At 33.1% G+C, this 122,363-nt stretch overlaps 25 protein-coding genes across 25 annotated transcripts; 12 read left to right on the top strand and 13 right to left on the bottom strand.

Moving 5' to 3' along the window:
* Window positions 1-1,689: 1,689 nt before the first annotated feature.
* On the top strand, window positions 1,690-3,520 carry CORC01_00038 (uncharacterized protein; the record flags this gene model as incomplete). The annotated part of the gene is made up of 5 exons (XM_022611696.1): window positions 1,690-1,909; window positions 1,974-2,065; window positions 2,122-2,206; window positions 2,265-3,346; window positions 3,470-3,520. 5 exons carry the CDS (start codon window positions 1,690-1,692, stop codon window positions 3,518-3,520), a joined length of 1,530 nt encoding a protein of 509 aa, XP_022481701.1.
* A 289-nt stretch (window positions 3,521-3,809) lies between these two features.
* On the bottom strand, window positions 3,810-5,288 carry CORC01_00037 (cytochrome P450; the record flags this gene model as incomplete). The annotated part of the gene is made up of 1 exon (XM_022611695.1): window positions 3,810-5,288. One exon carries the CDS (start codon window positions 5,286-5,288, stop codon window positions 3,810-3,812), a length of 1,479 nt encoding a protein of 492 aa, XP_022481700.1.
* Window positions 5,289-5,733: 445 nt separating this feature from the next.
* CORC01_00036 (O-methyltransferase) lies at window positions 5,734-7,181 on the top strand (the record flags this gene model as incomplete). The annotated part of the gene is made up of 5 exons (XM_022611694.1): window positions 5,734-5,886; window positions 5,948-6,080; window positions 6,181-6,304; window positions 6,364-6,806; window positions 6,865-7,181. 5 exons carry the CDS (start codon window positions 5,734-5,736, stop codon window positions 7,179-7,181), a joined length of 1,170 nt encoding a protein of 389 aa, XP_022481699.1.
* A 399-nt stretch (window positions 7,182-7,580) lies between these two features.
* CORC01_00035 (uncharacterized protein) lies at window positions 7,581-8,510 on the bottom strand (the record flags this gene model as incomplete). The annotated part of the gene is made up of 1 exon (XM_022611693.1): window positions 7,581-8,510. One exon carries the CDS (start codon window positions 8,508-8,510, stop codon window positions 7,581-7,583), a length of 930 nt encoding a protein of 309 aa, XP_022481698.1.
* Window positions 8,511-9,052: 542 nt separating this feature from the next.
* Window positions 9,053-10,532, bottom strand: CORC01_00034 (phytanoyl-CoA dioxygenase; the record flags this gene model as incomplete). Its single annotated transcript, XM_022611692.1, has 3 exons — window positions 9,053-9,379; window positions 9,461-9,770; window positions 9,832-10,532. 3 exons carry the CDS (start codon window positions 10,530-10,532, stop codon window positions 9,053-9,055), a joined length of 1,338 nt encoding a protein of 445 aa, XP_022481697.1.
* Window positions 10,533-12,705: 2,173 nt separating this feature from the next.
* On the top strand, window positions 12,706-15,499 carry CORC01_00033 (uncharacterized protein; the record flags this gene model as incomplete). The annotated part of the gene is made up of 6 exons (XM_022611691.1): window positions 12,706-13,143; window positions 13,272-14,041; window positions 14,116-14,209; window positions 14,565-14,782; window positions 14,850-15,202; window positions 15,276-15,499. 6 exons carry the CDS (start codon window positions 12,706-12,708, stop codon window positions 15,497-15,499), a joined length of 2,097 nt encoding a protein of 698 aa, XP_022481696.1.
* Window positions 15,500-15,735: 236 nt separating this feature from the next.
* CORC01_00032 (ent-kaurene oxidase) lies at window positions 15,736-16,958 on the bottom strand (the record flags this gene model as incomplete). Its single annotated transcript, XM_022611690.1, has 2 exons — window positions 15,736-16,342; window positions 16,402-16,958. The coding sequence occupies 2 exons, from the start codon at window positions 16,956-16,958 to the stop codon at window positions 15,736-15,738; spliced, it is 1,164 nt and encodes a 387-aa protein (XP_022481695.1).
* A 1,672-nt stretch (window positions 16,959-18,630) lies between these two features.
* CORC01_00031 (uncharacterized protein) lies at window positions 18,631-19,221 on the top strand (the record flags this gene model as incomplete). The annotated part of the gene is made up of 2 exons (XM_022611689.1): window positions 18,631-18,806; window positions 18,867-19,221. 2 exons carry the CDS (start codon window positions 18,631-18,633, stop codon window positions 19,219-19,221), a joined length of 531 nt encoding a protein of 176 aa, XP_022481694.1.
* A 2,047-nt stretch (window positions 19,222-21,268) lies between these two features.
* On the bottom strand, window positions 21,269-22,304 carry CORC01_00030 (uncharacterized protein; the record flags this gene model as incomplete). The annotated part of the gene is made up of 2 exons (XM_022611688.1): window positions 21,269-22,042; window positions 22,107-22,304. 2 exons carry the CDS (start codon window positions 22,302-22,304, stop codon window positions 21,269-21,271), a joined length of 972 nt encoding a protein of 323 aa, XP_022481693.1.
* A 1,657-nt stretch (window positions 22,305-23,961) lies between these two features.
* Window positions 23,962-25,014, top strand: CORC01_00029 (uncharacterized protein; the record flags this gene model as incomplete). Its single annotated transcript, XM_022611687.1, has 4 exons — window positions 23,962-24,157; window positions 24,233-24,358; window positions 24,422-24,576; window positions 24,673-25,014. 4 exons carry the CDS (start codon window positions 23,962-23,964, stop codon window positions 25,012-25,014), a joined length of 819 nt encoding a protein of 272 aa, XP_022481692.1.
* Window positions 25,015-25,576: 562 nt separating this feature from the next.
* CORC01_00028 (beta-ketoacyl synthase domain-containing protein) lies at window positions 25,577-33,205 on the bottom strand (the record flags this gene model as incomplete). Its single annotated transcript, XM_022611686.1, has 5 exons — window positions 25,577-26,520; window positions 26,593-30,319; window positions 30,390-31,111; window positions 31,185-32,553; window positions 32,621-33,205. The coding sequence occupies 5 exons, from the start codon at window positions 33,203-33,205 to the stop codon at window positions 25,577-25,579; spliced, it is 7,347 nt and encodes a 2,448-aa protein (XP_022481691.1).
* A 1,190-nt stretch (window positions 33,206-34,395) lies between these two features.
* On the top strand, window positions 34,396-36,297 carry CORC01_00027 (cytochrome P450; the record flags this gene model as incomplete). The annotated part of the gene is made up of 6 exons (XM_022611685.1): window positions 34,396-34,713; window positions 34,777-35,142; window positions 35,212-35,462; window positions 35,518-35,956; window positions 36,050-36,139; window positions 36,193-36,297. 6 exons carry the CDS (start codon window positions 34,396-34,398, stop codon window positions 36,295-36,297), a joined length of 1,569 nt encoding a protein of 522 aa, XP_022481690.1.
* A 1,206-nt stretch (window positions 36,298-37,503) lies between these two features.
* On the bottom strand, window positions 37,504-39,648 carry CORC01_00026 (glucose-methanol-choline oxidoreductase; the record flags this gene model as incomplete). The annotated part of the gene is made up of 6 exons (XM_022611684.1): window positions 37,504-37,553; window positions 37,605-37,670; window positions 37,739-38,185; window positions 38,263-39,148; window positions 39,223-39,264; window positions 39,319-39,648. The coding sequence occupies 6 exons, from the start codon at window positions 39,646-39,648 to the stop codon at window positions 37,504-37,506; spliced, it is 1,821 nt and encodes a 606-aa protein (XP_022481689.1).
* Window positions 39,649-41,023: 1,375 nt separating this feature from the next.
* CORC01_00025 (metallo-beta-lactamase superfamily protein) lies at window positions 41,024-42,273 on the top strand (the record flags this gene model as incomplete). Its single annotated transcript, XM_022611683.1, has 3 exons — window positions 41,024-41,100; window positions 41,160-42,035; window positions 42,261-42,273. The coding sequence occupies 3 exons, from the start codon at window positions 41,024-41,026 to the stop codon at window positions 42,271-42,273; spliced, it is 966 nt and encodes a 321-aa protein (XP_022481688.1).
* Window positions 42,274-42,591: 318 nt separating this feature from the next.
* Window positions 42,592-43,566, bottom strand: CORC01_00024 (uncharacterized protein; the record flags this gene model as incomplete). Its single annotated transcript, XM_022611682.1, has 2 exons — window positions 42,592-43,326; window positions 43,393-43,566. The coding sequence occupies 2 exons, from the start codon at window positions 43,564-43,566 to the stop codon at window positions 42,592-42,594; spliced, it is 909 nt and encodes a 302-aa protein (XP_022481687.1).
* A 4,742-nt stretch (window positions 43,567-48,308) lies between these two features.
* CORC01_00023 (myb family transcription factor) lies at window positions 48,309-49,537 on the top strand (the record flags this gene model as incomplete). The annotated part of the gene is made up of 3 exons (XM_022611681.1): window positions 48,309-48,485; window positions 48,554-49,434; window positions 49,519-49,537. The coding sequence occupies 3 exons, from the start codon at window positions 48,309-48,311 to the stop codon at window positions 49,535-49,537; spliced, it is 1,077 nt and encodes a 358-aa protein (XP_022481686.1).
* Window positions 49,538-56,126: 6,589 nt separating this feature from the next.
* CORC01_00022 (uncharacterized protein) lies at window positions 56,127-56,276 on the top strand (the record flags this gene model as incomplete). The annotated part of the gene is made up of 1 exon (XM_022611680.1): window positions 56,127-56,276. A coding segment is annotated over one exon (150 nt), but the record flags the coding sequence as incomplete, so codon positions are not given.
* A 395-nt stretch (window positions 56,277-56,671) lies between these two features.
* On the top strand, window positions 56,672-56,824 carry CORC01_00021 (uncharacterized protein; the record flags this gene model as incomplete). The annotated part of the gene is made up of 1 exon (XM_022611679.1): window positions 56,672-56,824. A coding segment is annotated over one exon (153 nt), but the record flags the coding sequence as incomplete, so codon positions are not given.
* A 6,173-nt stretch (window positions 56,825-62,997) lies between these two features.
* On the bottom strand, window positions 62,998-63,291 carry CORC01_00020 (uncharacterized protein; the record flags this gene model as incomplete). The annotated part of the gene is made up of 1 exon (XM_022611678.1): window positions 62,998-63,291. One exon carries the CDS (start codon window positions 63,289-63,291, stop codon window positions 62,998-63,000), a length of 294 nt encoding a protein of 97 aa, XP_022481683.1.
* Window positions 63,292-66,972: 3,681 nt separating this feature from the next.
* On the top strand, window positions 66,973-68,896 carry CORC01_00019 (uncharacterized protein; the record flags this gene model as incomplete). Its single annotated transcript, XM_022611677.1, has 2 exons — window positions 66,973-68,764; window positions 68,859-68,896. The coding sequence occupies 2 exons, from the start codon at window positions 66,973-66,975 to the stop codon at window positions 68,894-68,896; spliced, it is 1,830 nt and encodes a 609-aa protein (XP_022481682.1).
* Window positions 68,897-97,834: 28,938 nt separating this feature from the next.
* On the bottom strand, window positions 97,835-98,284 carry CORC01_00018 (uncharacterized protein; the record flags this gene model as incomplete). Its single annotated transcript, XM_022611676.1, has 1 exon — window positions 97,835-98,284. The coding sequence occupies one exon, from the start codon at window positions 98,282-98,284 to the stop codon at window positions 97,835-97,837; it is 450 nt and encodes a 149-aa protein (XP_022481681.1).
* Window positions 98,285-98,950: 666 nt separating this feature from the next.
* On the bottom strand, window positions 98,951-100,078 carry CORC01_00017 (uncharacterized protein; the record flags this gene model as incomplete). Its single annotated transcript, XM_022611675.1, has 3 exons — window positions 98,951-99,237; window positions 99,601-99,733; window positions 99,791-100,078. The coding sequence occupies 3 exons, from the start codon at window positions 100,076-100,078 to the stop codon at window positions 98,951-98,953; spliced, it is 708 nt and encodes a 235-aa protein (XP_022481680.1).
* Window positions 100,079-101,080: 1,002 nt separating this feature from the next.
* CORC01_00016 (AflYd/sugR/sugar regulator) lies at window positions 101,081-102,752 on the bottom strand (the record flags this gene model as incomplete). Its single annotated transcript, XM_022611674.1, has 4 exons — window positions 101,081-101,365; window positions 101,434-101,899; window positions 101,971-102,608; window positions 102,642-102,752. The coding sequence occupies 4 exons, from the start codon at window positions 102,750-102,752 to the stop codon at window positions 101,081-101,083; spliced, it is 1,500 nt and encodes a 499-aa protein (XP_022481679.1).
* Window positions 102,753-103,996: 1,244 nt separating this feature from the next.
* Window positions 103,997-104,404, bottom strand: CORC01_00015 (uncharacterized protein; the record flags this gene model as incomplete). The annotated part of the gene is made up of 1 exon (XM_022611673.1): window positions 103,997-104,404. One exon carries the CDS (start codon window positions 104,402-104,404, stop codon window positions 103,997-103,999), a length of 408 nt encoding a protein of 135 aa, XP_022481678.1.
* A 742-nt stretch (window positions 104,405-105,146) lies between these two features.
* On the top strand, window positions 105,147-106,041 carry CORC01_00014 (uncharacterized protein; the record flags this gene model as incomplete). The annotated part of the gene is made up of 4 exons (XM_022611672.1): window positions 105,147-105,195; window positions 105,361-105,502; window positions 105,685-105,787; window positions 105,895-106,041. 4 exons carry the CDS (start codon window positions 105,147-105,149, stop codon window positions 106,039-106,041), a joined length of 441 nt encoding a protein of 146 aa, XP_022481677.1.
* Window positions 106,042-122,363: the final 16,322 nt, after the last annotated feature.

The following is a 122,363-nucleotide window of genomic DNA, read 5'->3' as shown; positions in this document are numbered from 1 at the left end:
TATAAAAATTCTAAATTTTTAACTGTTTAAAATATTATATTAACTTATTTTAAAATCTTATATAAATTATTTTCAAACTAATATCTAAATATATTTTATATTTATTTTAAAATATAATAAAGAATTAAGATATAAAGTTTTAAATAATATTAAAAGCATTAAACATATTCATTTATTTTTTAAATATATAATAAATTATTAGTTAAAAAATAATAATTATATTAATCAGTTTTAAAATTATAATAAATATTTTTAAAAAAGAAAAATTTATTTAAAAATCAAATCTTTAAATAAAATTTCTTTTATTATTTTAATGATAATTTATATGACTAAGTAATAAATATAATTATAGATAATAATTAATAAACTATATATAAGGCTTTTTCATTTGAATTTAATAGTTAGATTTATTTTTAATATAATCAATTCTCTTATTATTCCTTTATTTAATTTTTATTTACTTTTTAATCTTTTGCTTATTGTAAAACTTCTCAATATTAATTAAAAGGTTCCTTAAGTTTAAAATAGCTAAGAAAGCCCAGGCTTAAACGTTACAAAAGTTAAGTAAGGAAGCTAGTTATATATTAATTAAAGTATAGTTAAAGGTTTTTTATTTTACTAAATAAATATAATTTTGTCTTAATAATAATAATAATATTAATATCGTATAGCCTTTTTTTAAGAGTAAAGTGCGCTTTTGAAACTAAAAAATAGGATAATAATAAACTCAATTTTTTATAGTAAACTATTTTAAGTCTCTTAAACTTTAGGTACTAAGCGTTAGTAAGCTAATTTCTTTACTCTAGTTATAACTCTAAAATCAATCCTTTATAGAGACACAACCGTTACACGTGACATAGATATAAATGCATACACTAATATACACTATTCTGAATGACATACTTTAACACCCTGCCGCTTACCCGCCTGTCACAAGGGAGGCCAAAGCTTGGCGCTGGGTAAGTTTGACGGGCGCCGGGTAAGCTTAGCGCTGGGCAGGGTTGGCGCTGGGTGGGCGGACTCTTACTGTACGACTTGGAAATTTGACCGGGCGAAGATTGACAACATTATTGAGTGACTCGAGCGCAGACTTGCACCGGTTCTAAAAGCGCAGAGAAGCTATCCAGGGTATTCAAGACGTCGATCATTGATATAAGTTACTTGTGTATCTAAAATTCGTACGACTAGTCGCGCTTGATCGAAGTTCAATGGTTGTTGTGAAGGATGGTGCGATCGGCAGCCAGGGGCCGGAGACTTGAAATCGAGCACACTGTAAAATATTCGTGTAGGCTGGTCTGTAGAGCATCACGAGCTAACAATTAAACTTTTTAGATCAGCAGTAAAAATATATGATTCTTCCCACGCACACCTCTGCAACTACTGTGCTTGGCTAGTTAAACTTGCGAACTACGTTCCTAGATCAATAATCTAGTCTACTTGTTAAGCAAATCTTATACTAGCAAGATGGCGCTGTTCGGGGCTGATTCTGTCGCCGCAAAGTTCTCAGCAGTCCCGGTCAGTACTCCTCAACGAATGCCCCCTGCCCTTCACATAGCCCTGAAGTACAATTCAGAGGAATTGTACATCCGATCTCTTAAACAGATACTTTTCATGTGCGCTGATTGTGCAGCACCTCGAGCACTCCCTTAAGCTGCCATAAACAAAAATGCTAACTGCCAAAAGATGAAAATGTGGCCCTTCATCCTCATCGCTGTCGCAGCGTTCGCGGCAGTACGAGTTTTTCAATCTGTGTCAAAGCAAGATCCCATTTCCAAGATCCCACTTGTTGGCGACGACATCAAGGATGAGAGCGCGAGGCGCGTGATGTTTGCAAAGGGAGCAAAACATGTATACCAGGCAGGTTACCGGAAATTCAAGAATAGATTGTTCAGAGTCTCTTCGCCCCGAGGTATGAATGCAGAATCTTCATGGCATCATGCCAGGCTAAGGGGTTGATGCTGAAAACCAAACAGAATCCACGGTCATAGTTGTCTCGCCGCACTTCCTGAAGGAATTAAGCGCTCTTCCTGACGACCATATAAGCTTCCACGGGGCTTTGAAAGAAGTGAGTACTTTGGTGCGGAGTCCTTACGTGGAAAGCCAAAGCTGACGGCGAGGGAGAAAATGCAATCGCGGTTTACTCATATAACTGTGGATATTCCTGTTGTCCCTAGCATTGTGAGAAACGAGCTAACCCCAGCGTTGAGTAAGAATACCCCGTGCTTAAGTAGAGATCTAGTGTATCGGTGCTGACAGTTTCATAGACCGTCTGAATCCCATCATCGCCGAAGAAGTGGTCATGGCTTTTCAAGATGAACTCCCTCCCTGCAAGGACTTCACTAGGGTCCCAATCAACCGTGCCGTCTGGAGGATTGTTGCCAAGGTCTCGGGACGCTTTTTCGCCGGCGCCGAGTTCGCGCGTTCCGAAGAATACACGGATATGAGCATCAACTATACGCTGGAAATCGCGGGCGCTGTGAAAGGTATCGCTGCGATCAAGCCAGAGGAGAGGGAGGCCAAGGCCCCAAGTCTCCCCCAGCTCCTACAGCTTCAGAATCGCCGGAAGCGGACCCTCGAGTCTATTCGCCCGCTGATCGCTGCTCGCAAGAAGGCATTGGCTGAAGATATAGATTACCAGCCGCCCGACGACATGATCCAGTGGATCCTCAACGGCGAGAACAAGTACGGCAAGCTCTCTGTGGAGGAGATCGCGGAAATCCAGCTTTTTCTCATTTTCGCCGCCATCCACACTACCACCATGACAACGATCAACGCCTTTTATACGCTAGCTGCGATGCCCGAGATAGTCCCCGAGATTCGCGATGAGATCCGCGCCGTGCTAATGGAGCATGGCGAATTTTCCACCCCCGCGCTGCAAAAGATGGAAAAGCTCGATAGTTTTCTGCGCGAGGTCATGCGCGAATACCCGCTGTCGTTGTCTACATTCCAGCGCAAAGTCTACAAGCCAATTACGCTATCGAACGGCCAATTCATCCCGGCCGGCGTCATCATCGAGATACCAGCGCACAGCATAGTCCACGACCCTGAGCGCTTCGACAGGCCCGACGAGTTCGACGCGTTCCGCCACTACCGGGCGCGGCGCAATGCCAGCGTCGCGAGCTCGGACGGCGAGAAGAAGGCGCCAGGCGCTGGTGCTGCCGCTCACCAGATGGTTTCGCCCAGCCTCAACAATTTGCCATTTGGCTACGGGCGGCAGGCGTGTCCCGGGCGATTCTTTGCCGCGAATGAGATCAAGATGATTGTGGCACGGGCGATTCTGGATTACGAGATTCAGTTGGCAGACGGTGCTACGGAGAGGTACCCAAATATCGAATACTACGAGGCTGTAAGTATTCTCGCCTTGCCCCGGTGGTCTCTAGTCTTTCTGTCGTATACGACTGCGGTATACTGTGGTGCAACATGTTCATGTGAGTTGACAAGTCGCGGCTGACTATCGCCCTCTTTACAGAATATCCCCGACCCGTCCAAGGAGCTGATGTTTAGGCGGGCCCCGATCTAAAGTTCGATGCTCTGGCTTGCCAATGTTTTCCGCTTTACGACTATTTCAGCATTGCAAGGGATGAAGGTAGTGGAACTGTGATGGGACGAACGAATACGCAGTGTACCCAGTTGATTTTGTGGGTTGTCACGTATTATATACAATAGGTTAACATCAATATAACCGTTTTTGCTTCCAGTTCGCGGATAGACTAGCAAGGCAAAGTAATGGCAGCGTGATCCAGACCCTACTAGCTGAATACGGAGACAGTTACTCAATATATCTGTATCTACACGGAATCACAGATGTATCACCACTCTATGTCGATGTGGTGGAACTTGATATCACCATTGAACCACTGAACAACTTCTATCCGCTCTTCACTCGTCCGAGCTCCCTCCAACAGTTCACTATCAACGACCGCTGCCACCGTCTTCAATAGCTGTTGCATGGCTAGGTTCTTGCCCAGACAGGCACGCAGGCCCGCCCCGAAAGCAATCAAGCTTTTTTCCATGTGCGAACGGTACAGACCGCAGCTCCTGTCGTCGTCGATCCACCGCTCCGGCCGGAAGGCAAAGGGGTCTGGGAATATGGCAGGGTCGTGGTGGAGAACATAGGCCGCGCAGCCGACAACGGCACCGGCAGGGACCGAGATGCCGTCAACCGTCAGGTTCGCGCCGGGCGGCACCACCCGCGTCAGTCTCGTAGGGTTCGCCATACCCAAGCGCAGCCCTTCCTTGACGCACGCGCGCAAGAAGGGGATGTCGGGCCTCCCGTTGTCGCCTGCCGTGGGCGGCGCGGCGCGGATGTCGTGCAGGAGGCGGGCGCGGGCCTCTCTGTTCTGTGTCAGGTGGAAGAGAGTGGTGGCCAGCATGACGGCGGTCGAGTCGCCGCCTGCAAAGAGGATGGCCTCGCATTGCACTCTGGTCTCTGAGAAAGATATGCCTGCCGCGAGGAGGCGATCCTGGTAGTGCTCTGTTGTCTTGCCGTGCTTCGTGCCCTTCATGACTTGACCCATGAACTCCTGAATCCTCCTAAATGACTTGTCCACTTTGTCACTGTGGCTTATCTTCTGGGAAACCGAGTACACAAGTTTGAAAAGAGTGTTTGGAAGTAACGAGAAGCGAGCAAATCCCACGATGGCGTGTATAAACTCGTTGGCGCTGAGTTTCGCATCTGGAGTCTGCTGTTCAGCTAGGCCCAGATGCGCTTGCTCAGTCAGCCCGCCAAATGGCTGACCTAGCACGTAGTCAGAGACCACATCGATTGAGAGCTTCGCACACAGATCCAGAATATCGGTTTTGATTTTTGCTTGCCGGAATGCGCTGAGCTGGCTCACAAAGTCCGCCACGTGTCGTCCGATGGAGCCTTGGGCGCTACTCTCTTCCCGCAGCCGTGCAGGCGAGAATATCGGGGCGACTGCCTTGGCTCTCACATCACGGTAGGCTTTGTCGATAGAGGAGAATATTGAAACTACCGGCCCGAGGTTGAAGTTTTGATATCGGGCGTCCTTAAGAAATCCACCGCCCGCCACGTAAATGTCCCGGACGGCATCGCTGTCGGCCACTGAAATGGCATTGGGGCCTACACGAAGGACCTTGGTCTTATACTTCTCATGGTATCGGCGTATTACGCTGCCCTCAATGCCAAGGTAGCAAATGGCATAAAGAAAGAGCGACGAAATGGCAGCAAGTGGCGGCCCTGGCACATGAGCGAGGGGGTGGAAGCGTAGTCGGTATATCACCCGAGCCGCCAACAAGAGAAAGAGGACGAATGCTGACTCAACCATGTTGAAAGAAATGATGAGAACGGCACATCTATAGGTGAGATATTGCTAGAGAATTGCCTACCTTTGACGAGAGTTTTTTTAGTCAACGGCATTAATGAGGCTTCGGCCGCCTGGAGCTTCGTATCACAAGAACATTCTTTCAAATTGATAAGGAGGGTTCAATCGTGAGTACACAGGGAAGGCCCATGCGAAACAGTTCTTGAGTACTAGTACATGTCTACTCGGTGTCAGATAAAGCTTACTCAGTGATCTGACTCCGTGCTGTGCACCAAATGCCGAGCGCTAGTTGCCTAGCGCCACTCATTTGATTTCGGAGACGGTAATGACAAGTTAGACTTTAGAGGGCAGCGACTGATCAATCAGATTAAAAGACACGGCAACGTTTAGCAATTTTATAATTCCGTACTTCGTGTCTAGGTCGCTTGCAGTCAGTATTCCCTCCACAATGACAAACCAAGTTGTCCAGACCCTGAACGGGATTAGCGCCGATTCTTTCGAAAACGATGGCCAGCGTATGGAGGCTGTGGCGGCAGCCTATGCTCTCGTGGCCCGCCTCGAAACGCCGTGGGACTTCGTGTTGAGGCTTGCTATGGGCCAAGTGAGCTGAATCTTCCTCCAACAAGACACTATTGATACCAAAATGCTAACAATTCCTAAAGCCAGCTCTCGGGGCCGCCCTGAAAATTGCGCTGGATGTACAGTTGTATCAAAAATGGCACGAGGCGGGCGATGGTCCAAAAACTCTTGAAGAGCTGCACGAGCTTGTCCCCCAGGTTGAGCCGAAACTCCTCCGTTCGTCAACCCGCCCAACTATATTTGAGCATTCTAAGATGTTTTGGAGTCTGAATTTGCGACATGAGGTGCCTATTTGTCTAACGAATCTGGTTTACAGTCCGTCTGCTTCGGCATCTAGCAGCATACCATGTCTTGGAGGAGCCGTCTTACAGCGTTTTCAAACCCACGGCGCTATCCATCTCTTTCAACAAGCCTGTATTCTCCGAGTGGATAAACCATCAGTATGTATTGGTTTGAATCTATGGTTGTTTTCCCCAGACCTCATTGACATGCGTCTCAGATACGATGCCACAATTCCGTGTTTCTTCAAGCTACCACGCTACCTAGCTCAGACGGGATATCAGAATCCGGTAGACCCTAGCGACGGAATCTTCCAGTACGCCAAAGACTGCAGGGGCAAGGACATGTTCCATTACTACCAGGAGAACCGTGTCGAGGGCGAATCCTTCAACCAGGTCATGGGCGGTGTCATGGCGAACCAGTCAGGATGGCTGGAAATATTCCCTCATGACACGTTAATCTCCAGCGCCAAGCCAAATGCACCACTTCTGGTCGACATCGGCGGGAATATAGGCCATGACTTGGATAGATTTTACCAAGCCCACCCGGAGACCGCCTCGCGTCTGTATTTGGAGGACCTTGCTGAGGTTGTCTCGCTCTCTAAGTGTCCGGCTCCGGTCAACAAAATCGGCTACGATTTCTTTACGCCACAGCCGATAAAGGGTAAGATCCATAACTTACACGCTCACTCCACGCTTTTTTTTCCTGACCATCTTCCCAGGCGCACGGGCTTACTACATGCACGGAGTCCTTCACGACTGGTCCGACGAGCCGGCACGGAAAATCCTGGAGATGCAGCGGGATGCCCTGACGCCCGGATATAGCACGTTGTTGATCCACGATCATATCGCCCCGGACACTGTCGCCCACCCGCACACTACCGCCTACGACCTGACCATGATGGTGATGGTGGCTGGGGAAGAGCGGGGTGAGGTGCATTGGCGTGAGCTCCTCAAATCAGCAGGGTACCGTATAGTCAAGATCTGGTCTTCGCCGCTTGCTGTGCAGAAGATTATCGAGGCGGAGCTGGACGCGTAATTATGGAAATCATTAAGAGAGTCATCATCGCCTGATAGAACATGGTTCCGAGTTTGTCTATTGTATGCCAGAAATGTGGATCTCCATGGGTCAACTGGGATTTATATCGTCCTCCGTAATTGTAAATACGTTACAGTGGACACATTGGACTTGCGAACCGTGTCCACAGCAGGAATCTCGGTCTAGCATGCAATACGTACTTGGCCGCTGACTATCTATGAGAGATGAAAAGAGAGTAATGAGGATTTGATCGATATCTCACTTATCTCACATGGCCATCTTGCTCTGCTGCTGGTTAGAGCCAAACTCCCGCGTACAAGTGTGGACAGTCTATCACTACAACGACAGCAGTGGCTTTTAGCTTTACAAGAGTCCTTCGGCCACTTCTAATCCCCAGGCTCACTTGAAGAGCTCAGGGTTCGCCTCGACCCACTCCCGGAACCCAGTGGCAGGCTTCCCCGTATACTTCTTCACATTCTCCACGCCCTCCTTGTAATGTGCCAGCCACGAACCATCCTCTAACTCGGGGTCTGTGTCCCCTAACGACCTAATCATATACTCCGCCATTGACTTGGGAGCACCCTTTGCGAGATACTGCGCCAGCGCCTCCTCCGCGGGAACGGCCGAGACCTTGATTTCCTTCCCCAACACCACGCCAATAATCTCCAACCCCTGCTTCTGCGACAGAATCTGCGGGCCATACACAAAAACCTTTTGCTGCCCATCCCGCGGCCGCCCCTCGGCCAGAATCGTCCCGATCACCCCGCCCATATCGCCGGGCGTAACGCAATCAATCTTGAACCCAGGCCCATACATCTTAACGTCCCCTGCGAGAATCCCTGCCTTTTGCCGCAACAAATTTGTAGCAAAACCCCCGGGACGCATAGCCACATACCCTCCCGGCCCGTAAACCTCATCCAGCGTGACCTCGACCCGTGCATGCGCGTACGGGATAAACTCGCTCGGCTGCACGTCCGCCGGCTGCAAGTGCCCGATGGTAGAGCTGCTCAGCAGCACGACAAGCTCGACACCGGAATTCTTGAGCGCCTCGGCGGTGCCCTTCATGAAGTCGGGTGTGCCCTGGGCGACGTAGATGAAGGCGCGCGTGGCGCCCGCGGTCTTGACGGCCGCGGCGACGGTGTCGGGCTTGCTGAGGTCGGCCTGGACGCGCGAGTAGTTGCCGGCTTTCTCGGCCGCGGCGGTGAGGCGTGGGATGGCTTTGGAGGGGTCGCGCATGGCGAGCCAGACTTTGGCGCCGTGTTGGTGGGCGGTTCTCGCGGCGGCGGAGCCAATGTTGCCTGTTGGGCCGAAGACGATTACGGTGGCCATTTTAGGGGGTGTAGACGGTGTCTATGGTGGTAAACTGTCAGAAAGTTGAATGTTTGCTGGAGAATATGTAGTTGCTCGAAAGGAGTTTGGCGCAGTCGTGATTGTTCATTTACATCTCGATGGATGAACTAGTCATGCTTGTCATGAAAACGTGTTGCAAGAAGCAAGGTTCCTAGGCCAGCAAGCGTCCACCCAACCACGTCATTCGCGTCTTTAAGCTCCACACCACGAATCATAAATGCATGTTTAACTCGGTGTTCGTGTTCTGTACAATCCCAAGTACCACTTATTTCTTTTCCAGGTTTTAAAATCCTAAAGTTGATATTAAATCGTTAACTACTTGAGTAGCTTCGAAATCCACAAGATTGTTTAAATGCTGAAGAAAACTGTCGCTGCTCAACACAGAATCATCAACATGCACTGAATTTCAGTTTTATTATTGACAAAACCCTTGAACTTAGCACTGAAAGCCCCATGTACCTGTATCAGTGCTTTTTAGCTACACACATGTGCTACGAACACCAGACAAGCAGGAAAGTTTTCTAGTTTGGCATTGCTAGGTTTCCAGATACTGCAGCGCGCATTTCCGGAGCTTCCTCTCCTTTTCTCTTGTAGGCGTTGTACCCTGAACCGTGCGCTCCAGGTACTGGAATTCCGAGGAGGACTTTCTGGCGGTCGGATAACTTTGCCTTGACCTCCTCGGTGAGAAGCCGTGGGTAATCTTCCATCTTCTGCACGAAATATCGGACAACAGTCAGAATCACGAGCGGTCGCGGCTCGTCTGTCTGGTTATCGCCCGTGGAGTGCCATGCGCGACTGTCTAGAAGCAGGACCGTCCCAGCGGGAGCGCAGGCAGGAATTGAGCCTCCCTAATTTGTAGTCAACATCTGAATCAGCAAAGGGTACCAAGACATCGTCGTCAAGGACAAGATCTGTTGACCAACACTTACAGCATCACTCATGTGTCCCAGGGGTGCCACGTTCTTCAAATGCGACCCGGGGTATATCAGAGTGGCACCCTTCTCAGGTGTCAAGTCGGTCAAATAAAATAGGGCGTTCAGCATGTACGAGAAATCGATTTGATCGGGTGGCATCGACGACTGGTCTCTGTGCATATGAATGCCACTTTCTCCTCGGAGAGAAATATTAGCTGACATATTGTAGATCTGGAAACCTTCGCCTAAGAACCATGGCGCAAAGGTTTCAAGCAAAGGATGATTGAGCATGTCGAGAAACTCATCGCCCTTGTTAGGAAGATTCCTAGGCAGAAACAAATTAGAAAACTGAACCAAGTTTCTAAGCAAAGCAGAAGTGTTCTCACCATATACGTTGATTGTCTCCTTGCATATGCGCGACTCCATTCTTCCGCTCACCAGCTCCTTGTTCTAGGACGGCACGCTTGAGGATCTCGACTTGCTCAGGTGAGATAGCATTGGCCAGGAATGCATAGCCCCATTTCTTGATATCCCGCTTGATCTGCTCGGGATCTTCTGTGGGCTTAGGCAAGCTGCCGTGGTCCAGTTCACTCCCCGGAGTCATGGGGCCTGGAAGACCCAGAGGAGCAAAACACGACGCAAAGGCACCAGGACACGGGGGTTCTGCATGCCTGGTGAACATGTTCTGTGTCAGCAGGCGACCTGTGATGGCGTCCAGCACAAAGGCCGGCGCAATATTTGCTACCACGTCAGGCTCGGCGTCCTTCGGCGACGTGTCAAGCAGCTTGACTTCGTTTTTGCGTGCATCGATATAGATGGGGGCGGCATGTTGCGACCCTCGACGAAGAGATAACAGTGCAAGCTGTTGTAGGCCAGAAAATCTCTGTGATTCACTGTTAGCCACGGGAGCTTGGACGAGAAATGGAACCTGGATGCCTGCCTGCAAGTTGTCCCGAACCCATTCGAGAACTTCGGCGCTGTCACGATTGAAAACCTCTATAGAGTCTTCGTCGGGCAGGTACACATGGGAACTGAAGTCAAGTCCCGGGGTCAACGGTTTGGACGGTGCTGGTAGGGTGGTCGGCATTGTAATGAACTGGTTATTAAGCTGCAACAAAGTCGATTGTAACGAAATATCTCAACTTGAAGAAAGTAAAAGGGAAATCACAGATGGGATCCCCAATAAGTTATATACATGATGAAAGGGCAAAAAAAGTGTGAGGGCGTAAGGAGCAGCTAGGGATCCCTTAACTCTAATGTTACGACCCATTATTAGAACATAGTAGGACTAGGGTACGCTCTATAGTATATTCACTACTTATAAGATATTTATATATAGGAATATAGGAATAATAAAGGCGTATCTGAGAATAAGAGAATTATAATATAAATTATATAACAATAAATAAGTATTTATTAAAAGCCATAATAAATACCTAGTAAATATTAAAATAAATATTTATTTTATTTAAAAGTTAATATTTATTATAATATAAGTATTAATATAAGTATTATTTATAGTAAACTTATATATAGTATAGTTCAAATTAAATTAAATTTAAATTTTAATAGTTTTTTAGTAATTAAATTTATAATGATTCATACATTAATTTTTAATATATTTAATTAAAAATAACCTATTAAGTTCATAATCAACTATTTTATTTTTAAAAAACTTAATTTATTATAATTTATAATTTATATTTTAAACTATAACCTTAATAATAATATTTATTTTAAACTTTTATTAATAAAGTTTATTATTATATATTTCTTAATAAGAGATAAAAAATAGAAAATAATTAGAAATGTAAGAATTAAAAATAATTTATTAATAAAATGTAAAAGATAATCTAAAGTTTTATTAACTTTATTAATTTCAAAGTTATTTAAGCTATAGCTATAGTAATAAAAACTAGTGTTATAAAAAGTTAATTAAGTATATAAAAATTAAATTTATTAAATTAATCTCTTATTAAACTAAATATACTAAATAAATTTGAAAATTAGTAATATTTATTATATATTTTTAATAAAGTAAAAAGAATATGTTTTTTAGTATTAAAAATTTTATATTATATATATATATATGTATTAAAAGAATAATTTAAAGAAAAGTATGTTAATTAAATAGTTATTAATAAACAGATTAAGACTTATATATAAATATATTTACAATAATATATATTAAATATATCTTAAAAACATTATTATTATTTTAGTAAAAATCTACTTGAGATAAATAATATTATTCTTAACTTCTTTATTATTATTATTATTATTTAATTAGTTTCAGGTCGAAATACTGTTTATTTTAATAGATCTTTCAAATTTAAACTATTCTAGGCTTAATTTCGCTTTTATTTATAATTAAAACTTAAACTTTTTAGCTTTTCAATTTAATAACTTTATAGTTTAACTATTTTATTTATAACTTATTTTAGCTAATTTTATAGTTATTAGTTAAAGCGTTAATTTTAGTAATATTCTATAATAATTAAATATGAAAATAAAAACTAAGCTTAAAATTTATATTTTCAAAATCTAACTATAATAAAAAGACTTTAATTACTGAATAATAATAATTCATTAAATTCTATTACTTTTTTCAAAAAGTGATTTATAAAATTCTAGCTTTTTTTAATTAGTTAGTTATCTATCATAAGTATTTCTTCTTAGTAAAGCTATACTATGCATCTAAGTATAACATTTTTTTTTACTGACATTACCCTGGACTGCCTTACTGTTGCCCTGTGCGACAGTTAGCGCACATTACCTGCTTCAACAATGGGAGCCGCAAAGGACGGATTGACAGGGGGTATCCATGCCGAGCCGAGGGTACTGATTCCCACATGGTGTTCAGCACCGGGTAAATGGTAGACTTTCCAAAGAGCTCATCATAATTCATTTTCGCCTAGTAGACCCGTGGCCGATCACTGACCCGGGAACTAACTACGGCACCTAGGCAGCGTATTGCGATCACGGCCTCTTCCTAAGGCCCTAGTAAACGTCAAATGAGTCAAAGGACGGGCATGGAGGTGCCTCGATTCCTCTAAGGTCGCAGAAAGTTTTCAGTCCGCTGTCATGACCTCGATGCAAATGCCTCCTTAATCACGGGTACAAGCAATTAGGGAGATCATTTCGAATACATTTCGTCGTCAGCATTGCGCCAGGAGACCAAGTCCACTTCAACTCGACAGCCATCAAATCCTACGACAGTTGTTCGCCGTGTTGCTTGTGCAGCTAGCCACAGTCTCGAGATGGGCTCCATCGCGCTCGAAGAGACAGAATCGGAGCGAGGTGTTAGCGAGCTAGCCGGCATTGATGTGTCTAAACTGGATGACGATGCGCTCTACTGGTGGCGCACCAGCGGATTGGACCTGGCCCGGATGATGAAGGAAGCTGGGTTTCCCGACAAAACGAAGAATCAGTTTCTCACGTTCTACAGTTCTATTATTTGTCCGTTGCTTAAAGGGAAGCCTCAGCCCGGATCAATGCCGACTGCCGTGGGCTGGGATGGCAATCCCTTTGAATACAGCTGGGAATTCAAAGGCTCCACCAAGAAGTCGAGTGTCCGGTTTGTCTTGGATCTGAGCGAGGTTCGCCCTCCAAATAAGAGCTGCCCCATGAGTGTGGATACGGTGGGAGAGGTTCTGAATGTTCTGAAGGACACGAGCCCACTTTATGATGATCATTGGGTACGTTTATCCGGGCGCCCTGCTGGCGGAGATGATGTCTTCCCCGAGCCACTATTGGAAAAGTGCCATTTTCAGGCTGCTTCGACAATCACAGCGAAGAAGTCACTTACGACTAACTCTGAATTTAGCATCGTGCGATTGAGCGATGGGCAGTGTATTCAAATGCATCGGCCGAGAGGCAAGAACTTTTGATATCCGAAGCGGGACATCGGACGCCTACTATTCTCGGCTTCGACATCAACCCCAAGATCACCGAAAAAGCGCCACATATGCTCCCCGTCATGATCAAGAGCTACTTTCCACCATGTTTCGTTGCTGCAGACCGCCGCCTCACGCGCTTCCAGGCCCTTTCCTTGGGCGTGCGCCAGTTGCCTGATATCGGGTCGTACCCAAATATCCTGCTCGGGCTGAAAATGATCGAAGATTTCGTGGCCTGCAACCCCAAGTATGAGTCTCAGGGCCGTGGGCTGTCCACTGATTTTGTGCCCGCCGGCGACGCCCGCCTCAAGGTGTACTTGCGGTACCTGGGCGATGACTTCGATGAGATCTGGGATTACTACACGCTCGGCGGGCGGATCCCTATCGAAGACCTGGACGAGGATAAGCAGAAGCTGCGGGACATCATCCAGCTCTCTCGGGGAATGTGCTATCCTGTCAGCAAGATCCGCGAGGAGAGCGCGGCCGACAAGAAACGCCGCGCCATCTTGGGCACGAAACCTTCGTCGCTGTACTTTTCGCTCACGCCTGACAAGCCCTACCCCATCCCCAAGTTCTACTTCTACCCGGGCTTTCAAGCGCCGAATGACGAAGCCGTAGCGCAGGGACTTGATCTCTGGCTGCAAAAATATGGATGGGCCGATGGCGGGCCGACCATCGAGGAGCGGACCAGGAACACGTTGTGAGTTTCCATCAATCACCCTCTGACCCCTCTCGTCCTATGGCCACTACCCACCTTGCTGACATCTCTGACAGCAAATACCGGAGCCTCGATGAGAAGCCGGGCATCTTCACATTCATTGGCTTCGGAAGGAAGGAAGGTCTTGACGACCGTGCGCTGAGTTTGCAAGTATATGTAACACCTGAGTTGTATGAAAACCCGCGTTTCTAAGGAGAAGAAGGACAAAGGGTCTACTCGCAAAGAGTTGGTAAATGTTATTGCATTAATTAGTGTGTTATGTGTTTTTAGCTATAGTAGTAAAATTATTCACCTAAAAGTGTTTCTCCTCGTTTCTAATCGAAGTGCTTTAATTCCAACTTTAACCGAGTAGCTGCTTAAATACAGTGTACTCGGTTCCAGAGATGTGTGCTGGAGCTAAAGCTTGATAATTGCTTGAAAAGAAATTCAGATGGCACGCTGCAACTTTTGATTCTATTTTAATTCTCCCCAAACGTCAACGCTAAACCCTTTCCGGACAACGAAGATGCCATTCACATACAAGTCAATACTTCTCGTGGGAGCCACGTCGGGAATCGGCGCCGGCCTGGCAGATCGATTCGTAGCTGAGGGTTCCCAGGTCATCGCCGTAGGTCGTCGCCAGGACAAACTCGACGACTTCGTCCAGAAGCATAATTCCGCCTACGCTGCCGCCATTAGATACGACATAACAGACAGCGCAAGCCTGAATGCCTTTGTCAACGAGTAGGCCGGACTTAATAAAACGACCCAACAGGGGCTATGGATTGAGGCTAACCACAACATTCCCCAGAGTTGTCATGAAATACCCAGACCTAGATGCCGTGTTCTTGAATGCTGGCGTCCAGAGCCAGATGCGCCTATCACGGGCTGCCGAGTTCGACTTCGCCAGCTTCCACCATGAAATAAACGTCAACTTCAACAGCATCGTCAACTTGGCTATGTCATTTCTGCCACACCTGCAGGCCAAGACACAGCCAACCAGTCTAATAATCACGGGAACTCACCTCGGCCTAGTGCCGGCTCCGACCATCCCTGCTTACTCGGCCTCAAAGGCAGCTCTGACTTCTTTCGTCGACTGCCTCCGGGACCAGAATCGCCACAAATCTACCAAGATTATCGAGATCTATCCTCCTGTTGTGCAATGTAAGACTTTTTTGACGTCCCTTCAGAGCTAGTGAGCTATTACGATCAACAAACCGCTGACAAGATGCCTCAGCCGAGCTTCATGATTATCTCGGGGAGGAGCTAGGCCGCTCTCTTGGAATGCCTATCGACCAGTTTACTAACGAAGCGTACGAACAGCTGTTACAGGGCGATGAGCTTATCGTCATCGGATCCATTGCCACCGAGCCTCGTGAGTCCTACATTGACCTCGTCGAGAAGCGCAGGGATATTTACAGCAAGCTCTCATCCGTCATGCTGGCTCGCTTCGAATTGTGAAGGAGGAATTTGGCGTTTGTTGTGGTGGAGACCCGTGCATTACGATGATTTGGGAGAGTAGAAAGTGGATAGTAAAGAGAACTCAGGGGTGGCAAATAAATGCATGGAAAGGGGTTGGTGACTCAGTATCTCATCAATTTTGTGCCCGTGTGCAGAACACATCCTGTTCCTAAGCTTTCAAGAAGTCGCCAGAAATCGTAGAGTCAGTCGATAGCTTCAATACTAACTACTCACACTTAGGCTCTGCTACGTATCATGATGCTTTTGCTAAAGTCCGGCGTGATGGAAGTCCCACGCACGTTATTAGCATACCGTCCTTCAAACCCATCCGGCATCTTAATTTCATAATCTATCAAGATGAAGATGAGTATCAACTTGATCTCAGCCGCCGCAAAAAACCGTCCCGGACATGCCGGCTTGCCAAACCCAAAGGCCATGTTCTCTTTCGTCACGGAGATGAACTGGTAGAGCTCACGGCTTGCATAGCCAATAGGGTCGGTCTTTTCTCCGGACCTCAGGTGGACAAACCGGTAGGGATCGAATCGCAGCGCGTCGGGGTACTTGAACTCGTCCAGGTTGACCGGGAGCGCGGGCACGGCGATGTCGACACCAGCGGGGATCAACGTTCCGTCTGATAGCTGGAACGACTGCAGCACGCTGCGCTGCATCCTCATGACGTTGGTCGGGTTAAGTCTTGCAGATTCACGCATGACCGAGTCCAGGAGCTTCATCTGGTAGAGGGCTTCAGTCGTGATCTTTCCGCCCTGGCCGTCCATCGCGGTTTGGATTTCCTTGCGGAGCTCAGTTATCACTTCCGGGCAGTGGCCGATGAGATCGTAAAGTCTTTCGAGCAGGTCAGCACGCGACTGATGTTGGGCAGATAGAGCCCTCGGGACACTCACATGTGAACAACGGTCAACGTTGTTGTATGAATGGCTGCCACGCCTAGTAAGATCAAGATCATAGCAATCTCTTCATCATTTTTGATGCCAAACTTGTCAGCCTTGTTGATCATCCACTGGAGCATGTCTTTGGGCTTTTCACCAGCCTCCTGACCTGCTGTCGCCTTCCGCCGCTCCTGGATTCGAGGGATGAAGTAATCATAGGCTTTTTGGCGATGGATATGGAGTCTCTTGACGGGAGCGATAAAACGAGCGGCGATGGCTCGCACCGGGCCCCAATTCGGCCAAGCCTTTAGTTTTGCGATCGCGCCGAAGAGGTCTACTGTGAAAGTGATGCTGTTGGTGATGTACTCTTCTTGCCGGTACATGTCAGAGCCAACGAACGCGAGGCCCGAAACGATAGCCACGACGCGTAGGAGCTTCGGGAAGACGTTCACCTCAGTATACTGCGCATTAGACCCAAGAGCCTCGTGAATCGACCGCTGGACCTCGCCGGACAATTCCTGGGTCAGAAGCGGGATGTGGCGAGTGAGATCCGCCTTGACGACATGGACCATTAATGGGGTCGCAAAGGTGATCCCTAATAATTTGGTTTCGAATGTCTACATAACGTTGTGAATCATGAAGGATGCCAAAAAGATGTGGTGGCATGCTGCACTAACCCTATCGTTTGCTACATTTCTGCTTACAACATGCTCCGGTTGCTTGTTGACTTCATCCGCAGCCAGTATGGGTAGTATCAATATGTTTCCTGGGACCGATTAGTCAATATGTCTTCCAAGTCGCTGCGATCAGCTTCCAAAGAAAAGGGCTATAGATACCATCTGTGGACTCCGTGCGCCAGACACGCGTTCGGAACTATCAGCAGTCAGTCAAGACCATTTGCTTTGGGCAGATATATGGAAACCTTTTGGTAGCCCTCTTGGAACACTTTTTGCGCATTTTGCTGGAAATACTGGCGCTTCTGTGCAGAGGTTCCCGTATGCTGTCCGAGAAGTGGGAAATGGGATGTTTTTGGGAGACTCAACAGCCATCGAAAAGCCAAGACAGCAATCAAGACGGCTAGAACACTGCCAGCAGAGTATATTTGCGCTTCAGCATCGCCGAAGGGCTGCACAATGTATGGAATCATGGAGCTAGCACCACTGCTCTGTTGAAGCAGGCTGAATGAACCTCTAAGACTGATACTTTGCGTTTTGAACTACGGAGTAGGAAGCGAAACGTGACCGAATACGGTCTCAACGACATGGAATGAGTTTTCTATAGGTGCTTCGGGGTCTTATTAGCGGCTGAGTTCTCGATATACTTAGTAATACTACTTAGTAAGAGTACTCATAACAAGGGCCGGCGAACTAGAGTTAGGCGTTAATAAAGATTATATTTTTTTTTATTCTAATTTCTACCCTTCTATAGTTAAGTCGCTAAATATCTTTAGCTTTTTCTTTTTTAAAAAAAAAACTTATTTATTTTTTTATAAAATATTTTTTATATAAAATAGCTTTTCTATGGTATTAAAATTATCAATAATTTAAAATAAGTTTAATTAGTATAACTAGTAGATTGTGATTGTTATAAATCTAATTAATACTAGTACTTTTCTACATAAGTCTTACGTGAAGTGGCTTGATTAATCCAGCTATAGACGCCTGTGCGCGCCCAGCCAAAATAGGTGTGGCCGACCCCTTACGTAACGGGATTCGGGCCGGCATTTGGGCCTCGGGCCTGGGCCCTGCCGACTTCCGCCTTGTAAGTCTCATACTAGGTGGGTATCTGGAAACAGCTGGGTCGGCCGACCTGAAAAGCTAGGTAAGCCAATGTTGGCCGCGCTAGGGCCGACCCCGAGTAACGCCCGCATGAGTGTCGCCGTGTCGGGCGCGAGGGCCGACCCCGAGTAATGTAGTAGTAGCTGTTGAGTAGCATTCTGGACTTCATCTTTGGTGCACCACCAGCTGCGCAGAATTGCAAGGTAACCCGAAGAACCCGGACCTCTTCCTCCACACGCCAAGATAAACAGCTCTGAATGCTTCGTGGAATATTCCTCAAAGTAAACTCTAAGGACTCAGACCTCTTGTAAGGGCAGTTGCGTACGCTCAGTGTTACTTAGCAGATGCACTATAAAGCAGTATATTTCCATATGAATTTCATCCTGTGTGCGAGAACTCAGTCATCTACCCACTCACGCAGTTTTCGATCTCTTTATCGTTTGGCCCTGTCCGTTCAGTCGCCGTGATGCCGTACCACCTCCCCTTAAGCCCGATCGATCGAGCTATTCAGCCTCCAGTGTACTACTTGCAAGTCCAAGATTCACTAATCTTGAGCGTATCGGTTTTCTGGACCATCGCCTATGTCCTCTACGTACGCCAGGGGTACCGCGACAAGTCCTATGGCATGCCACTTTTTGCCCTGTACGTTGTTGGGATATGCCCAGGATATGTTACCGATCTTGGTGATTGACTATCATATAGGGCGGGAAATATAGCATGGGAATTTCTCTTTGGCGTGGCGATGCCCACGTCTGTAGCCCAGGTGGTTTGCTTCGTACCATGGTTGGTTATTGACGTCTTTATCGTCCACACCACATGGAAGTATGGAGCGCGCCAGTTCAAACAGTCTCCTGTAGTCGCCAAAAACCTTGGGCTCGTCTTGGTTTTCGGGGTCAGCTTTGTGACTGCGTCCTTCTACTTCTTCATCAAGACCGTCGGACTGGATGCGGCTTCGTTTTACCTTGGTTACTCCGACCAGCTCCTAATTAGTATCACGTCCGTGGCACAGCTTCTGAGGCGAAATAACACCCTTGGACACTCCTGGGGTATTTGGTAAGTTGTACCTAGACAAGTCGAGGAATGATATGGCATCAGCATATATGCGCTCTAACTAACGGTTCATATACAGGTTCTGTCGAACATTTGGCACATTTCTCTCTATTGTATTGTTCTGCTGGCGGTACTTTCACTATCCTCATAGCTACCCTAGGGTCGCAGAGCCGATAGTCGTTTTCTTCTTCGTGGCGTCAGAAGTTTTTGATGTTTTATACGCATTTATATATGCACATATCGAACGGGTAGAAAAGGGCGCTATAGAAGAGAAAAGCAGATAAAGGGTTATTGAGAGGGTAATCAACTAATAGATAGAAATAGATAGAAATAAATATGTGAGGGACATGCCCTGGTTTATCTAATATAAGGGTGCCTTAATTGAAGCTATCTAAGCTAAAGAAGAAAGAAAGGTTCTTCGCTACTGGCGTGCGGGGAGAAAACGGGTATAGACCGCCCGCTTATCGGGCGGTGGATGGTGGCAGACCTTTTGGTGGCGCCTGCGGCGTAGCCTAAGGTAGCGTTGGCTTAGGCGCAGCCCGTAATATATGCCCCCTCCTTCCCCAGCGGCCCGCCCTATGCTAGAGAGACTATATTAGCTATTTAATAATAAGTTCTATTAATAGAAGCTAAGGATTAACCAAGTTCGCCAACATCAGCGACACACAGCAGGCCCAGATTGAGGCTGGGAAGTCGAGGTTAATACAGATGGATCCAGGGCATCTGATTGCCCTGGTGTTGCTGAACGCTATATTGCAGTGGCACCTGGGCCTCGCTAATAGTCAATTGAAATAGGTGGTCATGTTGCAATAGCCTCATTTTTGGATGGTCGGAAAATGGGTATGTTGACATAACACAAACTCATCGAGGCGCTACATGACGAAATCGTGAAGCAGAACTCCCGGCACGAAGAACAGGCCAGTGAGCCTGGAACAGTCGAACGTCCGCTATCGCCATTCTGTCCGTGGCAGCGCGGTCCGGTCCTGAGTTCAACGTTCAGATTACAATATCAAAAACGGGGAGGAGGTTTAAGCCATTCTTAGACGACTTCTCATCATTCTCCAGGCTCCCGTAGAGGCAAGGTGATTATTCAGCAGCGGTACAGATACATGGATACCAGACGATAGCATTAGCGACAAACTCTGTCGATGTTAGCGATGACAATGCGTCAGAATTGGCGACCAATTGGCATATTTCTTTCAGTCCAAGGCTCGATCTAGGGAAAATGTTGAAGAAGCCATGCCCGTAGAATAAAGGGGTGGTCAACAAGGGTTTGCTAGGCTTGCCAGAAAGGCCCACTGTGGCAAGCCCTCCTCCGACACCCGCAAGGGAGGTTTGCGAAGAGTCGTGGCAGATATAAACAGAAATCGTTTGATTGCTATTAGGCCTCCCGAATTCAAACCTAGTCGTCAAACTGTTTTGTCAGACTCTAGAGCGCCGTTATCGCCATTGTCGCCAGACAAGCTTAAGGACTACCGTTGCGCTAGGCAGTAGGCTAAGCGAGCATAGAATTCGCTCTACAACGCGTAAGGCAGCCAAAAAATAAAGACTAACCTTGTTAAATATAGCAGAATTTCATAAGGACCTCATAATTCATTTCGATATTCTCGTGTACTTAGACGTATGCTGACTATGAGGTACTGTAATAGTCATACCGAGAAATGGGCCGTTCTTGCGAGGATACAGAAGTGCGAGATTCTTGTGACATCTCCGAAATATCTTTGCGACAGGAGGTACCCAGGTAGTTACTCTTCATCTCCGTCAAGCCAAATCTCGTGTCCATCGCCTTGCTTACACGCCATGGCCAGACAACACACACACACGCCCACGGCTGCTGCCAACCAGAAAGCCAAGCCCGTGAATGAGTGAGACGTCCCATAGCTATAGACAAGGGCTCCGAGTAACGATCCGACTGAACGGCCCACACCGCTAGCCACATACGAAATGCTGTGTGTTCGCGCCAGGGCCGATGGGTGAGGGCACACACTGCAGTGCATGATTTGTGGTAAGCTTTTGCCATAAATGTTGATAGTAGGGGGCGAGAAGACAGTCACTCACAGTCTAATGAGCATAAGCGCCGTGGGTGTGACGAAGACCGCGCAGAAGATCAGTGTGACTTGTATCAAGGTAATGAGCATCCAGACAGCCGGAGACTGCCCGTGCTCATTCGTCGCCGATTTCGTGAGCTTACTGACAACGGCAATGAATGGAGCAGCGCTGTAGATGATGGGAAACCCTCGCATGAAAAGACGCCAGGCTTTCAAAGCACCCAGTTTATGGATGACTTTAGGGTACACGAAGAACTGAACCGGAAGACCACATGCACCGACGATCGACAGTGTGAAGCCAATCTCGGAAGGCGTCATTCCCGGACCGCCAGAGAAGCGGAAGGGCAGAGAGTCGTTAACACCAGTCGCCGGAGGATCACTGAGGAAATTGACCCAGAGTACGGTGTACGCCCCTATATGGCTGTCATGTATGGCAGATACCATGAGCATAAGGACGAAATTACGGGTCCAAATCCATCGGAAAGGAAGCACTGGGGGAGCTTTGCTCTTCTCGGGGATGGGCGTAAGCGACCCGCTTCTCTTCTCTCCTTGCTTTCCGTCATCACATTCGTCGTCCGAGTCGTTTGGATCCTCCACATCCGCGTTACCTTCTTCCACGTCATCCCCTACTATGAAAGGCACAGCCTCCATTTCCGTTGAATCCTCGTCGTCCAATGGTGGATACGAGGCGCTGTGACTCTTCTGACCGTAGAAACAAGATAAAGCCTTTCTTGAGATTGCTAGACCAAGGTCGGGGTCACCCCTCTTCTGTGGATGTGTCTTGGATCGTGGAATATTATCAGCACGCCAGATCGTACCTCCAGGGAGCCATTGGAGGACATACCTCTTCAAGGAAGAAGAAAATCGCAATGAATGTTATGAGCAACATTGATGCATTGACAAAGGCGGGTGTTGCGTAGGGATACTTCTTGAGGAATGAGTTGTTCCCATATTTCTCAGGATACGTACTCGCAAGGTCGGCCAGTTGGCCTCCCATAATTGGGCTCAAGAGGGTGGACAAAGTGGTAGCCATGGTGGTCATGACGAATGCTCTGGATAGGAATCTGTAGCAGTACACTTTAGTCAGCCTTGGTACGACCACTCGCATAATGCATAAAACAAGACAAGGGATGGAATGGTGCCTGCCTCGTCTCGCCCACGATCTCAGTTATTACAGTTCTGGCCGTTGCTACGTTGCCATTGAAAACTCCTTCAAGACCCCATAGAAGTACCAGTTGATAGAAATGACTGGTAAATCCCAGGAGTGAAGAACTGATGACTGGAAACACACCACCGTTAATATCGATGTCAGACAATGCGAATATCTCCCTCGGAGTATAAGCTTACCTGAAGCTGCTGTGCCGAGCAGGAGAACCCTTTTGCGACCGTATTTTGGGTTGTCCGCAAGCTCGCTGATCCATAGTGATGACAAGCATTGTCCAATGATGTAGGCAGTTGATACTGTGGCAGACTGACTAACAATTTGCCCAGATGAGAGCGAAGGGTCCAGATTCTTCAACTGAAAGTAGAGGTACGTCTATTCAAGTTCATTATGAGCTTGGTGATTGCGACGAGCATTCGAAAGGCAATGTAGGTATAATCAGCTAAGGATGCTCACTTACAGAGGCAGACGACCTGACACAGGGTTCCGCAAAACGCAACATGAACAGAATCCCCAGCTGTCCTTTTTTGGGCATATCAATCCAACTTACGCTTTCTTGAGAAGAAGCCATCTTTGGTCGAACCTTTTTCCTGGCACCAGCCAAGCAAGTTGGCCACAATAAAACCACCTCGCAATAATATGCAGCCTAAGGCTTGGTAAGGGCAGACAAGTTCAAATGAGGGTGTTGATTCAAAGTCATACTCAGGTGAGGAGCATTTCCAAAGCGAAGGGTGTTACTAACACATTGCGCGTCACGGTTTCTATGCAGGGATCTTCTACATCAGTTTTAAGCACGCGGCCCAAAGCTGACTTGCATACAGGGTTCGCGATATAACTGGACTGCGTTTAGACCCTAGATTCATGATTCTGGAGCCTAAATACCATGGCTGATCTTCGTGGTCATGTACAGCCACCAGCACCCGGGGAGAGCCGGGACGACTGTGACCCAGTACCAGAATCACCATGGTCACTGAGGAGCAAAGCCGGTGTTAATGAAGACCAGGCCCGAGTCGCACAGCCCGACTGGCCAGACCCGAGTAAGCTCCACAGACCCGAGTAAGCTTCATAGACCCGAGTAAATTGCACAAACCAACCTCCAGGCAAGGAAGCTTGGAACACCCTAAACATCCTAGCATTCCTACCCGACAACAATGTGTTTTCATGTGCCCAGTGAAAAATTGAGTTTTGGGGGCGTCACTGTCGAGGAATGTCACTTCCAGTCTAACACGCTGTCCATAGACTGTGGCGAGTCATGAGTCTTGCGAATCAGCTCAATGTACCCATCCGCTTCTACCGTAACACTAATTAGCATGTTGTACTTTTCTCAATGACTCTGAACTCTGAAAGTTGGTGATTCTTCTAATTCAACACATTAGCATCCCTGGGACGTATCACGAGAATGCGTTCATTATCTGAAATGTTCCCATTCAGCAGGATATTTGCGCACGGGCGCAGTTCTGACCGCGATGAAATTGCATACAAGTCTGTTGATTTACAAGCCGACGATGATAACCAACCCACGCCTGACAAACCATCCATGGTTCAGTTGGCGAAGGTCCAGAAGAAGCTGAGATTCTTTCGCACCGGATTCTATATCACCCATGCCTTCCAAGCTTTGTTCTTCGCGTTGTGGTTCTTCCGCGACGGCGACGCACCACACCCGCACGCCACATATCGCGATATTGAGTGGAGTGGTCTCCTAGGCGAGGACTGGAACGGGATTGTTCCCAATGGTACGTAAAGTCCAACAAAGATGCAGAGCGGCCCTCAACCACGCTTACCGTTACTAAGATGTATCGTGGCATTAGGAATCGGGTACCCATTAAAGCTGACCTACTGGGGTCAAGACCACCCTTACTATATGCCCGAGAACATATTCGACGACTTTGACAAGTCAATGGCTATGATCAATCACTGGAAGCATATGCATAATAGTAAGTCTGGATCATTATCATTTGCCAAGATGTCACGGTTGACCTCTTGGGCCTTGATCACAGGCTCCAGCATATTTATCAGGCCAGATGAGCCCCGTGCCAAGCGAATCAAGCCCGATGGCAATATCGCCGAGTTGCCACCGTTCTGGCCTTGGGATCCCCTTGAAGACGGCAGGGAGCTCTACGCCATTCGCGGCTTCCACCAAATGCATTGCATAGTAGGGACCAATTTCACACCCCCTCCCCTCGGCTTCCCTTGAAGACGATCGTACTCTCCGACGATGGCTAACTTAGAAAACTTTGCCCTGTTGTAGTTTGTTATCTCCGAAGAGTTTACCTACCATTACGGGCGAACCAACGACTCGCTCTGGACGGCCGGACATGTGGCACACTGCATCAACACCCTTCGCGACGCCATCATGTGCATGGCGGATGCCCAGCCCTTGTCATATGTCAACGGTTACAAGAACGGCCACGCAACGGATGATCAGGCCATGATGTGCAGAGACTGGGAGGAATTGCACAAGTTCGTCACTGACCCTGCGAGGGGATTGCGGATCAAGAATATCGCGCCTGCCGGAAGCAAGAACGAGAAGATGGCCCCCATCATACCTTATCCTCACTTGACTGACCCAGAGCTGAGGGGCATAGCGTGATGGAAAAGTTCACGGGATTATGTACATGATAGAGCGCAGAGTACCTAGAAGACCATTTAACAAACGGCTCGAAATTGTCCGACTGTCCATGACAAAACTCGCACAATGATGACAATCATGGAGTACAGTTAAAATGATGGAAATGACCACTGGGAGATACCTAGGGGCTGGGATGGGCTGTGCTTTTGCGTCGTTCTTTGTCGTTTTCTAGAGCTATCAAATCGTCATCTTGCCTTTTTTCTGCACCCATACATAGTGCGTTTGTGGTATGAATCTAGGTGACACACACCTCGCCTTCGGGTCCCGGGACAAGCTTGCTGTCTTTCACGGTGCCTTTCTCACCCAGTAGGGTAGTGCGGATGATAACTACACTTCTACCCCTGAGTTAAAAATACGGCCTCCAGATGGGAGTATCGCAATATGACAGTAGCCATCATCACCTGAGATGTTATGCGCCAGGACTTCGGGGCAGAGGTATGCGAAGATGGCTGAACAGGTATCAAAGTGTATTAAGCTAGAATCTCAGTTAACAATGTACAGAAATGAAAAACTATTTGTGCAATCATGTGCGCAACTGCAAACCCACATGGCGGCACAAGAAGTCGTAGCCATCTACAACAGCTTGTCTAGCAACCGCCGTAGGAACTCTCTGCAACCCTCCCAAGTCGAACAAGTGACCTACACCTTCCACAATCCTCAACTCTGCATTAACATGAATCTCTTGCAGCGCCTCCCACGTCCGCTGGGCCTGCTGCCACGGTATCAGGTCATCTCCTCGTGGGTGCAGGATAAAAGTCGGCGTCGTGTAGTTGCCGGCCCTGACTTGCGCCAGCGGGCTGACCGCTACAATATCGGCCTGCGCCGGCGCAGCAGGCTCTCTGCGCATTTTCTTGTCCAAGCCCGCGAGCAGGACGTGCAGTGTGCGGCCGCTGCAGTTCATGTACAGCGCCAGCCTGCTGCGCGGGTCCGAGGGTGCGAGCCAGCCACCCAAGGCTTTCTTGCTGGGGGCAACATTGTACTTGGTGATGGGTGCGTCGAAGACGCCTTTGGTCCAGAGATGCTCGTCGAGCTCGAATGATGCCCCCGTGGCCGCCTCAGGTAAACCTGCGCCTTCGGGAATGTTGGGACGCATCCAGAATGGATCTTCGTAGTCCAGCGGGCAATACAAAGCGAAGATGGCCTCGGGAGGCTGTACTCCGCGGGCCTTTGATGTCCAGGCCAGTGTCGTGGCGAGGTGCCCGCCCGTGGACCAGCCTATGACCACAACCTTGGACGCGTCCACGGATATGTCTGATCTAGAGAGGGCAACGTGGGGCAATGTGGTGCGAATCCAGTGCAGGCCGTCGACGACGTCAGTCATTGGCCCCTCGGACAAGGTCGTTTCGGGACAGAGCCTGTAGTCAATGCTAATGGGGAGGAAGCCAGCATCCAGGAGCATGGCGGTTTGGTCTGCTCGGACATCGTGCCTCGAAAGCATAATGTGGCCACCTCCGTGAATCATGAGCGCTGCGTAGAAAATGTCAGTCTGTGGCTGCGTCGCATGATGGAACGCAATGGGCAATTAGTAGTCTCGCTCACCTACGGGAAGTGTCTTTCCGGGCTCAACGAGCTCGTCTGGATAGTGAATGTCGGCGTAAAGTTTCTGGCCGTCGACTTCCTTGAATTGGACCGTCTCCAGACGCAAAGGAGCGTCGAATGGGGATGCCGTGATGACTCTGAGGAGCTGAGACTCCTTCGTCGAGCTGCGGCTCCAGTCAACCCACTTGAAGCCGGCTGCGAGGAGATCCTTTTTCCACAGCTCCTCGCTCGCCAAGGCATGCCATCGGCCATCAGATGACAGCCACCATCCCTCTAGAAGCCCAAAAACAAGGTCAAACCAATAAAGGTTCTGCGTCAACTCCACCAGGCAAAGCAGCCCATCTGGCTTCAACATTTCATGGATGTGAGATGTCGAGTTCACGAGGTCTCTTGTGGCATGGATGCAGTTTGTCGACAGGATAATATCGTACTTGCCAACAAAGTCAGGTCGAGTATCCTTCTCGATATCAACCACTTGGTACTCCATGAAAGACCATTTCGAAAACTTGCGCTTTGCTGCTGCCACAAGCGAAGACGATAGATCCGTGAATGTGTAGATGAAATTGTGGCCCAGTCCGACCAGGGTCTCAACAACATTCTTCGTCGTTCCTCCCGTGCCTGCACCAAGCTCGAGTATCCTCAGCTCTCGCTTTCCACCCATGTCTCTAAGCAAGGATGATAGGTACTGAGACAGCACAAGCGTTCCGGTTTTGAACATGGGCGCGTTGGTGTAGACGTCTCCGAGAAGCTCACGGGCAGCCGCATTCCCAAAGAGAACTGAAACTGGGTCAACCCGTCCAGTCAGGCAGTCGGCCAGCTGTTGACCTGTGGAGTGGAGGAGCATAGTTTCCGAGGTGTGCTTTGGAAACTTTTGCAGTAGCTCGTCCTTGAGAACAGACGCAGGGACTGTGGGGACGGGTAGCTGTGTCCGGATAAACTCTCCGTCTGCCCGTTTGCTGAGCAGGCCGGCCGTGGCCAAGATTTCGTGCAGCTGAACTATGACCTTGGCGTGCTTTGGAAGGGCTTCCATGGGCGGGAGCGTGGCACCAGGGGCGACTGATGTTAGGTCACAGCCGAGGGAGACGAATGCTGTCAACACGTATTGCACCACGAGGGCGGACTGGGTGGGGAAGACGTCGGCGTAGAAGTCGGTGAAGCCTGTGTCTTCGGCGTGCCTGTCGTAGGAGACTATCGTCTCGGAGAAGATGTGGCGGCCTGCGACTGCAAGAGGCGTGCTGCCTGGAACTTCTTTGTCCGTGAAGCCCGTGGAAGAAGGGACAACGTGACTATCGTGGAGCGAGCTGGCCGAGTTGCTGGCGCGAGAAACTTCCGATGTTGAGGCTCTTGGCATCTTGTCCCGTCGCTGGGGCTCGCCTCCACTCAAAAGATCTGCCACCCCTCGCACATCAGCACAGTTGGCCAGCTTCTCCTGCGCGACGACAATCCCAAAACGGGTCTTGATCTCGGCCAACACCTCTGTTATGAGCAGGGAGTCGATGCCAAGAGCGTCCAGTGAAGAGGTTGGAAGCACCTCATCCACGGCTATCTCAATGATCTCGCTTAGCATCGTTCGCAACTTGGATAAGGCGTCATTCGGTTCGGCAGTACCGACAGTGACTGCGAGCGGATCCAGCTGGGTGGCTTCGACCGTGCCGAGGGTGATCTTTTGAGCAGGTGCCCATTCTGGATCACTTCGCTCCGATTCGTAGCCAGAATCCACCGTGACGACTGGCTGTTCCTCAACCTCTACGGCCGAGGATTTGTTGAGCCTGGTAAGGCTCTTTGCCAGAGACTTGAGTGGGACACCTTTGAAGTTTGCCCCCAAGACGGCCATAACAATCTGACCGGTAGCGGCCTCACACACGAATATGTCATTCGTTCTCGTGTTGGCGGGCGTGTTCTCGTCGAACCGTGTGTGTACAATCCACTCACGGTCAGCGCTTCTCTTGTCCACGCAATACGGGGTGAAAATGATCTCGTCTATAGAGGTGCACATAAGTACAAATCTCTGGTCTCTGGGTGACAAGCAGTTGGTGTGAATTCCAGCAACCTGGAGAAAGTTGTCCAACATGATGGGATCCGTGATGCCCGCATCAATCAGCCCGTGCTGCTTCGCTGGGACCTTGACCGTAGCGGTAGCCACATTATCAGACGCAGATATGCTGTGAACACCCCGGTAGTAGTCGGCGTAGTCAACGACGTTTGAGAACATGTCATATACCATCACCCCACTCATACCGGTAGCCATTGCTGATGCAGAGGTCTGGCTTGTCCCTAGGCGGCCGAGCACCCGGAGTCGTCGTTCCGCCATGGCGTCGTCGGCCTGCTGCCACGAAAAGGAACCGGTGGCATGCCTTGTCGGCACATCAACTGGTCGCGAGCTGGTGGTCGCTTGGCTGCTGATGACGAATTTCCACGATTCCGGTGCCGTCTGGTGGAGGTGCACGCGCACCACGGTTCTATCGCTGGTCCCCAGAGGAGCCAGCATCGTAAGACACTCAACATGTGGCACACGCTTTTGTTTGGAACTGGTGCGATGTGCGTCTAGACTGGCAGATTGGGCGACAATCTCCATGTACATGGATGCCGGACACAGGTGCTGACCAGCGACTGCGTGGCCACTCGCAGCCAGTTGGAATGTGTCACTAGATGTGTTCACCTCCGAGATGAGCTCTCCGTTTGCGCGATCATGTTTCACCAATTTGACAAGCCGCGGAGCCCGGGTGGTCTCGATCGTGGCTGGTGATAGCCTTTGCTCCAGCAAGAGCCAGTGAGACGTCTGTTCGAACTGGTATGGTGGCACGTTCACCTTTTGGTAGCGATACCCAGATGATGGATGGTGCAGCCAGTATTGAGCAGCCGAGCCTGCCTTCCACAGCTCACAGGCTGCCTTTGCCAAATTTCGCATAGCGTTCGCTGCGCCCAGCTGCATTGGCAAGAAGACGTCGGATCTATTCGTTGCGTTGATGGCTCGTTTGGCCATGGCGAGAATGGGTGTTGCCGATCCTGATTCAACCCAGATTGCTCTGGGGAAACGACTTGCGATACGATTCACAGCCTCGTTGAGATAGACAGGCTGTCGTGTATGATTCACTATGGCCTCGGGTGTGAAATTGGTCCATGCCTCATGAAGGGTGCAGGTCTCGATGGGGATGCGAGGTGGCTGAACCTTGACGGAACCAGCAATCTTCAACAGGTCCTTCAGTATCGCGTCTGTCAGGTGAGAGTGGTACGCATGAGTGTTGCCCAGCTCGTGTACCTTGAAACTGCGGCACAGCTCTGCAGCTTTCGCAATGGAGAGGGTGTCACCGGCGAGCACAAACTGCTGCGGGCCATTATAGCAGGCGACTTCCACGCGTAGACCGTCTCCCGAGTTGACTTGTGAGATGATATGATCGAGATCGGCCCTGGTGCACTCCACCGCTAGCATCGCACCGTGGTCAGGGCCCCAGGCATCCCGGACCAAGCGGGCCCTACCTACGACGAGCCGGAAAGTGTCCTCGAGAGAAATGGAGTCGGCCACGCATAGCGCGGTCAGCTGGCCGAAGCTATGGCCGAGCAGAGTGTCGACCTCCAGGCCAGAGTCAATCCAGCTTCTTGCGCAGGACAACTGCAGAGACAGAAGCCTGCAATGGAGCAAAACACTATCTTCAATCTCCTCTGGCTCGAAAATACCGGGAAAGAGGCTGGGGTAACCCAGTCGTCTGCAGACCGAGTCGCACTCATCCTAAACATAGAGAGTCAGCCGTCCATTTATTCTAAGCAGGCAGACTGTCAACGGGAAGGCAATCACTTACCAAGTGCTTTTGAAAAAGATCGCTGCTGTTATAGAGCTCCTTCGAGACAGTTACAGTTTGCCCCGTCTGGCCGCCAAAACACAAGACTATGGGACTCTTAATGGCATCAAATGCCTTCGTCCCGCTCAGACTGGATATTGTACTGTCAATCGCATCGGAAACAAAGCCCACACGGCATTTCAATGACACGTCGTGGGCTCGTGCTATGTTGTAAGAAATGTCTCCAAGGGATGCTGTGCCCTTGGAAAGATACGTCTTTAGAGCTTCCGCGTAGGAGGTAAGGCTGGTTGCGGTCTTTGCCGAAAGAAGAATGGGGTGGGGGAAAAGACTGGGATGGACGGCTGGGGTGATGATTGCCGCGCGTCTCCTCTCGACTGGATGAGCGCGGATGAGAATGGCTGCGTTGCTTCCAGCTGCTCCATAGTTGTTGACCATGGCGATATGCTTGCTCGATGTCCATGGAACTGTTTTCGTCGATACAGTGATGCGGTCTCCGGCTGAGGTTCTGATCTTTGGGTTGATGGAAGTGAAGGAGGCTTGTTTTGGTATCGTCTTGTAATGCATCATGAGTAGACATTTGATGACCCCGGCTGCTCCGGAGGCGGCCTCAGCATGACCGATATTATCCTTGACCGAGCCAACATATAACTGCTCGGTGCGCAGGGGACCAGTAAGAGCGGACCGAATGCTCTCGTATTCAATCGGGTCGCCGACTTGAGTACCTATGTGCAATGTCAGCGTTAATGTTATCAAGACATGAAGAGACTACATATGCAGATATATTTGAGGGCTCACCAGTTCCATGCGCCTCTACATAGGTTACATCCTGAGCCTGTATGCCGGCGTCGTTGAGCACCCGCTTGTACAAAGTACTTTGCGAATCTGAGTGCGGAACGGTGATCGGGCTGCAGCTTGAGTTCTGGTTGACTGCTGAGGATGCGATGACTCCAATCACAACGTCGCCATCAGCCAAAGCTGTGGACAGTCTTTTCAACACAACCATTCCCGCCCCTTCTCCGCGACAGTAGCCACCAGCATCAGCATCGAAAGCCCTGGAGGAACCTTTTGGATTAAGGAAGGATGCTCCTGCCAGGTTCTGGTGGAGAGAGGGGCTCGTGATGATGTTGACGCCGCCAGCAAGCGCCATGGAACACTCCCCGCCGAGAAGAGCTTTGCAGGCGGTATGTATAGCTACAGCAGAGGAGGAACATGCTGTGTCCACTGTAAGAGAAGGACCCTCCCAGCCGAAATGATGGCTGATGCGGCCGCTAATAAAAGCCCGCAAGATGCCGGTTGCTGCGAAGGCATTGGCAGCGTGGGAGGCCACGTTTTCCTCATAGTCGACAGCGCCCACGCCAAGGTAGCAGCCAACATCTTTGACGCGCTTGGCAGACGGTTTGCTGCAGTATCCAGACGATGACATCGCCTCATATGCAACCTGGAGGGCGAGTCGCTGCTGAGGGTCCATTGATTTCGCCTCGCGGCCCGAAATCCCAAAGAACTTGTGATCAAAAACGTCTGGCCGGTCGATAAAGTTGCCCCAGAACGTGTCCAACACGGGCTCACGCTGTAGCCGGGCAGGGTCGAAGCGATCGGTGGGCATACTGTCAATGCACGTGCCGCCCCCCTCGACAAGCCGCCAGAACGCGCCAAGGCTCTCAGACTGAGGAAATCTACAAGACATGCCCACGACGGCGATCTCTTCCGTCTCGGTGGGCTTCCTGGGTCGCATTTGTTGTTTACATCTCGCCAGTGATCTGGGGAGACACAATTCAGAGCCAAAGCTGACTATCGCTGTCTGATCTGGGCTCAGGTGGGCCACGGTCTTCTTCACCGTCTCAAACCAGTTGGCACGTTGGCCAAGAATCAGTTGTGTCGCAATATCGTGAAGAGCGCCGGTGGTGATGAGCTCAGCGTCAGCTGTGGAACGAAGTGGTAGCCGCAACTCGGTGGCCTCGGGCAGTCGAAGATTTTCATGCTGCGCGTAAAGGCTGATGAGAGTCTTGGAGGTCTCGCTGTGCTTTAGATGGTGATAGCTTCCTTGCAGGTCAATAGCTGTCGTGGCGATGTCGGCCTTCCTCAGAAGCGAACTGAAATCAGCTTCGCTGGCATGTGGCAGTGTGATGGTGAGATTTCTATCCTCAGTCACGCAGGATATGTACGCCTAGCGAGTTTTGTCAGCCATCAAGTTCTGGACATGGGTTTCTTCTTAGTAAGAAATGCAGACTTACGTTAGGGAAACGGTCCAAGCATGTGTCCAGGGTCGCTCTCTCTGCCGGCGTCCTGCAACGCACTGACACGACCTTAACTGGCGAAGAAGTTTGCTCTATGTCAACTGCAATACCAAAACAGGCAGCTAGTCGAACGGCATTGGAGACATTTCCTTCAAAGTGCTGCCAGTCTCGAGCTGAAGAATAGGACGCAGCTGAGAGAAACCCAACACAAAAGCCCTGCGCTGCCTCAAAGTTTTCCAGGCTGGTACCGTGTTGCTGAATTAGGTCGACAACCTGCGTGATGACCGTGAGCGGCGCCAGTTCTGTGTTTGACAGCACTGTATCGTCTATGCTGCTGGAGCCAGCCACAATTTCTTGCAATCTTTGAAGCTTTGCTGCGGCTGGGAAGTCTGGCGAGCCGTATGCTTGTTGGACCTGTGGCCATAGCGAGGGAAGTGTGCCCAGTGTCTTGCGCAGAAATTCGAGGCGCGCATCTTCTCGGAAGGCAGACTGGAGGTCTTCAACGTCCCGCCGTGTCCAAGCAGTTCTTTGTGGCCCAAAGAGGGCCACGCGAAACTCCGTGGCAGCATTGTTGAAAGGCATGATGGTTTGGAGTATGCGACAAGGCACCGTTGAAGAACGATGTTTTGAAAGCTGATAAATGACAGAAGTATAAATGTTTCCTGCCTGGTCGGTCTGTGGTGGTCCCGCTTGTGCATGTGTACATGTGGATTCTAGTACTCAGTTGCATGAAACTTGACTGTTGCTTAGTCTGCTTCATTCTGTACCTGGGTATATGTTGTACCTCAACTTAACTCACGAACAGAAAAGCTAATCAAAACTTAATAAATATAGAAGTATACAAATCACTTTAAATTTAATCTTTAGTAGTAGATCTTGTAGTACATGAGACTTTTTTATTTACTTTAATATTATATTTCATCACTTATTAAATATTCCTTATTGTCATATTATAAATTACTTAAATAAAGTATTAATTTTAGTTATTTCTTTAAATTTAGCTCCAAGAATTATAATTTTAGACTTTTTTAAATACGTATATATATATATAAAGCTAATCTTATGTAATAAGATTAGGAACTGGGTTATTTGGCTTTTAAAAGAAGTGGTTGAAAAGTAGGTGTTCTATTGGGTGCCTGTACAAAAAGTGGGGTGTCGGATTAAGGCCGGGGACGGTAGAAGCTTCACAGGGTGCCATCACGCCGGCGGGTAGAAGCGGACTCTGGAGGTGCTTTGCATGCAACGAATTGCCGAGAAGACGGTCGCCTGTTTCCCGTCTAAGTGGGTGCCCGGACCCCTGATTCTCTGGAGAGAATACTGTCGCAAGTAGTCCCCGTGTACTCGGTGCCGACATGACCTAAACAGCAGTTTAAACAGCGGCCCCACGCCCTAAAAACCTAGCACCCATTCACAAGGAAGACATCCTATGGCTAATTTAATGTCATGCTTATCGCTGCTGTCAAAATGAAACATATTGCCGCGTAATGCACAGTTCTTTTTTTATTATCTTGGTATCGGAGCAAGGTCCGTGACTGAGAACTAATATAGAGTTTAGACCCGTATCGTGGGTCCTATATGCAGGTTTAGGTGTACCTGAGTAAAAGCGTCAACTCCACCAGGGCCGACCGCATTCCTCCGAGCTTCAAGCAGAAGAAAAGAACACCCACCGAACTACCTATTTGAAATGCATGGTGGATCTCATGCCACAGCGTCTGTTCAAGTCAGTAGACATCCTTTTCATTGCATGCTTGTATGCTGGCAAGAAGTCTACCATGCCCGTGATTATGCTTGCCAACATGACCTTGGTAGATTGTAGTCCCTCGCGGCTCGCTGCCGCTACGGTGGTTCTGCTTGTGGTCCTGCAGCTTGGGCGGACATGGTGGCGTCTTCGTCATATTCCCGGGCCATTCTTTGCAAAGTTCACGAACTTCCAGAGGGTTTACTGGGTCAAAACCAAACGCGCTCACCTAATTCTTCAAGAGGCGCATGATGAATATGGCGAACTTGTGCGCATTGGCCCAAACACGGTCTCCATCCACAATCCGGAACTCATCCCGACGATATACACTGCGCGAATAGGATTTCCCAAGGTGAGCGCTTTCTCATCGAATTGGCTCTCTCTTACTGCCACAGTCTAACGTGTCCGTTTTCAGTCAGATTTCTATCCAACGCTTCAGGCCTACACTCCAAATGGGGGTGCATTGGAAGCCATCTTCAACACCACAAGCGATGAGGTCCACAAGAGGCTCAAGACGCCTATCGCACCTCTTTTTACTCTTGCCAATATACCATCCCTGGAGCCTCGCGTCAACGAAGTCCTCGAATGCATACACGAGAAGTTGGAGTGCAAATTCGTTGGCAACGACCAGGTGTTTAATCTAGGCGATTGGCTTCAGTTCTTCGCATTCGATGTCATGGGGACTTTAACATTTTCGAAGCGGTATGGATTCCTGGATACAGGCAAGGATGTTGGAGGCATGCTAGCCAGCATTGTGTTTTTCATGCGAACCTCTGCACCGGTATGCTGCCCCGGTCATGAATGCTGAAGAGGGGTGCCAAGGGATGAACTGACATTGATGATCATAAAGTTTACGCAAATGCCAATGATTGACTGGCTACTCCGAAAGAACCGCGTGGGTGACGCCATCCAACGTGCTTTGGGGCTCCAAGCATCGATGAGCATTATGGGGTTTGTAGCAAAAGCCATTGCCGAGAAGAGGGAAGCGCTCGCCAACAATGTCGAAAAGAGGGACGTGGAAAATGACAAGTATGCTCGTGGGTCGGACTTTCTCACAAGATATGTTGAGGTGTCGCAGCAAGACCCTTCGCTACCTCCGTCGTGAGTTAAATCCCGCAGAGTCGACAAGTATGGACAGTTTTGACTTTTGTAATAGGGCTCCGGCTGCATGGACGTTTTCCAATGTCATCGCTGGCTCTGATTCTGTGGGAAGTCTCATGCGTACAACCATGTACAACCTACTGGTATACCCTCACACGTTCGATAAGCTCTTCAAAGAACTGAAGGATGCCAATGTCTCACGGCCATACCCAACATGGACTGAGATCCGGAACCTGCCGTACCTGGACGCCTGCGTTCTGGAGGGAATCCGCATGCACCCGCCTTTCGCCCTTCCTTTCGAGCGCGTTGTACCAAAGGGCGGTATCACAATCGCAGGCCAACATCTACCGGAGGGCACTAATGTCGGCGGGAATGCTTACGTTGTGAACCGGCACAAGGGCTGGTTCGGAGACGATGCTGAATTCTGGAGGCCGGAGCGATGGATCGAGAAGGACGAGGCTCACAAAAGAAAGTTGGAGGCCGGAATTCTCACCGTAAGTACTTTTCATGATATTCACGACCCTGATCCTAGCTTCGCTTTCTCCTCGTTTCTCTACGTGGCGCGCTTGCTGACTGAGCTGCCAAAGTTCGGCGGTGGGCGGCGCATCTGCATCGGTAGGTATGTGGGCATTCTAGAAATCAAGAAGATCTTAGCATTTCTCATAGCCAACTATGATGTGAGTCCCCCACAAATGTCTGGCTTAATAGTTGCAGTTCTAACATCAAGTAGATACATGTCGTAGATCCCCACAGGTTCCAGTATGAGAACTCGTGGTTCTTCTTCCAAAAGGGTCTGTATGCAAGGATCGAGAAACGACCGGAGGTAGGGGAGTGAAGCCGACTTTCCAGACTGGGGCGTGTTAAATAAATACAATACCGAAAACAACCAGCTTTTAAAGTAGATATAGAAGTGTAGTTACTATACAGGAACTAATACTCCTTTCTTATATATGTCTCCGTTACTTATTATGATGTTATTATTATCGTATTTAACGCTATAGCAGTAAAGGTACAGCCGCTTTAATAATAAACTTCTTAAGGAGTATATAATATAAAAAGCTATAGGCTTAAGCTATTTAGTTATAAATATATTTATACAGCTAGCTAATCGTAATAAGGGTTTATATTAATTAAAATCGGGGTTATAATACCTATAAATAATAATTATAATTAAAACTTTTTAAAAAGGCTATTTTAAGAAATTAAAAAATAATAAATATTAAGTAATTAATTAAAACAAATTGTTAAAATTATTAATAAAAATAATTAAAAATAATTATAAATTTTAAAAAAAGTTAATTATTAACAAAGTTATAGAAATTTATTTTAAAATTTAATTGAAAACTTATATTTTAGATGAATTTTAATCTTAGATAAATCTTTTAGTTTTTTGAAGTTTTTTTTAAATTATTTTATTTTAAGATAATTGTTTAACTTTGAAAAGTTTTAAATTGTATTAAATTATTTAGATTTAAAATCAGCGTTAATTATTATTATTTAATTCATATTTTAAGTTTGTTTTATTTATAAAAATAATACATTAATTTTAATATTAACTCTATATAAAATAAAATAAGTGTTATAAAATAATAAAATAAGTCCTAAGTTTTTTCTATATAATAAACTATAATATTGAATCTTTTTTTTAAAGGATTTAGTCTCGTAGACTTATAATATTAAATAAAATTTATAAATTTAATTTTTATAAAGATTATCAAATATTATCAACCATTTTAAAAGTTTTTTATTTTATTAAATTAATAAGGTTTCTTTAAATCTTTATTTAAATTTATAAAGCTTATTTAAAATACTAAAGTATTTTTTTAAAAAGAAAATGAAATAAAATAAATATTAAGCGTGTTTATAGTAGCGTTAATTAAATAAAGTAAATTTAAAAGCTTTATAGCTTAAGAAATTAATAATTAAGTTATAAAAATATATTAAAGCTAAATAGCTATGACAATATATCAAAAAGATTTGATAAAATAGTAAGCTTAAAAGCTTATTTCAAAAAACTAGAGATATTCTTTATGTACTACTCTTAGTAGATAGTGTTCTTGATATCATTAGCGAGCTTCTCAGCCAAGATGACTATTCGGGTCAGCAATAAAACTCTTCTAGTTATCTAATGATTGAACATACAAACTTGTGTATAAGGTGAGGGCCCTGGCGGCAGGAAAGGGAACGCAGAACCATCAATCACTCTCACTATTCGATGTCAGTTCAAGCCTTGAGACTGTGTATTTTGTTTCCTGGAAGGCTAATTGAGGACTTACATCTCTGGACCCCGATTACTCGTCCCCGGTTGTCGACGACTGCATCAGGGTCTGAGGTCTTGCCCATCTTGTTAGTCGCCGCGGCATGATAGATGGTGCTGCCCGACTGAGCCACAAATGAGGCAAGCTCGTCGTCGTTCTGGACATCCGGGCCGGGGAGTAGCTCATCACCAATCAGGATAGGGGCCATGGCGGAGCTGTTGAGTGCCTGGCGTATGCGCTTAAGGCCGGCAATCGCGACCTCGACGTCCGTCTGAGAGCTGAACAAGTTGGGGTCGACGACAGGCGCCACGGCCATGTCCGCTGACTGGATCGTAACGGAGCCGACAGAACGAGGGACCATCGACCACGCCTGCATCATGGCGTAGTTGGCCCCTGCTTCTGGCTGTGTGGCGCCGCCCGGGTAGACGGCGTAGGCGATCTCGGGCCAATCTGCGGGCAGTTCGTCTAGATCTTTACGCCAGAGGGCACGTGTCAGCAGAGTTTTGACGGGGTTTGTTCGGATTCCGGTTATTGTTACTCACAGGCCTTGGTGTCTTGCGAGAATCCGGTCCTGAATTCCTCTGGTATCTTCTCTAGTCCGAAGAGGTCGCCTCCCGGGGCGGTCAAGGGCCCCATGCGGTTGGCCTTGTACTCCTCCAGAACTGCGGCGGCGTAGTTGGGATCTTGGCTCAGTCGCGTGTTGGTGATGAGGTCGACTTGGTACATGACGAGTGTGGTGGCCTGGTCCTGCATGTTCTGGCCCACGCCGGGCCGATCGGCAACCACGCTAATGTTGTATCGCTCCAGAACGGCCTTGGGACCGACGCCAGAGACCTGCAGTAGATGGGGTGACTGGAAAACGCCTGCCGAGAGAATGACCTCCTTGTCCGCGGAGATTGTGTATGAGCAGTTGGTAGTTGTCGAGGTTACCTCGACGCCTGTGGCAGTCTTTTGGTCATCGAATATGATGCGCTGAGCGAACGTATAGTCAAAAACAGCGAGATTGGGACGCCCAAGAACAGGGTGCAGGTAGGCAGTCTCCGAGGTAGATCGAGTAGCCTTTGGCGATTCGATGGTATAGAGGTTCCAGGCCCACCCTAGATTGCTGCCATCCACAAAGGCCGAGACTTGGGGGATGCCGATGGCCTCGAGACCCAAAGCGACCCAGGTGCTCCAAGACTGTACGTACGCTCCGAAAGTAATAGGCAGTGTTCCATTGATCGCGGCGTCCGCTGCGGGGAGCGAGGCGGTGGCATTGGCTGAGCGAGCACCGGCCTTCGGTGGGGAGTACTTCATGGCCTTATGGTAGTATTGCAACATGTTTTCGTAGGTGTAAGACTGGTCGTCGACAACATCGGCCCACTTCTGGTGAGCACCTTTGCAGGTCTGTCCATAGTTCATGAAGTTCAAGACGCCACTACCGCCGAGCTGTAGAATGAGTAATCAGTCACTGGTATTCTTTCTCCCCAAGACTAGAGAATCTACGAGTGGAAGAAGCCTACCGTTTTGCCCCGCAAGTACGTGAGCGTTCGGTTCAAAAGAGACTGATAAGTGTGTTAGTAACTGATGACACCTTTAAGTGTAAGTCCCTTGAATACCTTCTGGGGCGTGGTCGAGAATCCCCAATCCAGCTGGGCGGCATTTCCGTACAGCTCGCCAGCGTAGCCTGGCACCTCAGTCAAGTTTCCTGCCACATCCTCTGGACTCGTCCCGGCCTCAATAACAGCGACGTCGATGTCAGCATTCTCAGTGAGCCTATTCGCAAGGACCAAGCCAGCAGTGCCACCGCCCACAATGACATAGTCAAAAGTTCGCACAGCTGGAGCGCATTCCGCACGGGACTTAGGACTAGGTGCACCTAAAACATGGTTGCCGCTGTGAAACAGCAGTATCGAAAGCAGAAACGAGTTGCTTGAGAGGGAACGCATAACGACCGAAGGTACCCTAGAGTAGGGAAACGCAGATTACGTTGGCGATGTGTAGAAGAAAAAGATTTATTGACAAAGATTGTAGTCTAGGAAGGCCTGGACATCGTAGTACACTGCTGTAAATTAGGGCATGGACCGTAGCTATAAAGGGAGACGGGTCGCCCGAGCACCAAAGCTTCAGAATCTGAGGTACAATAAATAGCAAGGTACATAATAAAGCAGACTAAGTAACCCTAATAGAGATAACCTAAGAGGTGAACACAAAGGTATTTTACTTAGCACTGAGAAGATACGGGTTTCTTCGAAAAGAAGTAGATAAAGTAAATGAGGTACTAATAAATTTCCCTCTACTATAGCAAGCCTCAGCTACTAAGGTCATAGGAACCTTTCCTTATATAAGGAGAGTAGTAGAGAGGTAAGTAGCCAGTACTCTTCATCCACCAAACAACGCCATGGCGGATCAACAACTTCAAAGCTTCATTAATATGGCGCCCATGCTTTTTCGGATACGTCGGTGTAATTTTGTTTTGGCATCAACAGACCCTATTTTATGATGAAAACACATCGTTTCAATTTAATAGTTAAGTTGGTTGTGGAGATTCTACTTTACATGATAGATAGCTATGGTTGCATGCAAGGTTGAAGTTGTGAAAGCAGCGTGCTGCGTACCCACTTGCCGGCCGGCAACTCCCACATGGCTAGTGCATCCCGAACGCTCCGTAATAAGTACTATTCACTCCGTGTTGTGTTGTAGACTGACGAGTCATATATCTGGGATGCTGACTTAGTTCTATTGATTCAATTATATTGCAGTACAGTGGATTCCGCGGGCTAAGCTGATTCAAGCTCACATCAGTGGCTCGGTAGTGGATCATGACACGGCTCTTTTTGGGAATGGAACTCGTCGTGTAATACGAGCGTAGCGATCGTACCCGGTGCCGAACCCCATAACAACTTGGGCACTTTGTGATATTGCTTGGACCATAGACCCTTCTAACCCTTTGCCTCGACACGACCCTCAACTTACTATGGTGGGATGGGTAAGTTCAAGCCCCTGGGCACGTATCGTAGGGACTGACGGTCCCACAGGAAGCCCTGGATTAAATGCTGAATGGCCGGTTTTTCGCCTGCGATAAATGTACCGCACCTGGTCTACTTGAGCCACAGATACCTGTACAGGGGCTAAAACTTTGGCCCGATACCATGATTAATATGACTACGAAGTTGTAGAGATGCATGACTGGCACGGTTGCTTCTGCATCGTCATGGCACATACCCGAGCTAGAACAATGCAAAACCCATATTCACCCTTGGATTGACGCTTCGTTTACTGCTGTCAGCCCTCACGGTGAACCATTCCCTCAGCCAGACCAGCATGTCCGCCTCAGACATCCCACGGGTGGCCAACATCCCCGAGTTCTCTACTACGGTCGATGTTCGTGTTATTGATACGTATGTTGCCTGCTCTGTCCTTAATTTGGGGGGCTAAAGACTGACATATCTCAAAATAGAAACACGACCGTTCACCTCAATCCCGAACTGTTCTGGCGGCCTAAGGTCGACGGATTCACTGGCCTACACGCACCGATATACTGTTTCCTCGTCTCCAACAACAGAACTGGCGAGCATGTAGTCTTTGACCTCGGCACGCGGCCTGACTGGCGCAACTATGCCCCCAAGACGGTCGCCCTGATATCTGCCACAACGGTCGTAACCCCAGGAACTGACGTGTCCACCATGTTGGACGAGGCGGCAGACAGCGGCCATACCAATGTTCGTAGCACCGATATCGCGGCCGTCATCTGGTCACACAATCACTTCGACCACATCGGCGACGTGACGCGCTTTCCCAAAAGTACGGCGCTGGTAGTCGGCCCCGGCGTTCGCGCCGTGACGTGGCCGGGCTGGCCTACGCGCGCGGACGCCATCGTCCTCGACGCAGATATCGAGGGCCGTGCGGTGGTCGAGGTAGCCTTTGACAAAGGTCTCAAGATTGGGCGGTTTGATGCTTTGGACTATTTTGGCGACGGGTCCTTCTACCTCCTCGATGGGCCGGGCCATGCCGTGGGGCATCTTTGCGCCTTGGCACGCACAACTGCCGCTCACGAGGAGGGGGGATCGTCATTTGTGTTTATGGGGGCCGATGCGTGTCACCATGTCGGTGTTTTACGGCCAAGCGCGGATTATCCACTGCCATCTGGCGAGAAGCTGCAGCAGTTCCTGGGCGAGGATGCGGCGCTTTGTCCCGGTCTCCTCCTGGATTCGTGCCTCTCCAGCAAATCAGACCCTTTTTTCCAGGTGGCGGCTCCAAGTGTCATCTTCCCAGACAAGGATGCGTCCTTTGATACTGTTAGTAAGATACAGCAGCTGGATGGGCTGGAAAGTGTGTTCGTAGTGATGGCTCATGACGTGTCAATACGAGACACAATTCCTTTGTTCCCTGAACGAATCAATTCGTGGAAGACATCCGGAATCAAGCGGGACTCTCGTTGGGCTTTTTGTCGGGACCTATATAACCCTCAAAAATGACACAATCGCAGGCCGATACACATCTTTGAATGCCCATGTGCTTGTGCAGCTTGACTTCCAACATTGTTCTGACTCTATCCCAGCGGTGCAGATTAGGAAAAAGAATAAACCAAGCTTCCTCACAGTCATCAGCTTTAAATCGGCATAAGAGACTCTTGGCAAACGATTTGTTTCGAGAATTGGAGAATGTATTCGGCCTATCTTGGAGCGAATGTGGCGTTGTACGACAATGCCTTTTTGGTCCAAAGTCCCACAAGCATTTTTGGAAATCGAACAACCTCAGATTCTCCAGACCATCTGTCGATGGATTGGTGTCGTTTCCACAGCGCTAAAACACACTCATCCTCCACAATGTCCAAAAATGGCGAATGTCATCAAAAGAAGACATCTCTCTCAAGCCATACTTCCCCCTATTTACACCTTGCGCACCGAATACCGATATTGGCAAAAGCGCAAAGTCTTGGGGGCGTTCGGGTCTCCCGTTACTTCCTTCCTCTTCGCCCAGTAATTGTCGTCGATGTCGAGAATCTTAAGGTCCACTACCTCGGCAGTGGTCACCCATTTCGTCCCCGTCAATTCACCAACCTCATCCCACAAGGCCTGCCACGTGGATGGAGTGTGCAGGAAGCGCTTGAGCTTGTCCAAAGTCCAAGTCTCAAACGGATCCAGGGGCTCAGCTTGGCCTGTATGACGGCCGACAATGAGCGCGTTCTTGGCGTCCGGTTTGAAGAATTTGACCAGGCGCGTTGCCAACTTGATCTGGTCCTCGCGATTGAATAAGTGGAAGAGAAATGTGCCATGGATGATGTCCACCTTGCCATCTAGGACGTCAAGCGACGTGTCTGAGTGGTCCAGCATGTCGCCTGTGACGAACTTAAGGCCGCACTTGCCCTCGTCCTTGAACAGATCGTAGCCTTGCTCAATGAACTTGGGATACAAATCCGTGCCAATCAGGTTCTCGGCAGGTGCACCATCATAGAGGAGGTGACGGAGTACCTGACCGAAGCAGCATCCAGCGTCCAGAAAGACATCGCCTGACTTGATACGGGAGAGAATCTCAGGATACTCAGGAAACGTTTCCATGTAGTCTGCCAAGAAGCGCCATGACCCGATGCATGGGTATGGGAAGACTTCCCATGCCTTGCTTCTCTATGGTGTGAACGAGTCAGCTTTGGCATCATATTAAACCAGAAGCCATCGAAAGATGCGTCTTACAATATCGTGAACATGCTCCTGAACCTTGTCCGCAGGTATACCGCTGTATTCCCTCAAAAGCTTGAATGTCTTCTCAATGTTCTTTTGGTCCTGAGGCAAATCCTTGTCATAATGCCAATCTTTAGGGTACGCAGCACCTCCCCGCTGGAAGTCCTCGGTGGTAAGAGTAGACATATTGTATAGGTTGGCACGAGGAAAAAAGACTATTGAAAGTTCAAAATGAAGGGCCGGTTGGCTTTCAAGAGGTTAAATCTACGTGTGCGGTAGTCTCAGAATGCGCTCCGTAATGGAGCCTCTTGGTCGACAGAAGTAGATGGTCGTGCTTTAATTTATGTGAATGCTATTCAAGTGGCATACTTTGCCTAGGTGCTACCAAGTGGAATGAAGACGCAGGCAAGATCTTTGACGGCTTCAGGGCTGCTAGCCGGCTGAAATTCGGCACTACATTTGGTGCTGCTCTTGTGCTATCCACCCTGTCCTTCTCGTTTGTGCCAACCCGGGGTCACGGAATTCTCTAGGTTTCCTATGTCCGGACCCTGATTGAACCCTACATTTGGCCCCTGCAGGCACTGAGTTCAGGAAACCGAGCGTTTTACTCAAGTCAAGCCAAACCAAGAGGCCCTGAGCTCTCGTTCGCTCTCAAATACGCCTTTTCTCTCCTCGCAATCTTTTTGCAACGCGCGATTAGTCTCAATTAATTTCTGAACGTCTTTGTGTATATACTTCTAAAATAATAAGGACTAGAAAGGTGGGCTCGACTAAGGTCGTTTCTACCTTACAGCCCTCCTAAGCTCCCTTAACTCAACGGCTTTACTACCCTTTAAAACAAAACAGACGCCTTATAAGCTAATAAGAGATTAAAATTTATAATGAATATATTTAGCGTAGATTTTAATGTCTTAAAATATTCGAGATACATTTAATTATACTTAAATATATACTTAATATAACCCTATAGGGTATATAGAGTTTTCTAAAGTACTTAGAGTTTTTTAAAATACCCAAGAGGTATACTTCTATTTGAAAGTATTTTAAAAAAATAAAACTATTTTAAGAAATATAAAGTATATAAATATTAAATATTTTAATTATTATTTTAAATATCCTTTATATATTTTTATATACAATTAATTAAAGTTTAAAATTAAAATAAAAAAAGATTTTTTATATTTTTATTAATTATAAATAATTAGTTATAAATATTAATATATAGTATATATCAAGCTTTTAATAATTAATTAATATATTATTAATAACTATTTTTTAAAATTTTAAATCTTTAAATAAAAACCTTTTTTTAATTAAATTTATTTTTTAATTAAAAAAAGAATTTTATTTTAAAAAGCTTATAAAGTTTTTTAAAAATATTTTTAAATTAAAATAAATTAATTATTAATTATTAATTATTAATTTTTATAATATATTAATATTTTAATTTTTAATATATTTATTATATTAATAATTATTATATAAAATAATATTAATTTTTAAATTATTTAAAAAGTTTAAATATTAAAATTTTAATTTTTAATTATTTTTATAAATAAAATAAATTAAATTAAAATAGAATATTTTAAAAATAGAATATAAAATAGTTTTTAAGTTTTAATAAATAAACTAATATATTTAAATTTTATTTTTATAATTTAATTTTCTATATTATTAATAATTTTATAATTTATAAATTTTATTTATAAAGATTATAATATTTAAAAAGCGTTTTAAAATAGTTTTATTAAGAAAATTAAATTATTTAATTTATTATATTATATATAAAAAAATGTATTAAATATTTTTATTTATTTTAAATTTAACTATTTTATTATTTAAAATAGATTTTAAAATTATTATTAAATTTTTATATTTTATTTAAAAAGTTTTATATTATTTTATAAAGATAATTATTTGAATTCATAAATTAAATATATCAAAAAGAAATTATATAAATAGTTAATATTTTTAAATATATTAATTTAATAATTTTTTTTTAAATTTATTTAAAAGTTTTTAAAATTATTTAAACTTTTTATAATTTATAAAATTTATTTAAATATAAAAGTTTTTAAATTTAAATTTTAAGTTAAAATTAATTGAACTTATTTAAAATATATTATATTTTATTTAAATTATTATTTAAATTTATTTAATATAAATAATATAAAACGTTTATAAGATCTTTTAAAAATATATTAATATTTATTTAACGTTACTTTTTAAATACCTTTATTTAAAAATAATTTAAATTATTTAAAAGCTTAATATATTTTAAAAGTTATTAATATATATATTAATTTTTATATTTTATTATAAAACTTTATAATAGAAATTAAATAACTTTTTTATTTAAATTAAAAATCCTTTTTAATACTTTAGTAATATTATAATAAATATTAAATATATTTAATTTAAAATCTAATTATTTCTTTTTTAAAAACTTAAAAATAATATTAATAGTATTTTTAAATTTATTTACTTATTATATTAAATATATAGGTTTTTATATTTAATTTTAAACTTCATAAATATTTTAATTAATAATTTTTATATTTAAATATTATTATTATTATTATTTATTTAAACTTTTATTAATTTAAAAATTATTATATTAAAAACTCTATTAACCTTTTATTTATATAACGTTTTTATTAATAATTTAATATATTAAAATAAATTTTTCTTATAAAAAATACTATTTTTAAAAATTATATTTAATATTTAATATATTTAAGAAAAACTTTAAATTTAAATAAATTTTATATATAAATCTCTTTTTTTTAATAAAAAATATTAATAAATATTATTAATATTATTTAATAAATCTTTATAGAATTAACTTTTTAAATAAAATTAATAAAAATATTATATTGAATTAATTATAATAAAAGTTTATATTAATAAAAGTTAAAGCTACGATACTTTTAAATAATATCTTTTATAAAAATATTTTTAAAACCTATTTATTATAAATTATAAAGTAAAAAAACTTTTATAATTAATTATAATTTTATTAAATGAAATTTTTATTAAAAATACTTAAAATCTATTATAAAATTCAATATGAAATTAAATTCAAAATTAATTATTAAAAATTTATAAAAATTTAATTTTAAAGCTTAGTTTAAAACTATTTTATATTTAACTTTTATTCTAAAATATATTTTTATTAATAATTATTTAGAAAAACTCATAATTATTTACATAATATAATAAATATTTAATAAATTTAATAAATTATAAACGCTTATAATTTTATAAAAAGCGCTTATTAATTTTTTTTTATATACTGCTTATTTATAATTCCTTTAATTTATAAAGATAATATATATATATATTTATATCAATTATATATATAATAAAATAGCCGCCGTAGGATAGGAGGGTAGGTTCTTCGTCCTTCCAATATATTAGGTCGTAACACCCCTGCGCTAGCGCTGACTCGAGGTCGAATTAAGCTTTCAATCCGACATTACCAAAGCTTTTACTTTGTGCCGCAGTTAGTTGCCCTGACCCGCTCGTAATATTTGGGTTCGTTGGCGCAGTAGCTCATTTGGTAACGCCGATAGGATTCGAACCTAACTGACGTAAGTAACGTTTTGGGTTCGTTGGTGCAGTAGCTTCTCCGGTGTAGCCGTTGGGATTAGAACCTAACTGATATAAGTAACTCCCCTTTGCTTTCATTGTTGGTTTACGTATCACAGGTCTGATTGTTCGATTCGAACCGTGGTGACGAAGGGTCAATTAACCGCATATTGATCTCTTCGTGAAGTGGAAAAGAGAGGTTTCAACCGGAGGTTGGACCGTCAGTTGAACGCTGATATAGAGACGCTTAGATGGCCCCTGCGCTGGCGCTGACTCGAGGTCGAATTAGGCTTCCAATCCGACATTAATCCTGAACTCTAGTCACGCAGATCCCAATTGATTCTCCATTCTGATAGTATCCGTTCTGTCTAATGTAGCAGAGAGTCATGACGACTTGCGATAAGAGACCGTAAATCCACCAAAAATCGCCTCGACCGGGGTTAGCCCAGGTTCGATGGGATTTCACCGTGGAATTACCTAGCAATACAGAACATTTCCAAGATCAACAAGCGATAGTCACATACAAGACACCATAAAATTATCCCTACTTCTGACACGTCCCGTTCAACCCATCTGGTGTTCCGAACGCTAAACTAGTTGCCACACCTTTGTTACGCCCGCTGCAGTTGGTCCCTGTGGGCGCGTAACTGTATAGTGCAGAACAGGGGATAAAGATGCCGGCGGCATCATTATCGAAGCTTTTGCTTTGTGCCACAGTTGGTGGCCCTGACCTGCTCGTAATATAATTATACCTCCAGCCCGCGTCGAGAGGTTGTGGGTTCACTTCCAGCACGCTACGTTAGCTGATTCGGACCAATCCCCCTACTCGCCACGTCACGGCATAGGTACATGACTCTTAGAGGGGAGACAGTATTACGCCCGCTGTAGTTGGTCTCTGTGGGCGCGTGACTATATAGTGTAGAACAAAAGATAAGCATGCTGGACGCAATATCATCAAAGATTTTACTTTTTACTCAGGTTAAACTCACCTACTCGTAACAACATTATGCAAGGTAACCTCGTGCAACGAAGTATTACCTTACCCGGAACGGTTCTTGTGGTTGAAATGGCTCGCTTAAGAAGAAGTTGGACAAGTAAGGAAGACGAGTTTCTGCGCCAAGCAGTGATTTCTGGTAAGGCCCTCCATTAGCTTTCAGTCCTCGTGCGGAAAGCTACTTTCGTTACCCCGCCGTGGAGTAACCAATTGACATGTTATTTCATCAGCTGAACGACAACACCAACCTCTTCGTTGGCGCGAGCTTGCGAAGGCGGTCCCTGGAAGATCCAACAAAGACTGCCGCCGGCGGTGGTGGAATAGTCTCGCGGACGGCAGGACCATGGGCCTTTGGTCCGAGAACGAGGACGAGCGTCTGATTGCCGCTATCCAGCGCTGGGGCACGAATTGGACCAAGGTGGCTGCTGAAGTCGGGTCAAGAAGTGCAGATCAGTGCTCAAGTCACTGGAACCACGTCCTGGACCCTAAAATCAATTACTGCGACTGGACACCAGAGGAGGTTTGTTTACCCCCAAAGCACTCCCGACCACACAAATGACGACAGGGCAAACTGACTGGTGTCACCAGGATGCAGACCTCCTTCACGAAGTTTTGACCAACGGCACCAAATGGGCACAAATCGCGAGCTATCACACTCCAACTAGGACCACTCTTGCACTCAAGAATCGGTACTCTACTTTGAGGGTCAAGAACGAGAACAGAAGCCGAACACGCCAAAGTCACCCTAATCCATCCTCTGGACACGCAACACAGCAAAGCATTCACGCTCAGGCGAATTTAAGAAACTCTGAGGTGGTCAGCATATCCAATTCGAGCGACAACAGCGAATCCATGCGATCTGATGACGCGGAAGGGGAAGAGGAAACAGAACCCGTGAAAGAAAATGTCAAAGTAATACGTACATGGCTCAAGGACGTTAGCAGCGACATGGACACCCAAAACGACGGCGGCATGAATACGCGTCCCTCGGGGCCAATTGGCTCCCCGCCCGTGAGGATGGAGGGGATTAATGTTTCGATGCCAGACAATACAGCCTGGTACGAGTACGCGAAGGAGAGCGTTCTTCCGACTCCAGACATGAACGAGGGCAGTGGCATAGCTATGGAGGATTATTTGCAGCTCGACCCGGCTCTGCTGCGAGGCCAAGCTACAGAGCCACCCTTCAACTTGCCCGCAGGTTGCTTCTTTGACGAACAGCAGCAGAGTCTACATAAGCGTAATACATCTCACCTCCCAGACGCGATGAGCACTGCAAATCAAACCCTTTCAGACACCGCTGGATGCGCTCAACATACCCATGCACATTCACTGGACGGAAGTAACCAGGTCACGGAGTGCAATGACGCGGTTGTGGGAAGCAAGACCTCTGTATCTAAATCGACACCTTTCACATCACTCGCACCACACGATGAGACACCACCAACACTAAAGTCGACAAAGTTCCGATTGTCAATATCACTCACATGCGATGAGGCGCAGTTAGCTTCAGCCTTAACACAGCTAACAAATTTTGGGACTGCCTTATCTATCAGTGTAGAAAAATATGATTAGGGAAATAAATCCCACAGTTGTTTTTATCATAATTTCTTTTGTCTGAGGGTGACAAATTGACTTAGTTGTGTATTGACTACGTATCCCTGAGATGGGGCAAAAACTCTGGGCGGGATGGCGCTAGGTCGGCTATTCTCTCCGGCGGATTATCTATTAATCCAGCTCTTCGTTAGCTCTATGAAAGTGTATTACAGCCCCATTAATCTAATATAGAGATACGTTTAGTTAATAAACGTCTTATATAATTATAACTTTATATTTAAAAAATTAAATATTTAAAAATCTATGTTAAGCAAGAATCGTATAATTTTAATAAAGCTTTTAAATATGTTTTATTGATTAACTACGTAATTTAATTAATTATATATCTTTTTTTAAATGCATTTAATTATTAAGCATTTAAATATTTAATACGTAATTATTTTATAAATATTATGTTAGTTTACCTATTTATAAATAATAAATCTTTTATTATTAAAGCGCTTTAATTAACATTTATTATGAATAAAGAACTAGATATATATTTTAAAAGCTCTTTACTTAGTAAAATAAATAGTTAATTTTAATATAAACTTACTTAATTTTAATGTTATAATTTTATTTTATTAAAAAGAAAATAGTTTTCTAAAACGTTATTAAATAAGATTTTAAAGAATTTTCTTTACGATTTATTAATATAAGAAATGCATTTTATCTATTATTATAAATATATAATAATAACTTTATAAAGAAATAATAAACTAAATAATTTATATAATTATATTTTATTTCAAAAATTAAATTTAATTATTTATATAATTATTAAAAGACTTTTAAAAAAGAATTTAAAATTATTTAAAAGAAAGTTTATATTATTATATAATATAAAAACTAAAAATATAATTTAATAAAAAAGTATTACGACTTAATACGTATTACTAAACCAAGGCCTTATTTTATAAAACTTACGACGGCTACTATACTATATATATAATAATAAAAATATAAACGGCTCTTTTTAAAATAAAAAAACTATAAGTAAATTATATAATTACGATTATATAATAAAATAAAAAATAAACGTTTATAAATAAATAAAACAAATAATTATAAAAATATAAAATAAACGACTATTTAAAGAATTATTAGATAATAATAAATAAAATATTATAAAAAATATATTTATAATTAAAATTTATATAAAAAATAGCTTAAGTTAAGCTCGAGGATAAACTTTTATAACTTTTTTAATAATTAATTTTTATATTAAATTTAACGATTATTTTTAACTATTTTTATTAAAAATTTTATTAATAAAACTATAATTAATTACTAAAGCTTTTTTATTTTACGATTTATAAATAATAATTCTTTTAAAATTATTTTAATAACGATTATTATTATAAATATCGTAGCCTTAATTTTTATTAATATAAACCTTATTACGATTAATTAACCGTAATATTTTAATTATTTTTATTTAGTAAATCGATTTTATAAAAACTTATTAAATAGTATAAACGATATTTATCGAATCTTTTTTTAATAAAAATAAATAACCTTAGGTTTTAAATATTAAACTCGCTTAAGCTAAAAAAGATATAGAAATATTTAATATTAAATATAATTTTAATAAAAACGTAATCTTTAATAAAATAACTTACGCTTAAATATATAAAATTATTAACTAAGCTATTTAATATAATAAAAAATTAATAAAAATATAAGTTAAAACGGATAATAATATCGCTTATATATAAAAACTATTTAATATTACGTTTAAAAAACTTAACGCCGAATATAAAAAGATTTTAAAACTTACTAAATAAGTAAATACGTTTTAAAATACTATTAATATTATTATTACTTTTTTTATTAAAAGACGATAAAAACTTAAATTTAATATACTTATTACTTTTAATAAGATTCTTAATTTAAATTAAAAACTTTTAAAACTTTTATTAAAAAGATTTTAATAATAAAATCGATAAAGTTATATATACTATTAACTTTTTTAAAAAACAAGCTTTTAAATAGTTCGAGCTTTTTTAAAAAAAAATATTTTAATAAAAAAACTTTTAATAAATATTTTTCTAAAATATAAAATATTTATTATAATTTTAAAAAATTTAAAAAAGTATTTAAATTATTTTTTTAAAACTTAAATAAAAAACGATAAACCAAGCGTAATATTTCGTAATTTTAATAAATTAAATTAATAAAAAACTATTTAACTAAATTTAAATACCTTAGTATTTAACTTAATTATATTAATAATACTAAAATTTTTATATTTTATTAAAAATTAAAAAATAAAATTAAAAATAAACTTATTAAGCTCGATAGACTAAATAATTTCCTTTAATATACTAAATTTATAATTAAAATCGATAACCGTTTTTATAAAAAAAAAAAAAAAAAAAAAAAAAAAAAAAAAAACAAAAAAAAAAAAAATAAAAAAAAAAAAAAAAAATAAAAAAAAAAAAAAAAAAAAAAAAAAAAAAGTAATAAAAAAAAAAAAAAAAAAAAAAACCAAAAAAAACCTAATTTAAAACGTAAATATTAAAAATAACCTTAACGTAATTTTAATTAAAAATACCGTTAAAATAAAAATAATAATTAATAAACTACTATTTATAAATAATATAACGGACTTATAAATTTTAATATAATAAAACGAAATTAACCTTATTAAAAAAAAAATTCAAATATTATAATTATAATAAATTAAAATATATAACTAAAAATTATAAATAACCTAAGCGAATTTAATAATAACTTATCCCTAAAAAACAAATTAATATCGCCTCTAAAAAAATACTTTATAAATCGCTTTTTTAAATTATATATTACGATAATAACTACTTTACTTACTAAAATAATAAAAAATAATTAAAATAATATCTTAAAAAACTTTTTAATAAGACCTTTATTATAATAAGTAAATAAAAACGCCTTAAAATTATTAAAAATTATAATAAAAAGTATATTTAAATACTCTTAATTATATATAAAATAATTAGGGTATAACCTATTAACTTTCTTTAATAAATATAAACCTTTATAAAAATAAAAAATAAATTAAAAAAAAAATAATAACTAAAATTAAAAACGACTTATTTTAATTAAAAAACGAAATCCTAGCTTATAAAATACGGATTTTAAATAAATCTATTTATATAATACGACGAATATTTAATAAAATAATTTAATATTACGAATATCGCTTTTTAATAATAAAAAATTATAATAAAAACTATATTATTATATTAATTAACTATTATAAAATTAACTAATTATTAAAAAAAAAGTAATTAAACGTAAAAATAATATTCGTTTTATTTTAATAACGACTTTAAAAACGACTAAAAATTAAAATAAAAAAAAACCTTTTTTAATTAAAATACGAAATTAATAAAAAAATAAATATTATATATTTAATATATAGACTTTAAACGTTAAAAAAACGTTATTATTAACGTATCGAAAAACTAAATAAAGTTTATTATATAATAAACGTTTATATCCCCCGACTTTTAATTATAAAAATAGTCTTTATTATTTTATAATAATAATTATATAAATAATTTAAAATAATAATAAAAAACGATATATTTTATTTAAAACTAAACTTTTTTACGTTTAAAAAAAGCGCTAAATTAAATAATTTAAACAAAAGAATTATTAATAATATATTTATAAAATTTAGTATTAAAAAACTAAATTACGACCCCTTTTTAAATAATATTAATATATTAAATTATGAATAATTTATAAGTTAATAATCGTTTTATAATTTAAACGAACTTTATAACGTCGCTTAACGACGTACTTAATTAAAAATTAATTATAAAATATTATTTAATATTAATGATTTTATTATTAAAAAAAAACCGATTCGGATAAATAAATAAAATAATAAAAATCTATAAGCTTTTAAAAAAAACTAAATTAACTTATTAAGGATTTAAAAAACTATTTATATAATCGATATATTTTAAATATATAATTTAATATTAAAATATTTAAAAATTATAAATCGTTTTTTAAAAGGAGAATATTTATTAATAAAAAAATAAACGATATTTATAATATTATTAACGTATTATATTTATTTACTAAAGGATAAAAACGCCCTGATTTAATAATTAATTATAAACGGTTTATAAAAAAAGAATAAGTATTAGCTTTTAAAATATTAAAAAACTAAATACGTTAATCGTAAAAAAATAATAAAAAGTATTTAAAATAAATAAGTTCTTATATATTATAATACTTTTTAATAAAGAATATTTATAAATTAAATTTTAAATAAACGGATACGATATAAATATTATTATTAATAATAGCGTTTAAAAAATCTTTATTTTACTAAAAATAATAAATAAATATAACTTATTATAAATACGGAAATTAAACCTATATATTTTATAAATAGTAAAAAAAAAATAAGTTAATTATAACGATAGATATATTAATTAAAAGATTATATACCTCACGACATATATTAATAATTAATTAAAATAATTAAAATATAATATTATAAAAATTAAAGATACCGATATTATTTTAAAAATCTTATAATTATAAAAGCATAATTTATAAATAAATTAAAAAACCGGCTAATTTTAATAAATAAATTTAATTATTAAACGATTTAAAAAAAAAAGTTTAAATAAGTTTTATATAATACTTAACGAACGAAAATAAATTAAATATATCGTTTTTATTAAAATAATAAAACTTATTAAAATATTTATATTTAATATAAATAATTAAAAATCGAACTTATTTTAAATTATATTTAAAAAGTACCGGATTTATATAAAACTATTTATTTTAAAAAAAAAATAAGACTATTAGAATATAATAGCTAAAATATAAAAATTAAATTAAAAAAAAATATAACCTAAATTCTATTTATTATATTTTATAAATTCATTTAAATATAACGAACTTAATGAGTATATTAATAATAGATTTAAAAAAGGTCATATTAAACTATTATCCTCTTTAATAAAAATATTAATCTTTTTTATATTTAAAAAAAGTAAAAAAAAGCTTAAACCTATTATTAATTATAAAAAACTTAATAAAATTATTAAAAAAAATTACTATTTATTACTTTTTATTTTAAAATTTAAAAAAATATTATATAGAGTTTAATAATTTATCATAATAAATTTTAAAAAAGTATTTAATTAAATTAAAATTAAAAAAAAAAAAAAAAAACGGTATTCCGAACTTATAAAAGACTTTATAAATACTTAATTATACTTTTTAAACTTATTAACGCACTTATTATATTCTAAATAATAATTAATTATATATTTAAAAAGTACGTCGATATTTTTATAATCGTTTATCTTAATAATATCCTTATCTTCTCCTTTAATTTCGAAATATATAAAAATATATTTATATAATATTTTAAAAATTTTAAAACGTAAAACTCTTTACTAAGCCTAATAAATACGAATTTTATATATAAAAAATAAGTTTCTTTAGCTATACGATTATATTAAAATAAATTTATATATAAATATTTAAAATAATAATAATTAAGGATTAACTTATACCTATTAATATTAAAAATATATAATTATTTTTAAAATTCGTTAATTTTTATCGATAATTCTTTAAAAACTATATTAATATTATTAAACTTTTTAATAATTTAATAAAAAAAAATATAACTTTTATTTAAAATAAAAAATATAATAATATTTTTAATAAAGTTAAAGATTTAATTATTTTAAAATTAATAATTATAATCCCGGATTTAAAAAAACTATTTAAAATTAAAACTAACGTTTTAAATTTCGTTATAAAAACTATTTTAAAATAATAAAACTAATAAAAAATCTTTTATTTTTATATATTTTATTTTAAAGTATTTTATAAAGCCGAATTAAATTAATAAATTTATAATAAAAAGTTAATAATTATAATTAAAGCTTTTAAAAAATAAAAACTATAGCTTTTAAAAACTAAATATAAAATTATTATTTATATAAATTATAAAAACTTTATAAATTTTACGATAAATAAAAACTTAAATAAATAGTAAATTAAATAGAATAAGTTCTTATTTAAATTTAATTTTTAAATTATTTATCAAAAAGATTTAAAAAATAGTAAAATAAATACTTTTAATAAACGACCTAATTATAAAGTTACGGTTTTTAAAAAAATATAAGTAATCTTTAAATACAATAATAACGGTAATTTTATATTTATTATAAAACTCTTTATAATAATTAAAAAAGCTAATATTAGCCTATTTAAAAAAATAATTCTTAAGCTTATTATAAAAATTTATAATATTTAAATATATAACTATTAAAATATTACGAAAATATAAAAACGGATTCGTTAATATTATAATAAAATCGTTATAAAAATAGAAGTTATTAAGGTTATTAAAAATTACGATATTTTTAAAAAAAATAAAAATAGTTTTTATAAGCTTTATAAAGAATTATAACTATTATTAATACCCCTAAAGGTATAGTATTTAATCTTTTAAGACTTTATTATTAAATTATTGAAATTTAAAAAACTATTAATAAATATATAATATAATAATATTTTAATTATCGTCGACCGACTTATTAAATTTACTTACTTTATATTATATAAAAAAGCGAGTAATATTAAGGAATTAATATATACCTTTTTTAAAATAGTTATTACTAACTATAATTTACTTAAAAAAATAGTTTTTAATAAAAATAAGCTATTTATTATTAAGTTTTAAAAATTCTTAATTTTATAACTTAATATAAATTATAAACTATCGACCTTTTTTTATTTATAAATTAATAAATAAATAGAAAAAATTAATTAGATTTTTAAAATATACCTCCACTATTATATAAATTACGATTAAAATAATTAAATAATATTATTATTAATAACTTAGTTTATATATAATAGCGTAATTAGTAAAAATATAAAAAAATCCCTTTTTTACTTTAATTATAAATTCTAATTAATTATATATAAAAAAGTATATAAAGGATTATAAATTATAAAAACTATAATAAACGTAAATAAATTTAAAAAAATCTAAAAAAAAGCCTTTTTAAACCTCAAGTTTATATAATAACGTATAAAAAAATACGCTAATAAATTAAAAATTAATAGATTAATTTTAAAAAAAAAAATAACGTATACCTCTTTTATTATAATATTAAAATAAAACAACTAAGCAATAAATTAAATTATAAAAAACTTAACCTTTTCAAAATTATTAAGAAAGTTTTATTAATTAATTTTAAATTAAAACTCTTAAATACGATATAATACTATTAAATTTTTTATATTTTATTTTTAAAATTAATATTTAAAAGATTATATATTAAAAATCGTATTATCGTTAAATTTAATAAACCTAAATATAAAATTAAATAAGTTATCGACTACCGAATTAAAAAAAAATAAAAAAAAATATTTTATTAAATAAAAAGATTATAAACATAAAAATAATATATAAGAACTTGTTATAAACCTTTAGAATTCTTAATAACTTTTTAAAAAATATTAAAATTAAATTTAAATTTAATACTCTTAATTATTATAATGTCCTAATCGATAACATTAAAAATATTATTAATTTATACCTCCTAAGCTATTAAAAAAATATTTTTAATATCCTTAGGAAATTCTTTTAATACGATACGACTTTTTTTAAATATTATTTATTTTTAAAAATAAAAGCGTTTTAATTTAAATAACGACTTATTTAATTTAATTTAAGCTTTTTAATAAGCCTTAGCTTTTTTTTATAATTTTATAACTCTCTTTTAAAACCGCGACTTTTTTATTTATTTTTTATAATTAAAACGATCGGATTTTATTATTAAATAATTTACTATATTTATTAATTAAAACTTATAAAAAATAATCTTTAAAAACTTATAAATATAAATAATATTAATAAAAATATCGTATAAAATACTTAAATAATAATATATTTTATAAATATTAAAATTAAAAAAAACTAAATAATAAATACTTTAAAAACGATAATTTAAATATAATATTATTTTTATATTTTTATCAAAAAAACGAATAATATATAATAAATAATAACGAAACATAATTATTTATAATTTCGATTTTTTAATTTAATTTAATATAATGTTAATATATTTTTAATAAAAATATTTAATAATTCCCTAATTTAAAAACGAATAACTTATTTATAAATTTAAAAATTAAACTTTTAAAAGGAGGAGTTAATATTATAATTTAATACGTATTATTAAATTAAAACCTTATTTTATAAAACCTACGGCGGTTATTATATTATATATATAATAATAAAAACATAAACGGTTCTTTTTAAAATAAAAGAATTATAAATAAATTATATAATTAAAATTATATAATAAAATAAAAAACGGACGTTTATAAATAAATAAGACGAACGATTATAAAAATATAAAATAGACAATTATTTAATAAACTATTAAATAATAATAAATAAATATTATAAAAGATATATTTATAATTAGAATTTATATATAAAATAGCCCGAGCTAGGCTTGAGGATAAACTTTTATAACTTCTTTAATAATTAATTTTTATATTAAATCTAACGATCGTTTTTAACTATTTTTATTAAAAACCTTATTAATAAAACTATAATTAATTACTAAAGCTTTCTTACTTTATAATTTATAAATAATAACTTTTTTAAAACTATTTTAATAACGTTTATTATTATAAATATCGTAGCCCCGACTTTTATTAATATAAACCTTATTACGACTAGCTAGCCGTAATAAAAAGATTTTAATTTTTATTTAAAATAGTCTATATTATTATATACTATAAAACTAAATATAAAATTTTAAAAAAAAACTTATATAAGTTTAATAAGATTAGCTTTATAATAAATATAATTATTATATTAATAAATATAATAAAGTAAATCTATTTAGTTTAATAATTATAAATAGGCTATAGGTATCAAATATATTAATAAAAACAAGTAATATTTTTATTTATTTATAATTACTTAAGATATTTATTACTTCATTAACTAAATTACGGAATAAAATGTTTAATATGCATAAGTTATTAAGCTTATTATAAATAAATAAATAGATAATTAAACGGGCCTAAATTAAATTTAATACTTTAAAAAATATATTAAAAACTAAACTAAAGGCGTCTACTAAATACTTATTAGTAACGGCTTTAAGAGCTATTTATTAGTTAAATTCAATAATTATTATAAGTAGAACAACATTATAACGGTTAATATGTCTATATATTCGTTGCTCCCTGTCGGTGGCGGAGTACCTAGTCTCTGCCTGGCTGAGCTTTCTACCAGAAACCGCGACAACCTAATTTTTTGGATAATAACCACGCCAAGGAAATGCCCAGAAGCGTCGGTGTACAGGTCGGCGTCTTGGTCTTCGGCCCGATGTCTCAAAGTATTGGCGGCAGATTGAGTATTCTTCAAAAGCGCGTTCCAATGAGTTTTGTATAAGGGGGAGATGGTCACCCTTGCCAGGGTAAAGGTGTGCAGAGAAATGCGACACAAGAGGGATGAAGTCGCGGAGATAGGAGACAATTCCAAGGGCAGACTGCAAGTCTTTCTTGGACGTGGGTGGAGGAATGTTAAGGGCCTCAACCAATTTCTTTCTGTTGGGTCCGACCCCAGCAGCGATTAGGTAGATCCCTGCGAACAGCAAAGCTTGCTGGTCGTATACAGACTTGTCTTCGTTCACCACGCATCCGACGTGAGCAAGAGTACTTTTTACGGCTGCCGTTCTCTTTCGTAACTCGGGCAGTGTCTCGGCGTAAATAAGTATATCATCGATGTACCACAGTGACCCATGGGTGTGTGGAGCGAGAATGGTGTCCGTAAACTGCTGGTAGATGCCGGGCGCGGTCTTCAGACCAAACGGCATCCGGCGGAATTGGTACTGTTGTCCGTCACACGTAGATGACGTTAGGTAGCCGAACTGTGCTGGGATCCTGATTCGGAAGCACGCATCCTTCAGGTCAAGACGCGAGAAGCAACGTGAACCCGAAACTTTCTCTCGAACGTCCTGAAGTCGCGGCAGGGACCAGTCATAGTCTCTTGTTACCAGGTTAACCGGAGTGCAGTCGTCATACACTCGTATCGCTCCATTCGACTTGGTCACGAACACCAGGTTGTTATTGATTGGTTGTGGTGATCGTGGTTCGATAACCTTCCTACATAGCCACTCTCCGAGCTGGCTTCTGAGTAGGGAACGCTCATGAGGTGAGAGCGGGCGCTGACGTGGCCGAACAGGTTCACCGGTGAGCTCCGGTATCCACTCGGCAATCGCCCGGGGCCTGTTTAGTTTTTGAGTCACTGCGACAGGCAGCAGCAGTGTGGCCCTTCTTCTCACACTTCCCACACTTGCGTCGTTTGGAAGAGGACGGCTTGTTCTCCGGACCACTCCGAGGTGAGAAATAGATCTGCTATACTTAGAATGGACTAGTGTTTGTCAGTATAAGATATCACATGACTCCAAACCCCTCTGCCCCCACATTCTGCTACTCTCTTATCAGCTTCCCGACTTCATAGTTTTTAGTTTTCCCAGCTTCCCACTCTCCCAGCTTCTTATTATAAGAAGACTTAGTTTTAAATAGTTATTATTAATTTAAAAAACGGTAAATTTATTTTTAATAACAATATTTAATATATATTACAATATATATTTATATATTATTATTAAGAAATAATATTAAAAAGGTATTTTTTTATGAAAACCGGTATTATTTAAGCTTTTTAAAAACTCAGTACTTTATAGTCTTTTTTAAAAAAAATAAAACTTAATAAAAATATTTATAAAAGTATTATTTTATAATATTATTAAATTTTATTTACAATATTTTTAATAAATCTTTTTCATTTTTGATTTTTTATATGATATTTCGCTTAGTAAATATATTTTAATATATAGTTATAAAAGTTTTATTTAATATATTTATTTTAATATTAAAAAAGTTGAATTTATAAACTTTATTTATTTAATATTATACGTTTTTAATATATAATAATATTTAATTTTATTTTATTATAATAAGTAGTTTATAATATAAAAAATTATTTTTTACTCTATTTAATACATTTATTTCCTTTTATTTTCGTCAAATTAATTTCTAATAATAAAGTTTAACAAAACTTAAGTTCTCTTTTTATATTTATATTATATATAGAAATCAATAGTTTTAAATAGCCGATATAAACACATTTTATTTTTTTAACTAGAACCGACGTCAAATAATTAAATAAATAAATAAATAAATATAATAGTTAATCCGCCGCCGGAGCCACAGTGGCTGCCCCCTAGGTGCCCCCCCCCGCCGCCGGTGGCTGTGCGCCTAACATTTGCTAGCCAAAACATTCTGTACACACATCAAGATGGCGAATCTTGGAAGGCGAGCTTCAAAGCGTGTATTGTATTAAGTGGACAGTGTCTTGGCTAGCTAGAGCTATTAGACTGCGCAAGCCTGTGCGTATGCTCAAAGAGGAATCTCAAGAACACCAGCGCCATTGGGCTTTGAGGATTCGATCAAGATCCAGAGTCATACCAGGCAGGATGTCTCGATGGTGAAATTCTCTCAAGTGGCCGGGATGATTGATCTTGGCAAAGATCATCTTGGATCATGTAAAAGTTTGCATCACTTTGGCCTTTTAAGCTTGGCCTGGAATGGTTCGACTAGATGTCTATGGAATCATGATCAACATGAATATCCACCGGCTGGCAAACTTTTGAGAAGTGTGGCACAGCCTTTGGGACGTGATTTACAGACGGGTCGGGTGGAAGAGTTGACATAGGAACTGGCCCAGGCGGCTTGACTATGACGGATCAGCGGCTTCGACAAACATGACCAAGACCGATGACATTCAGCTTTTACGCCATCAGCAGGTGCAGAGCGAGGCAATCGGGGCGGTCGCCGGTCAATGCCTAATGGCACAAGTAATGCACTTTATTGTTGCCGAACGGCCCGCATTGAACTACCGTAGACATAAGTCATTCTACAACCCAACATGTTCCAGAATGGCCAGGTCAAGCAAATCTTCACAGCCGATTTGCAGAGTGCCAGCGGAGCCTCACGAGTCAAGCGCTATATCTCACTTCATTATCCAAGTTCCTGTCCACGACTTCCAGGACTCCATATCGAGTCTTCAAAGCTTCGCGCTGCCGCCCATGTCACTTGTTGTCACAGTTGTTGCCACATAGACGGCTCACAACTCAGACCTCACCTGTAACGGTCCACTGCCCTGTTGATGACACTAGCCTCGATTCCGGGTTGAACATAGAACCGGTTCGGGTGTCGCTGATCGTGGGCCGTGGCCGTAGTGTTTCTACCGGCGGGAATACGGGACAAAGCCCCGCGGGCTTGCCAAATCAGTCTTCCCAACGACCGTCAGCCGCTAGGAAACGCGGCTCGTTGCGCGGCTCATCTTGGAGATTGCACGGTAAAAGGTAGGGGAAGCCGATGATGACGTGGTAAAGAGTATAGCTCGTCAAACTGTTGACCTGAGTTAGGTAGCAAACTAATTTAAGAGTCTTGGCCCTGTGATATGGATTTCTATGTGTTTATGTTTTCGTATTTGCATAAGAAACTGCCTAGAGAAACCTAGCCAGTATTTCCGTGGTTCCTCTTGTGCAAACTGTGTCGATGTTAAGACTAAATAAAGTGAGGCTGTTTGCGAGAGCAATGGGGAGCTCGGCAGAGTGGCGTGCAATCGCAAAAGCTATGCCTTCCGAAGCTAGTCCAGCAACGATGAAGTCTTCCGTCTCATTCAACGGATGTTAGTTGCTTGAGAATACAGGCTTTTCGTCAAGATTGATCTTCGGTTCGGTTGCACGGCCCAGAGAGGAACATCATTGGAAAACTTGCGTCACCGTGTCGGGAAGCACTTCGAACCCGGCTCAAGTTCGGCTCTAACTTCGCCTCAAAGGATGCATCGTGAAAATATAGAAAGCAATGGGACATTGCAAGTCATATCGAACACTCGGTAATGGCTAGATTCACAGGGCAAGAAATAGCACTCTTGAGCGCCCCAAATCGAGGAACATTTCTGGAATCTGGAGAGACGGCAATAGAAACTTTCCCGGGGGAAATGGTGGAAAATTTGAAACACAATATTCACTCTCAGCCTTTCACGTCACGAAATATTGTGACTTTCGCATGAGTCGCGAAATGGTGTGGTGCAGCTGATGGAAAACCGGTAGGTTCGCAGTATCAGTCGACAGAACAAGTGCTTCCCGTGGGGTCTCCGCATGTCATACGTGATTAATGAGAGTTTTCATTCTGCTTGGACAATCTACAAAGACATAATCCCTCGCCTTAATTCTAATTCTGCCCCGGATTTTCCGCCTCCCTACGGCCGAGGCTCACCAGTCACCGTACCTATGATTCGCAATATGCTCCACATCAAACCAAACTTCTGACAGCAAAGGGCTCTTCATGTCCATCTAGAAGTTGTAACAGACAACACTCAACCATCTCTCATTCCCTATTCTACGGCTCCGCTCCTTGACTGGCACAAACCCGTCGACGTACATTCTCCACACCGTAGGGTCCTTCAACATGTAACCCGTATCTACGACGGTCCGTCGGAGCGCCGCATCAGAAGATCCGTCGTCATCTCCAGTCTTCTCCTTGAGATTCTTCTCCACTTGAATCAATACGGCGTCTTGGATCGCATTCTCGGCGCGTATCTCATCTTGCGTCGCCACGAGGCCGTTCTTAGTGCCCGATTTGAACATGGGCGAGCGAGAATCCAGGCCGAAGATCTCAAAAAATTCCCTGTTGGCGACATGTGGATAGATTTTGTGGATTTCATGGTGGTGGATGCAGATATACGTCAGGATTGAATTCGGAATCGGCGACGGCTTCGGTGGCTCGGGAGGCGGGGGCCAGGCGGAGGAGAGGCTGAACGAAAGCAGCCCGAGGTCCACAATAGAAGAAAAATCCAGGTAAAAACCACAGAAAAGTGTTGCAAGCCACAATCAGTCACTCTGGTCGTCTTCATCGGCGTGTTCGCGGCCCTAAGTGGTGCGGTTCCTGAGCGGCGGACTCGAGTCTCGCTGGGAGCGTTGGTAAGGTTGGTAGGATAAGTAGGCATCATCTTCAGATCGAGAAGGGTCATCTAGGTAACCTATTTTTCGTCCATGTTGGTTCTTTCAGTGCCGAGATGGCATACCTGATGACAACCATGTGTTGTGAGGCGCTAGTGGCAAGAGTGATTGATGGAAGAATTGTGCTGGCTGAATAAAGCTTTGAAATACCTTCACCACTCCTCACTTCGTCTCTAATTTCTGGGTAAACTGGTGTTGTCGAGCCAAGGAAGTTCTTAAAAGGGTGTTTATATGTAGGCGAAAAAGGCGGGACAGGTCAAAGAAGTCTCATTTATTCATGTTAAATAAGTTCTACCATTCTGAACACACACAGACAAACGGACGCAAAGTGAAATTTTTCATCACATTGTCTTTGAGGAAAAATTGACACAATAAGTCGTCAAAGGACCAAGCCCAAGGCCGGGGTCTCCGACACACGTTCCCAAATGCCCAAGCCAGAAACGGCCCCTAAGAATGGCCCTTCTGTCAGACTACTTAACACCGCCGTCCACGCTACCTAAATTATATACTATTAAGCCCCTATTAGCGTCCTTTTTAACTCCCTTAGCTTTATAGAGAGCTCGTTTATATAAAATAATATCTATTTAATCTCGTCACAAAAGCCCTCGCTATAGAAATATTATAAATAAATATCGCGGAGGCTTGTTTAGGTCTCTAGGAGGTGGTGAAGGCCAGAGTAGTATCCCGAGAGGATGACCAGGTAATAAGAATGAGCCAAAGTGATGAGGCCTGGCCTTTTAGATGGAGAGGGTTGCCTAACGAGCGCAGAAGAAAGGATGTTCATTGGTCGTTCTTCCCAAGCTACGGAGCCTCGGTGACGCACTAGATCTATCTGGCTACCTGAAACCGAGGCTCCGCAAATAAACATGGCCGATGCGTAGGCTGGGGATGACACGACGGGCCGAAAATGGAAAGAAAATATTGTCGGAACGTTGGGCAGTCCAAGTTTGGGCTGGACCGGCAGTGTAGCTGGTGCATCGCCTTTAGATGGTTTCGACTGACTGCTTGATATAATGATAATCGACTTGTCGTCGCCATCAGTGTCGTCTGACGAGGATACTGAGGTGTCGAATTCATTATCATGTTCCGACCTTTCGAATGGGGATGATAGTGTCATACCGACAGACTCGGGCGGCGTGAGGGTTCAGTGGCGCTTACTTATCCTCTTTAGCAAGACCGGCGGGGTGGCTTAGAGCTCAAAGGGAGAAGGCTCTTCAATGTTGCAGAGGAGTGATATAAGCCAAATATTAATGATATTATTAAGATGTCGTCGGGGTACCGCACAGGGGCGCTCACCAGGAGTAGCAGGAAGTAAGGAACGTTCGGCTGAATATCGATATCTAGCTTTTCACTACTATCATTTGCAAAAGAGCACGGCGTCGAGACGGTAGTTAGTGGCTCCACAAAAGAAGGTTACGATCCAAGTTCCAATAAAATATATCGCAGGGCAAGTCATTGTGCTGCACGGAAAGCCGAAAAAAGGACGCAAGGAATTATCATTACAACATAACCAATCAACTAATGGGGCCAATAAGGTACGAGGGTTATCGCTGAGGAACTTATACGTCACTTTGCTTACTATGCGCACGCCAAGGACACATTAAGGCCATTTGCAACCAAAAAAACATTCTGAATGAAAACTATTTTGGCGGAGATGCGATCTTAACGCAGCCTTTGGAGATAACCCTATAACCCTCCTCAGTGCTAACAGAAGCGCCTGCTAGAGGGAGTATTGCGGTATTGGACGACTACTTAAAACACATATTACGATCGAAGTCGCCTACAGCCTTCGCAATGCGCATTCTCCATGTTCCTTCTTCTAAGTGCTGGCTGTGGAGGTCTGGTCAGGCTCCAGGCGCAATAAAAAGGAGACTCATTTTCCTGGGCTATGAAATAGAACCGGCCGGAGTTAATTAACTTCCCCTTGGGCGGTATGAGGCTGAATGAATGCCTCGTAGACCTTTATATTCTGCTGAGCTTACATCGCTTAATTGCATTGCATGGGCGAACATTATGGCCAAAGTGTCACTTTGATGATGCAAGCGGCTTCCTGTTCAGATTGAGGACGGGTGTGATACCGCGACAACGCGTCAAGACATGATGGCACGGAACCATGCCAGCGGTCTGTGGAGACATTAATCGGGGCCTCCACATTGTGTTAATTTGAAGCTCCACCGCCACGGAGAGCAGGCATATCGGATCAATCCACAACAGTCCGTAGGTAACGTATGATCCGGTGCAGCATGCATAGCCACCCATGCTTTGTAGATGCAGCCGGTGCTAGTTCTAGGAATACGCGACATCAGAATACGCAGTGCGCTGCCTTGAAATTCCACCGGATGATTCTGCTTCCGTTATGGCCTCGTGCTTTAGGACTTCCTTTCGGACAGGAGTAGAGAGGCGTTTGCCTTTTCCAAGCATCGTGGTGACTAACACCCAGTATCCTGAAAAATGGCTCCACCCGTTAGTGTGTTCCCCGCGACCTAACCTCTCTCCCTGTTTGCGTTGTGTCTTGAGAGAAGCAGGGGATAGGCGGCGTTCATTGAGTTTGAGTGGGTGGAAGCACGTTTGCTCAGTTCTTCCCATCGACTTTTCATGGAGTAAGGGTTGGATGGTACTGTTCCCGGTGAGGTCAATGATAAGCTTAGGATCAACAAACTCTTTCTGCCATAGGTTATTATAGGCTGCTGTGAAAGCCACATGCATCCCACCCCTTATCGCACAACGAGGCTGGATGCTAGGGAACCGACAGACGGGTAACGGCGAGATAATTCAATCAGTAGATCACATGGTAGTCAGCACCTTAATATGCGCCACATTCATGCCGACCACGTGGGTTGTTGTCCAGGCTTGATTGGTAGAACGTATATGTTGTTGCCTTGAGTCCAGTTTGGTGGATGGATGGCTGACCATTTGGCTTGCCAGGATGTGGCAGATGATTTTCACATTGCTTCGGATTTCGGTGACTATTGACAAGGCAGAAGCGAGGCAACAAGACTTATCCGCCTGGCGCTTACGTCTAACTCTGATCAGTGTTCCCTCCCAGGCTTCTGGAACCCGCATTCAGTTTTACCGTAGCCAGTCTTTCAATCTGGGACACAAAGCACTGTTTTATAAGAAGGGGAAGTTGTCTCGACGCCAAGTGAACAACGAGGCTTGATGTACTTCTCTTGCAAAAAGCACTGAGGCTTCCTTGTATTCACAGTTTTGTTTGGAACTTGAGTGCTTGTTGTTATTACAATTATTGGCATTAGCCGTAAACCTTAATCGACAACAGCTGGGTATCTCGTTGAGTTTATTGAAGCCAGGATGTCTGGAGGGACACTCTACCGATACGAACCATTGAATCCCCAGGATAACAAAATCAGAGTCTTCATCTTATACCCGGGCCTCTTCTTGGATGATGTTGTCGCCAAAGTTTCCCACGCTGAACTTGGCCGAAGCAGGTACGAAGCTCTGTCATACACTTGGGGACCTGCGACCCACGACCATGGCAAGGTACATCTCCAACAAGGCGAACCATGCGCTAGCATTGGCCTTGATGCTCTCCCGTTTGTCAAGGTCAGGCCAACGCTCTTGTCAGCTTTAAGATACCTTCGACTCCCTACCGCGCCACGAGTTTTGTGGATCGATAGTTTATGCGTAGACCAGGAGAACCTGGTAGAGCGGAGTCGAGAGGTTACCAGAATGGGCGAGATTTACAATAAAGCAGAGCAGGTAATTGTGTGGCTAGGGCCTGACGATGATGACACCTCCGTCGCAATGGAAACAATCAAGCTTCTGAGTGAGGGTGTTGTCATGCAGTGGCATCGTCGTTTGTTCACCACCGTCCCTGGAAGCGCAGCCGATATGCTTCGGAATCGTCCCAATGACTCGTTGTTGACGCTTTCACAATGGTCAGCATTAAGAAGTCTCATCACACGGTCTTGGTTTACGAGGTTATGGGTCCGGCAAGAAGTCGCGCTGGCATCGAGAATTGTCGTCCTCTGTGGTTATTTTGAAGCAGATTGGGAAAACGTCGAAAAGGTCGCCATTCTCCTGGAGCATTCTTTGGTCAAAGCCCACATCTGCTTGAGAGACATACTCTTCGTTCGTTCGCTTTTTCACTTCCGCGGCTCAGATGAGCTAAGTTACATTCTACACCGGTCCAGCTTTTGCGGATACTCGGATGGCCGCGACCTCGTCTACGCGAACCTATCCACCTCATCGGCAATCAAGGCGCTTCACATTGAGCCAAACTACACCATGTCTGTTGCTGCAGTATATAAAGATCTCATTCTTCAGTACGTACAGCATTTTGGCAATCTGGATATCCTCCGTTCTTGTGATCCACAGAATTCGCCGCCTGATTTCGAATCCTTCGTTCCTGATTTCGCCGTTGCAAAATCCGAATCTCGTCTTGTCAAAGAATATGCTCATGGAGGCACGAGACATTTGCCAGTCACCGTCGAAAGAGGAAGCATGCTCAAACTGAAGGGAAAATACATCGGCAGGGTCAGCTATGTTTCCGAGTTCCAAAGATCTCTGTCCACGGGTTACGGCGATCGCGCTAAGAACATCGATATCATCATGACCTACCGTCGCTGGGAACCGGAAGATCTCTTCACCGCGACATATCCAACCGGCGGCACATTGTTTGATGCCTTTGTCGGGTTATTGGCCGGTGGTGCTTTCAAGGAGGTCTACGGTGGTGCTCATCATCCAACAAGGGATGAAGCCAAGGAAGCCTTCCTGGCAGTCGTTTGGTCTGGTGGGAACGTCAATATGGTCGGTGAGTCCAGATTCTGGAATTATGTTGGCGAACTTACTTCGGATCGGAGGGGTGAGAATTACTTTCGCACACAGGATGGTCACATTGGTACTACTCCGGGGGATGTCCGGACAGGCGATGTTATTAGTGTATTTCCTGGAGGGAGTGTAGCCTTTGTGTTGCGTCCAGCGTTGGAAGACACACAAAGTGGCTGTTACCAGCTCATGGGACCCTGCTATGTCGAGGGCGTTATGTTTGGAGAAGCTCTGCTTGGGCCATTTCCGGAGCCATGGCTCTGCATGAAGGACATCGGACTGGGCCGCTATTGGTGTTTTGGCAATCGACAAGACGGTAAGCGAACTTTTGAAGACCCCCGACTCTGGCCTCTACCTTCCCCTTGGCAAGTCCATTATTGTGTCATGAACTCTGAAAACGGTCCTTGTAGTGGAGACTGCCAGGAGCACGATAAGGAAGGCACTTTAAGCAGCCGTTATTTCTTTAATAACGAATCTGGGGAAAGGACTGAGAAGGATCCTCGACTTGACATAGCTGGCTTAGAGAAGGGCGGGATTCTTCTTGATATTTTCACATTAATCTAATATTAATTATGCCCGAATGTAATGGCCAGAAACTTTGTTACTCAGATGCGATGCAACTGGCTGCTCTATTGAAATGGCTGCGCTATGGCACTGGCAGCCATGTTATGTGTGATTAGTCAGTAGGTTCCACCTCAGCTACACCTTAACGTCACCTCTAGCCTATAGCTAGCTAAATTTCTCTTTTTATTATATATATATTATAAAAAAACTAAATAAATTAAATAATTAGCTTATTTTTAGGTAATATATTTATTCTATTTTTTTTAAATCGTTAGTTTATTTCTTTTATATAATAATATAACTTTCTTTTTTTTATTAAATCGATCGATTTTTTTTAAGTTATTAATATGTTTTAATTAATTAAAAAATTAATTTTAATTTTTAATAATAAAAGTATTTATATAATAACTTTATTAATTAATATTTTTATAAAATAGCCCGCCGAGTAGGACTCGTTATATCCTAAGCCCCTGTTAAAAAATATTTTTTTTTAAATAAAACTTTTATATTTATTTTTTTAACTAAACGAAATTAATTAGCTTTTTATTATACGACGCGTTTAATAATCGTAAATATTTTAAATTAAATAACTTATTTTCTTTTTTTTTAATTATAATTATAATTACGATTATAATTATTATAATAAGTACTAAGTAAAAGCTATAGTTTTAAAATATTAATGGTCGTTTTATTTATATTAAAGCTATTATTATTATAAATAATACCGAGACCGTAGCGCTTACTATTTTTAAAATATTAAAACTTTTATTACCGATATCTTTTCTTTTTAAACTTTTTTTAATAAGAACTATTTTTATATTTTCTTTTTTTTAAATTCTTTTTTAAAATATAAAATTACGGCTTAAACGTATTTTTATTTTAGTTTTAAAAAATAATATTATAAAACTTAATAAAAAAGGCGGTTTAAAATTTTTAAATTTTTAAAGCTTAGCGCTTAGAGACGATACTTTTTTTTTTAAGCGATTTAAACCTTTTTTTATAAAAGTTTTTATTTCCCGATTAATTAGTGATTTTATTTAAGCTTTAGCGTAGGCTTTAATATAGCTTTTAAACGTTCCTTTTTAAATAGCGATTTTAATAATTACGTTATCGAACCCGGTTTTAAAAACTACTTTTTTAATTTAACGATATTTTTTTAAATTTTTAAATACTATTAGTTATCTTTTTTAATTTTCTTAACTTTCTTTAGCTTAACCTATTAAAGTATACCGGATCTACGCTTAGGACTTATTCTTAATAAAATTATTAATAAAAAAGCCCCTTTTATTTCTTTATCCCCCTTTTTTAATTTTTTTTTAACCTTTTATTTTTATAATAATATTAAAAAATATATTTATATTAAAAAACTCGCTTTTTTTATTGATTTTAATAACTAAGGATTTATTATTTTTTAAAGCCTTATTATTAAAACCTAAGCCCGTTTTATTTTTTTTAATTTTTAATTTTACTCCCCTTAAATAACTTATTTTAATTATATTTAGATATTAATAATCCGTCTTTAACAAACTATTAAATAAACTATCTAAAAAACCACTTAATAAACTATTTATCTTTTTACCGAATTTAACCCCTAAACCCCATTTATTTCCCTAAGCTCTATTAATTAATAAACTTTTTTCCCCTTTATTATTAATTAAATCTATTCCCATTATCTCTCCTTTACTATTAATTAACTTAATCTCTTTTATATCCTTCTTATTATTAATTAATTTAATTTTAATTATTAAACTCTTTATTATTTTTTTTTTAAATTACGTTCTATATTTATTTAATTTAAAATAAACGATTTTAAACCCGGACCTTTAGGCTTACGCCCTAATCCTTTTATACTTACTAAACTAATAATATTTAAAAGCTTAGTTTTTAAAAATATTAACTTAAATAATAAAATAAATCTTTTTATTTCTTACCGGTAATACTTTTTAAATTATATTTTACTTATATATTTTAATAATAAATAATATAATAGCTATCATCTTTATTAAAAAAATATTATTAATTTATTTATTATAGATTACGTTTTATATATTATTTATAAATTTCTTTTTTATAATTATTAAGATCTCTTAACTATTATAAATAAAGATATAAATAATAGTTTTTATATTATTTTATAGCCGAGGCCCTAACGTTTATTAAAAACTAATAAACGTATCCTCGCTAGCTTTACCAATAACGATAATAATAACGCTAATTCCGGCCTTTAATTTAAATCTCAATTTTAAATTAAAACTTTTTTTTATAAATATAATTTACTATTTAAACGATATTATTATAATAAAAAATAAATAATAAATAAAAAACTTATTATTTAAGCTCAGTTTTAAACTTAATTTTAAATTTAATAATATCTCTTTTTTTAAATTATATTTTAATTTATATACGGATTTCTTTTTTATATTTAATAAAGAGTTTATATTCTTTTCGCTTTTTTATTTTATTTTTATATTTAATTTATATTTATTTATTTAAAATAATTTAACTTAACCACTACTTATTTTAATAATTATAGCTATTAAAATAATTAAAAAGACCGTTAATATAACCGCCTTTTATATTAATATTATAATAACTTTTTTAAAACAAATTCAATTTTAATAATAAATCCTTTTCTTATTTTAAAAAACTTAAACCGGAATTATTCGTTTATAATAATATAATTACTTTTATTTTTTTATATATTTATAAAATCGATTTTTTAATTATATTATATAAAGTTAATATCATTATTTATATAATAAGCTACGGTATTTTATTTAAAAAAACTAACGATAATAAATAATTTAATACCTTTTTTTAATATTAATACTTTATTATAACTATTAATTTAAATTTTTAAAAAACTCTTTTTAAAAAAACTTTTTAAAAAAATCGTAGTATTATATTTATTAAAACGGATTAATTTAAATACCTCTTTTTTTTTTAAAATTAATATACTTTTTTAAATATACCTAAATAAAAAAATCCGACTTTATAATAAAGTTAATAAAATAAATAAAAATATATAATATCGACGTATTATTATAAGCCTAGACTTTAACCTCGTTATTTTTATTTTTTTAATTTTTTATAATACTTTTTAAAGCCTTAAAACCTAAATTTTTATTAATTAATATATTATTAAAGTTAATTAAAAAACTTTTAATAATGCTTATTAAGCTTTATTAAAACGTATTAAAGCTTTAAATACCTTTTATTAACGTTATAATAATTATTAAAAGAATAATCGTTATTTAAATAACCGTCGTAATAACTCTTATTATAATAATTATAATTAAAATAATTTTAACTGCGATAATTAATATTTTTATTAAAATAATAATCGCCGTTTAAACAACTATCGTAACGACTATTTATAATATAATAAACATCGTAATAACCGTCCTTATTATAACGACTATTATAACGATCAATTATATTAAAATAATCGTTATAATACTAAAAACTCCCGTAATAATAATAAATAAAATAACAGAAATCCTTTATATAATATTAAAACTACTTCGTAATTTAAAAATAATAATATTCTTAAGTTTAATCGTCGTCGTAAGTCTTTTAATAAACTTAATAATAACTATTATAATAATTATCGTAATAATAACTATTATAATAATAACTATCGCGGTAATAACTATTATAATAATAATTACCGTAACTAAAAAGTCAAAGCTTATTATATTTACGATCGCTCCCCTTTTTAATTTAATTTTAATTAAAACTACCCTTCTAATTATTCTTTTAATATTAATAATATTATATTATTAAACGATTAAAACGATTATTAACCATAGATTATGTTTTATTAACTAAAATTGATTATAAAAATATATTTATTATTTTTAAATAATAAAAACCCGTGGATAAGATTAAATATAAAATTTTATTAAATAATATTATTATTTATAACCTAACTATTATTATCTTATATTAATTAATAATATTAATAACTATATTATTAAAAATTATACCCCTAAAGCTTTTAAAAAAAAAATATTAACCCTTATTAATATTATATCCCTTATTTTATTTAATATAAATATTTAAATATTTAATACTTTAAACCTTCTTTAAAAAAATTAAAATCCGTAAATAAAAAATTAAAAAAAAGACGTATTACTTTTTAAAAATAAAATATCTAATAAAAAAAATTATTAATTAATTAAATTATAAACTATTTAAATTTTTAATATAATACCCCTATTCTTTTTTATATTCGTATTAAATTATAAACTTTATATTTTATAAATAATTAAATTTATAAATTCGATACTTATTTATATTTTAAAATTATTATTTATATCCTCTTAAAGAAAAGCTATACCGTATTTTTAAATATTTATTTTATTTTATTATTTATTAAATAAGATTTTCTTACGAAATTCTTTTTTAATTTATTAATATAAGTTTATAAACTTTTTTATTTTAAAAATATAAATAATAATAAACTAAATATTTCGATATTAATATAGTTCTTTATTATTTTATAAAATCTTAATAATTTTATTTTTAAAATTTAATACCCTGTTTATATTATAAATAAACTTTTTTATAGTTTTATTTTTAGTAAATATTTTTTATAATTATATTTCTTTAATATTAAATAAGGTAATTAATACGAAATTAACTATTTTATTATTTTATAAAAATAACGTATTTTAATTATATTCGTTATTAAATACTAAATTTAAAATAAAAAATCCGTTTAATTATATATTATTAAAAGATATATTATTTTAATTAAATACGGTTTTAATATTCCGTTTAAATATTTTTTATTATTTATTATTATTTATAAATACGTTATTAATTTTTAACCTTTTTCGGACCTTTAATACTTATTTTATAATTTTTTAATATATATAATTATTATTAATTAAAATATAGCCCTCTTTTTTATTAACTTTAATAACGCTTTTATAATTATTTAAAAAGGTTAATAACTCGGCTTATTATTTTAAATTATAATAATTAAGGATCGTTAATACTTCGTAATAAACCTTTTATTAATAATATCCTTTATTAATCTACTTAGCTTTAATAAAATAAAAAAAGACCTTATCGATTTTAAATATCCTAACGGTTACTTTTTTTATATATTTTAAACTTATAATAAAAATAAACCTTTTATTAAAACGGATATTTTTAATTATTAAAAACTAAAATTTAAAATTAAAATTTAAAACGTTATTAATAAATATAAATATTTTTTTAAACTAACGTAAATAAATTTAATAACGATATTTATATATTTATTTTTTTTAAAATTAACGCCAACTTTTTCGATTTTTATTAATAATTATATAATATATTATAACGAAATAAAGCCGTTATAAATTTTATTTTAAACCCCTTATATAAAATCGGTATTATTAAAAAAATACCCCTCGGTAAGCCTTACTTTTTTATAATATTAACTTTTATTATTTAAAAAAACGAAAAGCCTTATATAATAATAAATTTTTAATATATTAATTTAAGATTTTATATAAACGTATACCTTAACTTATATTAAAATAATATCTTTAATTCTTTTTAAAATAATATTATTTTTTTTATTATAAATATTTAAAAAGGTTTTATAATTAACTTATTATATTAAAAAATAAATAAAAAACTTTTTTTATTTTATTATATTAAGGATATAAACGTTTTATTTATAATATTATAAGCCTTACTATATTATTAACCTTTTTTTAATATTATATAAAAAAGCTTTTTAAAATATATTTATAATAATTTATTATAATATATATTAACGACGTTATTATTTATTCCCGTTTATTAAAAGATTATGTTTAATATTTACGTTTCGTTTTTAAATTTTTTAAGAAATTTAATTATATTTTTATTTTTATTTAAATATTATTTTACTTAATTAAGCTTAAAAATTTTAAATTATTATGTTTTATAACTCGGATTTAATATTATAAAATAAAAAGCTAAAGCTATTTTAATTTTTAATATATTTTATATCCTTTATAATTTAAAAAATAGTTTTAATTTAATAAGTTATTATTAAAAGTTTATTTTTAAATTCGCTATTATTATAAACTTTTTTAATAAAATTAAAATATTTAGTTTTTATAACGCACTTTATAAAGATTTATAATATAAATCTTTTATTAATAATTATTAATTACTTTTTTTATTTTTTATTAATAATATTATATTTATTATAAAAAAAGTTATTTAAAAGAAAAAAAATACTTAATATAAAGATTTTTAAATTAATATTAAAAAAGCTTAGGATCGTTTTAAATATAAACTCATTAAAATTATAAATTTTACTTTTTTAAATTATAATAAACTTTTTATTTTTATATCGATAATAATAAAAAAGGTTTTAAAATTATAACATAATAAATCTAATTAAATAAAAAAAACCGCCTTATTTTTTTTATTTCTTAAATATTAACCTTTATAAAAATTAATTATATAATAATAAAAATCAAAACTTTTAGTTTCGTTTAAGCTTTATAAAAACTTAAATACTATTTTAATAATTAAAAAATATACGTTTTAATAAATTATTTAACTATTTATAATATATTTTAAATAATTAAAACTAATAAATTTAAAAAATAATATCGATTCGTTAATTAAAAACTTAATTTCGCTAAATAAGCCGATCGAATAATTATTTAATATTGATTAAATAAAACTTATTTAAACGTTAATATTTTATTATATTTTCCGATTTTTAAACTTTTATTTTTTATATTATTTTTAAATAACGAGGATAATAGTTTTTTAAAAACCGATTTTAATATATTAATTAAATTTATAGATTTTTTATTTAATATTAAATCGATTTTAACCCCTTAACCTATTCTTAACCCCCCCGCCCTTATTTAATAAGTTTATATAATAATAAAAACCTAAGCTATTAAAAAAAACCGTAATATAGAAATTTTTATTTAAAATAACTTATCGGTTTTAAAAATAATTATTATTAAATTTATAATATTTAATAATTTTTAAATAAGAATTATTAATAACCTCTTAATAGATTTTATTTTTTATTATATTTATAATAATATAATTAAAATTAAATTTAATTATTTTTATTTATTTTTAAATAATTCCGACGGTTTTTTTTATTTTTATAATAAAAACGATTTATAATTTTATATTTTTTATTTTATTATTATGGACATATATAAAATAATATATAATAACCGCGTATATATTAGTATAATAAAAATGTATTATTTTTTATAATATACTTATTTTTTTTTAATATATATTATTATTTCTTATCTTATAATACGATTTATTTTAAATATAATAAGTTAAAACTATTATAATACTTAATTTATAATAATATATAACTTATTAACTCCCTAAGGGTTCTTTTATTTATAATTTTTCTCGACTTTATAATTTCTTTTTTTTAATTTATATAAAAATACGATACGATTCTATTTATTATTAATAAAATATTTAAATTTATTAAAACTATTATTAATAATATAGATTAAATAGTTAAGAACTAGGCCGACGTTTATATATAATAAGTCTATCTTAATTAAAAACTTCTAAATATCTTTATTTTTAACGTTAATTTTAAACTCGTCTTAACTTTATAAATATCCTTCTACTAAATAGTTAATATTAAAATGAAAATTTTGATTATATATTATTATTATATTAATAAATAAATTAAAAGAAATATTTAAATATTAATTTATGCTTTTCGTTTTATAATTAGTATATAGCTTAATTATTTTAATTAAAAATAAATATTCCCTTATATTTTTATAATTCTTAATACGTTAATCTCTATTATTATAAAATAAATCTTATATAAAGTCATTTTTAATTAATTAATTAAATCCTTTTTTTTTTAATAATATAAAACCCTATCGATTTCGGATCTAAATAATTATATATCCGATAAGAAATATAAAAGACTTTTTAATTATTAATAACGAAGATAAAAATATATTATAATATATATTACTAAACGCTATTTAATATTAAAATTAGCGACTTTATTTATATTAAACTAATTAAAAAAAGCGAATTTAAATATTACTTTAATAATTAAATTAAGTTCTTTTATATTAAAAAAGGCCTTTTTAAAATCGAATACGTTATTAGCCCTTTTAAATTTTATATTAAACTCTTTTTATAACTTTATTAATATCTTAATATATTTATTAAATATATCGAACTTATTTAATTCGATCCTTTTTATAAACCCTTATTATTATTTAAACTAATTATATAAAAAAAATAAGAAAAATATATTATTAAATTAATTATAAATTATAAATCCTATTAAAGATAACTTTATTACTTTATTAAATAGCTCGGATATCCTAAATTAACTTAATATTACTCTTATATTATTAAATAAAACGTACCTTAACTTATTAAAAAATACTATTTTTCGTTATATTAATTTAATATAATATTTTTAATAATATAAACCGTAATATTATATTATATATAATATAATAATTAAAAAATCGACGCTATATTTTATTACACCTTGTATTACGTTATTTTTTAATTAAAAAAAATTAGTTATAAGTATTTTTTAGTGGTTATTAACGACCTCGATTATTAAAATTTTTTTTATTATAATACCCTTATTATAAATTAAACTTATTTCGCTTAGTTTTTTCTTTTTTTAATTATTTTTTACGACTACCCTTTTTTAAAATATCTATTTTAATAACTATTTTACGAATATTTTTTTTATAACCTAGCTCTTTTCTTTCTCCCTTTTTTTTTTATAAACTTTTCTATATAACTATTTTTAAAACGCGTTCCTTATAAATCTAACGCTTTTTATATCTTATTAACTTTTATTTCTTTTTATTTATTATTTAAAATACGTAATATGAACTCTTTTTTATTATTTACTTATATTTCCTTTAATATATAATTTATTATAAAACACCGCTTTTTAAATAAATTTTAAAAGCTCGTTTTTTCTATAATTTAAAATAAATTAATCGCTCCCGCCGAATATAACCCTAAAAAAGACATATAAAACTTATTTATTATTCCCTAATCGACTTATATTTTTAATAAAATTAATAAAGTTATATTAAATACGCTTCTTACTTTTATTAATATTAATAATATTTATATATATAATTTAATATTTTTTTATAATTAATATATCGATAAGTTTATTTTTAAAAAAAAACGCGCGATTATCTTAAATACCGTTAATTTTAATAAAATTAAATTTAATAATAAATACGATATTTTAACTAAACTTATTAATTAAGTTAACGTTTTTATTAATACCGACGATTAAAATAATTATAAATCTAACTATATAAATAAAAAATAAGTTTAATTAATAAACTCTTAGCTTAGTAAAAACTTTATTTTCCTTATTGCTTTTTATAATAATATTAATACTTTTTCGTTTAATAAATAATATTTTATTACTATTTTAAAACTTAATATATCGCATGTTAAATTTATTAAAATATTAGTTATTATTAACGTTAAGAATAAAATTTAAGATTATACCGATTTAATATATTGATTTATTAATAACTAAACTGCTTTAATTAAAATATTTATTTTATTCGTCCGTCCGGCTATATTCTTTTTATTTATCCGTATTTAATATATTTATAAACTTTATAATAACCACTATACCGCCGTTTTAATAAAGATCCTAATTAAAGCTCTTTTTAATATATTTATTATTAAGCTAATTTATTAAAATAACTTTATTTAAATAATATATTTTAAATTTAATAATTATATTAAAGAATTCTATATCCGCGATTCTTTAAACCTTAATTTAAAAATTAATTTTCGTTTTTATTAAATATATAAAATAGATTTTATCCCCTCGAACTTTAAATATAAAAAAAAAAAAGCTTATATTACCTAACTCTTTAATATATAATATAATAATCTTTTTAATTATAATAATAATTTATTATTTATTACTTTTTTTATAATAAAAAATTAGGATATTTTCTTTAACTACTTTATTAATCTCGTTTATAAATTTAATATTATTATTTTAACTTTTAAAAACTTATAAATAAACGTAAATGTATATTTCTTTAACATAATTAACTTTAAATAACTTAATTAAAAAATTATTAAATTAAATAACGCGCGCCCTTTTGTTTTTAACGCCGCTTATATTATATTTTATAATAATACGTCCTATATATTTAATTTTTAATTATATTTTATAAAAAAATTAAAATTCTTATTTACTTTATTAAAAAAAACTTTTACTATTTAATTCTTAAAACTTTCTTTTTATATAAACGCTCTATTTAAATTAAAAAATATAATAAAAATTACGATATTATTTTTAATAATATATTTAAAAAATATTTTTTAATTATCGTTATTATTAATAAAAAACGCTTTTTAATTTTAAAAATCGGTTAATTATATTATTTTATATTTAATTAACTTTTTTTTATATTTATAATATATTAATAAATAAAAACGACTTTAATAAATTTAAACTTCGTATTATTAAATATTTTATTAAAAAGGCCGGTAAACTATATTATATTTATAAAATAATATAAATAAAAAATAATAAAAACTTAACTATTAAATAATATAACGTTTTTATAATTATCTAAATCGCATCCGTTTTCTTAATACCGATTCTTTAATATATAAAAAAAATTTATAATATCTTTAACGAATTTTAAAATAATTTTATTTAAATCCTTATCGTTACCGAATATTTTAATAATTTTTATTTTATTTTTATAAATATTAATAAAATAGTTTAAAATATTTTTAAAAAACTTAAAAATATCCTATTTAATTATTTATATAACGTAACTTTTTTTAAATAAATTACTATTTAAATTAAAGTTTTTTAAAATATAAATACTATTTTATTTTATTTTACTATATAAACCTTTATTAAATTCGAATAGCTAATTAATTTCTTTCGCTTATTTATACGTTATAACCTATATAAAATTAAAATAAAAAAAAATATTTAATCCACGGTTAATAATAATTATAATATTACGAACTATATTAAATTTATTATTGAATATAAATTTAATCTAATTACCATTCGTTTTAAAATAAATATTATTTAGATTGTAATAATTATAAATATTACTATTATAAAAAGTAAAATATAAAAACTTATAGTAAAATTTACTATAATTAATATAATTATAAATATAATAAAAACTTTCTTTCTCTTTAGAAACTACGTCTTTAAGGTTTTTAAAATCGTAAATTAAATCTTTTTTTATATAGTTTTAAATATATTATTAAAAAACATTAAAAACTTTATTACTATATATATAAATAGCTTTAGTTTAAGAAAAACTACTTTTAATATTAAACTTATTACTAAACTATATAAAAACGTCTATTTTAAAATAATATAATATATATATTTAAACAAACTATACGACGAGGCTATTTCTAAATTTATATCTACTATTTTTTAATATATTATTATTATCCGTATATATTTTATTTAATATATAATTAATATATTAATAAGCCGTATTTATTTTAATACTAATAAAATTATAAAACCCTATTTTTAAAACGTTAATAAATAAATTAAGACAGCTTTTTATAATACTTATTTAATTAATTAAAAAAATAATCTATTATTATATTAAAATTTAATTATATTTTATACTTTTAAGCTTATCTAAAAATTAAAAAGCTTTTTTAAATTCCGTAAACTTTATTAAAAAAACTAATTAAACAAAGATATTTACATAAAATTTATTAATTATATACACCGACTTTTTATTTAAATTTTAATTAAAATTAATATTATCGTAAGAATACTAATCGCTTTAAAATAACTCGCTCGTATATTAAAACTTAAATAATAAAATATTAATAAATAAAACCTTATTATTATCTTTATTAATAAGACCGGTCGTTTGTTTAAAACGTAATTTTAAGTCTTAATTGCTTTTAACGATTTAAAATACATTATTATTATTAAAAATATTTACTAATTTAAATTAATATTTATAAAAATATAAATATATAGTTAAAGCGAACTTAGTTTACGTTAGCTCTCGACTTTTGAACTTTAATAAATTATATCCTTCCTATATTGTTTTAAGAAAATTAACGTTTTAAATTATAAAATCTTAATTAACCGCCGTAATTATAATATAATTATAAAATAAGTTAATAAAGCTTTATAATAGGCTAGGAGCGTAGAAACGTAGTTCTTATAGTTTAAAGTACTTATCCTTTTGAGAGGATATTCTATAGACCGATTAGGTATATATACCGGCTAAGGGCACTTAGGAAGTAAGTTAGTAGGCGTATTTAAGTAGGTATTACCTTAGCTATATATAGCTATATGCTAAACCTTTTACGATATACCCCCTTAATTACGAAACTATTTATAATTAAATTACGTATATAAATCTTTTTTATATCCTTTTTAAATAAATATAAAAATAATTAATAAAAAAAAATAGTTTAATAAAAAGAACTTGTTAAAAATAGTAATCTTATATTTATATTTTTTTATAACTATTTTTTATACGTTTATTAAATTTAAATAAGTTTTAAAATTTAAGAATTTTTTTTTAATTAGGTTCTTTATTAGACCGTTTATTAATATATTTTTTATAATTATATATTTAATTTCTAAGCGGCTAGTAGCGTATTTTTAACGGAGCTATATATTTTAAATATTTATATAGCGTAAGTATATAAAAAAATTTTTTATATCCGTTATTATTAATTTAATTATTTATTTATTATCGTAATAGATTATATAAAGGGCTTTTAAATTAAATATAAGGTTATAAAAAAATCTTCGTAGCGCTATTATTTTTTTAGTAGTTTTTTATAAATAAAAGAGTTTTATTTTAATTATAAAGGTCGTTATTATTAGTTATTTAAATACTTTTTATTAAATTAGGTTATTAAAAAGTATTATAATATATTTTTATAACGACTTTTTTATAGCTTTATCGTTTATAAAAAAGGTATCGTTAGTTATAAATAAGGGTAGGTTATAATTAAATTCTTAGTTTATTTTATTTTTTTATATATTGTAATAAATAATTAAGTAGCGTATTTTATATAAATATTTAATAACTTAGTTTATTATTTAAAAGTATTTAGGACCTAGGTTCTTAAGATATTTAAATAGTATTAAGACCGTTTATACGTAGTCCGGACGTATTAATATTAAAGTATAAAGGACCGATTTTATTTTTTTTTAATATACTTTTATTTATATAGGTATAAATTAACTTTTATATACTTTTAAATTATTAATAAGTAATAACGTAGCTAGATAAATATTATTTATAAAGTTGAATTTTTTAATTATATTTTTTATATAAATATCGTATATAAAATAGATTTTTTTATTTTTTTTATTTTATATAATTTAAACTCTTAAGTAATATTTTATAAGTCTTTTATTTTATAATTCGTATATTATTTTTATAATATTAATAATAGTAATTATGTATTATTTATAATTTTTATAAAAAAGTATAAGAATATCGTTTATATAAAAAATAATAATAATTTTATAGTTCGGATTTTAATATATATAAGGATCTTTAGTTATTAAGAATAGGCCTAGGCCCTTAAGTATATTTAAAAACGTTTTATATTATAAATAAAGCGCGTCGCGAAGTTTATATAAAGTTTTTTTAAGTTAAACGTACTTTTTATTAATTTTAAATTTATTTAGAAATTTATAAATAATTAATTCGTTATATTTATTAATTTTTACGTTTAAGAAGGTATTTATAACGTCGTATTAAAATAATTTTAAATCGAATTACGTTATTAAGGTTATTATTAGTTTAAAAGTCTTAGCCGTAAGCGTTATTATATATATATTATAAATTATAGCTAGTTATAAGTCATTATAAACGTAGATCCGCGCTTTATAACGTTCGAGTTTATTATATTAATCGAGCTTATACGTAAATATTTATTTTAATAAAAATAGTTTTATATACGCTTTTAAATAGTTAATAACCGTTTAAATTTTTTTTTTTTTTAATTTTTTTAATTTTTTACGAACTATTTTAATAAAAAGCTTTTATAAATAGTTTAGAAATTTAGAAAATTCTTTTTAACTTTTTAAAAGTTTTTAAGAGATTATTAGCGTATATTATTTTTTAATTAGTAATCGTATTACGTTTAATTTAATTATTTTATATTACGGTTTATAATATTTTATAAAGTGTACGGTACGTAGGATTATAATCGTAATATTATACTTTTTAATTAAAGAAATAAGTTTATAAAAGATTTTAGTTTAGGTTATTTAAAAGTCCGTTTTTTATATTTTTTAGTTATTTAGCGAAGTTATATATAATTATAAAATTTATTATCGTTTTTTAGGTTTGTACGTTTTTATATATAGGTAGTTTATATACTTTTATTATCCTTTTTTATTTCCTTTTTAATATAATCCGTTAAGGTAACGTTAATAACTACGTGTTACGGCCAGCTAGTCGTAGTGAGGTTTATGTTAATAGAAGTCGGGGCTGCGATATTCGTAATAATAATCGTCATTAAAATAGCTTTAAAGAAGCTATTATTTATAAGTCGTAAGGTAGGAAGGCTTTAGTAATTAATTATAGTCTTATTAATAAGATTTTTAATAAAGATAATTAAAAGCGATTATTAGATTTAGTATAAAAAGTTAATTACTAAAGAAGTTATAGAAGTTTGTCCTTAAACTTAGCTCGGGCTATCTTATATATAAGTCCTAATTATAAATATATCCTTTATAATATTTTATTTATTATTATCCGACGGTTTACCAAACGGTCGTCTATCTTATATTTTTATAATCGTTTATTTTATTTATTTACGGGCGTCCGTTTTTTATTTTATTATACGATTATAATTATATAACTTATTTATAATTCTTTTATCCCAAGGGGAGCCGTTTATGTTTTTATTATTATATATATAGTATAGTAGTCGCCGTAGGTCTTATAAGGTAGGGCCTTAGTCTAGTAATACGTGTTAAGTCGTAATATTAGCTCCTTCCTTCGAAGGTCTAGTCCTTAAGCTTATAAATAGGTTATTTATTCCTAAGTTAGGGAATTATTAAGTATTTTCGTCGAAATATACTAACGTTATGTTAAGTTAAATTAAAAAATCGAAATCGTAAATAGTTACGTTTCGTCGCTATTTATTATATATTATTTATTTTTTTAACGAAGGTATAAAAATAATACTATACTCGAATTATTGTTTTTAAGGTATTTATTATTTAGTTTTTTTTAATTCCGATATTTATAGAATATATTATTATTTAGGTATTTCGTGCGATATTTTTATTAATATTATTTATATTTATGAGTTTTTAAGGATTATTTCCTACGGGTTTTAATTAATAAGTATAATAAATTGTTTAATAATAGAGTCCGATCGTTTTAATTATAAAAAGTAAGCGGAGGAGTTGCGGTTTTAAAAGAGAGTTATAAAGCTATAAAAAAAGGCTAAGGCCTATTAAAGGGCTTAAGCTAAATTAAATAAGTCGTTATTTAAATTAAAACGCTTTTGTTTTTAAAAACGAATAGTATTTAAAAAAAGTCGTATTATATTAAAGGAATTTTTTAAGGATATTAAGAGCGTCTTTTTAGTAGTTTAGGAGGCGTAAATTAATAATATTTTTAACGTTATTAATTAAGACGCCGTAATGGCTGGGAGTATTAGGTTTGAGTTTAATTTTAGTACTCCTTAAAAAGTTATTAAGAGTTCTAAAGGTTTATAACGGGTTCCTATGTATTATCCTTATATCCATAATTTTTCTATTTAATAAGGTATTCTTCTCATTTTTTTTTAATTCAATAGTCGATAACTCGTTCGACTTTGTATTTTAGTTTATTAAGTTCAATAATAATACGATCTTTAGTATATAATCTTTTAAGTATTAATTCTAGGAGTAAGATATAAAAAACTAGGTAATATCGTATTATATTTAGGAGTTTTAATTTAAAATTAATCGGTAAAACTTTTTTAATAATTTTAAAAGGTTTAAGTTTTTTATAGTTTAATTTATTGCTTAGTCGTTTCGTTTTGATATTATAGTAAAGGAAATATATACTATCTCCCTTTTTTAAAGTTAGTTTATTAATCCTTAATTTATTAGCGTATTTTTTTATACGCTACTGTATAAACTCGAGGTCTAGGGAGGCTTTTTTTTAGATCTTCCTGAGTTTATTTACGTTTACTACGGCTTTTACGGCCTGTGGTCCTTCGTATGCTTTTTTATATGTAGTTGGTTGGAATTTATAGTTAAGGTAGAAGGGGGATTTTTTTGTACTTTTGCTAACTACGTTATTATATATAAACTGGGCCATTAGTAGTAATATTATTTAATTATTTTAGTTATAATTTATATAGTAGCGGAGGTAGGTTTTAAGAATTTAATTAATTTTTTCCGTTTATTTATTGGTTTGTAGGTAAAAAAAGGTTAATAGTTTGTAGTTTATACCGAGTTATAAAATTAGGGATCTTTAAAACTTAGCGGTAAATAGCTTATTTTTATCGGAAACTATTTTTTTAAGTAAGCCGTAGTTAGTAATGATTATTTTAAAGAAGGTATATATTAATTCCTTAGTGTTATTTACTTCTTTATATAGTATAAAATAAGTAAATTTAGTAAGTTAATCGACGATAATTAAGATATTATTATACTATATATTCGTTAATAGTTCTTTAGATTTTAGTAATTTAACGATAAAGTCTTAAGAGATTAAGTGCTATGCCTTTAAGGGTATTAATAGTGGTTATAGTTCTCTATAAGGCTTATAAGGGCTGTTTTTACTTTTTTTGTAAATATTATAGTTTTTAATAGCCTTAGCGACTTTTATTTTTATTACGGTTTTATTATAATATTAACGAATCCGTTTCTATGTTTTCGTAATATTTTAGTGGCCGTATGCTCAAGTATTATGAACTTTTATAATAAGCTTAGGAGTTATTTTTCTAAACGGGCTAATGTTGACTTTTTTAGTTATTATAAAGAGTTTTATAATAGGTATAAGATTACTGTTATCGTCGTATTTAAGGATTACCTATATTTCTTTAGGGACCGTGACTTCGTAATTAGGTCGTTTACTAAGAGCGTCTACTCTACTATTTTTTAAACCTTTCTAGTAAATAATTCGGAAATTAAATTTAGATAGAAACTTATTTTATTTAATTTATTATTTATTTAGGTTTTTATTCGTTATAAAGTTCATAAGATTTTTATAATTTATATAAATAGTAACTTTATATTTAGTTCTTAAGAGCTATGGTCTTTATTTTTCAAAAACTTTAATTATAATTATTAATTTTTTATCGTAAATTTATTAATTTAATTCTGTTTTATGGAATGTTTTAGAATAGAATATATAAAGGTAAAGTATTCCCTATTAGTCTTGTTGTTTTAAAACAGCTTTTATAGCGAAGTCCGAGGCGTCGGTCTTAATTTCGAATGGTTTCTCTAGGTCCGGGATTATAGTTATTAGTTCCGAAGTAATTAAGTCTTTGACTTTATTAAAAATATTATTATATTTTTTATCTTAGATAAAAGTTATATCTTTTTTTATTAGATTATTAAAAGGTCTAACGATGTTGGCGTAGTTTTTAAAGAATTGTTGATAAAAATTAATAAATCTTAAAAATAACTATACGTTTTTAATATTAATAGGTATGGGCTAGTCCTTAACTATTATTACTTTAGATGCCTATATATGGATTTATCTTAGCGTTATTATATAACCGAGGAAGTCCATTTTTTATATATAAAATTCGTATTTATCGGGCTTAGTAAAGAGCTTCGTATTTTAAAATTTCTAAAATACTATATAGACGTGTTTTTTATACGTCTTAAGATTAAAAGAGAAGATAAGGATATTATTAAAATAAACGATTATAAAGATATCGGCGTATTTTTTAAATACGTAGTTAATTATTATTTAGAATATAGCGGGTGCGTTAGTAAGTCCGAAAGGTATAACTAAGTATTTATAAAGTTTTTTATAAGTTCGGAATACCGTCTTTTATTCGTCTCCTTCTTTAATTCTAATTTAGTTAAATACTCCCTTAAGGTCTATTACGGTGAACTATTAAGCTTTGTATAATATTTTTTTAAGTTTTGAAATAAAGGGTAATAAATAGTAATTTTTTTTAGTAATTTCGTTAAGTTTTTTATAATTAATTATAAATTTAAGTTTTTTTTTATTTTTTTTAAGTACGAAGAAGATTAGTGTATTTGTTGGAGAGGATGATAGTCTAATATGACCCTTCTTAAGTCTATCGTCGATATATTTATTAAGTTTATTACGTTTAAGTTAATTTATAAGGTATAATAGATAAAACTTAGGTTATGTTTTTTTTTTTAATTCGATTTTTATATCCTAACTACTATATTTTAGTAGTCCTGTTTCTTTTTTTAAGGCGAATAGTTTTATATAAATCCGGTATTTTTTAAGTATAATTTAGAATAGGTCCGATTTTTAATCGTTCATGCCGGGTGCAAATATTTTAATAGGTTTTATCGTTTTAATAAAAGCGATATATTTAGTTTATTTTCGTTCGTTAGGTGTTACGTAAGACTTATTTAAACCCTTTTCCTTAGGTCGTTTAGTAACTAGGTCTATTTAATAGAGTTAGCCGGTTTTTTAATTTATCTATGGATTGTGTTTTCGTAACCACGAGATTCTTAAGATAACGTCGGTATTTTTAATCTCCGTAATATCGTATTTTAATTATTTTAATTAATTATTAATATATATCGTAAGGTGTATAGTCTCCCGGTTAATATATCCGTCGTTATAATTAATTTATTTTCTTTTTATTATTCGTAAGGTATACGGGTTTGTTTTTTATATTTATAGTAGTTTATATTTATTTACCGTTCTAAGTAAAATAAAAATTCTTTAAGCGTTATTATTGATAATAGCGCTTATATCGTGTCCGTTTATTTAGAGTTTAAATCGAAAATATTTTTTATCGGGGAGTGTTATGAAATATAAGAACTTATTTATTTTAGCCGTTTTTTGTCGTTTTTTTATAATTAATGTATTTAGTTTTTTAATATTTCGAGGGATAGTGCCCGTTTTTTTTTTATAAGCCGTTCGTAGTTAGTTATTAAATCGGGACGCTTTTATTTTTTAATAAGTAAATATAGTACGTTAATAATATCGTAGATATTGTTTGTTTTTTTATTAATAAGTTCTCTCTTTTTAAAAAATAATTTATAATTTTTAAATATTTTAATATTAGATTGTATGTTTAAAATATGTCGGTTATATAGGTAGTTTTTTAAGTCTTTAATGAGTTAATTTGGTTCTCTTTAAAAGCTTATGGATTTTTATTATTTTAACTACTTATCTAAATCGGTTTCCTTTTTAATAGTAAAATCGTTAATATTAGGTAATATCTTATAATCGATTTTTAATTAAGTACGTTGTTAAGCGACGTTGCGAGGTTCGTTTAAGTTATAAAGCGATTGTTAGCTTATTAACTATTCGTAGTTTAATATATTAATATTATTTAAGAGGGGGTCGTAGTTTAGTCCCTCGGTATTAAATTCTATAAATATATTATCGGTAGTTCTTTTACTTAAGTCGTCCGGTTTAATATTTTTTTTAAACGTAAGGAAGTTTTATTTTAAATAGAGTATATCGTCCTTCGTTATTATTTTAAATTATTTATATATTTATTATTTTAAGATAATAAAGACTATTTTTATAATTAGATATTAAAGAATATAAGCGTCTATTGTATAATAGGCCTTATTTAATTCTTTAATATGTTATTAATAATGTTTTTTTAACGTCTAAAGTCCGTAAATTAGATTTATTTTTTTATTAATTTCGTTTTTTAACCAGAGGAGGTTTTTTTTTGTTTTAGCCTTTAATCGTTTTTAGAATTATTATTAGAATAGGGTAAGTATTACCTTTACGTTTAGTCGTTTTTTCTTTAGTAATCGGCTAGTTTTATAATAGCTAGTTAAGATATAGATATAGTTTTTATTATAATCTTTTATTATTAAAAAGCGATGTTCGTAATGTTAGATTATTTTATTAAGTATTCGTCGTATTATATAAATAGATTTATTTAGAATCCGTATTTTACGAATTAAGATTTTATTTTTTAACTGAATTAGGTCGTTTTTAGTTTTAGCTATTATCTTTTTTTTTAATTTATTTTTTATTTTTACAAGGGTTTGCGTTTATTAAGGAAAGTTAATAAGTTATACCTTAATTATTTTATATACGGTTAAGAGTATTTAGATATATTTTTTATTATAATCTTCGATAGTTTTAAGGCGTTTTTATTTATTTGTTATAGTAAGGGTCTTATTAGAGGGTTTTTTAGGGTATTATTTTAATTGTTTTTTATTATTTTAGTAGGTAAGGTAGTTGTCGTCGTAATATACGGTTTAAGAGAGTGATTTATGAGGTATTTTTTTAAAGGCGATATTAACTTATTTTTTAAAGATAGGTCGTTATTAAATTCGCTTAGGCTATTTATAGTCTTTAGCTATATACCCTGGCTTATCGTAATTATAATATTTAAATTCTTTTTTTTAATAGGGTTAGTCTCGTTTTGTTATATTGAGATCTATAGGTTTGCTATATTATTTATAAGTAGTGGTTTGTCAAGGATTATTATTATAGCGGTATTTTTAGTTGAAGTTATGTTAGGGTTATTATTAATATTTACGTCCTAAGTTAAGTTCTTATTATCGGTCTTTTTTTTTTTTTTTTTTTTTTTTGTTTTTTTTTTGTTTTTTTTTTTTTTTTTTTTTTTTGTTTTTTTTTTATTTTTTTTTTTTTTTTTTAGTTTTTTTTTTTTGTTTTTTTTTTTTTTTTTTTATTTATAGAGACGGTTATCGATTTTAATTACGAGTTTAGTATATTAAAAGAAATTATTTAGCTTATTAAGTTTAACAATTTCGTTCTTAACTTTATTTTTTAGTCCTTAGTAGAATATAAAGATCTTAGTGTCGTTAATGAGATTAAGCTAAGCGTTAAGGCGTCTAAACTCGGCTAAGTAGTCTTTTACTAACTTAATTTATCGGAGTTGCGAAATATTATGCTCGGCTTATCGTTTTTTATTTAGATTTTAGAAAAGTAATTTAAAGGCTTTTTTGAACTTTTTAAAGTTATAATAAATATTTTGTATTTTGGTGGAGTATTCGTCGAGGGTTTCTTTATTAAAGTATTCTTTTTAAAAGGGCTTAAACTACTTAAGAGCTCGTTTTTTAAGGAAGCTAGCGGTATATATAACTTTTTTAATTTCGTTATTGAAGTCCTTTTAGTAGAAGTTCTAGAAGTTTTTAACTTAGATTAAGAATCCTTTTAAAGTTCTAAGGGTCCCGTCGAAAGTAATAAGTACGTTGAGTTTAAGTTTCTATCGTCCTTTAGTAAGAAGGGTAGTAATAATATTAATAGTACCTCGAAGCGTGTTTACTTATTCGGTGAGTTTTAAAGTCTTTTTATATTCGGCGTCGAGTTTTTTAAATATAATATTAAATAGTCTTTATATATAGGCGATGTTATTATCCGTTTTAGTTTATACTTTTGTTAATTTTTTATTACATTAGGTAGTTTAGTTAACGATTTTATATATTTAGGCGTAAGCTATTTTATTAAAGACCGCGTCTTTATTAAAGTTATATTTAACGTTAAGTATTTTTATATTTCTTTCGGCTTAGGCGAGTTCGGTATTTAGAGCTTAGGGCTATTTACTTTTGTTAAAAGAAGATTCGGTAAATATCGTTCGTATTATTTAATAAGTTTTTATAAAATCGATTTATTAAATAAAAATAATTAAAATATTACGGCTAGTTAATCGTAATAAAGTTTATATTAATAAAAATCGGGGCTGCGATATTTATAATAATAATCGTCGTTAAAATAGCTTTAAAAAAGTTATTATTTATAAGTCGTAAGGTAGGAAGGCTTTAGTAATCAGTTATAGTCTTATTAATAAGATTTTTAATAAAAATAGTTAAAAGCGATTATTAGATTTGGTATAAAAAGTTAATTGCTAAAGAAGTTATAAAAGTCTATCCTCAAGCCTAACTCGGGCTATCTTATATATAAATCCTAATTATAAATATATTTTTTATAATATTTTGTTTATTATTATCCGACGGTTTACTAAATAGTCGTCCGTTTTATATTTTTATAATCGTCCGTTTTATTTATTTACGGGCGTTTATTTTTTATTTTATTATACGATTATAATTATATAATTTATTTATAGTTTTTTTGTTTTGAGGGGAGCCGTTTGTGTTTTTATTATTGTATATATGGTGTAGTAGCCGCCGTAGGTCTTATGGGGTAGGGCCCTGGTCTGGCAATGCGTGTTGGGTCGTAACACTACGCCTTTAGTCCGCTCGGCCTTTTTTATAATATTAAGTCTAAGTATTTAGCTTTATCGTTATTATTTAATATTATTTTTAAGTTATTAATTATTTATATATTTTATAATATAATTCTTAAGTTTTTAAATTTTATAATAATCGGTTTTTTACTTATAACTATCGGTATATTTTTAGCGTTAAGCGTTCATTCAAAGGTTGTTAATCCTCTTCCTTTTTTAGAAATTATTTTAAACGTTTTAATATTTTTTAATATAGGGATTACGGTTTAGATTAATTAAGTAAGTATTTTAAGTTTAATAGTTTTTTAAATAAGCTTATTTTTATTTATATTTAAAGCGCTTAAAAGCTTAAGAACCGTGCTCGTAATATTTATAAGCTTTTATATATTTTTAATAATTAAGTTAACCGTAATAATAAATAATGCTTTTATAATATCCTTTTTTAAATAAAAGGTAGTCTTATCGAAATATATATTATATATAATTACTATTTATTTAAATATAAGAACCTAGATCCTATATAAGTTATAAGTATTTATTACGTATTTAATAAGGTATTCGATATACCCTTACGGAAATATTTTATAATATTTTTTTTTAATTTTCCTTTTATAATCCTTTAAAAATAAGTAAGTTTTATAATCGTAAATATAAACGCCTTTTTAATATAAGTATAAATCTTAAGTTATTTTATAAATAAATTTAGGCGCTTATTATTTAAAATATTATTTAAACTATTTTTTTTTTATTTAGTTAAGCGATTTTTAAATTATATTTTAGTATGGTAAGATATTATAAAAGAATATTTTTATTAATATATATTTATTTTATAAGCTTTTTAGAAGTTTAGTTGTTAACTTTATTTTAATGCTTTTAGTAATTGCTTTTTTTTTTATATACTTACCTTTTCTTATTAGTTTTTTTATATATATAAAAGGGAGCTTAAAATCGATCCCTTTATTTTTTATTTATATTTAAAACAGGGTTTTTTTATATATAGTAATTATTATTTTTTTATTATTTATATAGATTTTATAAATTATTAAGCCCTTTTAACAACGTATTTAAAATTTAAAGATTTTTATAATTTTAAAAATTGATTTTATTTATTTATTTTTTAAAAAGAATTTAAAAAGCTTTGCGGAATATTTATTTTTAATTATAAATAATTAAAAATAGTTTTTAAAGGATTTTAGGAAGTCAAAAAGGTTTTAGAATATATAATAGTACGGTTTTAAAACTTAATTTTTTAAAGGGGATTTAGAGATTACTTTTTGTACGTATGTAAGAGTATAGTATTTATATTTTATTTTTAATAGCTTTTTTATATTTACTTTTTAAGCGTTACGGATTAGATTTTAAAAGGCTTTTAGTCCTAGGTAGTTAGTTTAGAGGTATTAAATTATTATGTTATTTATTTTATTTATATAGGCCGTGTTGAAGTTAGGTTTACGGTATAGTAAAATATTAAATTAGACCGTTATTATAAAATATAAAAAGTTTATTAGTATTAAAAGGCGGGTTATAAAGTAATAAATAATAGGTTTATATTAAAAAAAAGTAAGATTATTTTTTTTAAATAGTTAGGTTATTATTATATTTTTATTTATATTTTTAAAGCGTAAAGTCGTATCGAGGCCGTAGTATTAAATTTTAATTTTTAATAAGCGCGTTTTAAAGACGATATTAATATAGAAACTTTTTATAATAGCGACGTTTTTTAGGACAAGGTCTTTAATATTAAAGCTTTTTTTGTTATAAAGAGCTTTTTTAAGGATTTTAATATTTATTTTTATAATATAGATATGGGTAATGCTCGTTTTTATAAATTTATTTTTTAAATAGGGTTTATAAAAACCCTTTTTTAATAAGGCTTTATTATTGATTAAATAGTATTTTTTATAGTTATTATAAACCGTATTATTTAATAGGGCGTAGCGTTTTTTAAAAAGTATTAAGAATATTAGAAAGCTTATAGAACCGCTTTTTTAAGGTTTTTTATTATTATTAAAAATAGTGATTATTATAATGCTTTTAGAGTAGTTTTTTAAGCGGGTTTTATTATTTTTTTGGTTTTTTTAACGTACGTTTTTAGTATTATTAATTAATTATTTTTTTTTAATATTTAGTTTAAATATAGTTAAAAGTTAATAATATAATTTAGTTTTTTATTTTAATCGCTTTTTTGTTTATAAATTTTTTTATATATTTAGAAGCTTTTATAAAAGTTTTTTAGACTTTTTTGTAGTTTTGTAAAGATTAATAATGATTTTTTTTATATAGATAGGTTTTAAATATTATTTTTTAGTTATTAGGCTTATTTAAGCGTCCTCTAAAAGTAATAAAAAGGTTAAGGCTTTTATTATTATTTTTTAAAAGCTAGTTTTTTTAATAAAAGATTTTAAAAATCCGTTTATATTTTTTTAAAATTAAGATAAGGTATTTAAGATTTTTATTTATAGTAAGCTTATTAAATATTTACGTTATTTAGGTCGGTGTAAGGTAGGTTTTAATAGTTTTAAGAAAGCTTTTTGTTATTAAAATGCTTTAGATTTTAAGTATATTATAAGCCCGAGATCGTTTATATATTTTATATTAATTAAAATATTAAGTAGTTAAGAAGACGTTGCTTTAAAAGGCTTTAAAAAGCGTATTATTATATTTTATATGAATTATTAAAAGAGTCGTAAATTTAAAAGGTATTAAATTTTATTTTAATATACGTATAGGTTTTTAGAAGTTAGTTTTATTTTTATATAAAAGTTTTATTTAGGCGTTTATAAGTTTTTATAAATTAATTATTTAGAAAATAAAGGATTTAATCGTTTAGTAGTTCGTTATAATCGTTATTTATATTTAGTTTTAATTAATATAATTTTTAATAAGTCGTTTATATTCGTTTTTAATATTATCGAATTTAATAAAACGTAGTTTTATAAGCTTATTAGTTAAAAGAATTTAAATTTAATTAATTTTATTATTATTAAGTGTTTAAATTTCGTTTTTATTATTGTTATTTTTTTAAATGGTTAACTATTTATAATAATTATTTTTTAATTTAATAGTATATTTAGTAATTAGTTTAATAGAGTTTAGTTTTTTTAATAGTTATATATTATCGTTATTAACATCCTTTATATTTAAATCGATAAGATTTTAAATAAATATATTTTTTATACGTATTTAAAAATTAATATATTAAGTTAGTTAGTCCGTTTTTATATTAAAACGTTAACTATTATTAAATATAAAAGGTTAAACGGTTATTAATATTATTAATAGGCGCTTTGCGTTTTTATAAATTTTAGAATAATAAAGATATTTATTTATTTTTATATTTTAAAAAAAGGGTTTATAAAAGCTAGGTTTATAATTATAATAGGCTAAGAGTATAGAAACGTAGTTTTTATAATTTAAAATACTTATCCTTTTAAAAGGATATTTTATAGACCGATTAAGTAAATATACCGGCTAAGGGCGCTTAGGAAGTGGGTTAGTAGGCGTATTTAAGTAGGTACTACCTTAGCTACACGTGGCTATGCGCTGGACCTCTTACGATAAGCTTTATATAATAATAAGATATATATTATATACCGCTATAATAAAAGTATTTTTTATTTTATAATTATTAAAAATAATATTTTTTATTTTAAAAGCTTTATTACCTCTTTCGTTATTAATATTTATAAAAGAAATAAAAATATTTTAAGTTTTTTTTATATTAATAACGCTAATTATAATTAAATCTTTTAATTTATTTTTATCGTCTTTAATAAAAGTTTTCTATTTACCTTTTTTATTACTTCTGAAGGCTATAATATTTAAAATACTTTTATAATTATAACCCTATATACTACGTAACTTACTAAATATATAAATATATAAAAAGCCTTTTATTTTAATAATATTATATATAATAAAATTTAATTCTATATAATCGACGGCTTAATAAACATTAAAATTAATATTATTATTTATAATACCGTTTGGATAAAGAATTAAAACTTTATTACTAAACCTATTTATATAACTATCGTAATTACCTACGTTTAAAATATAATAATTACCGTCTTTTTAATTAAAAAATAACTTATAAATGTAAAAAATACTTTTAAAATTATTAAAAAAAAAGAATTAATTATATCGTTAACTTTTTTAATTATTATTTTTTATATAATATTTAAATAAATACTAAATACGGCGCAAAAAGCTTTAATAAAATTTATATTTAATACGAATATAATAAATATTTTAAAAATAAATATAATAAAACTTTTAAAAAATATCGTTTTTATAAAACAGAAGGTTATTATAAACGATTTTATAATTCAGAATTTTAAATACGCCCTATTTATTATATTAAAAATACTCTTATTTTTATTATTAACTTCGGTATTCTATTTTTAATATAAATTTATTATAATCCTATTATTCTTTATATAATAGTTTAGATTTATAACGGCGATATTCCGAATATCCTTATTAAAAATAATATTTAATTAATTAATACTTTCCTTATTATTATTAATATTTTATAAAGATATTACTACCGCGCGCTATATTAATATAGCTACTTTATATTTAAATAGCGACGGTTTAGTAAATTTTTAGCTTTAATAAATTAAGTTAGATTTTAAAGAACCGGTAATAGTTTTAAAAATCCTTAAGTTTAAGTTTTAAAATTATAATAGGCCTATTTTTATATTTTTTTTAATTTAAATACTTAGCTATATTTTTATAATTTTTAAGTTTTTATAAATTAATATAATTAATATAGAATAAAGGATATCGATATAATTTAAAAATAATAGATATAACGATCGATAGAGTAATAAAAGTATATTTAAATTTTTTAATTAAATAGATATAAATATTAATGAATTATAGGGGTCTTTTGTTATAATAAGCTAAGGCCGACGTATTATTAACGAAAAGACGGTTAAAAGAACGCTTTATTTAATAAGTAAAAAAATACTAAAGGCTAACGAAAATCCGATCGACGATTTTATTATTTAATATTAATATAATATTAGAAGTTTTAATAATAAATACGTTCCGTAAAGCGCTTTATTATTATAAAACCTTTAATAAGGGCTAATTAATCGCCTAGCGATAGTATATATTAATAATATTCCGTTTTAAAAACCGAAGCTTAAGGAAACGGAAATAATTATAAAAATATTATTGCTATATATTATATTAATATAGTTATTTTATATTTAAATAGCGATAGTTTAGCGAATTTTTAGACCTATTAGGCTAGGTTAAATTCTAAAAAACCGGCGATAGTTTTAGAGATCCTTAAGTTTAAGTCTTAAGATTACGATAGGCTTATTTTTATATTTTTTTTAGTCTAAGTACTCAACTATACTTTTATATATTTAAACCGCTATACGTAATATTAACTTAACTTATTATAATACCCTATTTAATATTAAATTTAATAAAAAAACTATACTTTATAATATTATTACCGTATTAAATAACTTAAATACCAAAAATAAAAAAATTATTAAAAAGAAAAAAAATAAAGCTTCTTAACCAAGAACTTTAGTAATAAAAACCTAATTAATTATAATATCTTTATAATCATTAACAAATTATTAATTAATATCAAACTTAAATTTAATAATAACGCTTACCGATCTAAAACCTTACTTACCGACTTATAAAATATTATAAATAATATATTTAATTAAGATAATAATAAATATAAATATAATAATAATAAACACAATAATAATAAATATAATAATAAAAGATATAATAATACTAAAAGAATATAATAATAGTTACGTATGCTTAAAAAAATTAATAAGCTATATTAATATATGTAATAAGGACGTTATTTTATTTTTAAAAGGGGATTATTATATGTGATTAGTTAGCAGGTTCTACCTTAGCTATACTTTAATATTACTTTTAGTTTATAGTTAGTTAGACTTTTTTTTTTATTATACATATACTATAGAGAGACCAGATAGACTAGATAGTTAGCTTATTTTTAGGTAGTATATTTATTCTATTCTTTCTAAATCGTTAGCTTGCTTCCTTCATAAGCTAGATATTTATTGAAAGTTAGGTGAATAACGAACTGGCTTCCTATTAATTCTAAGAATAGTAAAATACCTTATCCCTCCTCCTATCTTAGGGATAGTGAACTGGTGCTCCTTTATCTTAGGAACAGTGAGTTGTATCTCCAGTGCTTTCGGGACCGGTCTGACTATTATCCCTATTGCCCCTATTATCTCTACGCCTAGTAACCTTCCCTAAATACCCCTTCACCTGCTACCACCTCGTATTGAATAATACCGAGATTAGAGACGTCAAAAGATTATCCGTCATGCAGAGCTCACACCGCACATTCTTCCGCGTCATCATCCAGCATCTCATTTCCACGGCCGAATCCACTTCTCTTTCCTTGCCTTTCCTCCTCTTCATCATTGTCATCATCCTTTTAATATATAGTCTTTTGGATAGTCTCTCTGAACTTGCGAGGCCGTGCCGCAGATGGCGAATTGCCATGCTTCTTTCTTGCGGCAGTCTTTCCTTGTCCCCCGTGACGTGAAGGGTAGTCCTTGTGTGCCTTGGGAATATCCTGGCCGAAGTCGTCATACCGTTGCTGGCTTTTGAATGCCACTTGCCGGTCCGGCCCTCGGACAGAGTTGATGTAGTCCTCAAAGTCCCGCGCCGCCTTGGCTATGGTGTTGAAGTTGCGCTTCGTCAGCCGGACCACCGTCATCCTCATATCCCCAGACGCCATCGCTTGCTCCGGCGTGAGACCCTCATCCATGATCCGCTGCAGCCGCTCGTGATGCCCGAGCGCAATCGCCGTCTGGAAGGCGTTGCGCATCTGGCGTGCGTTCCATGTCGTATCGTCCGCCTCGTGCTTTTGGTAGAGTCGCATAGTCGAGAAGCCGGGTAAGATCAAATTTGATTTTGACTTCCGCCGTTTCGTTTTCCTTGGTAATCCGACTTTAAATATTGGACCATATCTTTAAATTTGAGTCCAGATTAATGCTCTGATATTGGAGAGCGATATGGACTCGCGATTTGAAAGCCTCGTCAATGACGCCAACAATGTTAGTGGTAAGGAAGAGGATGCTAGAGTAGTTCTCGAGATGCCTGCGGAATACTGCGTTCTTTGTGTCAGTTCCTACAGTCAGTAGCTATTTGGACAGCTCATACCAGAGACAAGCGCATTTTCATGCATGTTATCACAGCTCCGACGCATCAGAAACAAGTCTGCCGCGACCAGGAGCAGTACGCAGCCCCATTTCTCGGCCAGGCGTGTGTGATATTGGAGGGGTATGTCAGGTGCCTGACAGAGGTGCCCTCTGGTGGGCCCCTATTAGTTATTTGAAGCATATAAAACCTCTCTCTCAGAGCTAGTTTAGGGGCCTAGCTAGATTCGAATGTTGTAAATTACCGATATCTACCTTGAGACGTCTCCGTTAAGTGACCCTTTGCTGACTTCTTCACTTGTGAACCGCACGCCTTGACAGCGTACTCTAACCTCTTCGGCAGTAATACCGATATCGCTACAAGTGACGGAATACAGCGGCCGGCCCGCTTAGAGAGTAATTGTCTCCGCAGTGCTTGTCTTGCTTAAGTCCGGGGGCCCATCGAGAAGTATAATCAGTGCACGACCTTTGCCCCTGACTAGGTCTATCTGCACTCTTAGGTTGCTCTTGGGATCCACCTTCTGCCTTTTGTTTTGTTTCACACCAGACGTGTGGTTATCAACCAGAGACACTAGCAGTCGTCTGTACTCTTCCGGGGTGACCAAGTCGTTCCAGCCAATTTGCCGGGCCTGCTCCGTTTCGTCGATCTCTTCGATGCCGTCGACGCTGATCCACACTACAAAGCGTCAGCCATGAGGATTTATACTCAATTCTAGGGTAGCATTTCTTTTTTTTTTTTTTTTATGTAAATTGTAAACGGCTGGTTCCTTACCTCATGTTCTGCTACGAAAATCATATGCCGGTACCTAATAGGGAAGAAGCCGGGAGTATGCAGAGTCAAGCCCAAGCTTCCTGGGTATAAGCTGTATGGTATCGTGGTGCGCCAGGAGGAGCGTCCCCGACCGTGCCTCGTCAATGTCATAGTCTGCGCAGACAAACTCCCGATTTGGCCGACCGATTATGCTCTCGGTCGTTTCTCTGTTGTTATATGGATTCATCTGCAATCTGCCAATGGGCAGATCCTTGGACCTCTATTCACAGTAGAACGCTTCGAGGCCAAAACGCCTGTCGCTCTGGCATATCTTCGCCGAGTTGTGATGAAAGCGGACTGGATAAGCGTCAAGATGCGTTATAGGCTTCTCGCCTGTGAAATACTTGACGTGGATGCTGAGCTAAATTGGCCCGATATTAGCGCCGTCGTCGCTTATGACGAGGGTATCGACGATCACGGCCGTCCAAGTCCCAAATCCGGCATTAGCATTGTCTTCCTTCTTCTTCGAGGGATGAGGCATATAGTGGTGCTGGGCAGTCTTCATCACGAGTCTCATACGGCCACCAGACACCGAGCAAACCTGGGAAAGCTGCTTTTCGCTGATGGAAGCAGACAGTATTAGGTCGCTTGGAGAAAAGAGGTAGAATAGCTCCTCAAATACTACCGTCTTGAGCGCTCCACTTGCCACTTTCATTCGCAAGGCGATGAGATGGGCCAGGGCTGTCTGATCGAAACTTGAAGACATTATAGGTGAGATACCCTAGTGGCTAGTCTTTTTCGACTTTCAGTATCTCCTAGAAGATTCAATTTTCGGAAGCTTATAGCGTTGTCTTGCTCTGAAAGCAATAGTGCCGCAGCAGAGTCGTAATTATTACCGTCGGGCCCCGCGTCGCAGGAGATGGAGGTAGCAAGCGTTTCAATAAAATAAATGTTAAAGCTAAAGAATAGATTTGAAAAGTTCTACGTATTTATTACAAATAAGTCTAATAAAAACTATTAAAATATACTATTTAAACAATAGCTCAAGTTTATTAAATAAAATAATAAGTAATATTAAATTTATTTTATATATAAAATTAAGAATTTAAGTTTTATTATAAAGCGAAAGTTTACTAAGTAATAATGTTTATTTATTTTAATTTAAATAAAAAATAAATAAATATATAAGTTTAGAAAGTAGTAACTAACTAAAGAAATATTGCATTAATTTAAAATTAAATATTTAATAAGCGTTTTAGAATCTTTATAATATTAAATAAACGGCTTTTAATTAAAATATTAAAAATAAAGCTTTTAAAAAAAAGTAATTATAAATATATTACTATTTATACGGTACTCAAGGTGTTTTTAAAAAAGTATTATAATATTATAAGTTTATATTAAACTTATATTGAAAAAAAAAACTTTAGGTGCCGTAGATCTCAAAAGTAGATTTAAATAATAAATACTAATAAAACCTATGTGCACAGCTAATCCCTTTACTTGATACGACGCAGCCCAATGTCAAGGCTGTGTCACAGATTGAAATTCTAGAGAACAACAGGTATGTGCACACTCTTTAAAAGTAGATTGAATCTTATAACAAAAGCGGTCAAAGTAAAATATCAGCGTCACTCGGATCGGTAAGCATATTGATATACGTCCTCCAGCCCTGGGGAAATATGAATTGTGTGTGGGCTGAAGCGAATGTTGAATAACCCCCTAAGCAGGATGCAAAATTCCAGATATCCTTATCGAACATCTGTTTTTATTCCTCGTTATGATTTTCCTCTTTTCGTGCATCGTTATTGCGATAGATAATTTCTGGGACCTGCGGGACAGGAAGCGCAACCTCGGCCATCATTCTCAAAAGTCTTTTATATAATAAAGATTCTGGGCCCCCAATGAGATGCAATGTGTTTTGAAGAGCGTAGAGCGTATCTCTCGGCCCCACTACCATTCTTCCGTTGTTGGGCCGAGTTGAATCAAGCAAATACCTATTGCAGGCTAGCAGGTCGACCAATGCGTCCGTGATACGAAATACCTTGAGCTCCTAAAGAAGCCCCCCGCCTATCGCATTAGAATTTGGTACAAGTTAACAGTGTTTCTGGGTTCACATACCATACCAAACCCGTGGGTCGTGATTGATTCTCTGGAGACGGACGCGAAAAGCCGCATTGCCTTCTCGGCAACTGAAGCAGGTTCCAGTATCGAAAAGGTGGCATCAGCATCTCTGCGGCTGGACATTTGAATATGCCGAAGCGCATATTGCCAACAAAGGATATTAATCCAGTTTCCTGTCATCAAGACATTGACCCGTTGTGTTTCTGGGAGCCTTGGCGCCACAGCTGCAATGTTGTCCATGGCTGACAGGGCATATTGAAGGTGGTCTAGACTACTTGCATCCATGCAAGCCCCTCTTCTATTCCCTGCCATGATGATATTGTTATCAAGCAACGTGAACAGTTGTGTAAGGAGTTGAAAAGATGGGTCAAGATGGCCAACACCCTGGATGTGGTATTCTGAGGAAGGCAAAGCCTGAATCGGTGAAAGTGATGTCGGAAAGCAATTTTGTACACAAAAGGTCCTTGAAGGGCAGTCAGCATTTTTTTTATCGCCCAACGGAAGATTGGAAGTGTAAAAGACGACTTGACTCACTTTTCAGACACAAATACAAGCCAGTAGATGCGGAGCGCCAGTTCCTTCTGCTCGTCCGCCAGATTGGCTAATGTTTCGGCAAGATGTAAATCTTGGAGATGTAGCTGTGCAATCGTCTCATGCAAGTACATTATCGCGGTTCTAGTCTGTCCAGTAATGGTGAAGTAGACATGTAGAAAAAAAGCTGTTAATAAAGACTCAGTCGAAAAGTTTTGTCGATAAATAAATCGATCTCGCAAACGCTGAGCATGCCGGGCAAAGCTGTCGGCGAGTGAGCTAAGGTTTGTAGTTGTCGTGTCTTGTTTTGCCAGCCGTATCTGAGAGAGTCGCAACTGGGCAATAACAGTTGCACAGACAGCGCCAGCCAATGCCCAGGCATTGTGATCCCCTAAAGAATTCTGGACGAGTCGAGCCTTCAAATCCTCGACATTAAGTATAGGCCAGACGCAGGTAAGACACTCTCGGAATTTGTCCAAATACTCAAGGTATAGTCCCAGTGGAATCTGGTCACTCTCGTTCATAATAACGGAGCTTGCAAGGTTTTGTGAGGTTGGAAAAAGGGTTTGGGATTGGCGAATTTCGTTTTGGTAGTGTACCACCTTTTCGGAGGTACATTGTCGTGGCCCCTTGGGACCTCTCTTGCGTGGAACTCGCAGAAAGGTACACTCTACAGAGTGTTTTTGGCACTCAACACAAGGCGGGCTGCCTTGCATGCGGCATCGTACCCGGCGCAGGGAGCAGCCATCGCATGGGTTGGCGGTGCGAGTCCTCCGCTTCTCCATAGCTGAAGACGTAACGATGACACAACGTAGCAGGCTAGATGGAAGTCGAGCAAGGTTGGATAAACGAGAACATAAAGCTTGAACCACCGCAATTGAGCCGAATAAATTAGAGGATGTTTTCAAGAAGGTAGGAAATTGAGATGGTTTTGCTGCTCAGTCCTACCGGTCGGATAATCGGCAAGCTAGCTAGGTCTAAACTTTGCTGAAGATTTCCGCGAAGATTACCCCGAAGACGACAGGTAGACTTTCGCACTACCTTCTCCTTATCAATTAGGTTATTCGGTAGTGTGTTCTAACGGGAACTTGACAGCTAGCGAGGCAGTCGTCGTCTCAAGATTGCTTGCTTACTATGACACGATTCAACTGGTGTCGCAAAAACGAGGCCGTCAGTACGGACAGAACTGACTATCGCAATATCCCCCGGAGATGTCCCTTGCCCGTTTAGAAATGGTGGGTCTTTTCGAAGCCATACTCAACTTGCAATTTATCCACGGATCTGGCGCCTAAGACTGAGCATTTAAATTGAGTAAACATGAGAGCGCTGCACCGAACCGACCCCGAACCGACACAGAGGTCTTGCAAAACATCACTCTACCTTAATATATCTAATGGCTTGATCCCTAATAAGAGCGCGCACGGCGTGTTTTCCGCCAGCAATGCCAGCTAAATAAAGGATAAAATGTAATATTAATAATACACCAATCGTACATAATAGGTAGGGTACCTACACTTAAATATTCAAATGTTTACCTTACAAATGGCCTTTTCAAATCCTTCCTGTGGATTCACAAGTGATTAATAATTGGGCGCATTTTTGAGACTTAATTAGTAGAAGCTAAGTATTCTAGACTATGACTCGGATACTATTGGTACGTCTACAGCTAGCTAGACACCTAGACTAAATATTCATAGTGTCTTGGCCACTTGTTCTCTCCATGTCTCCACCAAGACATCCTGTTCTCGTTCGTTCGCGTAATGGCTACCCAAATCTGCTCATCATCGACACGAGCAATTTGGAAAGCCATGTGCTTGATTGCTACCTATATTGAGCTGTTGTTATCTTCAGACTTCTTAGCAATGGCGGGAAAGACGTAATGAGTGACGCATGTGCCTGTCTTGTCCTCCAGACGTTGTGTAACGAGTGCAGAGGCAGATATTTTCCCTGAAGACTGCAGGCCAGGTACCACAAGCAAAGTTTCGTCCTTGGGCGCTCTCCAAGTGGCGTAGGCATGGTGATCCCAGATTCACGTTCTACTCTTGTCTGCGCACTTGTTAGTAATGTCGGTGAACGCCTGGGTGGCTGTGGCGTCGAGAGCCATCGTCGTTGGGACTCCAAAAGTGTCGCGAATCGTGGCAAGCGCTTTGAGCCGGGTCGCGTCGCTACTCAGAGAATGAAGATCTTTCCGCGTCTCTTCAACCGCGTCTTGAATTGTTTTTGTCTTTTCCTCTATGGTGGCAATCTTTGAGAAGGTTAAGGGACCCTCAACGTTGCACTGGGCCTGAAGAAGGTTCTTGAAAGTGGACAGTTCTAATCTCAACGTCTTAGGATCACCGCGCGTGAAGTTCATGGCTCGGTGACTTTTGCTACCCTGACGGTGCTTGACGACATGTACGCAGATCTTGACGAAGCTGATCAATACAAGATGAATCATCTTGGTAGGGAATGGGCTCAAAGTTTCCATAGATTTATAGATATGAACTTGGGAAAGTGTTAGGGAAGTTCGCCAAAAATCTGATTGATTACCAGAGCATCGCCGACCATGGTGTGTCTTGTACAGCCGCGGAATTGCGTGCCACCGTGGCTATGGAAAATGAGGCTCAGCTTATTAGCGTACCTCGCGGCTCATGTTGACAGCCATTCCGCTAAGGAGACTGGATAGTGGAGCCTAAGAACGACGTCGGCCAGTCGAGTAAACGCCCGACCTTCTTCAATTCGTAGCTCACCCCGCTCGGGACGGCCTGCAATGAGATCAAGGCTAATCATCTAAAACTACTTTATCGAATCCTTGGCTGATCGGGCCTTTTCAAAGCATTGACGTGGTCAATTCTGTTCAAAATGAGACTCATGGGGTTTTCGGACAGGCCAACGCTCTCGATGAAGCTATGCACCCCGTTACCAACTGCGAGAACTTCGAACAGGAGGTCTGGGATTGGCTATACATAAGCTTCAGGACCGATATAATGCAGGCTAAATAAAGTACACTGTTTCCGAAGTTATAGGTCAGAGAAATCAGGGCTATGCATTCGCCGTAGAAAGAGTGACGTTCGCTAGTAAGCAAGTAAGCAAGGAGGGGTAAAGAGGGGTAGGTATGAGGCATCTGGTCATCCATACATTCTGTGAGACACATGGCCCGAGGTGTAGCGGAGATTCATTGACATGACCTGCTCAGCACCATGTCCGACAAAGAGTCCCAAACGCCTCGTGTGTTCTTCATGCGACATGGTAAGCGCTGTTTCTGGCAGCAGAACATATTTCCATGACTTATTTTGGCTTTAGGAGAGACGGAATGGTCCAAAAATGGCCGCCACACTGGGAAGACGGAGATCGATCTCACCCCGTTGGGAGAAGCGCAGATTTCTACTATGGCGTGTTGATACGCGGGCACAGGCAAACTCATCGACCCAGCTCGCCTGTTGCAGGTTATCGTCAGCCCAAGGTTGAGAGCGCAGCGTACTTTGAAACTCTTTCTGCCGATATGCGATGCCGTCGATCAGAGCCCAGAGGTCATCTACACCGAGGATATGGCGGAGTGGGATCATGGCATTTATGAGGGATTGAAAAAGGAAGAGATTCAGCAGAGAAGAGACGTGGAAGGATTGGACAAGGGGGTCTAATGGAGCATCTGGCGTGACGGGTGTGAGGGCGGAGAGTACGTCATGACGTTTTATGATATGTTTTGTGTGTTATAGCTAACATACCGACGATCTATAGGTCGAAGCAGCAGGTCACCAAGCGAGTGGACAAAGTCATTTCACAAATTTGTGCGATCCAGCACCCATACATGAATGGCGAAGGGCCCGCCGATGTGCTTGTTGTACGTCTCCAACCCCATGGAGAGCAGGTCACCTACTCACTACTCCTCTTCCTGTCCCTTCATGTTCGACTTTCTCAAGCAGTGGCTAAGAGCTGGTACTTTTATAGGTCGCGCATGGTACTATCATCCGTTGTCTTTGGAAACGCTGGATCGGCAAGGACCTTGAATACGACCTCCTTACGACCTTAGCCCCAGGGGCCACAGGTATTCTCAGGTGCGTCGATTTCGAAAACACCATGATCTTGGTATTGTGACACTGATTTTGCGCGATAGCTATATGAATAAAGGGGTAGTAAAGCGTAAATAACTAAAATCTTTATAAAATAAAAAGAGTAATATAATTAAATTACTATGTAAAGAGTTGCTCATTAAAAAAAAAGGTCTAAATAAGTAAAACTACGCTTTTATATAGATATAAAAGCCTCTTACTAAAATATTCTATAACTAATTAATTCGATCTAAATTAATAAGCGTATTTATAAATAATTACGTAATTATAATACGTAATCCTATAAAAAAAAAGCTCCCGAGTATTTTATTAATTTTTAATACATTTAATTACTTACGTAAGTTTATATGAGTAGTTTTACTTAAATAATTAATATTTATATTAATCTATATTTTCCGTAGATTAATATAATATATAGCTTACTTATATAATATTGTTAAATAAAGTAAATAATAAGGTAAACGTATTCACTATTTTAATAATTTTTTATACTAAGCTCGACTTTAAATTTAATACGTTTAGTTTTCTTATTTTTTAAATATTTCTTAAAATCTTTTAATAAATATTTTAAAATATAATTGAATTAAAAACGACAAGTTTATAATTATTTTTCATTAATATATTAATATTTTTAAACCTAATATTCATAACTATAGTATTATTTATATAATTCTTAACTTTATAATCTTTAAATATAATAATTATAAAAATAAAATATTATATATTACGTTTAAAAATAAATAAAACCGCTTAATATTTAAGTTTTTTATTTATAATAATAGATATTTAATTATATTTTAACCGACCGTTTTTAATATTTTTAATACTTAAGAGTTTATATATAATAATAATATAATAATATTAAACCGCAATTAATTAAATAATTATATAATTAAAGAATTATAAAATAATAAAATAAGATTTAAAAATAATAAATTTTTTAATAAAAAAGCGTTTTTTATTATTAATAATGAAAACTTAATTATAAAAGCTTAATATAAAAATATAATATAATAACGTTTTTAATTATTTAAATAGAAATATTATAAATATTTATAAAAAGAAAATACGTATTAAATTAATTATTTTAATATTTATTATTTTTAATATTTTTTTATTTATTATATTTTTAAATTATTTAATAATATAAAAAAAATATATTAAAATGATAATAAACTTTATATTAATATTTTTAAATATTTTATTTTAAATTTAAAAAAGAAAATTAATTTTATTTAAAATAAATATTTATAATAAATTTAAAAGAATTTTTAATATTATTTTAAATATAAAAAAAATAATTATAAAATTTAATTTTTAAATAATTTATTTTAAAAAGTTTTTAAAATTTAAAATTAAATTTATAAATATTCATAAAAAAAAATATAAATTAAAAAATTTTTATTTATATTATATTTTTTATAATATTTATATAAATAATAAGAAGAATATTAATAATAATTATATTAATATTATTTTTAAATTCGATTATTTTAATTTATTTATTTTTTATAATTTAAAAATATATAATATTATATAAATTTATTAAATATAATTATTTATTATTAAAAAGAAAATAAAAAAAACTTATTAATTTTATAAATAAAATAACGATTTTATAAATTTATTTTAAAAAGTTTAAAAAAGTTTTAATATTAAAAATAAAATAATAAATATAATTAAAAAAAAATATTATTATTATTATTTATTATATAAAAGTTTTAAAAAAATAATTAAATTTATTTATATTATATAAATTAATATATAAATTAAAATAAATAATATTTTAAATTTTATTTAAAATATTTTTATAAATAAAAATATTAGAATAAATAAAATATATAATAAAATAAATTTTAAAAATTAAAAATATAAGATTTTTATTAAAAAATTAATATTTTTAAAATAATAAAAGTTAAGTCTTTAATTTTAATATAATAAAGATTATTATTATATTTAATTTTTATATAATTAAATTTTTTATTATATATATATAGTTATAAAACTATTAATAAAAAACTTATTAAAATAAATTATTAATTTATATAAAGTTTTAATATATTTTATAATAATAAATAAATATTTTAATATAAATTTATAATATAAAAAAATAAAAATATTAAAATTTAATTTATTTTAATTTTAATTAATAGTTTTATTAAAAAGATATATATAATACGTTTTTAAAATTATTTAATATTTAAATTATATAATAAAATAATTTTATATATATAAATAAGCTTATTAAAGTTTTTAATTTAAAAAGAAATTTAAAAATATTAATATTATAATATATATTTTATTATTCGTTTTATTTTTTTATAGTATCTTTTTTTATTATTTTATAATTTTATTATTTTTTATAATTAATATATATAATTTAAATATTAATTTAAGGAATTAATATATGGGTATAAATAATTAATATACGGGCATAACTTTTATATAGGTATAATAATTATATACTATTATTAACTTAAAAAAGCTATTACCCTATTTTAATGTTACCGGTCCTACCTAAAATATTTAAGAATTTTTTTAATATACAATTACGACGTATTATTTAGTTAATTAAAACTTTATTATTATATTATTTATATTAAAACTTTTTATATTTAAATCCGCTCTTTCGCTACCAAAACGTAACTTATTATATTAAATTAAAAACTCGAATTTAAATAATAAATTTAATTTAAAATAATAACGTAATAAATATTTTTTTATTTTATAACCTTTTATTATTAATAATTTAAATATAAATATTAATAATTATTATAATTTTAATAATAATAATATATTTAAAAATATTTCAATTTTTTTTTTAAATCGATTTTATTAAATTACTTAACCTTACCATTTATATAAAAACAATATAATACTTATTAAAATATAAAATAATTATAAGATCTTTTTTTATAAAGTATTTTCGATAATAATTATTTAGATTTATTAAGTTATTATATTAATATTTAGCTTAGAATATAATCTATTTTTATTATATTTTATTGTTAAATTTATTTTATAAAATAAAAAATATTAATTTATATAAACTATTTTTATAAAAAAGTTTAAATTTATATTACGTTTAATTAAAAAAAATAGTAAAAAAAGGTAGTAATTAATTAAAAAACTTTTTAAATTTTTTAAATAAGTTCGATAATAATAATAAAAATAAAGTTATTTATTATATTTATTTAATACGTTTATTTTACTATTTTTATTTTTATATTTCTTTTTTTATTATTTAAAATATTTTTTTATTAATTTTTAAATAAATTTAATAATTTTATTATTATAAAGTTTTTATTTTTTAAATTAACGGTCGTTTTTATTTTTATTTAATTTAATTTTAAATTTATAAATTCTTAATAATTTAAAACTTATAATCGACGCTTTATTTAACTAAGTTAATATATTTATTAAAAAAAACGGGTTTAATATTATTTATTAATATAAATATATATATAAAAATCAAAAAAGAAATATATATTTTAATATAATTACTTTAATAAACCGCGGCTTATTAAAAACATAAAGTTATATTAATAAAAATTATAAAAATAGAATTATAAATAAATATTTATTATTAAAATATAGGAAAAGGGCGTTTAATTTTTATAATAATATATTAAAATTAAGTATATTTAATATAATGTTAAGTTAAGCTTTAGTTTTTTAATATATTTTTTGTATTAAAAGCTTATATTTTTAATTAAAAAAGCTATTAAAACTATTAGTTATTAAATTAATATTAAAGCTTATAATTTTTATATTATTATTTAAAAATAATTTTTAAATTCGTATTTATTTAATAAGATATTTATAATATTAAAGCTTTTATAAATAAAAAAAGATTAAATAATTATTAATTAATAACCGTTTTAATAAAGCTTTTCGATAAACGAAAATTATTTTATATGATAAAGTAAGCTAATAATAAGCTTAACTAGCTTATTAATTTAATATAAATATTTTTATTTTATTTTTTAATATAAAAGCGCTTCCCTAAAGTAATTAATTTTAATAATATATATAATACGAATCGTTTTAAGCTTCTATTATTTTAAATTATTAGCTAAATATATATTAAATTTATTTTTAATATAGTATTAGGTTTTATTAATAATGAAAAATTAAAAAGGTTTTAATTTTTTATGAAAAGTATTTATTAATTAGTTAATTAGTATTTAATTTGTTTATTAAATATTATTATTATTAATTATAATTAATAAATAAAGGCCGCTTTAGCTTACGAATTCGCTAACGTATAATAATAATTTTATATTTATTATATTAATTTTAATATTACATTTAAAACTAAATAAAAATAAATAAAAGGAAAATAATTAAAAAGTATTAATAATAGCTCGGATTATAAAAATAATATTAAACTTTTAAAAATATTAATAACGGAATTAAACAACGAGAATTAAACGTATATTTATATACTTATTAATAATTTAATCCTTTATATATATTATAAAGTTTTTATAATATAAAAACTTATTACTTTTATTAAAACTAAAGTTATTTTTAAAAGAAAATATAAAATAATCTTTATAAAAATTTTAATAATTAATAACTAATATTATATTATTTTTATAAAATATATTTTTTTTATTAAAGCTTAATAAGCTCGTTACTATATTTAAAAATATTAAAATTTTAATATTTATATTATTTTAAAAACCAAATTTAATAATAATAATATTAAAAACTATTTTTTTATTAATTTAAATTATTTATATTAATTTATTAATATTATATAAAATATAATTTAAGATTAAAAATTACGGTTTACGTAATCTTATATAAAAAATAAAATATTAATTACTTATTAATATGTTAAAATTAATTTAAAATATTTAAATAAATTCTAAAATATATTTTCTTTTAAATATTTAAAATTAATTATAAAATAATACTAAATGATAAAAATAATATTATTAATTAATAATTCTTTATAGCCCTTTTTTATTAAAAATTATATAAACGACTATTTTATTTTAATATAGTTAAATATTTTTTATTATTATATAATTTATATAAAACTTATAACTAAGATATTTTTTATAAAATAAGATATTTATTTTTATTAAAAATTAAAAAAAAACGTTTTTAAAAAATTTACATTGTCGGATTTTAAATTTTAAAATTATTATATTTTTTTATAATAAGCTAAAGAATTTAATATAATTTATTTTTAATTAATTAATTATATAAAAAGATAATAATTTAAAAGCTTAATATAAGAAAACGTTATCAATAGTTTTTAAAATAATTTAATAAGGCTATTTATTAAAAAATTATAATAAAACGATTATTATAAAGCTTTTAGAAAAAGAAATTACAAAAAAGTAATTAATTTACGGCCTTGTTATTATTTTAAATTAAAAATTAATTTAACAAACTTAATATAAAAGAATCTATAAAAGTATAAATTAATAAATAGGTATTATAAATAAGTATTTAAAAAAAAAATTGTAAATAAGAAATATTAATTAATAATAATAACGAGGCTATTTTTTAATAAACGTAATTATTTAAATAAAACTTCGATAGGATTTAATATTAATTTATTATTTATTACATATTATAATAAAAAGATATAAAAAGCGTAAAAATTAAAGATAAATATAATATAATTTAATTTAAAATAATTTAAATAAATATATTAAAATAAAAAAATATTAATAAAAGAGCCTTTATCGTTTTTAAAATAAAATATTTTATTACGGCTAGCTAGTCGTAATAAGGTTTATATTAATAAAAGTCGGGGCTACGATATTTATAATAATAATCGTCGTTAAAATAGCTTTCAAAAAGCTATTATTTATAAATCGTAAAGTAAAAAGGTTTCGGTAATTAATTATAGTTTTATTAATAAGATTTTTAATAAAAATAATTAAAAGCGATCGTTAAATTTAATATAAGAATTAATTATTAAAAAAGCTATAAAAATCTATCCTTAAGCTTAGCTTAAGGCATTTTATATATAAATCTTAATTATAAATATATTTTTTATAATATTTTATTTATTATTATTTAATTATTTATTAAACAATCGTCCGTTTTATAATTTTATAATTATTTATTTTATTTATTTACGAATATTTATTTTTTATTTTATTATATAATCGTAGTTATATAACTTATTTTATAATTTTTTTATTTTGAAGGGAGCTGTTTAAATTCTTATTTATTATATATATAGTATAGTAGCTGCCGTAGGTCCTGTGGGGCAGGGCCTTAGTTTAGTAATGCGTATTAGGTCGTAATATATTTATAGTTTATATATTTTTTTAAGTTAATAATAATATGTAGTTATTATGCCCGTGTAAGAGTTATGCTTATATATTAATTTTTTATGCCCGTATATCAATTCCCTAAATAAAAGCTATATTAAATAAATAGTTTTTAAATATTTAATAATAACTCTATATCTATTATATTAATTTTAATATTATATTTAAAACTAAGTAAAAGTAGGTTAAGGAACGTAGTTATAATAATAATAACAATAGGTTTAATAATAAGGGATATTAGTTATTAATATAAATAATAGCTACGCTAAGTAATAAAAATAAAACTTATATTAATATACTTATTAATAAGCTTCTTTTTTAAACGTATCGTATGGTTTTTATAATATAAAAGCTTATTATTTTTATTAAAATTAAATACGTTTTTAAATAAACTTAAATTAAGTTTTATAAAAGGTTTAAGAATTAATACTTAATTCTTTAATATTTTAATATAATATTTTTATTTTTAAAAGTATAATAGGCCCGTTATTCAATTTAAAAATATTAAAACTTTAGTATTCGTATTATTTTTAATATTAAGTTAAATAATAATAATATTAAGAGTTATTTTTTAAACGATCTTAATTACTTATATTAATTTATCGATATTATATAAGATATAATTAATAATTAAAAAATACGTTTTAAGTAAGTTTATATTAAAAATAAAATACTTATAAACCGAGAGTATATAAATATTTAATTTAAGTATTTAGGCGAACTTCTCATAATATCTTTTTTAAAATATTTATCATTAATTAAAAAGTAATACCGATTAATAAAAAAAGTAATACCGTTTAATAAAAAGCTATTCTTAGCTCTTTTTAAAAATTATAATTTAAATTATACTATTTTAATTAAACTAAGTATTTTATATTATTATAAAGTTTATTTTAAAATAATAGATTTAGTTATTTTTAATAAATAAAAAGTATACCCTTAATAATATTTTTAAAAAACCTTTCTTTTTAAATTTATATCGGCGGATTTTTAATTTTAAAATTATTATATCCTTCCGTAATAAATTAAAAAAATATAATATAGCCTATCTTATTATAATTAATTTTATTTAAAAAGGGCTAATTAGCTAAAGAAACTTATATTATTTATAATAATTAAAGCGTAAAAAATAAATAATAAAGTCGCTTATTTAAAAATAAAAATAAATTAACGTTGACTAAGCTTATTTAAAAAATAAGTTAATTAAATTAAAATTAAATATTAAATTTATTTTAATAATAAATAAAAAGTTAATTTAGCGTTTTTAATAAAGTATTACGACTTAATATGTATTATTAAACTAAGTATTACGGTTTATTATTAGATTTTTTATTTTTTTTATATAATTATTTAAAGAAGAGAGGGCCGCGAAATTCTTAAAATTTCTTAAAAATTTCTTTTAAACAAAACGTTTAAAAAAGCCTAAAATTTCCTTAAGATTTTTTTAAAAAAAATTATAAAAAAATCTTTAAGATTTTTTAAAAGTTCTTTTTAAAATTTTTATAATATATTTAAAAGATTTTATTAAAAAATTTATAAGAAAATTTTAAAAAAAAGTATTAATATATTATTTTATTTTTATTATATAAAAGCGTATAATAATTAATAATATAACTTTTTTTTAATAAACTAAGTAATATATTTATATTTTAAAAAGATAAGTTAAAAAATATTAACTTTTTTAAATTTAAAAAGTTAATTAAAAAGTATTAACCTTATTAAAAAAATAAGTTAATTAAAAAGCCGCGATCTTATTTTTAAATATCCTTAATTAATAAATAGCGACGATATTATTTATTTCTTTTAGGATTTTAATATTATTTTTTTACTTAAGGACGCCGATCGAGCCGCTTAGTTAATTAACTATTATATTTAATATTATTATTAATTTAAAACGTTTAACCGATTAAACGCCCCGATTACTTTAACTTTACGTATTATTAAAATTATTATCGAATTTAAAAAAAGTATTTAAATATATTAAAAGACTTTTTATATATAAACGTAAAATATATATTTATTAAGATTTAAAACTACGTTTTATAAATAGTTTAAAAATAAAAATAAATATTAAAATAAAATATACCCTTATTTATAATAATATAAAGCGCTTTTTTTTTTTGTTATAAATATTATAAATATTATCAAGGAAATCTTATTTAGTTTATTTTTATATAAACCGAAGTTATTATTAAAATAGGTAAAAGAAACTCCCCCCGTGTTAAAAGTAAATATTAATCTTTTTATATTTTTTATTATAAAGTAATTAAAAACCCCCGTATTAATATAATCGTTAATTAAAAGAAAAGTATTTAAGAAAAAAATATGTTTTATTTTAAATTAACTTAATAAAAAGGAAGAGTTATAAAGTTTAATATAAGGTTTTATTTAATTTATTAACTTTTTATTAAATATAACGTATTTATTTAATAATTTTTTATCCTTATTTATAAAAAATAAATTCTATCCTTTTTTATTAAATTAAAAAACTCCGGTTTAAGGAAAAAAAGGAGTATATATTTCCTAAAGAACTTTATATTAAATTATACCTAATTATATTAAAGTTTATATTAAAAATAGGCGTAGAGGATAATAGGGCCGTAACCGTTACGACTTTTCGCATTACGTAACGATAAATAAATTAGCTAGGTAAACTAATTAAAAATAATATTAAAATAATCTAAACTAACCGGCTTAATAAAAAATAAATTATAGGTAATTAAAAGATTTTAATATTAAATTTAATTATAAATACGACCTCCTTTATTATTAAATAGGGTACTTATTTTTTTTATTAATAAAATAAGGCTTTTAAAAACTGCTATCTCGCTATTTATTATAAAATTTTAGAAATTTCTTTAATAATAAACTAGATAATAATAAGGATTTACAACCTTTTTTATTAATAAAAAATTTTATAGCGAATTTCCGTTTCCGAATAAAAGATATCGGATAGTTTAAATTTATAATTAAATATAATAATATTTACGATATAAGAATAAAAAACGTAAAAACTATTTAAATTAATATTAATCGTTTTATTAATACTTTTTAATAATACGTAAAGTAATTGTTTATATATATAAAAGCTACGGTTTTTAACTTAAGTAAATATTTATTAAAAACCGTAAACGAATAATATATCGGCGATTTAAAAATATAATAATAAAAAGGATTTAAAAATATTAAATATAATTTTAAAACTTAGGCTCTTTTCCTTTATTAACGCTTTAAAATACCGAAGGCTATCGCTATATAATAACTTAATCGACTATATTATAATTTAAAAAATATTAAAAATAATAAAAATATTAAGTATTTTTTAGTTAAAATTAATCGATTAACTTAAAATACGGGATATTTATTTAGCTATTTCTTAAGATTAATTGATAATAAAATAAATATTAATTTTATTATTAATAAACCGCGTTCGAATAAAATAATCGATTAAAATAAATAGCTTTAAGAAATAATAAATTATTAAAAAGGATAAAAACGAAACGTTTATTAAAATTAGAAATTTTAATTAAAAGCTAGAATTAATCTTTTTATTAGATTTAAAATTTAATATTTAAAATTTATTTATTTTTAATTATTAAAAGCCTTGAAAAAAATTATGAACTAAATAAAAAACCCCTCTTATCGATTACGACCGTCCTTAGATTAATTAAATTAATAAATATAACGGCCGTAATAAAAATCTCTTTATTAATAAAAAAACTATTCGTAACCCTTAAAAAATAACTTATATCGTTTAAAATAAAAATAACTTATTTATAAATATTAAAAAGAGGGAATATATATTATTTAAAACGTATATATTTAAAATAAGGATGGTATAATAAATATAGCTATTTAAAAATAAATATAAAATAAAGATTTTTACGGAATAAATATATTTTATATTAATTTATAAATAAATATTATAAACTTATTAAATTATAACGATTTAATTATAGAAAACGAAGAGTTTAAAAAAATAAATATCCTTAATAATATTACTATTCTATTAGATTATTAATATATTTTAAAATATAATAATATTTACTTCTTTTTTTTAAACTATAAATCCTATAATATTATCTTAAATAAAAAGAAAAAATATTAGTAAAATTATTATTTAATTTATTAAAATATAATTAAAATCGACCCGTAATTAACGGTAATAGAAAGTTTATTATAATAAATCGTTAATTTATATTTAATATTTTATAATTATATTTATATAAGAATTATAGTTAACCTTGGCCTTTACGGCCTATAAAAATAGGCTTATATAAACTTAAAAATAGGATAATTAATTATTTACGAAAATATTTTATTTTATATATTAAGTTAAATAATTAACCGCATTTTTAATTAACTTTTTACTAGTATTAAATAAATAAAAAGCTTAGGATAAGTACTATTTAATTTATATATTATAAACTAAGTTAAAAAAAAATCGTTATCGTAAGATTATATTTTAAAACTTAAGTATTTAAGAATTTATAAATAGGAATCTTTATTAGTTAAAAATTTAACATCTTTAATTAAATAGATATCCTTAATTTAAAAAAAAAGATCTATATCGAAAATTATAATAATTTTAAAATATTAACCGTAATTTTTATTAAATGATTTTTAAAAATATACGTTATTAAAACGATATAAAACTAAATTATCTTACCTTTTTTTAACGCGTTTATATTAATATAAATAATAAAAAATTTAAAATAGATTCGCTATTATTTAAACTTAAATACGGTAGCGAAATATATTACGTAATAGGTTATTAATTAATAATATATATTAAAAACTATTTATTATATTTTTTAAAACTTCGTTATAACTAACGATTTAGTTTTTTATAATAAATAAAAGCCGATATTATAATCCGGCCTCCGTCTAATACTAACTATTTAGTTAATATATTAATATATCCTATAACTTATAATTTAGCAATAAACGAAAATATATTTAGCAAATATTTTAATTAAAATTTAAAAATAAGAATTAAATAAAATAAAGAAAACGATTTTATTAAAATATAAAAAAGCGTTATTATATTTAATTAAGATTAATAATTTATATACCGAATAATAATTATCGTTTTTAAATTTTTTTTATATGAAAACTTACCGGGCCTATATAAGTTAAATTAAAAAAAAAAAAACTATTTTATTTATTTTAAACTATTATAAATATAAAATAAACTAATAAGTTTTTTTATAAAATATCGAGGATTAGTAATTTATTAATAATAAAATAAATAATATATATATAAGAAAATAGGTTAAATAAATTAACTTCCCTATATCGTTTAAAGCTTTTTTTTTCGTAATATAAAAATAAATAAACAAAAAATATAAAAAACGTATAATAATAAATCTTCGAGCGCTTAATAAAATTATAATTCCGAACGTATACTTATTACTTTTATAATTTAAAATTATAAAAAAAGTTAAAAAAAAAGCTTTTATTATTAAAATTAATATAAAAATATTTTTCTATTAATTTTTAATTAAAAAAAAATATTAAAAACGATTAATAATAATAAGCTATCGTAAATATAAAATATTAATAGTTATATTAATAAGTTTTTATAATTCTTTAGCTTATATTTAAAAATTTATTAATAATCTTTTTCGTAAATATTAAATATACGCTTAGGTATTTATAAACGATATTATTATCGTTTTAAACATAAAAAAAAATATATATATATTATTTATAATAAGTATTTTTTGTTTTAAAAAAAAAGGATATTACGTTTTCTTTTAATAAGTTATTTATTAGTTCTTTATTTATTAAAATCTTAGGCTTTAATATAAACGTTTTTAAATTTTAAAATATTAAAAATCGTATTAAAACTTTTAAGTTTATATATTTTTTTAAAAACTTTTTAATTTTAAAAAAATAAATAAGTTTTATAAATTACTTCCGATATTTTATTTTATATTACGTTATAAAAATTAACTTATTTTAATAACGAAAAACGGATTTATTAATAAAAGTTTAAAAGTAAAAAAATATTAAAAGTCGATTTAAAAATATTTTTATAATATAGTAATTATTAATTTGATTATTAAAAAAATCTTTTTTTTTTAAATGTTAAATAAGCTTTTATAGAATTTACTATTTTATTTTATTATAACCCCTTTTATATATTATTTATATAGTTAAACGCTTTTTATAAAAAAGGATATAGCGTAATACTTTTTTATTTTAAACCCGATATAAAATAGATTTTAAAAACTTTAATTTTTTATATATTAATTTAATTTATTATATACTTTAATAAAATACTTTTAAATATTAAAAAAAAATACTAATTTATAAAACTTAAAATAATATATTTTATATTAACTATTTGTAAAATAGAAATAATAGTTTAATCGGTTAAAAAGAATTTAATTATTATTTTTATTAACTACGCTTTTATATATAAAGCTATATAATAAATAATTTTATTTATAACCGATCGTAAACGCGCTAATCTTCGGCTCGTTTTAATTATTAAATATTTTTTATAATTTTAGTTTATATATATTTATATTTTAAAAGTAAATAATATTATCTTAAATATATTTTTAAAAATACTCTCGGATAATAAGTATTTAAACCTTAATAATAAAAAATAATTAAATAAAATTTAGAATAAATTATTAATTTATTAATCTATAGACGTATTAATTTCTTTTAATATAAAAAAACGGATTTACTAAGGATATAAAAAAACCTTTAAATAAAAATAATATTACGAAATATTATAATAAACGGACCTAGATTTTTATTTACTATTTAATTTTAATTAAAAACTCTTTTATTATTTAAATTATAATAAAAAATAAAAGCTATATATTTTAAACGACGTAACTATAAAACTTATCGCTATAGTTTATAACAAAAATTAATATTATAAAGATAAACGAGTTTAATATAAATTATAAAATAAATTCGTTATTAAAAATTTAATAACGAAGATTAAAAAATACTATCGATATTATTTAGTTTATAAACCTATAAGAAAAAATTATAGAAAATTAATTAAAGCTTTATAATTTATTTTTATACCGATAATTCCTTTTTATACTATTATTATAAACTTTATTATAGGTTTATTTAAAATATCCGCGGATAATATTTTATAAAAATTATTAAATTATATTTTTTTCGACTCGATAATAACCGTTATAAATAAATTCTTTAAATCTATTATTATTATCCCCGGCTATATAACATATACTTTAGCAAACTAGGCTACTATATTTATATAAATATTCTAGTTTTATAATTAAAAAATTTTAAAAAGTAATATTTTAGATTAAGATTTAAAATTCTTATCCGAATTTTAGTAAACTTTATAAAAGAAATTTAATATACTTAGAATAATTATTAATTATTCTAATATTTATATATCTTAAGTACCCTAGAATAGATTTATACTTCTTAAGTACCCTATAATAGAGTTATACCTCCAAGTGTTACGACCCAACACGCATTACTAGACCAGGGCCCTGCCCTATAAAACCTACGGCGGTTACTATATTATATATATAATAATAAGAATATAGACGGCTCTTTTTAGAATAAAAGAACTATAGATAAGTTATATAATTATAATCATACAATAAGATAAGGAACGGACGCCTATGAATAAATAAGACGGATAATTATAGAAATATAGGACGGACGACCGTTTAATAAACCGTCGGATAATAATAAATAAGATATTATAAAGGATATATTTATAATTAGGATTTATATATAGGATAGCCCGAGCTAGGCTCGAGGACAGACTTCTATAGCTTTTTTAGTAATTAACTTCTTATATTAGATTTAACGATCGTTTTTAGCTATTTTTATTAAGAATCTTATTAATAAGATTACGATTAATTACCAAAGCTTTTTTACTTTACGATTTATAAATAATAGTTTTTTTAAAGCTATTTTAATAACGATTATTATTATGAGTATCGTAACCCCGACTTCTGTTAATATAAACTTTATTATAACTAATTAGCCGTAATATTTTAATTACTTTTATTTAGTAAATCGATTTTATAAAAACTTATTAAATAATACGAACGATATTTATCAAATCTTCTTTTAATAAAAGTAAATAGCCCTAGGCTTTAGACGCCGAACTCGCCTAAGCCGAAAGAGATATAGAAATACTCAACGTTAAATATAATTTTAATAAGGACGCGGTTTTTAATAAAGTAGTTTACGCCCGAATACGTAAGGTTATCGATTAAGCTATTTAACGTAATAAGGAATTAATAGAAGTATAAGCTAAAACGGATAATAATATCGTTTATATATAAAGACTATTTAATATTATATTTAAAAGACTCGACGCTAAATGTAAAAGGATTTTAGAACTTACCGAATAGGTAAATACGTTTTAAAATGCCGTTAATATTATTATTACTTTTTTTACCAGAGGACGATAGAAATTTAAATTTAACATACCTGTTATTTTCGATAAGACCTTTAGAATTTTAAAAGGATTTTTAATTTAAATTAAAAATTTTTAGAATTTTTATTAAAAGGATTTTAGTAATAAAATTAAGAGAGTTATATATATTATTAGCTTTTTTAAAAGACGAGCTTTTAAATAATTCGAGCTTTTTTAAGAAGAATATTTTAATAAAGAAACCCTTAACGAATATTTTACTAAAGTACAAGATATTTATTATAATTTTAAAAGGTTTAAAAAAGCCTTTAAATTACTTTTTTAAAATTTAAATAAAAAACGATAAGCTAAGCGCGATATTTCGTAACTTTAATAAATTAAGTTAGTAAAGGACTATTTAGCCGAGTTTAAACGCTTTAACGCTTAGCTTAATCTTACTAACAATATTAAGATTTTTATATTTTATTAGGGATTAAAAGACGAAGTTAAGGACGAAATTATTAAACTTAATAAATTAAATAATTTCTTTTAATATACCGAACTTGTAATTAAGATCGATAACTGTCTTTATAAACGAAAAAAAGAGAAAAAGGACCGACGATAAGAACCTAATTTAAGATATAAATATTAATAGTAACCTTAACACAACTTTAACTAAAGACACCGCTATAATAATAATCCTTGATAAACTATTACTTATAAATAATATAACGGACTTATAAATCTTAATATAATAAAACGAGACTAACCTTATTAAAAAAAAGAATTTAAATATTATAATTGCGATAAGTTAAGGTATATAGCTAGAGACTATAAGTAGCCTAAGCGAATTTAATAACGACCTATCTTTAAAAAGTAGGTTAATATCGCTTTTAAGGAAGTACTTTATAAATTATTCTCTTAGACCGTATATTACGACGATAATTACTTTACTTACCGAGATAGTAAAGAATAATTAAGATAGTACTTTAAGAAACCCTTTAATAAGACCTTTATTATGATGAATAAATAAGAACGCCCTAAAATTATTAAAAACTATAATAAAGAATGTATTTAAATATTTTTAATTGTATACGAAGTAGTTAGGGTATAACCTATTAGCTTTCCCTAGCGAGCGTAAACCTTTGTAAAAATAGGAAGTAGATTGGAAAAAAGGATAGTAGTTAAAACTAAGGATAACTTATTTTAGTTAGAAAACGAGATTTTAGTTTGTAAAGTACGGATTTTAAATAAATTTATTTATATAATACGACGAATATTTAATAAAATGATTTAATATTATGAATATTACTTTTTAATAATAGAAGATTATAACGAAAATTGTATCCGTATTTTAGTTAATTATTGTAAAGTTAGCCGATTATTAAGGAAAAAACGATTAAACGTGAAGGCAATACTCGTTTTATTTTAGTAATGATTTTAGAGACGATTGGAGGTTAAGATAAAAGAAGACCTTTTTTAGTTAAAGGACGAAATCGATAAAGAAATAAATTTAGTTTACGGATTTTAGATATTAGAAGAACGTTATTAATAACGTATTGAGGAACTAAGCGAGGCCTATTATATAATAGACGCTTATATTCCTCGATATTTAATTATAAAAATAGTCCTTATTATTTTAAAATAGTGAATATATAAATA

This window comes from Colletotrichum orchidophilum, assembly GCF_001831195.1.
Source record: "Colletotrichum orchidophilum strain IMI 309357 chromosome Unknown Scaffold_1.1, whole genome shotgun sequence".
Taxonomy (NCBI): Eukaryota; Fungi; Ascomycota; class Sordariomycetes; order Glomerellales; family Glomerellaceae; genus Colletotrichum; species Colletotrichum orchidophilum.
This window is presented reverse-complemented; position numbering and strand designations above follow the sequence as displayed.